Source organism: Falco rusticolus, chromosome 6, assembly GCF_015220075.1.
Source record: "Falco rusticolus isolate bFalRus1 chromosome 6, bFalRus1.pri, whole genome shotgun sequence".
Lineage (NCBI taxonomy): Eukaryota > Metazoa > Chordata > Aves > Falconiformes > Falconidae > Falco > Falco rusticolus.
Genome location: NC_051192.1, coordinates 39,032,788 through 39,153,712, shown reverse-complemented (window position 1 = coordinate 39,153,712; position 120,925 = coordinate 39,032,788). Strand labels below are relative to the sequence as shown.

General features: G+C 41.6%; 1 protein-coding gene across 6 annotated transcripts; it reads right to left on the bottom strand.

Annotated features, from left to right (window-relative positions):
• Nucleotides 1-489: 489 nt before the first annotated feature.
• On the bottom strand, nt 490-97,363 carry ARFGEF3 (ARFGEF family member 3). 6 transcript variants are annotated; one of them, XM_037391757.1, is made up of 36 exons: nt 96,816-97,363; nt 95,589-95,640; nt 79,372-79,453; nt 76,037-76,168; nt 60,969-61,037; nt 58,160-58,291; nt 55,748-55,870; nt 54,118-54,160; nt 53,037-53,115; nt 49,784-49,888; nt 48,013-48,337; nt 46,584-46,696; nt 44,923-45,833; nt 39,912-40,078; nt 36,821-36,986; nt 35,315-35,422; nt 34,846-35,061; nt 34,479-34,589; nt 32,955-33,105; nt 31,613-31,927; nt 29,945-30,078; nt 28,270-28,415; nt 26,525-26,704; nt 26,000-26,144; nt 24,766-24,888; nt 22,373-22,476; nt 20,670-20,814; nt 17,862-17,990; nt 17,131-17,307; nt 16,445-16,559; nt 15,702-15,804; nt 14,937-15,068; nt 13,191-13,321; nt 11,555-11,563; nt 8,472-9,702; nt 490-7,718 (listed from the first exon to the last, which is right to left on the bottom strand). In XM_037391757.1, exons 1-36 carry the CDS (start codon nt 96,898-96,900, stop codon nt 7,527-7,529), a joined length of 6,681 nt encoding a protein of 2,226 aa, XP_037247654.1. In that variant the 5' UTR covers nt 96,901-97,363; the 3' UTR covers nt 490-7,526. The 6 variants fall into 6 exon arrangements, with proteins under 6 accessions (XP_037247654.1, XP_037247655.1, XP_037247656.1 ...); XM_037391758.1 differs by lacking the exon at nt 11,555-11,563; XM_037391759.1 differs by lacking the exon at nt 55,748-55,870.
• Between the last annotated feature and the right edge of the window lie 23,562 nt (nt 97,364-120,925).

Here is a 120,925-nt window from a genome sequence, read left to right as displayed (position 1 = left end):
AAACCATAGTAAATATTTGATAAATACTATGCAGGAAAATATTCTAAATTATTTTAATCTTAAGTAATTTTGTTTGACTGTGGTAGAGAAGGAGGATGATGAGAGACCTCCTCAGAAGTGGTTGCAGTAGCCACAGCAAACAAAAATAATTCAGCTTGGGCATATTTCCTCAGACCTGGCAAATCAGATGTCTCTACTTTATGGATACAGATCTCCCAGTAAATAAAATGTAGATAGAAGTACAGTTCTCTTGTAAAAACAAAAAAAGAAACCAGATTTACTACCATGGATTTCTATCAGGAGTCAGAAAATGGCACATGCAGCCTGACTAATGTGTTGGGTGTGGGTTTTGTGGTGGGTTTTTTTCTTTTTTTCCTTCAATATTAGACTAGGACCTAGCTGATCCAAGTATTTCAGGCCCATTCTCAGTTCTGATCCTTTGCTTCATCCGTAACTGTAAAATAACTTTCTTTAGACAAAACCAAAGCATCGTTTATTTTGCATCTGCTTCTTTATTCTACAACACAAGCAACATAAATAGTTTATAATTTTGTTTTAAAATATTTCCATTTCAGAATTCAGTCAGAATAAAATATACACAAAATACAATTTGCAAGCCAGCTGACAGTGACTGCCTGACCACTGGACACCCAAGGACCAAACAAAGCTAGCAGCACAACAGGACGCGGCGGACACAGGGAGGTGTTTTTCTAAAGAAGAGCAGAATAGTAGGGGGAGGAAACGTGTATGAGACCGGGGAATTGCAGCTAGGTATGAACTCAGTAGAAGCTAAACCCAATGTAAGCACTTGCTTGACAAGGCAATTTACAGTCTCTTTTAAAAAGTGTTAGTGGCTCCTCCTGAATATACAGCTAGAGAGATGAAGTCCTGGGAATAATGTTTTGTGGTAAAATGCTTCCTATGGCGGCCATCATAACGGAAATAAAATTTGATTTTTTAAAATTGTTGAACAGGAAAGTCTTAGATCTTTGGCAAAATGGAGTGTCCACTCCCTTTGGCTTGCTTTCAGTTTTAAGTTCTGGTTGAAGGGCCCATGGAAATATGTTTTCAGTCTCACAAATCATGATAAAAAGAGGGGCGGTGGGGAAGAAGAGAAAGAGGGGGGAACTGAAAGAAGGTGCTCACTGCTGTCATTGTATGTTTTTCAATCTCTTGCTCCCATCTGCTCCAGCGAACAGCACACTGTACATGGCTCCGTCAGCATCACGCTCTGCCCTTCCTGGCTGTTCTCCCTTGGGTATTGAATCCTGCTTTCCTCTGCAGAGCCCGGGCTCAAGAGCCATAGCCTGCTTGTGGAGGTGATATTTGTCCCTTGCTTGAACCTGTGTGCCTGTGCCTCTCCGCTAGCTCAGCTCTCTCATTTCAGCTTGCTTCTTGTGGAAGCATAGCACTTCACTGCAGCCCAGATGAACTGAATGCAATAGGAAATAGGGCCCTGGTGCTCCACAGAGTTTAGATGAACTTTATGGAAGTACATAACTACCTTTTCAAAAGTGGGATGTTGGGGTAAAAGGATTGAAATAGAACTTGTTGCCATGTTTCTTAGCAAAAACCGCCTTCCATAAACTCAGTTCCCTGATTCAATGTGGTAGTGGAGACTACGCAGATCTGAACTTGTGAATTCGCCAAAAACAATTTGAGGGATCTGGTCCCACAGGCAAGCTCGGTATTGCATTAATCTGTGATCATACAGTGTAGCTCCACTGATATCCACAGAATTAGGGCATTTCTTCTTCCCTCTGCTTTTAGTTTTTAGCTTGGAGACCTCTGAGCACTAACTGAAAAGACTGATGCATACTTGTGACGTGCTTTTTTAATTTTTTCTTCTTAAATAGCCAGCACTCCATGTTTGGCCAAAGCTGTTTGTTTAGTATGGTATCATACAGTTAAGTGTCACATAAAGTTTATGTTCCGAGGGGGATCAGTGGAAACAACAGAAAGAGGAGCTATGACTTCTTCCGTGCAGCCACACAACTTCCTGGAGTCCCAGGCACATTGCTGGTGAGGGCTGCCAAGAGACCCTTAGGTCGTGTCCCTATAGAAGCTCTACTCAAAATAGGGAGGTTCTGTGAAGCGGGATCTCTAGCTGCCAGATGCTGTTATCTACATTGCATAAAATCCAACATTTGTGCTTCTGTGCTATGCTAACTTGGTCCTTTTATACTAAAAAAGAAGATAAACTTTTTTTCTTTAATTGATGGTATTGTATTGTTTCTTCAAACGATTGTGGAATGATCCAAAATTGAAAAAACCTAACTGTATTTTGTGTCATATGCCACAATTAGCAGTGTACCTAGATCTTCCCAGAAATTACTGTAACTGGAGTAATGACTAAATAACTTGCTTAAGCATAATCTTAGCACAGCCCCACCAAAGCAAGGGCAAGGAAAGAAAGCACTTCACTGTTTGTTTGGGGGTTTTTTGTGAATTAAAAGCAATTTATCACTGAGAAATGGCATTTCTAGAATGGATTGCTCAAGGTGAAAATAGCCAAGCCACATACTCAATTTCTGAATAAGCTTCTATACGAATGAGCTAGGTAGAAATAGATTACTTTGGCTTGCTATGGTCAGACTCCTACATGTTAAAACTAGATCTGTGCAACGAGTTTTGGGGTACTGGGATGCATGGGAATCTGTGCTGGTTCTTGTGGATTTTTCAAGCAGGAGGTCTATACAAGACAGCAGCAGAGGGTGGCATCAGGAACTGTCCAGGACTTTCCCTTTCCTGAGAACTTGTGAACCTGTATATAGAGACTGAAGGATTCAAGGACCGAGTCCTGAGTGTTAAAGATTCCAAGTACAATACTTGCATTGATTTCAACAGCTTAGGCACTCAGAGGGTGGGCCTAAGCTGTGAAGAGAGGTACAAAGTGCAGGCAGCACGCAGAGCTGGACCTCTCTACTTGCTAACTTGTTTGCCACTCCATTTCATACGGGTGCTGCGCTGAGCTCTGCAGCGGAGATAACAACACTGAGATGGTGTTTGTATCTTTGGCAGGTGAGGATTTGTCAGTGAATTTTACAGTACGGTGTAGGTTTTAAACAAAACTTGAAGTTCAAATTGAAAGGTAAAGTACCTTACAAGTATGGGTGTAAACTCTGCTTGGCCTTGGCATGAGCCAGCGGTAGTCCAGAGGACATGAATTTTTTATTGGTGATGAGGCACAAGCTGTACTGCCTCTGCTTGGAGTTTTAGAAGGAATGTTTTGCCCAGCTCTATCTAAATCTTTCCCTGATGATTCTTTCTAAATGCTAAATTAAGTCAGTTATTCTCACATGAGTGTTTATCCCTAGGAGAGTATTATCTGTATATTAACATCTTAAGGACATGAAAGCATGTTAAATGAGTTAGCGGTGGTAATTCTATGGCTGCTGAACGGTCAGAAAAGACTGCTGTGGGGAAGTTAGCAGAGCAAGTGTGTTGAGCACTGATGTGACACAAATATTCAGAGAGCATGACAAACATACTACTAATGTGGACAGCGCTCTGTAAATATACAGAAGCTCAGAGTATGACAGTGACTGGAGCTACAGGTACCTATACATAAACACATCCATCAGCCCATATATCTGCATATACTCACACTACAGAATGAAGTGCAAACATGCAATGGCCTGAGACCATATCAGCTGGGGGTCAAGCCCTGCTCCAGCTATACGAGAAAAATGGCGCTCTCCTGGGTGAGTACACTGCTTTTTCCAGCTTTAAATATTTGCATGGTGATGAGCTATTCCATGTGATATAGGTAGCTGATGCTGGCTGACAGCAACTTTCTCCGTTAGTGGCTGCCTACAAGATTTTAGAATGTGATGTCATTGCCTATGATTGCTATGGTGGCCCTGAGGAGGGTGGTATGAGCTAGGCAAAGGCAGCAGAGGTGCAGCTCTGGTACCTGAGAAGAATGTCAAATCACCCCACTTTTTGTATTTATTTCTTTTCTTTTAAAGTAGTTCACTTAAATAAAAACTACTTACCAGTCATTTTTATAAATAACTGGCCAGTTCAATAAAAATCAAACCCAACTCCTACAGAAATATAGGTAACAAAAAAGTAAGTGCAAGAAAAAAGAATAATGTGGGCATTAGCTAGAACCAAGAGAAAGAGCAAGCTCAAGCTATAATACACAGACTCTGTTTTTTCAAGGCTCAAATGTTCTGATGCAACAGTAAAGCTGGTAACGTGCTGCTGTTAGCTCATGCATTACGTTATTGGGCTGTAAGTGAGGATTTGAATGGATTATGTGAGAAAGCCTTACACGTGTGGATACAACAGCTACTTTGTGCTACTGCTGAGGTGCTTCCTCACTCACAAGTGGAAAGCAGAAAAGCTGCTGTAGGATGGTACAGCTGGACATGACTGGGGTGTTCAGTGTTGGGGAGTCCTCTCCTGAAGCTTAGGACAGGCTGGTGCCAGTACCTTTTCCTGGGACTGTTCTGGCAGACACTTCCTTTAGGCTAGAACCTTGCTTTGTGAGGCCTGGAGGCAGCACGCTGGCAGCCTTAAGCCCAAAGTATGCATGAAGCAGGCTGCACAGGTCTACGAAATGGTGACTTTGTATGTTTCGTGTTGTATTTCTTTGGGGTTTGCTGCTGTCTGTGGCTAAACTAGCAACAAAATAGTTGAGAATCTGACGAACAACTCCTTTTTTTTAATTTATTTCTTTATGTTTTGGAGGGGCATCAGAAAGCTTCTGCATCTTAGATTAACGGTTCATGAAGTGGCCATGGGTTGCTCTCCTCAGCTGCTTACCGTTTCACATATAAAGAAAAGGAATAGCAGCCAATGCTAAACTTTGCTTATATAAAGCCTGCTGCTTCAAAGGTTCCTTAACCCTCACCCCCTATCCTTTTCAATTACATTTCTGGTATTATTCAAACTTAACTTGTGCCCTCTTATGGAGGCGTGTTAATGAGCAGAGGCACCGAGATTGACAATGGGCACTTAATTTGGAGGGCAAACGTTAAAACAGGGCAACAGCAATACAGCAAGTTTACTTCTCTCATTTCTAGTATGGCATTTGTACTGTAAAAAGTTTAAATGAAATTACATTTTGGGTCATGATGGTGGCTAATCAAATAACACTACGCAATGCTGTGTTCATGGGCTTGAGGGGTATTAGCGGTAGTATTGTCACTCCTAGAGCTTTTCTTTCTGTTTTACAGAAGGGTTTTTTATTGCAACCACAACATATAACCATGGTGTTCCCTAGATACTAGGTCCTCTTCTTGAGTCCCAAGTGGTTCCATTGGTACTGCTATCAATTTTAGTCCTCCAGTGCAATTTAGAGATTTGCTTTAGTTTTAGCTTAGTGCAGCAAGGATCTGCATCCATTCAGTGCATGTATAATGAAAAACAGCAGGGTTGGGTGTTTTGCATACAGTTTATTATTCTGATTTCTGTTGTTGCCTAATTAATGTACTCTTTAAAAGCAGTTCTGTACAGATGCCCGATAAAAACTTCAACAAAAAATATAACCACCCTTTTACTCTATCTAAAGAGGTGTAAGAAAGACATGGCAACAGCAATTAAACCGTGTCACTACCCTCAGAAATAGCAAAGGATAATCTCACCTGTCCTCAAGGAAATATGAAAACTGCTGGGGGAAAACTGAAAATTGTTAGTTGATAAAATTGTTAAATTACTCGTTTATAAAGTCAATGTAGGTGGTAAGAAAAAAAGAGTTGTTTTTACAGAATTTGTATGCCCTTGAAACAGTTTAGCAGAGGGAAGCTTTGAAAGAAAGGGAAATGGTGTCACTGACACTATAGAAAGTTAAGGGACAAATATTCCCTGCACAAATCTAGCAGGTGACAAATGGGAAGTGGGCAATAGAGGAAAAAGGCAGGAGCATAGTGGCAGACTGTCTGTAAACACATCGGCTCGGGTGACGGCTGTTCAGTAGAGCCTCTTGGCTCCCTCTGTTTTTCTGGGTTTAAGATGCTAAAAGCAGTTATTTGTACAAAATCCAGGCCTGATATGAAGAGAGGACATTTTAAGGATGCTTTGGAGCTGGGACTGAAGCTGTATATTTAGTTGGTGTGCATATGTAAAAAGCCTTGGGAGAACATCATTAAGGGGTCACCCAAGATTAAAATAATCCTATTTTCAACAAAGTATTTCAACTTCTAATCAACAAATTATGTAGTATGGGAGTACTGAGATGGAATGTCCCAGGGGCTGTGACATGACTTGTGCAGCAAGGTAACCCTTTGCTGTGTCTAGTGTGAAAAGCATCACATGTGTTTGACAATACAATAGTCAATCCTTCCCCTTCTCTGCCCCCTTAATATCAGCAAATTGGAGTAGTGCCTATAGGAGTGCTGCACAGAGGGGGATGTACCTCCACGGGGATCTGTCCCCTTCTATTTACCAGCAGCAGACAAGAAATGGGAGAGAAAGAGGAAAGATACCTTCCTTTCAGACTATTTTCCATCTTGATTCAGCTCAATGGGGAGCGATAGGCTAAGTTTAAGGTGACAAGGGAGTTCCTGGCTGTAGCAGCTCTATATAAGCAAACATAAATTTCCAGTAGAAGCATAAGCTAACTTAGCTGCAGTGTTGCTTAAAGTGTTCCAGTTTATCTCTACTCTGTTTAGTTAATGCTGGATATTGGCACATGCTGGTATTTGCTCTGTGGTGTGTCTTCTTCCCAGCTTCACAGGAAAGAGCAAAACAAACTTCCCTGTTGCCCTTTGAGGGAATTAAGACACACAGAAAAATGATCAGCTGTAGGCATAGGTGAGGAGGCAGTCAGGGTAGCGTTTTAGAGAGGGCAGCTCAACAGTGCCATTTCTCTTCAAGCAATGCTCCACAAGAGCAATGAAAGGATGAATAGTCTGTGCTTGGCTCACCAGTTCTACATCTGGGACACTTTAATAGTCACTTATTAGCTACCTCAAATGTGACCAAACTTCAAAGGCTCTTGCCAGAGCAAAATACATTCCCACTTTCTCTAGTGAGTGAGGCATATGGTTACTACAGTAATCTTTATGCGGCTCTCCTCTCTCATGCTCATTTCAGAAGGGAAAAAAGCTACCCTAAACAAGTGTCACCTTGTAACTTGTCCTATAGCCCATCTTTTTCCTGACTTTTTTTTTTTTAAAGTTACATAGGCTTACTGGCCTGGTTTGACGTCCAGATGACAACTGTGTTCACAGCTAATTGCGAGTGTGGAAGTTCTGCTGCAGTTCATTGTGGCTCCCACTGCTGCAAATGTGAATTAAAATGAAGGCTACTGAAATGTTCACCCCTTTAGGTACCCCCGATTTACTGGCAGTTTCTGGGTTCTGGGGCCACCCCAGACTCCCTGGACACACTCATGCTTTGCCTCCTTTGGTAGTGTGAGTGAGGGACACACAGTCTCAAGTGGATAGAGGATATACATCAACAAGCTCATTGTTTCTTAATTTATCACCAACAAACAGGCAATTAATGAACCCCAAATACTTCTTTGCTGTATACCTTGGATGTCTTCTGCCCTTTGCAGCAGAGCACAGCTAGGTCTAAATGATGATATCGTAAACTCGGCCCACTCTTCCCAGCCATTCCCGCACTGCCTGGCGGACACGGATATCTGTCACATGGCAGGTCAGCTGGCTGATACAGGGGAACACTGCTGGCTGCAGGGCTGTGAAAGTTTGGTCTGGCAGGGCCTGAATCTGGCTGAGAACTGTCAGCACCATGTTGGTCCATGCCTACAAACAAATTGGATACAAAAAACCTCTTTAGAAGACTTTTCTAAATAGATGAGCCCATAGGCTGAGGCAGAAAAGAAGATACCTATCTGGTGGTTGCAGCCTCACAGAGAGGACTGAGTAACGCCAGCGTATTCATTTAACATTCACTGTGTCTTTCTAATTCACATTTAGCACTGTAAATCATTGTTGGACTTTGTATTGCCGGTATCATGCTCACCCTTCATCACCTTTTATTTCATCCCACAGTGAACAAGGACTTTCAAGTTTGATGCTTTCACTGATTCATTCACTTCGACATGCAAGTAGCAGGTTTCTGTTTAGCAACAGAGCCCGCTATTTCTGCTGTGGAATTAAAAAAACCTTCCTAAGCACGGAAGCATTGTGACAAGCAGCATGGCGTTTTCAAAGGCCTTAAGTGAGCTCGAGCCCTTAGCCGTAAGCAATGAGCTCACTGTAGGCTGTTAGCTGTTAAGACTAAGCGCAGCTTTGGCCCCGGTCACAGAAGCACTCTTGAAAGCTGTACTCAGATGCCTGATAACACTTCCCTGAAGACTGATTTTCTTGTGATAGGGCAGAGTCAGGCTTTTATCAGTGCCAGCTGCAGAAATAGTCAGTCCTCATCATGATGACTTCTTTATGAAACAAAGACATTTAATGAAGATATTATAATCCCTGTAATAAAAGCAGTAAAAAAATATTTATCTTTTTAATTATTACTATTATTATTAGCACTCTGAAAGTATGTCCTACCTGTATCTGGGCCTCAGCATCCCTAACAGATATATTCAGGGAACTGACTGTGGATCCTGAGCGTGGTCTTTTCTCTTGTCTCAGGATCTCTGGACCAGCACTGAATGAATGCCTCATTTGACCTTGATCTATAAGATGTTGTGGCCGCTGGAGTACGGGCGAGTCTGGCCCTCTTGAACCCAGGAGCTCCCCTTTCTTTTCTGCTTTGACCTCTTTGGTGAAGGATGTCATGGCCTGTTGCTGCTTTCTTTTCTTGTATTCTGTCATGAGCTTGGAGATAGTTTTGTCAGTGGCTATGGTGTAGATCTTGTTGCCAGCACTCTCCCACCATTCTTTTTTCCTGGTTTGCTCTTTTTTCTCTGGTTTAGGACTTAGGGGTGGGGGTAGCAGCACCATTTCTCCACTCCCTCCTCGGGGTGTCAGGCTGTCTCCCAGTTGGTCCCTGATTTGACTCCGGTCATCTTCCGATGGCGTTTCCTTCCCAGATTGCCCTCCGGTCGATGGGGTGGAGGTTTCTGAGTGAAAGGATGGTAAAATGAAGAAGGGGTCACCTTTGAACACTGGAGGCTCCTCTACATTATTCTCCAGGTCCAGATGCATCTGGATATAGTTGTTGCACAGCTCCATACAGAGCTTATGAAGCCGCTTGATTAGCCACCCCCAGTCCGCGTTGCTGACAGGCTGTACACTCAGAGATGGTATTCGAGCCCTCCACTGTCTCTTCTCCTTCCCTCGGGGAGGACTGACCTGAGCAGTTTCTTCAAAAATGTCTTCATCTTCTGAAGAACACTGCTGTGATGAGTCTGTGCTTCTCTCATCATCTTCAAAGAGGATCTTTTTCACTTGCTCTGCTGTGACGTTCTCCTGGTTTGTCAGGATTGCACAAACCAAAGCATGGAAGTAGATGTTGAAGCTCATTGCGGATTGGCGATACAAGTTGGCAGCTCCACTAATGCCAGACACTTTTTTCAGCAAACATTTCAACCCAGGTCTGGTGTCAAACTCTCTGGCTGTTCTATAGGAGTCCAGCAGTAAGTCAAAAATGACAGCCAGGTTTTGCATGGAGATGTACCTGAGAAAACCAGCCAACTTGTTTTCTGGTACTTGTATTGTCATTTTCTCCTCCAAGTTAGAAGGGCCTTTCACAAATTCTTCCAGTAAGATGTCATATAAATTCTGTAACAGTACTTGGTGGGACAGCAAGCTCACCACTATCGTCCTGAAAGGAATACTTGGTAAACCAAGCATGGTAAGGAAAAAAATAAGATAAAATCAAAATGGTGCATTGTGCTTTTACTAGAAGTACAGGAAAACTTTGCATTTTAGAATCTAACATGAAAGATGCAAATGAAAGGCCGAATTTTCACAGCCTTATTATAAAACAGTGGAGGAAGATAAAGTTGTCTAGAATGGTCTTTCAGCAACTCTTTCAAATACTTGCCTAGAAATGAAGACACTTACATTGGTTAAGAAAAATAACTGTCCACAGCAAGCACCCTAATGGGACTTGTGCGGAGGTGGTATTAAAACAAAGCTCTTATATTTTTTGTTCTTTTCTCCTGAGGTGTCTAACACTGAAGGATTAAATATTCTGTTTTTCAATTTCACGACAGCTGCCAGTACTCTCAATATTTCAACCTGCTATAATTAAGGAATTAGTTAACACACAAGTTATTCCTCTAACAGCATTTCAGCCAACCTTAACTTTACCATGACAAATTGAGGCCAAAGCTAGTTTACTACTTGGCTTCCGTTTTCACTAATGCCAGGAATACTTCTTAAAAATAAACACAAAGAGCCAACCAGCCAATCAATAAAAAAACATCTATAGAAACGTCAGCAGTGCAATGGAGCATGCAAAGAAGCTTAAGTCTTGCTGAAGGCACATCATTGTTTGCTCTTAAGACTTCAACTTGAACACTGAGAGCCTAGCATGAAAATACCTATTCCTGACCCTGTTTCTCATGTACACTACTGGGCGATTCTTAGCTGTGCTCCTGTTAGAGAAATGCTGCAAGTTGTTCTAGATCTTACTGATACTTGATTTGCACAGGGACAGGAATGGCAAATTCGTCCCACCAAAGTTTTCAGGTCATTCACCAGTAACACTGAGAAGCTTACAGACAAGGGAGGCTAGGAAGAAAGGGGGGACAGGATTGTTGTTCGGTACCTCAAGGATTTAAAATTACAGACTATGAAACCTATCTTAAGGCATTTAAAAAAATATTTTTGCGTAAGATTACACTGGTTATGTTTTAAATGGAGTTGACGCTCTGTTATACGTACTAATACTTGTGTATTAAATACTTTGATTTAGGGAGCTATGATGGGTCACATTCTAATTAGCATTGCTATCAAGTGAGGAAGAGATTTTTCAGTTTGCTTACAATACTGAAGTCTTAGGTCTAAGTCAATCTTCATGTGACATGAGATGTTTAGTTGCAGACCTTTAATATTTTTGTTGCAAATAATATCCTACTTTCATCAAACAATTTTTGAAAGTGTTTTCAAAATACCAAACAAAAACTTTTTTTTGAGAAATCACATCAAAACACAGTTTTTTGAATGCAACATTGAAAAAAAAAAAAAAAAAGGTCAGACAAAACTGCTTCTTGGATTAATTTAATTTATCTATGTCAGTTCGCTTACCATGACACAGCTGTCAGTGCTGATACACCAGTAAAATTTAGTAGCCTTATTATCTGACAGTGCTAAAATCTTGATGAATAATACATTGGAGCTCTTTATTGGGAAGCAGTTTACTGCTGTAAAAATAATTAGAGGCTCTGACTCAGGAAAGCTCTTAAGAGCGTGTATAAAGTTTAAATGAGTGCTTGCATTGATTTCAAGAGACTAATCCTGTTCCAAAAGCAGGATCAGACTGAGGGAGATCTGCTTTCCTTGTAATAGCCAAAAAGGCAATTTACAAGGAGAGCTTAAAGTACTGCTCCATTCCAAAAGAAACTAGTATAGAACTACAGGTGGAAACACACGGTGCCAAAGCTGGTTAAGGATAGTTTTTTCTTATTCTGCTCAAACTGAAATATATTACTACTTTTTAGGAAGAAGAAAAGCTCCCTTACCCCAGCTTCCTGCGAAACGATGCAGCATTAAGGAAACAAAAGCAAAAAGGGAGAAGAGAAACCCCACTAAGGTTAAAGTAAAATTTTTGAAAGGCCACAGTTACTAACATGCAAAATTGGCATATTACTGCATTGCTGTAGCAAATAATATGAAAAACAGTGGCACAGTCAACTTTTGAGCCCTGTTTTGGTGAAAAATGAGCATTGCTGGGGTAACATTTGCCTATCAGCATATACGCTTTTTGCAGTTGTTTAGACAAAGCGCAGTGTGAAAGCATTCAGAGTTTGTATTAATTGCAAGCTTTAATTATTTGTTTAAAGACAAGCAAAATCCATGCTACCTTTATGAACGCAGCCTGTTAGATTGCACGGCCTTAGGAGCCACAAGAGGGGAGTGAGTACTCCGGTCTTTTGCTTTGCATTCATTATAACAAGAAGAATGATCTGCAAACCTTTGAATAAAGCAGGTATTTTCCCACCACAAAGGAAGGGTTTAGACTGTGATCTCAACTTTTCTTCATCTCTGCACAGGGCCCTATTCTCTGAAGGCGAGGCAACAGAGCACCTGCTCTTGGGGGAAACTTCTGTACAGCTGTGTAAGAATAGAGACATCTGGCATGGTCTTCCTGTCCATCCAAAGAAGGACCATCACATTCTGGCTCCTTGTTGCAAGCAATAGTTTAGTTTTGTATAGGAATGCCTGAAGTGATACAGAAGCAGGTTTGGTATCTAGTAAAAGACAATTTCATGCCATCTATTAAATATCTTGCAATACAAACACAAACCCTGAATGCAGAATTCTAATTCTTGGCCCTATTGATGTTATGGCAGTTGTTTAAACAACCAAATGCAAGCAAAAAGAAATATTTTTTGACAGGATCAGATTGTCATGCAAAGGCATGAGTTTCTAAGTTGGTAACATATAGAAGGACTTCCACGAAAATAAAGTGCCAAGCAGAAACATTATTCCCTAGATCAGTATGTTGGCAGTTTTGCAGCTTTAGGTGTGGTCTCTTCACTTTAAACTGCTCCAGTTTATCTATTAGCTTTTTCTACCTTCTTAATCCAGTAATACTGATTTAAAAGACCATTAGCAAAGCAGACATTTCATTTGTTAGGTATCATTACAAACATAACAGTACTTCCAAAGCTTTCTTCAAACTGCTATTTTTAACTCTACTTTTTAAAGAAAAGAATCTCAATATTGGAAAGGTTTTCCTACTATTTCCTATGAGATTCTTTTCTTAATTTAATCTGAGTTTCCTCTACTTGAAGGCTTTGTGTGACCTTTTGTATCCTTCAGGTTTTTGTAACCTACCAATTTTTACTATTAGAAGAGTTTTCCTTATTTAGGTTGCTAAGGGCCATATTACAGACCCTGACACAGGCTTGTCTTTAACTGTAACAGCTGTTGCACATGCCTGCTCACCAGTGTATGATCATGGGATCATCTGGAGAGCAGACAGTACTAGCCTATAGTCTCCTGTGTCACAAAACCTGATTTTTATTTGATTGGTGTATATCGTTTTTTTATGAGACCTGGCACAGTTTGCCAGGCTTGGTTCTCATCTCTGCCAGCCTGACAATATTTTTATCTTGCTTTTAATGACAGGGTTTTCCTGAGAAGGTACTTTACCTTCTCTGGGTATGTCCATTTGGTTTCTTATCTGGTGGCAGGTCAATGATGAGCACGCATGACTGGGCATGTTCAAACCCTTCCTTGTTGCTAGGGGTCTTTGGGGAGCACTGTGTCTCCAGCATGAAGACCTAGAAAACAACAAGTTACATAAAACAATCAGTTTCACACTTGCACTGGGTCCTTGGGGGGGTCTGGAAATGGGACCTCCTGTATTGCAAAAGATCTCTTATGATGACTGCCTTTACAGTGATAGAGAGAATGCAAGGTATTCCCTCAGGAGCATGGTGCTTTGCTAAAACAGCCTCAGAGCCATGGGCTACCTCTACACACCCAGAAGAGCGCAGGGGCAAAGGACAGACATCTTTTTCTTTGAACTTGTGTAAGGCATAATACCAAGTGCCAAAACAAGCTTTCTGCTGTCTGTATACTACTATCAGAAAATATCAGGTATAGTGGAGACAAAGACCTGGGGACAAGGAGTTGCATAGTTGCCTGTTGTACCTAGAAGGGTTGGCTGTTGGAAAGATTATTTCCAGCCATGAAGATACAACAGACACCTAACTTGCAATTCTTTGGGTGGGAAATGGGGAAACAACTCTCAGTTGCTGTAGCTTTGTTTTGTAGCTTAGTAGTTGTGTCAAATCCCCACTGAGGAGGACGTAGGGCATGCTACTGACGGTGTCTACAAGAAAAGAAAGCAGGGAATGGGGCATTAATGCTTGAGTTCTTAATCTTTAAAACTTAATTTAAAACATTTTTTTCTATTCAAAGTCTGCCTCTGCCACTGCCACGTTATTAGTGATCACAAATCCTGGTCTGCGTGTCTCAGATTTTCAATTTTCACACGGCATCAGGGTATGATTAATCAAGTCAGAAATTGACACCAAACATCTATTGGCTCTTTTAATCCAGCTGCTTTCCGATGCTGAAACTGTCATACAGTATTTACAGTTTCATGGTACCCTGCAGGTCATTAAATTCAGTCTGCTGTATTTCAAGGAACCCATTTCATACAACCACTTCCATAAAGTGAACAATGTCCATTGTAGTCAAAAAGACCCTGAGAAGGTTGTCTCCAAGCTTGCCCTGCTGATTAGGATTTAGTGGTGAGTTTTAAATTATTTGTTAAATGTCAGCATTATCCTCTAGTTCTCAAGAACTGTTTTTCTTCTCTGCAATCTATACCCAAGTATTTCTAGAAAAAAAATTTGCATTCCTCTTCAAACTCTGTTTTGATAGGTTGAATAAATCTTGTTTTCCAGTTTCATATCACAGTCTCTGTTGCAGTGCATTTTTTGTCCTTTGAATGTATTGTTCTTTAACAGAGTCATCAGAAATATGTATGATATTCTAGATGAGGATTCATAGTGACACTACTAGTTCCCTTTCTCCATCAGAAACATTTCCACTGATGTAATGGCAACTAGGGTTGCCGTTTTCAAAGCTACATTACACAATAGGCTCATCGTCAGTCCTCCTCAGGTACCTATGCATCTTCCCCCCACCTTATGCATTCCCAAGTCCTGCTTACGGGGGGGACAGTTTTAAGGTGTGTGTGGGGGGTTTCCTATTTTTTATTACTTTGTCTCAATACTACTGTTAGACACATAAATGTTAGTCTGGTGACGAGGAAGTCTTTGCCCATATAATTTGTGAGGAAGGTGGTGGTAAAGATATACTTTTGTAAAGAAAAGCCCCAAGTTTAAAAAGTTCTCTGGCTTCCCCAGAAATGTCAGTCCGTACCTGTTGTGCCATGGCTCTGATTCTCCAGTATTCAGCTTCAGCGCTTGGTGAGAGGGAGGGGGCTGCCACCTTTACTTCACAGGCATCTCCACTAAAGCTTTCAGAACCACTGTGGAAATAGCCCAACAGGTTCTATAGAGAGACACAACATCAGACTTTCACTGTGCGTTACATGAAGCCAGTGACTAGTGCTGCACAGCCTGTTTGTGTGTGATACAAGATTCAGAGGGATCTGTCCCGTTACCATCAGCTGGGCACTTGCTGTTTAGCAGTAATTGTGTATTGTAATGCAAAGGCATTACAAATTTTTATGTACTCTGGCCTGTGAATGACTTAACAGGATTTTTTGTTACAAGAAAGACAGTGAGTTGAGAAATAATCTATATGGAGCATAGAGCTACAGCATCAAGTAAGCAGCTTTGTCTTCTGTCTAGTTTTAGCCAATCCAGAGGAAGAAATTGATCAAAAGGTAAGTTTTCACCTACTTAACTCTTCTGATTTCATACTGGCAAGGCAATTTAAAGCCTGGATGGTAAGCAACTAGTGTTGTTCATACATGTTTAGAAAAACTGATTTCAACCTCCATTGTTGTTCAACACCTTTCATGGTGAATTGACAAAATAACAAAAGCTGCCACATAACCTTTATGCTTCTCTTCTGGGCCCTTTACCCCAAAAGTTTTCTGAAAAATGAAAACCAACCTGTCAAAAGTGAGTCTATAACTAGTGTGATTACATTTTGACTGTCAGCAAAAAGGCAGTTTACCTTTACTGGCTCCAGAGTGGCAGAGAAGGCATCCTGCAAGGCACAACATGCAAGCCTCCACATCTCTTCAGTAAATACAGGCCCTGCTGTCACTAACACGTACCTGCAAGGACACAGGAGAGCGTTACCATGTTCAGAAGGAACTAGACAATTCTTACTTGTAACAGGAGAAGGTTGAAAATGGAACAAAAGGCCTACTCCGTAGCTAGCTAATGATATCCAATCTCCTCAGCTGTTACCCTGACCTATTTTTGTAATTACGCTGTAGCATTGACGGGTTTTTTGTCTCCTTTGCCTTTCCTCTTTCAAGTAGTCATCTTGCCATGACAAGAACCATATATTGTGTAACTATGTAATGCAGTGCTTATTTTGATTATGATTGTAATAACCTGAAGACTGGGAAAGGTACTAATTACCTCTAAAGACCTGTGAATTCCAACAGAAGGACCCTTGATTATTTTCCTAAGGATTAACTATTGACTGACTGCATATAAGTAATGTATGAGTGCTTTTTATGGGAATCATACACATAGTAATGCCTAAAATTACTGGTTCTGAAGCAGACTGAAAACAGCAGGAAAAGGTTGGTAAAGTCTAAAATTCATTATTTCAATAACAAGAGATAGATATATTGTAGACTTCTTTTGAGATATTGACCGACGTAAGCAGTCCACAAGTTCTTCAAAGATATAGACTTTTTTTTTTTTTTTTAATATCCTAACAGAGTGAACAAACTGTGTTACCTGATACAAGAGCAGCCAACTCTGGAAATAATTTCTGTTGGTTCTGCTACACAGGCTACCAGCAACTTGAAAAGATCTTTCAGCATAGTATTGATCATATTTTCATAACCAATATCTATAAGGAAAAGACAGACTGGTTTTAACATAATTGCCTTTTCATTATAATTAAACAGTCTTATTAAACTTACTGTTATTCAGACTTTTGAAAACCAAATTCCTTTTATGCAGTTATCACTGGAGTTCAATTTTGAAACGTGTCATATCAAACTGGAATAAGAACAATCTTTTTGATGTTAACAATATAAAATGTCTGGACTAAAGTGGTACTGTAGAAATCCTGTTAGATCCTGTTTCTGCTAGTCTAGTTCTTTATGATCAAAGTCTCAGTATCTTCTTTTAGAAAGTATAATGTAGACTGTGATGACTTAATTTTGAAGACAGCCCTGCTCTGAGCAGGAGGCTGGACTCAGTAGCTTCCATAGGTACCTTACAATTTATTTTCTTTTTCCATAATTCTAAACCCTATAAAGAAAGAAAAAAAACCCTCAAATGGACAGAAATTTTCAGCCCTCCTATTATATTTGAGCAACCAAAAGCAATGAAACCATCTCCCCAAGTAACTGTTCAGTAACATGCCCCTGACGACTGTCAGTAGACATGTATGTACATACAGTACAATGACATACCTGAGTGTATGAAATTTTGAATGTGCTCCACTACAAGTTCACAGGAAAGGCCAATGGCATGCTTGAAATTAGCAGATGCCACATCCCAGTAAGAATGGTCACCATGGCTGCGATGGAGCCAAAGAGACATCGTGGGAAGAAGAAGATGTACAACTGCATAAATGCCAAATCCTGGTCCTTAAAATAAACACAATTATGGTTGTATATTTTTGCTTACAAAGCCTACATGCACAGCAAATTCGCTAAGCTGTTCCAAGCTTGAGGCCAGGGATGATGCTAAAGAAAGCAGGTTCTGAAACATTTTTTGTGGGATGAGAGAGGTAAGCAGTTTGGGATTTAGTTGTGAGGTAATATTACACGAACATTTAGCCAACTGTTTACCTGCTGTCTTTCCCAGCAGGTCTACAGGATTACATGATTTTCTTTTTCCATTTCCTGGACACCAGGCAAACGTTTTCTGTGGCTAGGACATCAATAGAGTACCGCACCTCTTTATTTGTGCAGTAAATCTAAGAGTATGTTCAACAATACTTTTACAAGACGCCTTTTGTCAACATAGAACAATTCACTAACTGGAACAACAAATCATACTCTAAGAAAATCCCTTTCTATTTGAGAATGTCTCTGTGTAGCTCTAGTGTCAGTAACACACTTTACAGAAGTGGTTTTGGATTCTAAGAGGTTCGGGTTAGGGCTCTGCTAGCTCATGTTTTATCAAGCCCTTTCATTACCAGGTGTCTTGGCAACATCCCTCAGCAATTCAAAGAGCAGATCCAAAGTAGGAGGCTGGTGCTGACGGGGACAGTTGGATATGGCAGTTGTTAATTCTTCCAGCAGAATAATCCAGACATTGATAAGGCCTACAAGTAGGGAAACAATGATTAAAAATCATGAGTGAGATACTGCACTGACCACAGGTGGAACTTGTCCTCAGAAAGTGACAGAGGCTAAGAAATTAACTAACTTAAAGATCATGGTTTCTTGCGTGTTCACTGTTGCTGCGTAATGGTTGTGGGCAACAGCAATTTTTTAAATTGCCTCCTTTTCCTTCTCTTTGTATTAAGTTTGTATTTTTTCCCATCCTTCCTCCTCCACATACACCTTGTTCTGGTCTTCTTTCTTAGTTCACTACTTCCACTAGTTCAGTCTTTTTATCTTCAGTTTTGTTTGTTGTTTTTTTTTCCATGGGACATTTTACATATCTCACTACCGTTGCACATGCTGCCCAGAATGGATTGTACTCATTTAGATTATGCTTTTAGGTAAGGAACCTAAGGTGATTAGCTAGGATTTAACTGGCTCTATTTGGTACCCAGAACTGAACAGCAATAATACCTCAGGCTGCCTCACAAGTCATCTTTAGATGTTAAGAGGTCACAGATAGAAGAATATTAAATGTGGATAGGGCAGAACTGGACAACTACAGAACAGCAGTTCGGATACAGGTAGTACTGTGAGTTCATATCTACATTACCAAACATGTATCTCCTAAAATATTATGGGATATAAATAGTTTTTAATAGAATTAAATACCATCTTAATAGAAGATGGTTAGGAACTGCTGCCCTTTAATTTTGCACAGATCACTTAAGTACTTGCTAGTTCCCCATGATATTCTGAAAGACTAGAAGCATCTTGTGTATTACACTCATAATGCTCCTGCAATATATAGTGTTATTCTTGAGCTAAGTCTCCTTAAAAGGCTGTGGGTTTATCAGGCTAAAATGGATTTTATTTTGGTCCGTTTTCTCTGCCACTGGTAGCCATGCTGCTGTAGTCTGTGTCTGCATGATGCTTGTTGGCTAATTATGTTCCAAAAGCAATAAAAAAGGCTGTAAGGGAACTTTGTTTAAGACGCGCTAAATTCACTGACTGCAAGAGTCTTCCTGAGAATCAAGGAAAAAACAGCGAAATCATTACTTAGTAACTGGGTCATCATTTATTTATTCACACCATTTCCACAGGCCAGTATGTATGGTGGCATTGTTTGAAGTCATACAGACTTTAATGATATTTCTAGATAAGGGAACAGCACCAATCACTCAGCATGAAATCTGGGTATCTTCAAATCTGGAAGAACTGAGTATCTTTTAGAAATACCCTCTTTAAGAGTATGGCATGGAATCAAACAAACTATGAAAATACACTGCACCACCATATGGCAAAGCGGGCTAAAACATTTTGCCCCATCTTGGTACTGACTTTCAGCGCTAGAATGCCAGGTGAAGCACTGTCTTCTGTCTTGATAAAGTCAGTTTGCCTAGCAATGTTCTAACACCATTACCAGCTAAATAAAGATAAGGTGAAAGTTTCAGTGCTTAGCTCTGACAAGAGCCAAATCAGAAGGTTTCTTTGCTGCAGGGTGGCATTTTTATTTAGAGCAAGCAAGACATTAATAGGCAGAGCCACTTCAGAACAGCAGGCAGCGGTGCTCACCTCAGATGGGGAGACCCTTGGTCAAGTCCCAAGCCTGACTCAAAGCAGAGACTTCAGTGACTTGGGTCTCCCACATCCCAGGTGACCATCCTAAAATTTCCAGACAGAAGAAAACCGAAAACAGAAAGAAGAAAGTAAGAGTTGGTTGTTTTTTTTAAAAAAGCCCAACACTAGGACTTGCGGTTTGCTTTTTTCAGAAAGCAGCTTTTCTCTCCTTTATCCAGGGTAGCAGTGGAACAGGACAACCCATGTGATGGAACAGCCTATATAAAATCAGGTACCACAAGTCATTCTGTTGAGGCATGTGAATGAAAGGCACTGGAGTCAGCCTGCTTTCTGCCTGGTTGGAGCTGGCTCTTCACAGAGGCGGCCAGGTCAGAACAGCTCAGTAGTTCAGATATTCAAAAGCATCTATACTGCTTTGAAGGGCCATCACTAGTCCAGAAGCAGTAAGGCTGCATTCCTGTACCGCTTGGCTCTGCACAGATCTAGTTCATCAAGCACCTGATTAATCCACAACCCACATAGCCACACAAATAATCAAGAGACAAATGCTGCTGGTTTTTCTGGAGGTCATAGTGCTTTCTATGGACTATAGAAATACACCATTTAGTTCAACAGACCACAGAACATAAGTTTGGAACCGTATTTAAACAATTATTCTTTATCTTTCTAAACTCCTACTCAACAGTGGTATTTTTTCTGTTAAAGGAAAACCTGCCAATATAAACCTTAAAAGGTTTTCACTACTTTACTTCAGCTGTAGTCCAGAAAGTATTTTTGTGTTAGCTTTCAGAGATACAAACTCGTTGTATTATGCATATCAGGATAATGAACATATTATCTATTAAAATAATATAATTTTGTCTCAAGAGAGGGGCAGTATTTTTCTTCTATCGAACTGTATCTTTTAACGTAAAGAAAGTGACATGACCTGAACTTTCAAGTTCTGTGTGCATGCGAGTGTGGGTAGACAGCAGGGATATGATAAACTATGAAGTTTTTACCTTCCTTTTTGCTTTCAGCAGTGACAATTTAATTTACAGTCACAAGTGGAAGAAGCAATTGATTGATTCCACATTTACTGTTTTTAATGCACTTACCAGTGTCGTCATCAAAATCAGAAAGGATGCACTCAATGCCATCCTCACTGCTGGCTGACTGCTCCTGCACTCTTCGGGGCAAGTTAACCAGCCGGCCACTGAGGAAGATGGGTTTCAAGGGCATTTTATAGATTTTGGCTAACAACTTGAGAAGGCAGGGGGAGGGGGGTGGGGAGGAGGGCAGGGAGGGAAGAAAGAGAAGAAAAGATAAATATATATGGGAAAGTTTGTAAAAGCTATCACATACAACATAGGTAAGTAAAATAAAATAAAAGCTACAAAAGCAGCATAATCTCAGCAACTGTTCTGTTCATTCCGCAACAGTGTAAGTGAAGAACAACTAGAGGCATAAGTCTTCTGTTCATTTACAAGTAAGGGGTGTCAGGGGGAGAAAGAGAGGGAGAAAAGCAATTTAAATAACACAGTCTTGGGAAGTGAGTGTGGTCCCTCCTCATTTCTGAAGACAAATGTTACTACTTACTGATTGCACCTATGACCTAAAAAGCTCCACTGGCTGTACACAGAAAATTTTGGAGCTCTGAAGGAGTAAGTAAACACTGACAAAAGGACCTGTACAGGTTTACTTCAGAGCTTCATTGCCTGGGTTGTCCATTACATAACAAATGCAAGTTTTGCAGAATTGTGCTATAGCTGGGACGCTACCAGTATTTTACCAGACCTTTCTAAACCATGTATTTGCAATATACAGACAGGATTTATTTTTAACATCCTTCTTCTTCTACTGGCTAGTTAAAAGGTGTAACCAGATAAAAATGGCTGCTTCTTTAAAAGAGGAGAAAATATTTCTTCCTCACTGTGGACTGGGGTTTGTAAGAATGAGGAAGAGTGATGTGATACACATAGCACATACATAGAACATACATTAGATATACACACAGATATCCAACTATATTTTTTTAGGTGAACAAGATCACAAGTACAGTTTGATATGTCTGCTGTTTATTATTCTGAGCTGCCTTATTCTTTCCTTCTCCTCTCAGCCTGTGTACTGAATCCACCCATTACTCTGAATTTAGATATTAAGTCCTTTCAGCTACAGTGATATCTTTTGTTATACGTTTGTATTGTACCCAGAAAAAACATGGCCTGGGTCCAAAAAAAAGACCTCCAGGTACTACAGAAATACAAACATTATAAAATCAGACAAAAACTATCCTAATAACCCTGGATAATAATCCGTAATGTGTGCAAGGAGATTACAGGAAACATGCCAGCATTCCAGCATTCTAATTGTTAGAGATTTGCCCTGAGCTTCAGATAAGTTTTCATGGTACAGATAAGCTGCTGCTGCGTTTTAGAGGGTGTAACCTGTTGCTGTTCTTCAGATCTGAGAATTCTCGGGGGTTTTTGTTCTCCATTCCCAACACTGTTTATGGTAACTATTTAAATAAGAATGAATGTAGCTTTGAATATGTCACTACTAGGTTTTGAACATTCACACTTTCCACATGCTCCTTGGGTCTGAGTGTTTTTACCTCCTCAAGTTTTCCACCATTACCTGCCCTAGAAGGTGTAAGATTCCTTCAGATCACACTTTCCTTCTGGCAGTGCAGGTTATTACCATCAGGCTTACCACAAATCCTGTGGTATTCATGCAAACCAGCTAACCATTGATGCATAGCCCAGAGTTTGGAACAGTTTCCTAGGCCAGCTTAGTACCTGTGTAAGATTGTCCACTATACCTGAGAACATCTCCTGAGGTAATCAAGCGCGGGAAGGCACAAGTCTGTAGATGCAGATCCTAATCCTGGCACACAGTCACCCATCTCCTTACAATCTACTTCCCCTGCGGACAGGAAAGGCAGCATTGGGAAGGACAGAAGACAAACAAACATAGCATTAGTTTTCCTTTTTCATTCAGTTGTGCCCTAATGTCTGAACAGAACCCAGAAAACATCTTTTGTTTGATCTTATTAGATGACAACCAGATGACCCTCATACAAACAACAGAGTAATATTGGTCACAGTTTATACATGGACTTTTATATGAATAAATGCTTTAATAGATACATGCCTATTTAGTAACTCTTTAGTAGAGCCTTTGGGAGTTCTTATAATCATACCTTATAGTCATCTGTCATATTGACTCCCACTTTTTTCCACAAGTGTATGAATTACTTGCTCAAATTCACCCTTCACTCAATTAATGTACTCATTTTTTTCTATTCATTTGCACCCCAGTGCCCTGGCAAATGCTTCTACCACAAGTTTTTCCTTCTAGTTTATTTACTTCTTAAATACAACATTTTATGTTTTGTGCCACAATATTTCCTTCTACTAATTCAGATGTCAAGGTCTCATAGTTTCAGCTGTAAGATGTCCTCAGGCTCTAGTGTCTCAGTGTGACAGGTATTACTAACTCTGTGGCATGAGCAGTCTCCTACTTTTAGGTCAGCTTCACTAAGAGTATTAAATAAGCAGGTCAGTTCCAAGGCATCCTGTTGCAGAGCTCCTCCCTGGATAACTCCACTCACTCCACTATCTTCCCTGTCTGCACAGCCTGTTCTCCTCCCCTCTCAGGCAACGTTCTGCCCATTCTAGAATATCTGGCTCAAAACCATTTTTCCTTTTTAGCCAAATCTGAAGCTTTACTCAATACCTATATACATTAACATTTTATTGTCTTAAAAGCTATTCCTCTCATAAACCCCACAAGATTATATTAATACCTTTTATTAAATCCTACTTTATCTCCTTTGACTGCATTTATTTGCTTTTTCTATGCCCTTAACTGTTCCCTCCATAATGCACTTTAAAGTCTTGTCTACTATTGAGATCAGCTAAGTCAGACAGTGAAGTCTGAATCCTTTAGTTTTATGTTAAAATGCACATAAATGCACATAAATATTTGTTATTGCCTAGTACTGAAGTATCTATATGTATAGTAGACTATACAGAAGTCCTACTGCCTTTAATACAAAAAAAAAAGATCTTGCTTTTTGACATGTGACCATAAAGCAGATAAGTTTATCTCATGAAAGCAAGAAACCTAAAGAAATATGACAGGCTTTTAAGTTCTCCAGAAGGAACACGAGTTCCCTCTACTGGTACTGGCCATGCAAGTTTTTTTTCTCTTTTGTAGTAATAACTATAATTCTGGTCTGTCACCACAAGCTGAATTCTGCACCCATTGAAATCAATGGTGAAACAGCTTAATAAGATGAGCTAACGTTAAAGACTAGGTCTGCTGCAGTTAGGTGCTTCAATTAAACCCGTCACTTACAGACCTAGATACCTCTGTGCATTAATACACATATAAAACACAAAAGCCCCATTCTACCACTCATTAGAAGTTTTGCAATTTACGTAAGGGGAAAAAAAAAAGAAGTCATTGCTACAGTTCAGTGAAAAGGGTCAAATTCTAATGATCAAGGCAAGCCAGGGAACACATGGGGGCAGAATGACCCAACATCATTTACTTTTGTTCTGAAGTCTGGTGAAGCACCACAACTACTCTGCAGGGTTACCTTGACTTGACATGCCTAGTCTCCGCTGCCCTCAGTAACACAACAAAGAACACCTAACCACGGGAACAGAGTGTTGTTAGTTGCAAAGCTCATGATCTCACTGAAGGTTCAGCAGGTTTTCAGCACTGCATATGCCAAACTACTGCTGCTGCGGTGGGCAAGGCTAGAAAGGAGCCATATGGCTTTGACCACCGAATGCAAAACGTACCGTGTTCTGTTGCAGACAATCCATGCTGTCACTGCACAGTGCCAGCCCATTTCTGCAATATTCTGGGTTTTGGTGTTGGGTTTTTTATTATTATTTATTTCATTATTTAAATTAATATAAGCAAGTCCTGATGAAAATTAAGATCAAACGAAGCAGACATTTAATAGTGAGATGCATCTCTGCTGCTACAATAACTTGAAGAATTGATACCATTAAAAATGTTCCTGAAATAATCCCTTGGTCTTGATTTTATTTTGTTAAAGTATTCTGGACTCAATTTCTTGACTGCCTTTCTCTTCATTACCATACTATGTATTACATGACTGAATTCTCCTATTCTGCAGGATCAAGTTTGACACACCGTGACTTAATAGCATAATAAGAAAATGAAAATATTTACCCAGTCCTTTGACAAACTTCATAAGGCACATAATATAACTGGTGGCAGCGTTGGCAAAGACCTGGATGCTGTCTGTGTTTAGAAATGCTTCAAAGACATCAAACACCGGAGCCTGGCGTTTCCCTGTGGAAATAACAAGATGAGAACTCTTCCCCATCCGCCATAAAGGTAATTTTCCAACAGTTTTTCAGCAATTTAACTGAATCTGTAGAATCTCGTCTGTTCTGGGCAGAGACAGAAATTAGCTTAGAAGTAAAACCTCCTCTTGCTCCAGAGGCAACTCTGGTAGCCCTTCACAGGAAGAAATACGGACTCCCTCCTCTGCCTTACATCTATGAAGAGTGTCAGCTGATGCCTGCCCAAATGGTAAGAGCAGGTTTGAGCTTTTCAGCTCAGGAGGTTTCTGGTTTAGTTTTTGATAACTGCCAAGATGACAGCAGTCACGTGGGAAAACTATTCAGACTGTACAGTAACAGAATAGCCTTGCTTTTCCTAAGCAGATTATCAGTCTTCAAAAGCTGTATACACTTGCATTTAGCCATTGACCATAACAGATCTGAAAGACAAAATTTAGGAGGAAACCATATCCCTTACATGTGACCTGTAACATTTCAAAATACCTTCTAGTGTGGCAAAAGCACAGCTTTAAGTGACTTTCTCATACTACTCAGTTTCCATACAAGCAAACACCTCTAGGAGGGATGCAGAATTATTCTTACAGCAAACGTGCCTTGTAAAAGTGCTAGAAATTTACTGCCTTCTGATTAAGTGCCTGGACAAGCACTTGCCTAGAGTATCACACTAAGTTACCCTGATCTATAAGAGTGATAGGTTTCACATAGTTAAGAAAGACAGTCCACATGAGATGCGGTGGTTGTACACAGTATGCTTTTCTTTCTCTAGCAGGACAGTAACAAGTGCCCAGCCAAGCTCAGCACTCCTGCACTCCTGTTTTGCTCAAAAGTATTTCAGTAGGTTTGAGGCATTTCTTTCTCATTCTACTCATCTGCCAGAATCTAGAGGATAAAAAGTCAGAACAATACCTCTGCTTTCCCTCCCACCCCAACTAATAAACCAGATACTTCAGTACAGTCCTGAAGTATCGCAGTGCCGCTGCTAAGTGCCACTGTTCAGGTAGGGCGTTTAAATGGAGTTATAGTTAGTTATTATGTCCCCAAGGAATAAGACAGGGAAACAAAAGCACACATGAGACAGTCAGTACATAAGTCCTTACCCACAGAGTATTCTCCTACAAGGTACTCTTTAACCTCTGACTTGCTGCTGCTGTGCACTGTTTCCAGAGCACTGAACAGGGGTCTCCATCCTGACTGGATCTGGGTAGAACACATTTCCACCAACTCTCCTATAGAGGTGACCACCTGCAGACAGTGTAGGAGAGGTTAAAAAATAAAACCAAACCCCAGAACTGGTATATAGATGGACCTTCAGAAGGAATGAAGATGGCTTTAAACACATTCTCATATGTCAATACGTCAGTCTAGACTAATTCAGGATTTTATCTTTTAGATAATAGAGAGGTTCTATTTAATTGTTCTAAAGCCAGTTGTACTGTCTTTGTGCTTTGCCACAATGCTGGCTTAGGTAGGCAGAGCCTTCCCGACTCCTTGAAGATGATTAAGAGGCACCATTTGAAGGGAACTTGGGAGACACTCTTGAGTGGACCAAGTGCACTCTGGAAAGCATCCACCTTTTGGGCATGGGAGGCCAGATACAGACACCGTGATCAGGGCCAACTTGCCTGGTCTTGGACATCCTCATCACACAGCTCTAGCTGCATGATACGCTCAAAGGGGCGGAAAAGCGCTTCATTAAAGTGAAAATGAGAAGGCTCATTCCAGTCTGTCAGCATTTCAGTAAGGATGTCATGGATGAAGGAGACAGCCTTCCGAGACACGTGCCTCTCCTTATGACAGGCAGCCTGCAGAGAAAGGAGGAGTATTAAAGTTTGTCCAAGCAAAAAGTTTGCTTTTAGTGAGACACTTTTAAAGGAGATAAGCACTTTATGTTGCTGAAGCCTAAAAACGGCTTCATGACTAATGTGACTAGGGACCCCACTAATGAAAATGGGAGAGTACTGCCATGGAAACGGATGACTGAGACTCTGAGTTGCTTGGAGTCCAAAGATGCATGAAGGTTTGCTGACAATTCAAAAACTGCAGAGCTAAAAACAAATAAATAATAAACCCCCCAGAGCAGAAATTGTGTGAAATGTTGTCTTTTGTTTCTACCATGTGACCGTTTTTCCCTTTAAAAAGGTAGTTTCTGCATATATTCACCATACCTATCTATGCATGACCAAATGTCAGTTTTTATTTGGCTATTTATGGAACTTAAAAGTGAGAAGGATCTCATCACTTTTGGAAGAGCTATTAAAAAAATTAAACCATCGGTGAATCTGGATATAAATTTACTGTTTTGAACAACCATGCAGGTTTTGCTAAATTCTGTCCTTTCCCTGATGCTGCTTCTTCCCAGTAATGCCTTCATCTGCACTGAAGTCAACCAAATAGACTGACCAGCCCCGCATTCTAAAAAAATGGAAGGTACTTGAGTTTAAACTGGCTTGGGATCTTAAGAGAGTTGGAAATTTTCAGTATGTGAAAAGCATTTGAAGCGGTCTCAGGCATCTAAAGGCAAGCGAGACACTAGTTTTCAAGATAAAGGGCTGTTAAAGCATACAATAAAATAATTCTCTGCTATTTCTACTTCACTTAGAGGGATTCCACTGAGACTCCAATGTCTAAACTCTGTTGTAATATAGTCCACCCATTTCTTGAGTCAGTGAAATTAAGTGCTATGGCAATTTACTGAACAGCTCATCTCAAAACTCCAAAGCAGCATGCTGCCAGTAGACTTGGGCAGATGACCTCACCAACAGAAAGAAAGCAAGTACTGCACGTTTATTCATACAAACGATACAAATCAAAACACTCCGAAAAGTTAAGACACCAGCATTTCAGCAGGTAAGACTGAATGTTTGGCTGAGGAAAGGTCATTTGTTAGGACTGAAATTCATTACGTGCTGCTACTGACATGCCACTGCCCAGGGGTAACAAGGAAGGAGAAGGAAAGGAAAAAATGTCACCATCCTCTCAGTTGAGCTGGCTTTATGTGGGAAAAGAGAGCCTGTATCCTTTTATAGGAAAACTTGCAAGGACACAGACCTTGACTGGGAAAATAGGTAGATGGAGAAGTTACTTGTACCCTCTTAGGATGGTTTCCATCACATCCATCACATCCACAGAAGAAATACATTGCAAAAATTCAACACGCTGTCACTGGACCTGCCCATTTCAGTTATTTAAAAGTGCACTCCTCAGTGGCAGTATCACAATAATTGAGACAGTGTATACAATAACCCAACAGGAGTGTAACCAGATTTGACAATGTTGAGGGTTGATACGCATTTTAGGAGCTCTCTTCTCCAGCTTTTGCAGCCTTGCTATCTCCTGCACATATTCCCATTTTCTCCCCAACTCCTACCTCTACAAGGTGCGGTGCCACCAGGCTCCAGCAGCGCATGAGATGGAGCAACGGGCGAGATTTACTCCTTACAATTCTGAGCATGGCATCACCAAGTCGGAACAAGTGAAGTGCGCTTCTCCTGTCCTGGGTAGATTTTACTTCACCTACAAGAAAGTATAAGAAAATAAATGCAAGCTAACAACAGCTGCTCCTCCATCTCTAGATGTCTAAATTGGAATATAAATCAGGTTAGAAATTATTAGTATTGTCTGGGCGAAGGCAAGGAGGGTGATGGAGAAAAAAAAAAGAAAAAAAATAAATCAAACTAAAATACAGCCTATGCCTCTACAGGTAGAAGACCAGGAGATGGACCCAAATTTTAAGAACGATGTGTTAAACACATTTTATTTTTCTTAAGCGATCTTATTTTGGCAAACTTTTTAAAGGGATGGGCTTGGAGAAGTAAAGCAAAAAAATTAAGCAAGGAGTTAAATAATTAAGACCCACAATAGCAGCTGCAAAACCCTTTGGTGACATCTACAGGAAAGAATATAAACTGCAAATTATTTAGTTTTGGTTTGTCCTTTTGTATTTCTTATCAAGCAAAGGATATGAAGCAGAGAATGTCAGAAAATACTTTATTGTTCCCCAGCCAGTAATACTTGTTATCTCCTATTGAAAGGGATTCATCTTCCATTGCTCTTACAACATCTGGAAAGACACTTCATTCTCTCATTTAAAATATGCTGGTGCCTTTATCTCTAATGAAAGACGCAATCAGGGGGTATACCACTTTTAATATATATTACAAAAATTCAATTAATTGCTGTACCCTAATTTTAATTTCGTTATAACTAACTACTGTTGATTGAACACTATGCACCTGATAAGAAGTTCACTATATATTAAAAATAAAGTATGAATGTTGAGGCCTGGAGACAAGCAAGAGCAAAAACTGAACAACTTGGAGTGTTACATGGAGAAAATGACAAGTAGTGCTTCAAGCAGAGGCGAAACTGATTGAACTGGAGACATACACCAGATAAAATCCATGTCTGCTACAGGACAGAACAAAACCCGTATGATTAATGTAACTTCTACAGCCACAGTCGAATATATTCCTCTGGGTCCAATCCTGCTCTATTTGAGACAGTGATGGAAACGACAATTTGGAGGCTCTGCACTGTAAGGTATATGCTCCACTTGGCTGGGGAAGAGCAAGACAAACCCCACTGCTTCATTTAATGTTCTTCACTTGTGTGCTTTGTTTGCTATCACCCATTTCCTGAACACTTCTGAGGTTATCCCACTGTCAAATGCCTAACCTAAATCCACCGTCTTACGTCTACATTCACCCGAGTTCCCTAACTGGATCAGGCTCTAAAATGGAGCTGTGAGTAAATACCTGTGGATAACTAACACACCCCAAAGTCAAGAACCAAATTAATGTCCTCTGAAGTGTTTCATAGCAGGTGTGGATGCAGTCCCTGTCCAAAAAAAGCACTCAACATTTTCTAAAGACTTTGAATCACTCCTACAGAAAAAGATCTTACTAGACTACGTGCTGTGTTTTATTTACCCCTTGAAATTTCAATTGGAAAAATTAAAATTGTAGGAATACAAAGCAATTTCTGTAAGCAATACAGTTGTATATGAAACACAGAATTCTGTAAGGGATCTTCAGGCAATTTACCTGGCATTGCTAGGGAGTAATCAACTGTATCTGTGACTGAATGGAAAAGCTGGGCCTGAGAAGCCTTCTTGAGCTGGTAAAGGAAGCCTGCCAATGCCATCAGGTTTAACTTGTCAGCAGCATCTTCAAAGAGCCTGTGAGTGAAAGAACAGGATCTAATTGAAAAATTCATGAGATGCAGACTTAAAAGCTTATGTAGGAGAAACCCCCTTATCTGTACATGGCTACTATGTGTTGCCTTTGGTGACACATTGAGCTAATGAGGACTTCTTCATTTATACATGCTACAGAAAGACTTTGATCCAGAAGCTTTATTAATTGGAGGGTAGAAAGCAGGGTGCTGTAGGACCAGCCAGAACCCTTCCAAGGTTCAACTGCAGTATTACAACCAAAAATTCACTTTTTCAAGGAAACTTCCTCATTTACTGTATCTTAATTGCTATAAGCAGTTCGTGAAACAGTAATCAAAAAACAGTGAGAATATGCCCAGTCCGCAACACTGATCATGATAGCTTCATTGACTTCAGAGTTACACCAGTTTGCGCCATCTGAAGTTACAGCCCCTTGCATAAAAAACAAATTACTTCAAGTCTTAGACCTAGAGTTACTGTACCTGAATTGCTATTTTGGAATATAAACAAGAGTTGTTATTTTCAGCTGCAATAAGCTCTTAATAGTTAAAATCTGCACCCTTAAACCAGTAAACATGCTTACACAGGAGGTGGCTTCCGCAGAGATTAGTGAAATTTCACATGGTGCAGCCATAAGTTGACACAAAGACGATTTTCTGACACTGTTTTCCATGAAAAACTTCCTATAGTCCTAGAAGACTGGGGATCAAGTCCTACTAATGCCTGCACTGAACTGAAAGTGCAGAAATCAGACCCGCATCATTAAAATTACGGTACTGCTATTCTCCAATCCTCAGAACCAAGTTGTATTGTGATGTTTCTGAATAAAAGGTACTTTCCACGCACAGTCAAATTCCTACAGGCAGTGTCAGTATGCGTTACTTTTTCCTCTGAACTTACCACCCTCTTATGAGCAGAGATTAAGAACGTAAAATGTCAGCTGGAGAAAAAAGGTTATTAGAAGCATGCAAACGCAGGAAATTTTCAATTCTAGCCTGGGCTGCCAAAAGAGTAACAGAAATAGTGAGAAAGTCTGCAACATAGTCTGCAGACTGGACTGTTATAGGGACATTTAACCTAGCCATTCTGTGATCATGCTTGGTAGCCCTTCCTCCTCCGGACATGCTGGGGCAGGCTGACAAGCTGTCCACACAGTCCTGACAGAAGCAGCTGCTTTCTAATTGACACTGTTCTTGTCACTCAGTACCTCACGAGAAGACACCCACTTATTTTGTCAACAGATTAATTTATATGCAAGCAACAAATCCACCCCTCTCAGGATACATTTGATTTACTTGGCATATTCACTGTTGTGCACAGACATACTCAGCCAGTACCAGCAGGACAAGTACTGCAGAGATGCAGAAACTCAGGTCTTTTAGGAACTGCTGGTTGTGATGCACACACAGCTCTTGTGAAACTCAACTGAAACAAGCAGCTGCAATGGACAAAGATCAGGTGACACTGTACCACAAAAGGTCCATTTTGGTCATGTTTTGGGAACAAGGATTCCGGTTCCTGACTACAATGCTTTTACCTGTCAGCTTGCGTGGAGAGCGTGAGAACAGCCTTGGCAGCACTGGTCCCACACAGCAGGCTGCCCCCACGGAAGTCAAAAGCTCTGCCCTTACTGCTCTCCTTGATGAGTTCCTGGATAGAAACCGGCTGAATGACAGGATTGCTGCTGAGGCTGGTCTCCTGCTCAGAGGTCAGCGCCTGGGGGGATTCCCCAGGCTCAGAGTCTGGGTGCAGCCCTCCAGATGCCTGCTGTGACTTGGTGATGGTAAGGGAGGGCTGGGGAGCACCATCACTGAAGTGGGTGTGCTCCAGCGTGCTGATGTACTCGCACACCCTGAGAACAGGAGAAGCAAAAGATTAATAAAACCCCCAAAACAACAACTCCTCCCCCCACTAATCACCAGAGTCACTGAAAAAATGCTTGGGTCTGCACTTCGGAAGCGAGTCAGAAGGATAGTGCAAGTACAGCTCTCAGCCGCCTCACAGCCCCATCACTGTGAGAAGCCAGCTTGCACGGAAACCCACTGCCAATTCACGGGCATCGATTTCTACGTCTGAACCAGATACAATGCATGTAGAGGGATTTTTAAAGGCCCGAGGTCATATGTTACCATTGTCTGGGTTGGACAACCCAGGCCTGTTAGTTGAAGTTGCAGAGCAGTTTTAAATAGTCCTGGGAACAAGCAGTGGGAGAAGGAAAACAAGCTATGCACAAACAAGAAGCCAGGTGCAGCGCAAGCCCTGGGAACCGCAAAATCAGCACACTCTGATCAGGCACCTGCAGCATGCCCACCAGTCAGCGACACGGACCCCCACGTGGCCCAGAGACTTTTATCCAATCACCCGTGTGTAAAGTCAGGTGAGCGGTCGGTTTAAGTTATAAATATGACCTGTTTGTTTAATAAAGTGAGCACGGCACGTAGCCATATTGGTGTGATTGTCGTGACTTGGCCGACTCTCCACAGGGAACCCTCTTTGAATGCACAGAACATTTTCCTCAAACTGTAAACAGACAATCTCTAAGCTCTCAGACTACCCATAGATAACCTGTCTTCTTACACCCTTTGGTCTCCCATGTGCCTAGATAGCAAATAGTTTAGTGGTGGTGCCTGAAAAACCCATTTTAGGTTCCTGGGTCTGACACAGTCTTCTGGTAACTTTGAAGTTTCTAAGCATTAATTTTGCCTCTGAATAGCAGTCGAAAACAGCACTGTCTCTTCTCCTACAGATACTGGCAGTGAACTCACCCTGACACTGTTTATACAGAACACTCCCAGAATAAGTAAGGTTCTTTTTCTCAGTCCCCGACTTCCAGACAACATGGCGTAAATTCTGTTTCTTTTGGGAAAGCTGGTGAGTACCTGAACACATGAGGCCAACAGTCCTGATTGTGGCTTCCCATCTCCAGGCCGACATTAAGAACTGCATCCATACACAGAACATGAGCAGTGTGCAGGCAGACTCCCTGCACCTTCCCCATCTGCTCCAGTTTCTGCTCCACTTTCTGTTTCACTGCAGCATGAAAAATAAATAAAAAACAGCATTAGCTTCTCCAGCTTTTTAAACAAACGTTGGTTTGTATATAGGGCAATGACAAACATATAGTCTAAAAGTTATAAGCATGTGGATTTTAGACAAAAAACTAATCACACAAACCCATTTATTCCTAATAAACATAAGGCAGTTTTAAAACTAAAATCCCTTTTGATTGATCTGATATGCATGAAAAAAAATCAATGCCAGATTGACAGCCTCCACCCCCAAATTCAAATCTTGTTGCCCACAGAACAGATGCAGATTGCCAGTGATAGTACATCTCTCTCTTTGGAGCTGGCTGCTGGATATTTATTTATTTTTAGCAAAATCTCTTTCACTACAGAAAGAAAAAAAAAGAGTTTGTGGATTTCACATCTATGTCCATACAAGAGTTTCACCAAAGAGCTTTTGTTAATGGATACTCTTGTCAAAGCAAAACTAATCCTGATCTGAACTTCAAGCATTTGGACCTCATTCTTTTTCCTGAGAATCTCTGAAAAGCTTAGGTTTTAAGTGGAAACAAATGTTGAAGCTTTGCAAGCTTTCACAGAACAGATCTGTTGGCCTTTAGCCACCGCTACCACCTCCTCTTTGCTTCAGTGTGGCCTGGCCAACTAGCTTCAGTCTCATCTAGCAGAGCGGTCAAAAGCTAGTTTGTGCTCAGGCCTGTTCCGTTTTGTTTTGTCTACTGAGACACCAAATTTAAGTGCCAAGCAGGGTCATTTCTGCAACACGGTGTTTTATTATGGGCTTCTTGCCATTAGAAATCAGATGTCATCAGAGGAATTTTATGTGCTTCTCCAAACAGTCATTGGAGACAGCAGCTGACTTCACTGATTTCCACTGGGTTTGAAGTAGTGGTATAGAGATGCAAACTTTTTATGTTGTATCATTTTTTTTTATTCCAACTTCATCTAATGTGATTTAGAAATAGTTTTAAATATCTGATGATGAAAAAAGACAACCAAAGATGTACACAAAAGACAGGGAGAGGGACACAAACTCAGTTTATATTACCAACCAACACCACCCAAAAAAATGATTCCCTCATGCCATCTAGTTCTAGTATCACAAGACTTAAAAAAAGCATATTTCAAAAATGCTGTTGGCTTATTTGTTATTCCACTGATTATATTTGATATGGAACTGAAATTAGTATGACATAACGTTAAGAACCTAGGACAGCAGGACACGTACTGAAGTCTCTAGACATACATCCCATATGCCTAGAAGTGACCGGGGCACAGTAGTGGCATTCCTCTCCGTCCTTCTATGTGTAGCAAGGTACTTTCCAGTTGCATCTTTGCAGGCAACGTGAAATAAGGTAGGTAATATAATCACATAGTTACCTTGAGCTATAGTATCACTAGGCTCTTGGATTTCTTTTTCCTCTTTCTCTTCTTGGACACAGGAGGCAGCAGCCATTTGGGCAAGAGCTGATGCACAGTTAGCAGCAACTCCTGTAAAACACCACTACAATTACTGTTCAACCAGCATTCCCTCCCCAATCCCATGCAATCTCAGCAACAGGTTGTGTCAAGGAAAGTTGGCTGGATATGTCTGTGCTGTAGGGGAGGTGCATTCTATGGGGAGTCCTGCATTCCAGGTTCCTGTTCAAGACTGGAACAGGATACTGCTTTTCTCTCTCCCCAGTTCCTTCAAGGAAAGTTACCATCCTATTTGATAAGTCTGCCATGACATCCTACATAGCAGTACCTAGAGCACAGCTCAGTCTGGCTGCCCTCCTCAGTCCATCCAGGCTCACGCAGATGGAATCCTTCTCCTTTTGGTTCTGCTCCTTGGCTCCTTCTGCTCCCAAGATGAAGGCCAGTCCCTTGGAGCTGCCTGCCATGCGGCCAGTCAGTGGCGTGGACAAGGTATCAATCAAGTTCTTCCAACAGCCGATTAAAAGGTATCGGGCAAAAGCAACTCCTGGAGTGAGAAATGTATTACTACTACTACTACTGAAAAACGACACAACAACAGTTCTATCATCAGTGGTAAAAAACCAAGTCATATTTTGTCCTCTGCACGGCGAACTACCAACTCACATGTAGGATGTACTGATATACTTCCCTCAATGCTTAAACTGTTGTTCTAAACCACAACTTATCTGAATATGCTTACAGTATATAGCAACCCACTGCTGGTAGATACAGTTACGCTTGTAGTACAGTCGTAGTACCTGCAACAACAGAATCATCTGTCTTCCGGTTTTGGGAAAGAGGAGATTGAGCTGAAGCAGATGCCATCAATTGGCCACCAATTGCGCTGCTTCCCAAGCCATCGATATCTGCCAGAACATTAAAACCCAACAGATTACTTACTATTTGACACACGGATGATACAAGGAAAGCATCTTCCACAGGCTTGTTGTTCAAGTAAGTAGTAGCACTCCTGACTTCTCAGGTATGCTTTTCAGCTGCTCTTTTCTGGCAGCCTTCTGAAACCTTGGCATAAACATGAGCTGTGGCATCTTATGCTTTGCCCAGTATAACCAATGTTTTCTTGAAGAGGGGGAATATCCCACTCTCAAAAGTCCCCCACCCCTCCCTGCCCCAAAGCTGTATGGTCAACAGAACTCTCAGCAAAGATTTCATGGTATTTCTTAAGAGTTCAGAACTTCCCACACCCTTAAACTTCCATATTTCTTAGTATAACCTTTCAAATCTTGCTAAATCCTGTATCTAGATGTTTCCAGACCTCAGTCTTAGTCCTCAAGATGCACTGGGATCCTATGTCCTAGAGGTGGTATTTAGTAGACCTATATAGGTTCAATCTCAAGAAAAGAAATACAAGCCTTTCTCCAACACAACAAATGACCAGCTTCTCATAGAGTTTAATGTTAGGGACATCAGGTTGATTTCCCTTCTAGCAGCCCCTGTCTGCCTGCCTCTTCTCCGCCTACTTTATGGCTACTATTTTCCCAAAGTGTTTCTTTCAGCTTCCCAGCTCAATAGCTAAAAGCAACACCGAGCTCAATATAATTAGCAAAAAACTTTCAGAGCAGTGCCTTTTGATTACCAGTTAATAGCTCAGCTGAAGCCAGTGTTCTCCCCGCATGCACTTTTTTAATTACCTCTTTGTAGTCATACAGTATACACGTTCAAGCAGATAGTGCGTTTTATATCAATACAATATCAAGACCTCCTGCTGCCTTTCAGCTGATACAGTTTGATTTTTTTCCCCTCAAATGAAGCCAAGGATTGTTTTTAAGCATTTGTTAGAGGTGCCTCAGTGTTCAGCTTCTCTCTGGTGCCATTTGGCATATACCTGGCACAGCACAAATCTGAGCTAAGGGGAGCCCCATCTGTGGAATGCTTCCAGGATCAGACACCACTACTTATATTTGTATAGCACCACAGGCACACTGAAATAGCTTTGCTGTGACATCAAGGAAACAGCAGCCTTACTGCTTATCATAAACAGGTACCAAGTCTACCAGAACTGAAGCTAACAGTGAACAAACTTATTCTCCCTGTATTCCAGGGACAGTCTGTTGTTAAACCCACGCTTCTAAAGCTTTCTGCCTGACCCAAAACAAACACTTAAGTACCTGCCAACTACATTTCATTAAGTCCTCCTCTACTGGTAATTTCGTGAAACACCGTGTGTTGCATAATGCACTGAAGCAGTGTATTATTGTAGCTTGGTTTAGACACCTTTGGAAGTTAGCCTAGCCTGTACTGACCTGTCAGCATGGTGATAAGTGGAAGGCTGTGCTCTTCAGGGCTCCCCCAGTATCCAGATTCCCCCAGCATGTTCCTTTCTAGTACCTGGTGGTACAGTTCTTCAACCCAGGCCTGGGAAAATACCATCAACACTCCACTGGACTGCACCTGCTTCATGAACTCCTTCTGCAGAGAACCATCAAAGCCAGATGTAAGACAAAAGTAAGCCCCATAGCATGAGTTTCAGCCCCTAGATCTACTCCTGAGCGTACGGGGCTGCAGGAGTAGAAATGAAGTTATGCAAAAATAAGAATTAACTAAGGATCACAATGTGTATCTATAGTAGAGAATGACACGAATAAGGAGCTTTCCCTTCTCTTACTGCAGCTCATGCAAGATGCAAATCATGACAGTTCTTGTACAGTGACAAAGGTACATGCTGATCTCTCACTATTTCCTCAAGGTAGGGGTGGGATTCTCAATTCACAGTATCACAGAATGGTCAGGCCTGGAAGGCACCCCTGGAGATCATCTAGTCCAACCCCCTGCCAAAGCAGGTTCACCTAGAGAGGTTGCACAGAGTCGCATCCAGGTGGGTTTTGAATGTCTCCAGAGAAGGAGACTCCACAGCCTCTCTGCGCAGCCTGTTCCAGTGCTCTGTCACCCTCAAGGAAAAGTTCTTCCTCATATTCAGGTGGAACTTCTTGTGTTTCAGTTTGTGCCTGCTGCCCCTTGTCCTGTCACCGGACAGCACTGAAAAGAGTCTGGTCCCATCCTCATGATGCTCGGCGTTAAGATACTTCTGTGCATTGATAAGGTCCCCTCTCAGTCTTCTCCAGGCTCAACAGGCCCAGCTCCCTCAGCCTTTCCTCAAAAGGGAGATGCTCCAGTCCCCTCATCATCTGTGCAGCTCTCCGCTGGACCCTCTCCAGTAGTTCCCTGTTTCTTTTGGACTGGGGAGCCCAGAACTGGACACAGCACTCCAGATGTGGCCTCACCAGGGCAGAGTAGAGGGGGAGGCCAACCTCCCTCGACTTGCTGGCCATGCTTCTCCTAATGCACCCCAGGATCCCAGTGGCTTTCTTGGCCACCAGGACACACTGATGGCTCATGGGCAACTTGCTGTGTCCACCAGGACTCCCAGGTCCTTCTCCACAGAGCTGCCTTCCAGCAGGTCAGCCCCCAGCCAGTACTGGTGTAGGGGGTTGTTCCTCCCCAGGTGCAGGACCCTCCACTTGCCTTCACTGAACTTCATTGGGTTCCTCTCCACCCAACTCTCCAGCCTGCCCAGGTCTCGCTGGATGGCAGCACAGCCTGCTGGTGTATCAGCCACTCCTGCCAGTTCTGTATCACCAGCAAACCTGCTGAGGGTACCCTGTGTCCCTTCATCCAGGGCTCTGATGAGTAAGTTGGACATGACTGGACCCAGCACTGACCCCTGGGGAACACCACTGGCTACAGGCCTCCAGCCTGACTCTGTGCCATGGATCACAACCCTCTGAGCTCTGCCATTCAGCCAGTTCTCAGTCCACATCACTGTCCACCCATCTAACCCACACTGCCTGAGCTTAACTATGAGGACACTGGGAGACAGTGTCAAAAGCCTTGCTGAGGTCAAGGTAGAGAACGTCCACTACTGTCAATCCATCACAGAAGGCTATCAGGTCGGTCAGGCATGACTTCCCCTTGGCGAACCCATGCTTACTGCTCCTGATAACCGCCTTTTCCTCCACATGCTTTGAGATGACCTCCAGGATGAGCTGTTCCATCGAGGTGAGGCTGACCAGCCTGGAGTTTCCTGGGTCCTCCTTCTTGCCCTTCTTGAAGACTGGAGTGATGTTGGCTTTCCTCCAGTCCTCGGGCACCTCTCCTGTCCTCCATGACCTTTCAGAGATGACGGAGAGTGGCTTGGCAATAGCATCTGCCAGCTCCCTCAGCACTCGGGGGTACGTGCTGTCGGGGCCCGTGGATTTGTGGGTGTGAAGTTTAAGTGATTTCTAACATGATCCTCCTCAACCAAGGGAAAGTCTTCCTTTCTCCAGTCTTCGTCTCTTGCTTCCAGGGTCTGGGACGCTTTGAGGACTGGCCTTGGCAATAAAGACTGAAGCAAAGGCAGCATCCAGTAACTCCCCCTTCTCTGTATCCTTCATTTGTGCGCAATAAAAAGAAGTTGTGGCACCTAATGCTGGCTGTCCAGCAATCGTGCCTTTCTGCAACGAGCAGTCACCACAGATGAACTGGCGTGCAGTTAGATATCTGAACTATTTTCAACAATACTTAGGTCATGCTCAGCACTGCTGCACACAGTGCTGCCCCTAGAGAAGTTTCTGAGTCACAGATTTGCTCTTGCAGCTGCTGAAGAACATACCAGAACTGCCGATGATGTTAAAAGCCACTTGTTTTGAGGTCTTCTAGAATATATGTTCTCTTACATGGGAAACTCAGCAATAATGGTACATCTTGACAAACTTGTTTTTCATTTTTTTGTTCTGTATATCATTGAGGGATTTTATTTTTAGGAAAACTCTGAAGCAACTTCTCTTGGACAACTTAGTTGAAAAACATAGATCTATGTTTCGTAACTCCTACAGCCTTCAAAACAATTTTTTAAAAGCCCAAGAAGCTGAGAAATCCCAGGTGCTACAGAAATCATCAGTTCATATTACTAAAACCTAATTATTTTTCACTCTAACATCTCATGTCTTCATCTGCGTAAATACAAATCAAGTATTAAGCAAGAAATTTGTCACTATGCTCAAAAGTAGTTGCAAGATGAAGGTATGTCCCTTGATAACATGCACAAACAATACTTGCTATATCACATCATGCTAATGAAGATCTGTTCTGAAGATAGAGTATCCATCTAAAGACCGCTACTTCAGTGATAATCAGCAAGCAGCATTCATCCCCCTCCAAAATTACAGAGAAGCTGTGTAATTCAGATGCATGACATTCAGCATGCAAGATTCAGAAGCAGCTTGGAGAACGCTTCATTTGCAATTATTATTTCACTACTTAGCAAGCAGCCTGAAGGCTTTATGTGTGGACCGGTTTATGTGAAAGGAAGTAAAATTTCTTTTCTAAATAGTTTTCCCATATTCCCCAACTCACCAGCAACACAGGAGCTTGGGCAGGCTTCTTCCTGTAGTAATCCGAGTTGGCCAATTTTAGGTTGAGCAGCAGAGTATAATGTGAGACCATGTAGAGACTGTCTGCATTCATCAGAGTCTGGAAGCTGAAATTTAGGTTTCCCTCAAATCCTGGTGAGTACATCATACCTAACAAAAACACCATGTGAGCTCTCACATTTTACACAGATTTTGCCTGGAAAAAAAAACATATCAGAAACTAACCCTAGCATTTCAGCAGGAACAGATTGCTAGAATAGTTAATGAGTCATCAGTAAAAATTACTCTACTAAATGCGCTAGAATAGGAAACAGAAAAATAAGTAGTCCATCTAGAATGCAGTGCTGCAAGGCAAACTGAACACTCCAGTCACAGTCCAGCAAAGCAACATGCTCAATGTGAAATACACAAGGAGCACCAGCACTCGTTGGGACGACTGCCAGTACAAAGCACAGGGCAGGATACACGTGCAATGCTAACTGGAAAGGTGAGGTGGGAAGCAGCGGAGGCAAAGCCTGTGTACTTAACTGAGCATATATTGCACCAAATGGTGCTAATGAGGGTGACAGCTCTTTTAACCCCCAGTAAATCTGTCCTGTCTGAGTTGTTGGATGGGGACTGGAGTGCTCAGCACCTTGTTGGATCAGGCTGTAATCATCATTCTCTCCATGGCCTAGAGGTATGTGGACAAATATTTGGGGCCAAGCTGGCTGGAATTCGTTACAACTCCAAGCCCCACTTAATTCATACAAGACCTGCTTTCTGAATAGCTGAGCACCTGCAGCTCTATCAGCCCCACAAGCCACCTGTAAGTGCTCAGTACTCCTGAAAACACTATTTGTATGAAATGACAGCCTGCAACCATGCCCAGTGGCACAATCCCTTCTTCCCAGGTAGGATGGATGGCACATACATTTTCCTTTGAGTTAGCTGACCTACTGGTAGAAAAACATAAATCAAGCATGAGCAATACCTAATTGAATCCCCATGACCTGTAGTTTGAGCCATGAAAAAACCGGAAATATTAGATACCCCCCCACATGACCCACAATATTTCATGGTTTTCACATCAACTGTGAAATCCATTCATGTAACGTCAATTAGAGAAGATTAAGGAGTAAGCTTTATCCTAGAGGAACATTTGAAATGAAACAAAAAACAGCTTCCAAGGTTAGTTACATGATGAAGCAAAGCTGTGTAATTCGTTAACCGCTGCAGTGGTTTACTGTGAATACATTCCTCCCACCATAAAGCTCATACCTCTTCTTAGACAAAATACAACAAACCATTAACATTAAAAAAAAAAAAATAATCCACACACAGAAAAGAAGCAAATGTTTTTCTTGCCTCGTGAGAGTTTGAAAGCTCTGTGCTGCTGCCTTCTCGGACTTTCCACTGTCGTCACTTTGGGGGCGTGGATAAGGTGAGTAACTGTTTGAGGGCGGATTTAGAAAGACAGTAACTGTTCCAGGGTGGGTCTAAAAAATGAATAGCTGTTCAAGGGAGCAACCTTTGTGGAAGAGGGGTGATAGGGCTGGCCACAAACCATACCCACATGGGTTGGCATGTGCTTGGGGTAGAGAATCTCTACCTAGTACCAAAACTGCAACCCTGTGCTTGGAAGTAGCCTGTGAGTAGCTCCAGTGACTCCGTCATCACTGAAGGCAAAGATGCATCTTAACACTTTGCTGGATGGAGGATCATGATATTGATGTAGCTAGAATATATTGATTTGATGTCTTATCTCTCTTAAATATGTACCTCAGGGACTAGAATCTTCTGGAGTAACAAAAACCTCAGGGAAGAGAGGTAGTAAAAGAAAAAAAAAAGCCCACTTTATTTTGCATTAGAATATTTTAAAAATTGTGCAACCTCCTACACAAGACTGCAATTAAAAAGGAAGGTGTCTAACTGCACATAAAGTGGCTACTACATAGTGGGTATGTATCTGAGCACCAGAAAGTGTTTGGGAAAAATGGTCCCTAATTTCCTCTAAAATACAGGAAAATAAACAAGTGCATTTAAGAGATGCAGAGTTCTCAAAAGCAGCCGATTAGCTTATGAGTAAACTTGCAATGATGCTTCCCAACATAAAAACCTTGCCAATAAAAGCTACGGAATCAAAACTGAAAAGAGCTGCTAAAAATGTTTCCTACAATTATTCACACAATGGCACACCATTTTTAGAACTAATGCCTTGACACTGAAGTTGACCAGAATAAGTTATGTCTGAATTAAGAGAATACTGATCATCAATTTTAATTACAAAGACCTGCCAGCTATAATAAACAATGAGGTCAGAAGACTCTTAACAGAGACTGCAGTACATTCAAATCGCCCAGGTAAAAGTTGGTTCTGAAAAAATGCAGACAATGTTTTCTGCAAGCCAAGATAATGTGGAGAATTTTTAGATAATCCAGTATTTTTTAAGATAGACACCACACTTCAGTGTCCCTAAGGAATTTTTTGGCATTGCTTTTATTTAGCAACAAGGAGGAACCTTCTGTGGAAAGATGAAAACTGTAGATTATGAAGGCTTTTAACCAATTGACTTCCAAATCTTAATTTCACGACTTCATTTTTTCTATGCTTATACTCCCCTACCAGTGCCTCAGATTCCTACCTCCTTTCATTGCTTTTCAATCCTATGAGAACATAATAATAGTACAGTATTATTTAGCCTGTAGGAAAGACTACTAAACTGTAGCAAATGTATTTTTCCCCCAAAATGTAAGAAAAATTGAAAAATGAAACAAATCAGTTAAATAGGGTCTCTCAAACACAAAAATACTGTTTTGTACTGGCTGGTCTCAGAACTGCACCTGTCTCTTTCCTCAACATCTTAACTAATACTCAAATTTCCTAATGTATTCTTCAGGAATTATAAATGACTAGCTGTTGTACATACAACGAATAGGACCGGTTCCTCTAACTTCATCACCTAATTTGAGCCCTGAATTGCTGCTGTTAGCGAAGGAGTCCTGAAGTAAGAACTCAAACACTGACGATAGAGGCAGACCAGACTGGAGTGTCAGCAGCTCCTCAGGGGGAGTGCCTACTCACAGACATGTGGTTCAACTTTAGTAAATCTCCCTCTACAGGTCTTCAGACTCACCCATCTCTCACAGTAACACAAGCCCTCACCTCAGGACTGATGGACTTTTGCTTAAGATCCAAGGTACAAGTTAAGGGACTGTTTCAGCTGGACTGAGTCTCATTCCAGGTGCCCAAATGAAACGTGAACTGCACAGATCTTGTGAGAGCGTAAAATTACAACTCTGTAACAGCCACAGCTCTATGAAAACACCAGGATACCTCTTCTGAGCAAATTTAATACAGTAACCTGCTACTATATTTTCCCATGATTCCTGAGTGGCATCTTCTAAGAATACTTCACCAAATCAGACTGGAAACATGGTGCACATTTTCATGCACAGGTTTAACCATGGAGGTGGCTTCCTTAGCAAAATGAAGGGTCTGTCTCAACAGCCTAAGTCCAAGACTAGGTATCTGTTTAAGAGGGAAGTACAAACCATAAATTATGGACTTAATGCAGAAATGGAGTGTATTATTCCATCTTTCTCACTGCATTAGTCATACTGAAAGACAACAAAAGCTGCTTTTATCCTTAAAATCTAGAGGCCTGCTAAGTCTACCCTTTCCAATGCTTTAAAATGTTTTAAAGGGATTTGACAGAAAAAAGAGAAAACAAGTGGTATACCCATTCATGCACAACGGAACAGGTGCACAGAAGTTTGAGCTAGAGTTCCAGTCTTGGTCTTTTAGCATAACCTCAAGATCACTCTGTTTCAGGAAAAATAAATCCTTGTGACAGAAAGGATGCTTTTGAGCACCTCAATTAGGAATGAAATTAATGTTAATGTCCCCTTTAAGTACACCCTTCCTGTGATATAACATGGACAACGTATCTTAAGAATGTCATCTACCATGAATTAGGGCTTATTTGGACAGCATTTAAACGAGGGTATCACAAAGATCAGCTAAGTTACCCAGCTTTATATCTAAATTATGCTCTGTGATGATGGGAGGCATCCCTTCTGACTCTGTATGAGTTTAATGTGTGTGTGACAGCACAAATGAATGAAGCAATGATTAGGAGAGGAGCAACAGGAAAGGCAATTATGGTGAATTAAGTTAAAGACACAAAGAAATATATTTTAACAAACATTTCCACTTCGGCCACTGTCAGAAAAAAAGACACGCTTCTAATATATATATATATATATATATATAAACATTTAAAATATACTGTCAACAGGACAAACTAGCCTTTGCACAGTGTTTTCTTGTTTGATTGACCAAGTCAGGATCCCAAAGGTTCTAAGCCTGAAAGAACTGCAGGTATTTAATCTCTTAAAAGGTAAGATCTTTATTTTTCACTTGGCCTGGGCTTTGAGCTTGGCATTTCCTGTCATGATAGATGGCAGTATTAAGAGAAACAGAAGAGTGAAGAAGGGAGATGCTCCTCTTTTCTTAATCCTTCCAAGAGCTTTCTGCCATGGAATTTTTACCATTTTCCTTGTGAGGCTGGCATTACTAATAGTAATGCAGTATTGTACTAAGCTACTACTTAAATCTCTTTCAAAACAGGTGATGGTCCGCCCCACACCCCTTTCATGCTAAGGGGCAACCCAGCCTCCCTTTAAGGACAGCACATGCAAATCTTTTCAACGGATCTTCACAAACCTGTGAAGAGGTATCGTACTACAGAAAATTTAGTTTTCTCTATTGACTGAGGATGTAATCCAGAGCCTGTTAAGAGTCAATGGATTGACCTTCCTTTGAATCAGTGCCTGCATACTCAATTTGCTTTGCACTGGATGAAGTGTGCTGCTGTGGAGGAATGTGCTTTGTAAAGCACAAACCTCCTTATTCTGGGTATGTTCTCTGAAGATGAAATCCTACAAGACAAATCACATGCAGTGCTGTCACAGTATGCATGCTGGTTCGACAGTAAATATTTGCTTGCAAACCTGAGCAGAATGTTGAAGAGAAGCTCTGCAGTGCTCCATCCACCTCCTCTACGCTGGAAAGAGCTATAAGCCGAGGAAGAAGAGCTTCAAGTGACTGGATAAACAGCCGTGCACTGTGCTGGTCTGCTTCTTGGTTTTTCAGCAATTTTAGAGAGAGCGCAGCAGTACGTAAGGACCTGTGACCTGGACAATCCCGTGGTGTCTGCTCCTCATCAGCCAAGGAGCAGTTGTCAGACCCTATGTCTGAGACATCTGACCTGCCCGAGTCCTTCTCTGCTGCCATGGAATACTGATCGCAAGAATCAAACTCAGTCCTAGAAAGGTCCTGGTCATCTACGCTGAAGTTACTTTCACTATATCTGGATCCATAGGACCGGGTCTTGCAATCAACTGATAAGAAGTTAGTTATATCTGGATAGACTATGGTGTGGCTTCTCTGAACAACATCTGGCTGGTCAATGGTTTCTGATTCTGGTTCTCTATAACGAATTCCTTTGCTTTCGTGACCAGCTGGAGATGGCAGTGAGTTTTTTTGACTTTCTGGGTTATCCTCTGGAGTTGTCTGTCCCATGTCCCCTTCCAAAGTGGTCTGACCAGTGTCTGTGGTAACGCTAATGCTAATATCAGGACTCTTCTCATTTCCTGATTCCCAGGCAGGATTTTCTGAGGACAGGATGCGCCTCTGCCACCTAAAGTCAGCATCATTGATCTCCATGGAGTCCCTGCTCGTCTCAGTTCCATCCTTCAATTCTTCTAAGCGTCGCAGCAGTAGCTGGACCTGCTCTTCACTAAGACCCCTCCCTTGGCTCAGCTCATCTAATGCTCCAAGCAGGGCAAAGACGCAGGACACTGAAGCATAACATGCTTCAATACCACCTTTGATGCATGCTTCCGTCATCCCGTCCATGATACTACAATTAAAACAGAGTTTATTTAAGTGATGCAGCACATATAGGGAGCATGTCACTATCATCCAACACCATCCCCCCATAAACAACAAAAAAAAGAAGTTAAATTATCCTGTAAGACTACTGCTGAGAAAGACAACTAGTATTGTGAGAACAAATTATTAAGTCTCCCACATGGACACAGCCATGCCGTAAAGGAAATGTCAAGCAGGGAAACAGTTACCATGCATTTGTACCAGCATGCACAGCATGTTTTTCCTTACAGACAAACATTTACACTAGAAAAAACCCTCAACACTCAACTGAAGCTAAATTTAAAGCCATTTGCGTCCTGAAAATTATCTTATCTACAAGATGTGATCTTTATAGGAACTGAGAATCCTTCTTGCTCAATCCGACAATGTTTAAATTTTCCGATTACCTCCTTTGATTTCATCTTGGAAATGTACATCTAAATAAGCACAGTTATTTCATTGCAAGGTTAGGGACCCAAACCCAAGAATTTCCAGCTGTAAACCAACACATCTGAGTATTTTGGCAAATTCCACAAGGTAGTTATCTATGCTCTTACAAACAGGCCCAGACTGATGACAAACCAGTAAGAGCTTTTACCCGTCTTCCATTTTCACAGCTTATTTAACCAGGGAGATACCCTGGCTCATATTTGGGTATGTTTCTGAAGGTACAGCTATTTAAGTGTCCTGTGTACGCAGGTTTAAGAGACAAGAGGCTAAAGGAGGAAACAGAGCATACAGCTTGAGAAGATCCAGATGGGACTTCCTTTTAGAAATAGACCTCTTCCTGGATTCTGACTCAGAAGAGCAGGGCCCTGCCAAATCACAAAGCTGCTGAGGACTGCCAAGTATCTGAAAGGAAAGGAAACAGAAGTTACTAGAGGGTTATCTAAGCATTATTTAAATACAATAAATGAGTCATAGTTCTATCAAGCCTGGAACTTGAAGTAGCAGTACTGTAATTTCTCACAGCAAAAGAAAACAGCACCCTGATGTTCTACTTATTAAAGCTACTTTCCTCTTTTTAAAAGGCAGAAAAACAGATAGAGAAGAGCAGAATATTCAACAAGAATGACATATAGAATGTTGTCCAGTGCTTTACATTTTTGACTGAATATGTTTTAATAGATACTGCACGCAAGACAATCTCTATGCTTATAGGTAGAATAAGTATCTTACATTGTATTATATACCAAAGGGAGCCTTTCTCTTCAGTCATCCAGTTACAAAATGATAGTCATGCAAAGACAGACAAAGTGATTCCTTCTGGCTCAACCTGCTGGGTGGCGTCCTGTTAATACCCACCAAGAAATACAAGAAGGCAGCTTTACAAACAAGCCGATATTAATAAGCAGAAAGAGGCAACAGACATGTCCTGCAGGAAACATTAGACTGAGCTTTTCCTAAAGGTTCAGTTGTCATCTTGCTATTCTTTAAAATTAGAGGAAGACAAGTGTCACGGTGACTGCCAGTTCAGACAACAACCCAGCAGGTGTCTGTGTGGTGTTAGAAGAGATCTTCAAGACACAGAACAGCCCAGGTATACAACAAGCTAGAACAAAAATCCTCTAAGACAAGACCACTGTTCCTACAAATTACTAAGTTGCCTTGTGTTCCACAACATAAGAGAGCTGCACACGTGAAATGGAAGAGCCCATCTAGACAGGGCCACTTAAGGTATTGGCAGCTTACTTGTGGCTATTCTAATATAGTTCCAGGAAACCAGGTTTAAAAAACCTGGCATGTAATCAAAACATATTCACCTCAGTGCCTGGAATACTATGCTGTGAGGATGAATGTCTCCTTCAAGCAAGAGCAGAGAGTGGGGCAAGATGCCAAAGAAGTTGAAAACCGGATCACTACACTGCATCTCACTCAAAAGAGCAGTCATGACTCAGCTTAAGATCTCCATGCAGTACCACAGCATGAACGCTGATGAAAGTGCCACAGCAGCTTGTGTTATGGAGACAAATAAAGCCATTACAACTTTCTAAAACTAAAAATATTTGTCAGATTTACTTTGATGTAACAGCTATGCTCAGAAAGGGCAATTTCAGCATCCCTACTGCTAACATATGGAATGGACTGTCATGCACGTATCACCGATTTTTACTGTTAAATAAACATTTTGCTTTACATGCCTGGATGTGCACATGTGATTATCTCACCTCTTTCATAATTTTGATGGCTTCTACTCGGTGCTGAGGTGGTGGGTAAAGCAATATCCGGTGATAGAGAGACTGCAGCACAGGCTTCATGGATTCCACTGACCCCACCAACCGAACCAGTTCTGCTGCAATATAATAAATGGTCCGTGCAACGGGCCCACTGAGGGCAGGTGCTGTGGATGAACAACCTGAACCCCGGCCATGATCAGAGATTCCTGAGGAAGGTGAATCAGCTTCAAGGCAGATGCTGCTGTGGGCAGAGGTGATAGTTTTGTCATGGATTGGATTTCCCAGGATTACTACCAGGGCTGGACACAGTTGCTTCCTGAGAAAGAGAAAAGCAGCAGATGGTAACTGGAAAAAAATAATCTCACAGGAACAGATTGAAAATAGCCCACAGTTTAATGAGATACACACGCTAGTTTTAATGATCAGTCAACAGCAGATAGAATGGTTAGACAGAATAAAAAATTACAACAGGCTTTTTTCACCTCCCAAGTATCAGCATGCTAGGACATATGGAAATACTTTTGGGTGCTTTATAAATGGTACTGATTCTGCAAGTTCATGTTGCTGCCCAGAGCTGTCCTTTACAAGACAGCACGCCTGCCTCTATCGTCAGCTGTAACCTATTGCAAGGTAGAAATTCTAGGTTTCTACTGCTCTGTTTCTTCTTCAGTCCAACCTGGGAGCTTTAAAAAAACCTGACCAAACAAAAACTAATCTATGTTAACTAGAAGGCCTGACGTTCTACCACTGAACTGCACATGCACCCTCAGTTGTGAGTCTCTGTTTTGCTGGCTTTTGACAATATAATTAAAGCCCTCTACAGTAACTCAAAGTGTGCATTGTAACATCTCATATGCCACTATACACTAAAAACAACATCCTTCCTTCAAGTGATTCCACAGCAGCAGATCACTCTTCTGTGCAGCCAGAGCCAAAACTAACTCAGCACTTTGCTCAGTTAGCTGATATTTCAGCTTTGCACTCACGCACTTAACATTTCACTGCAGTCTGCATGACCCTGATTTAAAAAAACAAGTGAATGCAGTCCCAAACCTGATTTTCACCCACATGCCTCACAGGTTCAAGCTGCCGCCTGGAGCAAGCACCCAATGACAAGTAATGTTTCAGCATAAAATGTAACACATCCTCATAAATCTCTTATTTTCTCAAGATTTTTATGCAGTCCAGAAATGTCATTGCTTCTCTTAATATGCTTGCTAAAACAGTTCTGCTTACTGAAGTCACAGAAAGAAAAAAAAAGCTTTTAACCAGGCATCAGATAATGACTTTGAGTCTGCTTATTCCACTTCTTTCTCCAATCAGGTACACTTAAAAAATGTATCAGTTCACTCCTTAAGAAACACACCTGCCTCAAAGCAGATGTAATCACAGGTTTCAACAGCAACAGCTACTGCATCAGATCAGTAAGAAGCTATTCAGCACCCTCTAACAGTAAGCAGAATATTTTGTGTGCTCAATGCCACACATGATTCTGCTGAGCTATTACAGAAAGTGTAAGAGTTTTTCTGTTCTAGCTAAATATGTTAGACTTCATTACAGTGATAATCCACTACAGGGATTTAATGTGTTAGCTGAGCATGAAATCCTAACCAACCTTATATGAAGCACAGAATGAACTGACAGCAGGTTAACAGCAAGCTCTGCTCACATCTGGAGATTTATTGCAGGTTTGTTTGCATGGCTGGGGGGGAGAAGGTCCTTTTATACTTATAAACTGAATATTTGCATCAGATGTACTCACCATATTAAATCAGTGAATCCTTTGTGCTGGTGCATGCAGGGAGAGGAGCTGTTTAACATGGAGAGGATGCACTCCAAGTAAAGAAGCTGAAGATGCCGATTGTCACTGGCAAAGAGAAAAGATACCATTCATGTTACATTTAAACAAAGATTATTTAATTTTCTAAAAGAATTACATTAGTTCACTTGAAAATTATACCGCAATTTACAGCAGTGACTTCTTTTTGCTTCTTCCTATGGATTTACAATGGTGTGATCACCTTTACCATCCTATTTATTTTATGCTGACTACATGCAGTGATCTGCTACTGAAAAAAGAACCACAAACAGCTATGTGAAAAAAAAGTAAGAAAAAACCAGAAATAATTATTACAATTCAATCTAAAAACCTGAGGAGGAGGGAACTCTCAAAACAGAGGAAAAGGAGACACCCAGATATCCCAGATTGGATGGTTTCTTCAGGCATTCTGAAGGGCATTGAGGCTGCTCTCTTCTGGTTACTTTTTCTCTTTTCTTGGTGACAGCCACAGTGGTCAAAAGTCAATGTCTACAGGCAGTAAGTCACATGACAACACGGCTACCTTCCAGGGCCTTACCAGTTACTCTGTCAAAACCATAAACACCAAGTGAGCTTCATGAGAAAGAACGTGAAAGATCCTGTGGACATCTGGGATTGATACACTTGTAACGTACAATGTGCTTGTACCTACTCTCAGAATTAGCTCTGGGATTCAGGAGCAGCTGAATAGCTGATAGCAGGTGAATGAGAGCTGGAGGAATGTATTTTCTGATATATGATGGTGGGTAAAGAAAGCTGTAAAGAATGGACTTAACTGAAATTAAAGAATGAGAAATGCCTGCTCTTCTGTCACTGCCTGAATTCCTTTTGTTCCCATAGATGAATTTTCATTTGAGTAGAACAGTACCTGTTTCACATGCCATGCAGAAAATAGTGAATCCTGAGGCTTGAAGCTAGATTTCTAACCCTGTGCTACAGAGGGTTTAAAACTGCTGGCTGGTTATACATTTTAGAGGCGATAGCATTTTCCTCACAACAGTCGACACCTATCTGGAGAGATGCACACAATCCAGGTACAATTGCCTGCCTTCCTGACAGCTTATCTTACAACGTATCTTAAAGTAGATCATCAACAACTTACAGCCAACACTTGCATGGGCAGGCACAGGGCATCCCTGCACTTGCGATTGCTCTAATGCTTCTTACTACCATATTCTTTTCCTGCTGTTTAAGAAAATAATATTGCACTCCTGCATGCCTCAGCATAGGCAGTGTGTTCATTTCACTGCTGCCACAAATTCCAGTACCACCAAAGTCACCAGTGGTCCCAAGAAAAAAATTCACCTCCCTGAACTCTTCCTCGTTGCTCATAGGTGCCTCCCTCAAAACCAAATTCTAATAAACTTGAAATTTAGAAGGAGGAATTCCTTTGGACTATGAAATTAGAACAGGCAGTATATCATACTAAAATCTCACTTCACTGACCAGGAGGTTAGAAAGTTAAGTTGCTGCCAATTAAGTGATTTGAAGGAGATACTAAAATTTGCCTTGAAAGAAGAAATAAAGGCTTTTCATTCATGGAGCTCTTTAATAAGCCATTCTAACTGTATTATTTTTCCTCAGAAAATAAACAGATCTCATAAATAGAGATCCTAACAGTCTAGGTACATAATTACAAGCATGAATTAAGCCCTTTAAATTTCTTATTGTACTTTATCTAAAGCATGCCTCAATCTGTTCTGATTCAGGACAGTTTTATGGAAAGCTGGGATTGCAGGTAATTTTTTTAAAGACTTTCAGTGATTCTGAGCGATCCGGTCAGGTGGTTTAATTTTGATGTTTCATAACCAGTAATAAAAGTGATTACTTGGAGGACAATACCTAAAAGGTGATAGCTGTTTATAGCTTCATATATGGGCAAAAATTGATACAAAGAATTAACCTTTCAGCTGGTTTTGCCACTTGATATTGTTAGATACACACTTTTGAAGATCTCTCCTTATCCTGTAACTAGACACACAACTGGGAAAAAAGGTTCCTTTAGAAGATTCAGAAACAGGCTTTTATTTTCCCAAATTGTGACACTGATTATATAATGCTAAGTAAGGTAATCTTCCCTTCCAAATCTTGCTGTAATTAGAAACAGTCATCAGAGAAAAGTCTATAGAATTGCACACAAAGATGTCTGCGCTGTCTTCGGCTCTGGCAGTTCCTAAGCCATAGGTTTCCTGAAAATGGTACAGCACATGAAAGGAAGGACCGATGCATGCTTGTTTTGTGTATCTCCCATTTCCCCCAAGTTCATCACAGGCTACTTTCACGGACATACAGGCCAACCAAAGAGACCATGTTATGCTACATTTTCAATACGTTCAAGATTGGCTTTTTTTGCTACCACTCAGAGGACTTGCAACTCGGAGTAGTAGCAAGTTAAATCTTACCTTACTAATACAGAAACAGTGTTACCAAGTGAAAACTTGTTTTTCCCCTTAAAAATTTTGAACTATTTCCAGCTTGCTATACTTCTGTTTTTCAAATAACTGCTGTATAATGTTTGCATTGCTTTTGGTTGCTTTGTCATCTCTTTAAGACTTCAGGCTTTTTTTGGCTCATTTCTCAATAGCCCATTAGTCCAGCTATGCTAGAATGGCACAGGAAGTAATTTTTAACTCATGAGTAATTATTACTCTTACCATACTGGCCAACAAGAGACTCTTAATGCAGTGTAACATGCTATTACTGCCCATAATAACTGCATTTTAAAAGTCAGGCTAGTGCATTTCCAAGTGTACAATATTCCTAAATTTAAGGAATGCTTTGGTACTGTAAATTATTTTAGTTGGATAAATGCCACCTTTCTAAGGACATATTAATTCCTTCTGCATATTGTCTCTGTTACATTTTTCCATGTCTCTTGTAATTGTTCTCTCTACAATGATTACTTTCAAGCCAGAAAAGACAACTCCTTTGACAAGTATTTTGCTGCTGTATGGAAGTTACTTACAGATTAGATTTACTGGAAGCTCTTTAAAGCTGAACACTGCACAAAGAAGGCAAATTAGCTTCTTATTTCAAGTGAGGATTAAATTAATGCATCATGAACAACTCTAATAAACACTTCATTTAGGCACAATTTTGTTCCATAATTCCAGGACTACAATAGTAAAATCACATGTATCAGTGAAACTCTCAATCTCTAGGTAGTAAATTCAAATTATAAACTGAAATAACTCACTTTATGACAGCCTGGAGCTTCTCACAGAGCACAGTGAGGACAGATACAACATCATCACAAAGAGACTCAGTTGAAGTACCTCCAAAAAGAACAAAGATCAGAGGCATTACATACGTGCAGCTGGATTACAACCTCAATTCATTGCATGTACTTTCAGAGCTGGTCCAAGCTTCTAAACAACAAGCAGTGCTGCCAAAATTTACAGAGAAGATGCAGTAGGAAAAGTCCAAGATCGGAAAGTGATCTCCATACAATGAAAAAGCAGTAGTATTAGATCCGGAGAGAGCATTGATTGCTTACGTGCAATCACAGAAGGTTAGCTGAAGTCTAATCCAGATAATAAAATAAGTATACTAATAAATAATAAAAAAGGACTGGCTCCAGTACTTCTACATGGCAGCTAGAATGTCTGTATCTCTCCCCGCAGTTAGTCTCTGCTACACAGCTTCTGATGTCTGATCAGGTCCTGATCTTAAAAGAGGATGCTTGTGCACTCCAAAGATTTTAGCCTCCATCCATACAAGTTCTCCTGCAGAAATCCAGTGAGAACGTCAAAAGCAGGGATTACTTTTACCTATCAGGGAAGATGTTGGAAGCTAAGCCAGAATGGGAACAGAAAAAAATCCTCTTGTAAATTAATCATTTGGCAAGCCTGAACAGACCTTTGCTAGTGGTGCACTTTCAAAAGCTGCCATTATAGACTGCGTCTCTAGCCTGAAAGACAACACAATCATTTCCAGATTCCATGTCCTACCCCATGAATCTGTTTCAATTTAGGAAGTAAAGCCACTTACTAAAACATTTTCCAGAGCACTGAAACTCACCTTGAAACAATCCTTTTATTACTATGTTGAGTGCAATGATGTTACCATGGTCCAAATGAACACACGACTGAAAATATCAGGAGCTAACAGGGCTGTCTCAGTTATTACCACAGGTAACACAGCATCAAGCTATGGAGAAGGGAAGAAACCCTGAAGATGCAATTCCTGTGACATTAAACAGCACTGTGCTGATGAAAGGAAAGTGAAAAATAAAAAAGCTGGATTGGAAGAAGTCACTAAAAAAGTGTTACAAATACCTTGACTCTTGAATTTCTGCAAGGCATCATGGTTTTCAATTGTCTGTTAAGGAAAGACAAAGGTGGTGTAACTGGTACAAGGGGCAGAAAAACACTGCGGAAGCAACATTTAACAGCAGAGCTTTCTTAACAAACCCATGTCACCTATGTGTTCTGGGGTGGGGTGGGTTTTTTTGTTAGTTTTGTTTTTAAGCAAGCTTTTGCAAAACATTTTCAAAAATTCCTTAAGATCTGTTTTAACAGTCATTTACATTTAAGGAACTCACATCTCATTGAGTAGAACTAGGATTTATAAGTTCTTTAGGGATTTATTTCCTACACCTAAAACAACTTAATAATAACTAGGCACGTAAGTTGCATTAACTGAGAGGAAAGCATAGTCTAGATTTCACAAAGTACCAAAATCAATTGAGTATAAAAGAGTTTATCACATTGTCACTGTTAATGTTACAGTGCCAACAGCATTAATGGCAGTCAGGAAATGGAAACAATCTCTTACATCATTTGGTTCAGCAGCAGTATAGGATTTTTTCCTATCAGTGCAGAAAGGGGTCAAGCCAAATTCCTCTCTCAAGCATTAACAACAAACTGCCAGGAAATAAATGCAGCTCTCACATGCTTTCACCCACTCCTCAGCTAAGAACAGATCTAACGAAATTCAGCTTTCAGACCCAAACTAAATCTCAAAACTACTGGGGTTTTTTTGTTTCTTTTTTGGTTTGGTTTGGTTTTTGGTTTGGTTTTGGGGTTTTTTTTGGTAAATGTTTTGGCTGTTAGAATGAACCTACCTAGCACAGACAGAAGCTAAGTCTACTTAAACTGATTAATTCTGTTCTGCAGTTGTTCATTAGGATAAAAGCAATCTAGTCTACTAATCCAAAATCGAAGTGATCATCTTAACCCAAAACACATATAAGGAAAATAAACTGTGCAATTACAGTACTTAAAATTTCCTAATAAATAGAAACTGACTTTTATAAACAGTAATTTTTTTGATAATATACACAGCAGCACGAATGACTATAAGAAGCCAATGTACTTTTGCATGTACCCAGAACATCTACAGTTTTGCTGACAATATGCTGGGATTTCATTTAAACAACTCTCATGGATTTTAGTAATGCAATAAATAGAATTAATTTTTTTGCTAGCCAAGCAAAGAATGTCATGACCCTAAATTATCTTCTATAAAAAAGTAGAAGAAAAACCTCAATTACACTTTCCTTAGTTGAGAATTATATAGGTAAATATCTGTCATGCAAAAACTTTTGGCAAAATTATTTCAATGAACCTTAAGAAAACAAGCAAACAAAATAAAAAGAATGGAAAAGGAAAAAGCCAAGGCAGCCTGACAGCAGAGCAAAGACTCTTTTGTTTAATGGAAGGAGAGAAAAAATAAATAAATAAATTAGCCAAGTAGATCTGACAATATGAGAGCTGCGTTTCTGACGGACTGCTGTAAGGCAAGCACACAGTCAGAGCCCCAAAACGCTTTTAAACAGGATTAACTGTGGAAGTGTCAAATAAAAGCCGTAAGGCACAACAAGCCAGTACAATACACTGCATTCAGAGAAACAAAAAGGTACGCAGCCATGGACGTGGAACCACTTGTTGATGCCAGAAGGCTCACCATGTTTTCTTGCTTTTGTCGTAACTGTAAAGTCAAGTCACTCAACATTTGGCTGAGGGTTGCCCGCACAGCGGTGTTAATGCTCCGCTGGTGACAGCTAGATACATATGTCTCAATGCAAACCTGATGAGGAAACAAGATAGCAGTACACAGATATGAACTGTAACTTACCAGTAACACATTTTAGGAGGAGGATACCAACATCTCTTGCACGCAGATAGCCAGCCTTCCTTACTATTTCAGATTGCTTTATGAGCACATTAAAAGTTTTCAGCAATATGGAAAACTGAGTAAATAGCATCTAGAAGCAATTCATCAGTCTCACAGCTGCAGGAACGGTAGGGCAAAAATGGTGAAATCTCCTGTCAAACCCAAGTGCTTTTGGCACTTGCCTTGCTCCATAGATAATTCACTAAATGCTACTTGAATTGTTCATTTCTAGATACTTATTTGTAACTATCACTCTGCAAGTCTGTATCTGCAATGTAAATACCCTCCAATTCTTTAAGATTGTTGCTTCTGTTCTATAGGTATTTGCCACTTTTTCTATAATTAATTATTACATACTGCAGCATATCTGAAAGCCTTTAAAGGCCTTTCCTAATAAGGAAAACACAACAGCGCTTCACCACAAATAACAGAAATTATTGCCTTTTAATAATCGGCAATCAAGCCAAGGGCTCCTCAGCTCAGAGATCCCATGGGAGCTAAGGCAGCAATGGAAGATCACTGACAGACCATTCAGTTCCCAGATCCATACCCAGTTGCTGGCAGTTTTTTGACACTGCTGTGACCAGAGCTGTCCTTGACTTTTGCCCCAGATGATGTTATACAAATAGTTGCCAAAGCATACTGCAGCTAGGATCCTGGGGACAGCACACTGCAAAATGCAATTTCTGTCCTTCATCAGATTTTCTGCAGGAGATACTAGTCTCCGTAATAGCTGCTGTAACTGTAATAACCACTGTAACTACTGTACAGCAGCTACCAAGTGGATAACAGTCTTGATGGAGCTAAGTGGGACTGCAGCAGAACTGTACAATACACTCTCCTCAGACTGTGATCCAAAGAAGCAGTTTTGGTCCTTTGGCCTACACTGAGCTTTGTCATGAACAATGACCATTAAAAATTTTTTTTTCAAAAAATAAATGACTGTTCACATGCTTTTTCAGTCCCTGTGTTTTGATTCTGCCATCATTTAAATATATAACTAGTGAGAAGAACCATGAATATAGATTAAACTATCTGTGAAAAAGTATTTTAGAAAAATATAGTATAAATTATATGCATAAGCAGTACACAGAAATGCATCTGGTGCACATTTTTGAATGAGAAGGATATTATATGATGGAAAGCCATTTTTATAGTTCCCTAATGAGGATGAGTTTTTATGAGGGAAAAATCAAAGTGATCTGATTACAAAGGCTAACCAGTATTGACATAAGCACACGGACAAGATTCTTGATTGTTTCTAACTCCTATAGAAATGAAATGAAGCTATTTCAGCAGCTAAAAAAAGCAGGCTGTGGACTCAAGGCTATGCAGTTTAAGATGTTGCTGGCCCACTTCTGCATTTGTTAGAGTGGAAAAAAAAAATATAGGTATGTTCCTAAAACCCTTCTGACTTCCTCACTTTGGGCAACCTCACATCTCAGCATTTCGGTAAAGCCACAAGCACAAGACATTACTGAGTTTCTTGGATACAAACAGTATCTTTAGTGAGTGATCTAAGACATCACACACAGAAGCTACTTAATTATGGCTCTTGCCTTATCTTCCCTTATTTCCCAACTACACTGACAGACAGGACTTCAGAGTTTTTCAAGTGTATGTGTATCACTCTACCTCATGCTAGAAACACTATGCAAATGACAAACTCAGACCGACTATCTCCTTTGACCATATACTAGAACAGGTTACAGTTACATGTATTTGCAGGATATAAGGGACTGAACCGACAGCCTCTCATTCTTGTTGCCCTTTTTCAAGATTCCAAGAGCTGCCAAACAAAGAAGGGATTTTATTTAGCTAGAGATCAATGTCAGTGATGAAGACGGTCTTGTAAGTTAAAAGAGGGCTTGGACCAACTCTGCCCATCATCTCATTCAGCTATGACCTGAACTCCAGTGGACAAAAACCCCTAAATTCTGTTAATCATATACAGCCCTTTGTAGAGGCCAAACCATTCCAGTGCTGCTGAGATCATTCTCCTCTTGAGCTGTAAGCCTTTTTCTAGAGTACCTGAATCAATTGATGAAATACCATTCTTAGGATGTAGGCTGACTTTCTGGAAAGAGCATGACTGGTATCTCCTTCTCTCCCCTCCCCATGCCAGCTAATGAGCAACAGTCCTTTCCACTTGAGCTCCGATCTTATGGAAGGCCTGTGTTCTAAAATGGCTGGGCAAGGTACCTTTTGAAAAGCCATTGATGAAGAACCACCAGTAAAAATGCGAGAGCTCAGGGCCCCAAGGAGGTGTGCAATGGACATTTTGATCATTTCATGCATTCGGGGACTTCCAGCTCTATGGCATGCAAAACACAACTAAGAGCAAAACACAGAAGGGTTAGCCAATGAAAACCAACAATGTTAAACAAATCAAACCTCCATAAAGTAGACGAGAGTAACAAATACACACATGAAAACAAGCAACAGCATAAACTACATTTTCTTGCAGGGGTCTAGGCAAGCATGGGAAGGCGCACAGAGCAAGATTCAGTCTGTTTTCAATACTGCTAATACTTACACCACAAAATATAGTACTCTTCATGTTGGATGCTTCCTTAATTTGAAGCTGATAATGTTCAGAAAGATTTGAGGTGCCACTATTTTGTACACATGAATTGAGAATGATCTGGCAGGGCAAAATGGCCAGACTCCAGCCTTGTTTGTCAGGCAGTCCCCAGAGATTTCTACCGGTAATGCAGGCAGCACCTTTCTGATTCTGCAGTGGCTCCACTTTGCTGCAGAGGGCAGGCTAGGAAAGCTAAGGGACTGACTTGGAAAGAAATGTCAAATAGCAGGGGCACTGGAGCAGAAAGCTCCTCTCTGCCACCTTTCCCTTACAGCAGGTCAGAAAAATAAACGCTAAGCAAATGCTGAACTCAGAAATAATTTTCTGTTTCCTACTGCTTATAAATTGCAGAATTCAGATACCAAGGCGTATTGATTCCAGCTGCTAAAGTCTTTGCCTTACCTAAAACCTGGCCAGGAGGAGCCCGAGGAAGTACGTATGTGCCTGGTGGGACTTGCTAATTAGAAAGACACAGGCATTGAATGAGGCAGTATTTTCTCAGGGTGTGGGGACAATAGCTGTACCTCCAAACACTTCAAATAGAAACACGCATGCTCTGTATTACAGCTTGTTCCAATTCCCTAAAGGAAACTGAAGTTTTGTTTGCTTTGCGGGCACATCTCATCAGCCTGCATCAGAGCTCCTCCTCTTCGCTTCAACAGAAAAAGGAGACGCTATCATTGTGCTAATTTGTGCCACTCTACTAGTAAAGGTTTTTAAGAGCCAGGCTAGCCTTTTGGGAATGAAAGTGAAGTGCAACTACCAAGAACAGCAGGGTTTAACTCCAGTCTATGCAAGAAAACTGCCATTTTTCAGGATGCTTTAAATGAACAACATCTGTTATCCAAATTTACAGAGAGAACAGAAAATATGATTTCTGATACAGCTTATAGCACACAGAGCATGACTGATGGGCCATTTCCCCCCTAGTCTTAGGCAGTGCTCTTAAAGATTGAAATCTGAAGGGTTTAGAGCCATTAAATACTTTTCCCACCAAGTATTTTGTCTAAGCTAGAGCTCTTTACCTACAGCAAAGAGATACACTAAGCTTTTGCTTTGCATGTTAGAAAGTCTGCTGAGAAAAACTACAGCAGGGGAAACTATCTGTATTTTCTTCAGTTTGGAACATTGATGTAAAGAGCGTTTAGTAAAACTTAAAAAGTTGTGGCTTGCTCTAAATAACAATTCAGTTCATCCTTGCTGCAGGTGGGACTTACAAAGACCTCCAAATATAGCCAAACCTTATGGTCTCACATAGCACAAGAAAACCCAAAGTTTAAGCGGTGCAGGACATCTGGAATAATTACTACTTTTTTTTTTATCCTATGTATGTTATATACACAAACTGTTTATGTTGTATCTCTGCCTTTTAAAGTCCATTTGTTACAAACTGGCAGATGTTTTCTTTGGCTCCCTGTTATCCCTACATCCCCATTTTCAGCTTCCAATACGACAATGCAAGGTCAATTTTATTCCTAAACTTAGAAAATACTGTATACTGTAACTTCCAGGTAAAGTGAGCTATTTTCACATGGGATTTTTCTTTTTTATGGAAAACCACACCCAAAATACTAAAACCTGAGAAGGAACACTACAAATGTCTACATATACTTGGAGTGTATGACATGTCTATAACCATTCCGTTGTTCCACAAACATTAGCTTTCCCCATACCGTGTTAACAATATAATTTTATATGTTCTGCACACAATAGCAAGTGCTTCATGGGAGGCTTAAGTGTTCCTGTGCATCTTCTCTAACCTGAACAAACAGCCTCATGGCTTGCTACACACTATGCTAAAAATACCCATCTACAAAGGCTCACTTAACAAACACACAGGTATATTTTTTCTACAGCCAAAGCTCCTTTACAATGTAATTCAGACTAAAATCTAATGGAATAAAGGGAGAAGAGTGGCTAATAGCACCAGGACAACACCACATATCTAGAGGTGTAATAAACCTTTTACTTGGATGTATTAGGAAAAAGATACACACAAAGCTAACAAGGCACGTTGGTGGCACTTATATGGGCCAATACAGTACGTTACAGCCTACATGCCTCTCTGAGAAAACTTCACTAGTTTTAGACTTGCAGCAGGTAAGGAATCAGCACAGTGTTGTTTTATAAAGAACTCAAGGAATTTTTTTCTATTGCAAAAGGCAAAGTAAAGTGAATATGAGGATTAGTAAACGTGCAACACTGTAATGCACAACTGTCAGTCAGTTCCCTAGTGCCTTCCCATGCAAGCCCATCAACCCCACCTAACTTGGAACTATTTTTTCACACTAGACAAGAAGTAATACCAGCCTTTAGGATGGTAATTATGATTTGGACTAGTTTAGTTTCAGGGTATGTATGGAAGACACAGTCTAGGTAGCGGGGGAATGTTAAGTGACACAATCATGGTATGACAGAGGCACTTACCTCCGCAATCTTCAACACTGAACTCCCATTCAGCTCAAATGTGGAAGTATATGTTATACAGAGCAAGACCTTGAATCAAGAGAGAAGGGGGAAGAAAAAAAAGTGTGAGTTTCATCCATTATTGCCTCCCTTCCCCACCCATGTGCTTTCAGCCACAGCTCCTTCCATTTTTAGAGCAGACATCAGAAGTTTCTTAGGACCACATGTTACCAGGATAAAGGAGATGGCACGATCAAGTTGCTTCCTCCTGAGAAGCTGCAACTGCTGGCCCCAAAGGTACAGCCCAATGCATGATTTATTGCAGTCTCCTATGTCTGACCATGGATGGAAAGACAGCCCTGTGATCAACTTTGGCCTCGAACTCGATAGCCAGAATCCATTCATACTTTGACTGCAAGCTTTGCATGATTTATAATCAGTCCTTCCATTCATTTCTATCAGGATAACAAAGGAGGAATGAAAAAATGCATGTAATACAAGTTATTACTTAGGCGACACAGATAAATATGTATTATGTGAAACAAGCCATTAATTGCTGCTTGACATGAGGATTTCCCAGCCTAGCATATTTCCAGTAAGTGATTACAGTCATTTGATAATGAGCAGCTAAAAAACAATTCACAAGCCCCTGTTCATCAGGGAAGGCTTGTCCTGTCTCAAACTCAGCAGGAAGACTAAGAACTAAAAGCCTCATCCAAAACCTTACTTTGACGAGAAGTGGAGCGGGAATGTGGTGTGATCTACTGGGGGCAGTGTGGTGGGTGAGTGGGGCAACGTGGTGAGAGGTGCCGTGGTGTGATGCCTTTGGTGTCTAGAGGTGTCCTCCCTCCTTGTCTTCCTTTCCAATCCCTCCTGCCCACAGAAGACTGAGAGTCTGAACTACTGTCCTCTCTCCTTCAAAGCATAAAATTCCCCCAGTGCCAGAATTTATGCTTTGCTTGGTCTGAAATAACATGAATTTCTTGGGATAAGCGTACCAGCAAATATCAATGACTTTAACACTAATGTATTGGTCCCTACAACTTCTCAGCTCCTAAGAACTGCTGTTTTCTGCTGCACAAGGAAATTCAAAGCATCAGATAAGTTAGCATTACTGGCTGTTAACCATTTCTCTTATTACCACATACATTTCATTGGTACTAGGTTTTTATTTTATGAGTAGGTTCTGTGACAGCTACTAATGCACAACACCCTGGGGTAATCTCCTCGTCTTAGAATACAAAACAATTGCCACAGTGTGTCTGATCAGAACTTGCAAGTTAAAAAAAGGAGGCAAAGGGATGCATGTTTAAAAAGATTATTGCCCTTTGGTTCCTTGTGTTGCACAGTTTCCACATTACGGTGGAACAGCAAAAAATCATAATGTAACACTTGAAGCAGAAAACCAGATCACCTCTCAGGTGCAAGCTGTACCTTCTCTCTAGGTAGTGATAATCTCTAGAATCATTTCAGAGCCTTCGTAAAGAACAAAAAGAAAATGCTGATCTGCGGGTTAAAGAGAAGCAGACAATTCTAATATAGCATCGCTTAGCAATGCTGGAGCCACTGAACACCCATCATTACTACCGAATCTCTGCTTGGGAGATTATTCCTCTCTGCACTTATTTTGCACAAGGGAGGGGAAAAAAAACCATTACTGGAAAGCAGGCATTTAATAACTGTAGGAGAATTCGAATTCTCTGTACAAGAGCAGCTTTGAGCACCAGCTATTTCCTCTTACAGATACAGACAGAAGATCCTGTCCATGAATGAGTGTGCCATTTTTCTGGAGAAGGACATAAATAACCTTCTTTGCATTCTGGGAGCCTGACAAGTTTCTCTGCACTGCACCTTTACAAGTATTTTTCTCAGCAGAAAAACTGTATTTCATGGCAGGATGTCACACCTCACTCCAAAGGTTGTGGGGTTTTTTTGATTGCTTCTTTGTTTTGTAAATAAAATAGCAGGCAGGAGCTCGATCCTATTTTTGCAGAAGATGGTTTAACTACAAAAAGCGTTCCAAGAAAACCACTATGTAATGATGATTTTACATTTGTTTATACCTGTTATCTTGCCTTGACTCTCACTCAGTCCTTCATAAATAGAAGCTGAGTAATGTGGATAAACACTAGAGGCAATGAGAACAGAAAAAGACATGCTACTCTTCCGAAGTACAACAGTCCTGGACTATATAATCTTTATAAAATATTTAACATTTACACTTAGAGCAAAGTTTCTGAGCCAAGTTTATTCTTCATAGTTTCCCTTTTTTGTGAAATGGGCAAAATGGATTTTCTCATCTTAAAAGCACGACGCAGCCTACCTCAGTATTAAGAAACAAACTATAGAGCACTTGAACTTGCTGGAGAAGGAAATCTAATCCTAATTACAAACGATTAAGAATGCCGTGCTTTGTATTTGTTGACATGAACTCTGCAAAGTTCTCTGCAATTCGCTGCACTCGCTGGTACACAGACAAGTGCCAGTGACAAGGAACAGTGATAACTTTTTCCCTGTCCACAGAGCAAATCCTACAGAATAGCTGAAAAGGAAACTGTCAGTTATAAAACCCCTCAATAATCTCATTTGGTTAATAAGTACAGAAGTTACAAGGGCTGTTATTTCCATCTGCTGCTCAGCCCATACCTGCAAAATTTAGAACTTCAAAACCAAAATTTTGTTTGGCACTAAGTGAATTCTAAACTACTGGCCAGCCTCACAGACAGCGGTGGGGTCTCATTTTTTCAGCTGTTAGCTACCCTGAAATTTTATTGACATTTCTAATAGCTGTGAGAGTTTGGCAGCTGGCTTAAAAATATATTCAGTATTTAAGGAAAAAATGGGATTTGTACTCCCCATACACTGCTGTGTAAAACCCAGGTGTAGTGCATAGCTCATAAACCCAGAGAGAAACAACTGTCACCTCCCACTGAGAAATCTCTTACCGTGCTAAGAGCCAAGACAGACAGCCAGACCTATGACTAATCTTATTCAGCAGTTCACATGTCCTGATTTTCCCTGCTTGTAAAACCTTGTTTGCTTGATGTGATTTTCTGCTCTTTTGTACCACCTTGACTTTGTACAGTTTGTTAATATCTAATGCATAGATCAAAACCTGGAACCCACACACTAGAATACAGAGAAATGCACACCAGTTTAGGCAGTCTTATAAGCCCTTGCTCTTCACAATCTCTTCTCCCCCTCCCTCTTTTTTTATTATTTTTAAGTTTCCTACCTTTATGGAGCTGAACTGTGAAAAGTTAGCACATATATGCCTAATCTTTTCTGTCACAAGTGTCAATTACCTGCTTATAACAGATGAATGATAGAAAAGTCAGGTATATCAAGCACAGTAAAGAAGTAATGATCAAAACCTTGCTATGAAGCAATAGGGAATTTCAGCAAAGACTGCTAAGTCTTGACTGCTACTCTTTATATAAAATGAGATCTGGGAACCTACTAGTTAGAGAAAGGGCATATGATCTGATGTGATCAAATGACAGAAGCATAACAAGTTATCAGACAGCATATTCTTGGCTTACTCCACTTGCTACCATCTTCCTTCACAAGCCATTTGTGAGATCTGAAAGATGGTCTCTGATCAATGCACGAGACTGCTCTCAGCTATGACTTCCATCAACATTGCTGCAGGGCTCATTTACAGTCTTGGCAATGCTCCAGACACTCAACTTGTGTGTCTCCTCATTTATGTGGAACAAACAGGAAGACAGCAGGCTTCTCTTAGATTACTAGGTGAAAAATGGGATTAAAAACAAACAAAACCAAATTTAATCATCCAGATCCACTAAAAACACTTAAGTCTCCAGATAGTATATCCTATGGGCTGTTTAACTACTCATGACACTAACTCGAGCAGTCTCTGTTTTAAAAAATGAAAGAAAAAAAAGATACGTTTTCTTGGGCAATGACATTTTGGTTTTGCAACCACTGGTAGTGGAAGCAGAAACAAACCTAGAAAGCAATTCCTCATAACACCTTCAGTACAAAACATAATTGAAAAATCAGCTTTTGATGAGATCTTAATCGGTATGGACTCCAAAACATGCTTTTTTCCCCATCTATGCTTTTTTAAAGAAGGAACTTACATGACTGTCTGCATAATTTCAAAGTCACACAACCTCCAAGATTTTCTAATTGGCTTGCATTACCTTGTAAATGCCTGGATGAAATCACATTTCCATAAATGGCTTATCCATAATGAAAGTATTTATTTTAATTACTGCTGAAGCTCTGACTGTCATGGAACAAGGAATACAATTCCTACTCCCCAGAGCCCCAGGGTACCAACTGTAGTATAAGAGTGCACACGTGGACAGTTTTCACATTAAGCAGAAACAAACAAAGTAAAAAAGAGGTGCTTCTGACGATATAACAAAGGTCAATTGACACAAAACGTACAGGATTCGAACTGCAGTATAATTAAACTGACATTACAATGTCTATCCCCTATTTTAAGAGGGGTCTCTTGAAGAGGTAAAAAGAGGGAACATTTTTAGGTTTTAAGACTGCTAAGTGTTGCTAGCCAAGTTCCCCAAGTGTTTAGGACGCATTTGTAGTAAAAGACGATTCTCACATCAAATAGATTATGGTGGAGTCACATCAAATAAACAAGGTGTGTAAGAAAGCAAGTAGTATCTCCAAGATGGAGAAAGAGGGAAAAGGTACGCAACTTGAAAGCAATTATAATCTGTCATCACCTAAGATTCACACTTCAATGTATTTAAGTGTGAAATCCAACATCCATATACTACTGCTATTCTTTTTCTATTCCAGCACACAAAGTCCCATTGACAAAATCCTCTGCACATTCATGTTTTTCCTAGTTGGGATGCACGTAGACATTTTAGTCCTTACGAGTGCTGAATTTTGCAGCCGTCTCTAATCCCTTTGTGGGTTTCATAAAGGAAATCTTTCCTGGCTGACTTGACATGCAGGCTTGTAAACTTAGTTGTAATATATGCTCAGATGATTCTCAAATCCTCCCCCCCCACCCCCCCCCCCCCCCCGAAGGAAAAACCCAGCCAGGAAAAACCCAGCCAAGGCAGGACAATGCTTTCTCTTGTTCAGTAATCTGACATTTAAAGCAGTCATCTAGTATCTCTGCAAAATAGTCTGGACAGGAGGTGTCCTCCTATTTGGCAGTATAACTAGTTACCTGTTCATGTTGCATTCTTTGGCCTTGAAGGTAAACAAGGGCAAGAGAAACAAAGTGTATTAATGAACCCATGTACATTGTGTCACCATGTAACACTGTACAAAACAACAGATTTTAATTATGGAGGGAAAGGAGACAGTGCCTTCCATGAACCAGTAAACCCGTAAAACACCTTGCTATCACAGCAGCAACGGGTGCTCAGCATTATGAATGCACCAGGGCTTCAAATGAAAGGACTGTACCTGGTATAGAACCTCACACATTATCAGTGGTGACATGCTCAACGCTCCCAGAAGACAATCCCCATTAGTTCACTAGAGTAAAACAGAACTACTGCCGAACATTATTTATGGTAGCATGAAACCAAGTGAAACTTCTGCTTGTATAGTACAGTTGTAGAAGGGAAAGAAATTATTTAAAGCAATTGCTTAACAGACATTTAACAGGTTTTCTTAGAGGCTCTGACAGGGGCTTTTATCTTTAGAATTACAACACTTAAAGACAGGGAAGATTAAAAAAAAGGCTGACTAGCTCTGCTAGGATGGCATTTCCCCTTCATAGGTTACAGCCTATTTAGGTTTACTGCATGACTTTATGAAGCAGAAGATAAGATAATCCGAGTAAAACAAAACTGAAAAAGAACAAATACCAAACTGAAAAATACCAACAAAAAGTTTCAAGAGTTCCCAAATAAAAATGAAATTACATGCATCCACTACCAAAACAATCAGAAAGGATGTCAACACAGGTATAAGTAAACACAGAGCTGTCAAGGAAAAAAAAACGTATATCCCCTGGATGGAAAATTCTGACATTCATTCTTGGTAACAAGGGAATTTTTTGGGCAGGGGAGAGGGAAGAAAATTGCCTTACTCTTATATACATGCAAGGTTCCACCAAAACTACATCAGGGGAATTTCCTGTGTGGCAATGCACTTTACAACAGCCAATTTAAAATTACTGTTCCAAGTCACTAGATTAATTGACAAGAAGTTAGCCTGAAGACAACCTAAGAAGTGACATCCCACAGGCTGTCTGTCCTGCCAGAGGATTTCACCCTATCCCTGATCATCTCCTGACCTGCATCTAGGAAAGAGATACTAAAAAAACAGATAAGCTGGTTTTGCAGATGCAACATCAACCACTATGCCACGTGAAGTTTCAATTATCTTTTTCCCCCTTCCCAAGAGATACAGGTGAGGAGCATTAGGGAAGAGGATCCCCAGGAGCTGGCTGACAGTATCAGAACAGCTTATTGGGACACAAGCTCTCTCCTCAGCTGCCCCCAGGACCAAATGGTGTTAACAGCTATGGTGGCAGCAGGCCTTACCAGGGGAATCTCAGAAGCAGAGAAAGTCTAAGCTGGGTGCATGTTACCCGTGGCACATCTGGAGTACATGTATAATTGCACGTAAATGCTATGGCAAATGGCCCTTCCCTGCCACTGTTATGTGGCCAACTTGGCTGGCAGAACTTGGCACTGTCACCTTCCGTAAGCATTAATGTCTGGCAGCAAGGAAAAGATTAAATGGCAATAGATGAAAGCTGAAGGGTTTCTGTATCTGGTTTTGTGATCACACAATGTCTTTCCTATTCACTTTCTTAATGGTAAAACAAGCTCCAGGTTCTTGGTATGTGTCTAAGACAAAAGAAAGTCTGTAAGAATTTGTACTTCCACACTGGACAGGTCTTAAATGACACTTTCCAGAGCTAGGTACTTGCTACTTTCCATACTGGCACTGGAAAACCTGCAGGTATGACCCAATGACTCACTGCTTGCATATGCTGCACAGCACAGAATAGCTCTGATGAAGAAACACAGGCACCGTTGGACTTTATTTCTGCAAAATCTGCACTGCTACAAAAAAGACACCTGTCACAATCACTCCAAAAACACACACAAAAAACTCTACATAAACAACAAAATCTGTGCACTATTAACTCTACTCTTGTGCATATATACTGCAATACAGTATTTGATCACACCATATCACAGGTTTGGGTTTTTTTTTCTCTTCACAAGACTAGTCATTTATCAGAAAACCCAGAAAGAAACCTACTGCTGAGTTAACCTGGAGTAAGAAACCCTTCTGCCATCCACCCATGCATCCACGATTGCAGAAGGAATGACCACAGAGGACAGAAGACAGGAATCCCACCCCCTTACCCTTCCTGTGATTGTTTCAGCCCCATGGTAGAGTATTGCTCCAATTACTGCTTTTTGGGCCCAACCCCAATGATTTTGATTACGTCAGATCAAGCAGGACAGTTCCAACATGACAGAATGAGTGCATTCTCTGTCCAAAACCACCTATATAACCTCAAAGCTGAGGGAACACTCAGAAGGTTAAAATTTTTGTGTCAGAATTACTCCAGGCAAGAAATTGCACCAATTTGTCTATGCTGCAAACATTTTAAGAGACAGGACGACCCTATGCTTAGATTTTTAGTCACACAGCTGCCCAGACCCCCAGAGGTTGCTCAGGCCTATGAATTCAAGCACAGAAAGGTACCGAGAAAGAGCCACAGATCCTGGAAAGAGGCTGGATTTTTGAGATGCTGCATTTACTACTGACTGGTTTAGGCTGCACCTACCCAGTATCCATTTGGCCATATTCAGGCCATTATCATCCTCATTCTTTTGTAGCCATTAAGGAGAAAGCTCAGGTATTTAATTCAAAACTGCAATTTCTGCTACAGTGGCCAGACGCCTAAGAACCAGGGGAGTTTTTTAACCACAATCTTAATTGTAAGTACTAGGCATTTACTGTAGTTCTAATTAACTTGGGAAAGGATGAGCTTATCTTGAAACATGCAAGGTAGATTACTCAATCCATTAGAATTAGCCTGGTTACTCATAACTAAGCACGTGAATACAATGATTTTAAAAACTAACCAAAAGGGAAAAAAAAACCACCAAAAGAACCCAAACCAAAACCAGAAAAGTAAACCCAAGAGTGTCTGGATTTGTAGTTGGCCTACATTACAATAATTTAACTTACGAAAAGGCTAAGCACAGAAAGCACTAAGAACTCTAGCTAGCATTCCCAGGCAGGGCTGATCTTAGAAAAGAATCTTATTTGCATGAGACCGTGCAAGTCTTTAAAGAGTACAGTCTTTTGCAGTGCAGACTGCTAACACATCTCTAGATTATGGACTGGACAAAACTCAGTTACTGCTTATGACAACTCATATCAGTCACCACTGTTACAAGAACTAACACTCAGGTGAAACTTTCTTCCACAGATTTTCAGCATTTTATACATTTTTTCTTATTAATATAAATTTTAAACCTGTTCTGAATTAAAGCATGCAAGTAAGTTGAATAATGGTCTTTATTTTTTACTTTATTTGAAACATAGTCCTTCTCTGCTCAGAAAGAGACTGAACTGCAATTTATATTGCAAGTGATGTTGATAAATGTTTGCAATAATGCAGTGCAAAACACATACTGAGGGGAAAAAATGATCTCTTATTCCAAAATGATATATTAATTAAAGTATGTAGATTAACAGCATGTATCAGCAATTGGGTTTCTGATTCTCACCCTGATAATGAGTCTCTCTTCTCCATCTACCAGTTAAATTTTTACTGTTGCACCAATGAACTATTATTTTTAACAGGCAGCGAAATCACTCTTTTTATTCCTATATAAAACTATTAAACATGTCTTGCCACAAAGAGGCAGCACAGGCAATAACATAGTTTACATACACCTTTAAATCCAAGTTGTTCCAGTCCAGCTTCCTCCTCCATTTAATATTACAGTTCAAGACAAAGAACAGTTGCAAATGACACTCTGTTAAGCATAACCAAGTTGTATGTGGAAAGATACACTCCATAAACATTAACCTTAAAACAATTCAAAGATATAGATATTTGTGCAATATCTTTTATTTTTACAATGATTTATTTAAATCACTATATTTAAATATACAGATATTTATTACAGTAATCAGCTCATTTACCAGTATTCATGAAAAAGTGCAGAACAATCATCCACAGAGACTAGGATTTTACAGTTGTGTTCTGTCAACATTTTCGATCTAACAATTTAGAACTACTCTTCAAATACATAATACGGTATGTTCTCTGTCATGGAGGGCCAAAGAAAAAAGGTTAACTAATAACTAGCTCCCCATCAAACCCTCCACGTCTTGGAAAAAGAAAAAAGTTAGGCTTCCTGTTCAACGGCAAAGTTCCTGCCAAGTTTTCTGAAAAATTTAACAGGAAGTTTTGCTCAGTTGCTCAAGCACAATCCAACTTAATCCAATATTTGCATTAGATCAGAATCATCTCCATGAGCAACATGGTTGTGCAGAACCTAACACAGGTCAACTATGACTGTTAAAAACTAACCGCCAACAAAAATTTGACCCCAAACTTTCTACTACACCTTGTATCTCTTCAACAGTGACCTTCTTAAATTACTAATATGACACCGTAACTGGGGTCCAGTCCATAAAATTATTTATTACAGAAAAAAATAAATAAAAGACTAGAAGATGGCTTAGTACTCGAAGAATTACTTTGCATCTTTAAAGCATTCTGGTAGTGATCTTGGAAAGAACAATTAAAAATACCCAACCTAAAACTAGCACTTCAGAGGCAGAACCATTTGCTCCATTCTGCCTATCCTTACACAAGCTAAGTTTTTCCACAGAACTCTAGTTCAGATTTCAGTTCTGAATATATCCAAAATGAAAACTGAAATCACAAGAAGAGCTGGCTAGTATTATTACTGGACAGTTGCCAAATGCTGTATTAATGGATCAGTGAAGAGACAAAGAGAAAAGATTGCCTTCACACAGCAGATTTAGCAAGGGTTCATTAAACCTCGTTCACAGATTAAAGACTTCTGGCTGACTCCTCACTGAATGCCTACAAAAGAAAACCATAAAAATTTTGCCCATCAGCAAGCAGTACATCTAATCCACTAACAAACACGAGCTGGAGTCGCTGGGAATAAACTAACCTTTCCTAAATGAAATTGCTGTTCACCATGGATAACAGGTTGCCAGAACATGCAGGGATACAATGAAGAAAGCTAAGGTCTATTTGGAATTAAATCTGGCGAGGGACATCAAGGACAACAAGAAGGGCTACTCCAAGCAGAATGTTAGGAAAACGGAGACTAGGGAAAAAGTGCTGAATCTGGTGGGTGTCCTGGTGACAAAGGATACAGAGAAGGGGGAGTTACTGGATGCCGCCTTTGCTTCAGTCTTTATTGCCAAGGCCAGTCCTCAAAGCGTCCCAGACCCTGGAAGCAAGAGACGAAGACTGGAGAAAGGAAGACTTTCCCTTGGTTGAGGAGGATCATGTTAGAAATCACTTAAACTTCACACCCACAAATCCACGGGCCCCGACAGCACGTACCCCCGAGTGCTGAGGGAGCTGGCAGATGCTATTGCCAAGCCACTCTCCGTCATCTCTGAAAGGTCATGGAGGACAGGAGAGGTGCCCGAGGACTGGAGGAAAGCCAACATCACTCCAGTCTTCAAGAAGGGCAAGAAGGAGGACCCAGGAAACTCCAGGCTGGTCAGCCTCACCTCGATGGAACAGCTCATCCTGGAGGTCATCTCAAAGCATGTGGAGGAAAAGGCGGTTATCAGGAGCAGTAAGCATGGGTTCGCCAAGGGGAAGTCATGCCTGACTGACCTGATAGCCTTCTGTGATGGATTGACAGTAGTGGACGTTGTCTACCTTGACCTCAGCAAGGCTTTTGACATGGTCTCCCATAACATCCTCATACATGCTGGCCTGCTGGAAGGCAGCTCTGCGGAGAAGGACCTGGGAGTCCTTCCTGGTGGATACAGCAGGTTGACCATAAGTCAACAGTGTCCTGGTGGCCAAGAAAGCCACTGGGATCCTGGGGTGCATTAGGAGAAGCATGGCCAGCAAGTCGAGGGAGGTTGTCCTCCCCCTCTACTCTGCCCTGGTGAGGCCCCATCTGGAGTGCTGTGTCCAGTTCTGGGCTCCCCAGTCCAAAAGAAACGGAACTACTGGAGAGGGTCCAGCGGAGAGCTGCACAGATGATGAGGGGACTGGAGCATCTCCCTTTTGAGGAAAGGCTGAGGGAGCTGGGCCTGTTGAGCCTGGAGAAGACTGAGAGGGGACCTTATCAATGCACAGAAGTATCTTAACGCCGAGCATCATGAGGATGGGACCAGACTCTTTTCAGTGCTGTCCGGTGACAGGACAAGGGGCAGCAGGCACAAACTGAAACACAAGAAGTTCCACCTGAATATGAGGAAGAACTTTCCCTTGAGGGTGACAGAGCACTGGAACAGGCTGCGCAGAGAGGCTGTGGAGTCTCCTTCTCTGGAGACATTCAAAACCCACCTGGATGCGACTCTGTGCAGCCTGCTGTAGGTGAACCTGCCTTGGCAGGGGGTTGGACTAGATGATCTCCAGGGGTGCCTTCCAGCCCTGACCATCCTGTGATACTGTTGATGTATTACAAGGAGATCAACAAATGGGCACTGTATGATTGTGTGATTTTTCATTCCCTTGATACTGCCAGTTGAGCATAGCAAACCCACAAACTGGTAATACATATATTAGAGGGCATTTCAGTGTAATAGCAAAGTATCATGGTAATGTCAAAGGTGAACGCTCAAGTGGCCCTGCGTCACATACACTGCTTGCTCCCTCTGGAGCCTTCTGGATTACCTGGTTTGTCAGTATCTTTTAATATGATTTAAAGCACCTAAATAAGCTCAGTTTAGTCCACAGTGTGAAAATGCTAATAAATCTCTGTCATAAAATGTATCAGAGGTACAGAGAACACACTGACAGCAGTCTTTGAGATATTCTAAAGAAATATTAGGCTCAACAGGTCAATACCTGAAAGAAAAATCTATAAATCCCAGACAGCTTGCTTTCACTATCTGGGAAATCAAATGCAGTCAGTACACCTGTGTTTGTTACAGGTGCTCATTCACATCACAGAGAAAGCATAGTGTTTCCCCCTTCCTCACTGAAAAGACCACTGCCTTCTTTTGGGCACAAAACTGCTGTTGATATAAGAATTACCCATTGCTTAGTAATAATAAGGGTGTCCTGCAGAAAGATAAACAAGGACTTTATCACTTGTGGTCTGGAAATTCAAGGGGGGGAATTTCCCCGCATAATCACTCTGTATGAAACATCTAAGAGAAAGGTGCAACCCACAACTGGTATTCAGAAGAACTAGAGATAGCCGCAGCAGTCCCCAACCTGGAGTTCAGTTTAATATTTACTTATTACAAAAAGTAAAATTCCACTTCAAATCAAAGTTTATAAAAAGGATAAGAGACGCCTCACCTAGCACAGAGGAGAGATGTATTGTGAGAGAGGAAAGCTTTCAGTTCATCTTGACAGCTGCATTTGGCAGGATGAATCTTCCCTGGCTGCCCAGGAGCACCATTCCCAGCCCTGGCTCTTAAGCTTAAACACTGTCAGCACGCTTTTTGTGATCCTCCAACCTGGGACTCTGTAGAGCACGCCATGACACTCACCCTTGAAAATAAGGAGGATTTGGTACCTAGCCATAAATTAGCGAGTGCTGTTCCACTTTTACAACTGGCCCCAAATGCTTTGGGTTTTTAGTGCCAAAACTGGTCCAGCTAGTACTCCCCTCCATTTATTTACAGCAACCATTATCGTTACTCTATTCCATTTCTGTTTAATGCTGGCCCTTTACAATAATATTTGACAGGTTCCAAAAGCAGATCAAGCAAGGCAACCAGCTGCACTTATGCCTCTCTCCTGTGTTCTTCCTTTCACTGCCAATTCCAACTTGCAGTCATCTGAATGTAAAAAGTTTACAGACTCTTCTCCTCAGCTAATCAAATCTCTTCATGCTTGCATCTGCAATACAGGTGGATGACAATAAACCATCAAAACAAACATGTTTTTTTTAAAAAAAAAAAGTCCTATGCAAAATATCTCCTGTTGTTCCCAGTAAATGTACGTCAGAAATTCACACTTCACGTATTATTGAAAACAAATGTTTTAAATATTTAAGTGATTTTAGGAGCTTACATGCCAGCAACTTACAGTGAAGTCTGTACTCCTGCACCTCTGTTTCTTAATACCTGTGAGACTGGTGCAACCATGCAGCAAGCCACAAAGAACCAGGCCAGTATCACTGCTGACCCAGTTTCACACAAACCGCTCACACTCAGGAGTGTCTAACATCTGCAATGGATAAAGATATATTCAATCTCCTCCAGATGGAATAACACAGTCTAATGTACAATCATATGCTGCCTCGAGGACACATTTTAGCAGATCCAGGGATATAAATGCATTGCTACAACCAGCTGCTTGAAAACACCCCAGAGGCTTTAGCCATTCAGTAAAGCTGGGGTTAGCTACAACATTTTCAAGTATTGCAATGTCATCTGTAACCTTCATGTTAACAATGGGAAAAGATCTCTACTTGATTTGACTTTAGGCAAGGCTCAGATTTAATGCCTCTGAGTTTTAACTGCCCTGATTGCAATATGTTTTGGCCCTCTGGTCTCTTGAAATATCTTTGTAACCGTAGTAAAATACAGTGCTCACATTCTGCTCAGTGTGGGGGCAATGTGTCACAGATGCACATCACTGCTTTCAAAGAAAGAGTGCGCATGCAGATTCTGACTCTGCCACACTCAAGGAGCTAAAAAAGCGACTTGCAAAAAATTACTGTATACCAAGGAAGACTTGCCGGTTCAGTAGTGCTACTTCTTAACTCTTCCCCTTTCCCACTGTAGAGACAAAAGGGGCAGGAAAGAGGTGAGCTGGGTTAGGAATGCAGATGTGGGTGCCACCAGTTAAGCCTGTACGTGGGCAGAAGCCTGCTCCTATAAAACAGGTAACAGTCCACACAAATCCTCCTCCCTTTTTTCTACTGCTAGGCTCACCCTTCTGCATGCTCTGACACTGAGCACATAGCACTCAGCTACTCATCTTCAGTGGCAAAGAGTACAGCTAATACAGAGCAGTTTCAGGGTAGGCAACATATATTCATAAGAACAAGGATGTCACATATAAGGAAGAAATAAAATACCTAATCTGTGCACTCAGAAGTAAGGGACAGTAAAGTATTAGATCCAAATATATCAGTGGGTACTAGGTATAGTGAACATGCAAAAAGGACCTCCAGGTTTGTTCCAGAATGGTTTTGACCAATTATAGCACAACAAAGCCTGTAGTACCAAGTTTACACCCAAACATCTGAGAACTAGCCAACACCATATTGCTTCACACAAATAATACAGTATTGGAAGTCACATTTTTATGGCAGTACTGGCAAGTCATACAACCAACCCAATGACAGGGCATGGAAATTTAACAGCATCTCTCCTCCAAAACAGTACCTCCTGGCAGCTGAGCTTCCTATGGCACACAGAAGAATGCTAAAGCATTTGCAGAAATTGAAGTTTTCACTGAGTATACAAAAGAATAATTTCCCTTATGCACTAGTCCAGGGACATTTTGGTGCTTGAAAATCATGCTCTATCATAAGCATTTTACAAAGAGAACACAGACCTAACAAACTAAAAAGCAACTACGCACGCACAAAAAATTACAAACCTGCACAGCCCACCCTCATGAGCACTAAAGCTCAATACCAAACACAAACTTCCCGATCTACAAGTCATTTATCTGTGAACTCCCATGGAGTGAACCGATTGTCCTGTTTCAGTTTGCTAAAACTGGGACCACCAGTGCGCCGACTTCTCAATATCAGCTGTCTTCTATTTAACCCAGGGGAACACAAACCAAGTAGAAATGAAAACAACTGACATCTGCCAGCAGTAAGGAGGGAATCAAATGCTGTCCCAAGGTGAAGATTTCCAAGGCAACAGCTAATTTATTTGCTAATCCCAGCTTTCAGTCACCCAGCCTCTGTTGCAAGTACTGACGTGCATGAAACACTAACCTTCATCACTTCAACCTGCAGGTCTTCGTTGAGTGAAGGAGTCACTTTGACGGCATTCAGCATCTGATTAAGCAACTGTTTCTCATCTGAGTCTGTTTCCACGGATACAAACCTCTCATCAGACAGCAGCTTCTGCAGAGAGAAAATGGCAATGTACAGGTTGAGACAAAACTGCCTCTGCCCAATTCTGCTGTAAAATACTACATTCAAGCCTCTTGGTGTTTAGTACTATGGTGGCTAAGTTTTCTATGTACAAATTTCAAATTGATCCAATAGTATAAAATACAAAAGTACAGCAAAACTGGGAGATCTGTGCCACAATGAGGGGATGGTTAACATCCTTCTAATCAGCTGCCATTTTGGTATCATCTTTCCCCATCCTACTTCTCCAGCATCCAGAAGAAAACAGACACCAGTAATTGATGTGAGAGATCATAAACCATTCCAAGTAATGCCCTCAACAAAAAGTCTCAACGTTTTAGAAGCAGGAAGAGGGTGGAACCCTCGCACCCTCCCCAACCCCCAAAACCAACACCACACACGCACTCGCCCTGGCCAGTATTCTGCCCTCAAACCAGCGCTATAGTGCTGGGCAGATACCCTGCCTAGCAGAAGACGGTCAGCTATCATCCCACTCACTCTGACAGGGCACAGAGCACAAGCACTGTGGAGGTGAAACTTCTGATCACTGACAAGATGCATTCTGTGTCATTCAGAAGTTCGACTAATAATAGACGTAATCAAGTCCTCAGGAGGAAGAGTACTGTTAGCAAGTGAAAGGCATGAGGACCACAAACATACATAGAAATGTGTTCAGTACAGATTCACTGAACTTCAGACTGAATATTTCAGACAGATCAGATTTCATTTGCCTAGAAAAGGTCAGTATCTGAGCCAGTATCTCCCAACATAGCCAGTGGCACTATTTCCTCAGAGTTCTACTACAGATGCCTTTTCCATTTAGTAACTACCTTCATGGGTGCCTCTTATTAGTAGCAGGCCTCCTGCAATAGATGTACCCACTCAAGTTTTTTTCCCAGCTCCAATCTTCTCAGAAGCTCCTGTGACAAAGCAAAACTACCCTGTCTCAGTTCCCAGGAACACAATCTTGCTCTGCCCCAGTGCAGATTTCGAGCAGCCCACTTCACCCTGTAAATCCTGCATCACTTTTGTACTGATGCTCCATCCCAGCTTCAGCTCTGTAGCACATCTCACTGGTTCATTCTTACTTCTTATTTTCTGTGCCTGTACTGGTTTTGGCTGGAGTAGAGCTAATTTTCTCCACAGGAGCTTACAGGGTGTTGTGTTTTGGATTTGCAACCAAAGCAGTGTTAACAATATACCCATGATTTGGCTATTGCTGAGCAGAGCTCACACAGCGTCAAGGCTTTCTGTTTCTCAGACTGGTCCCCAGGCAAGTAGGCTGGGGGTGCACAAGAACTTGGCCTGGAACACAGCCGGGACAGCTGACTCCAACTGACCAAAGCGAAACCGCATACCATATGACACCTTGCTCAGCAACAAAAGCCAGGGAAAGGAGGAGGAAAGGGAGGGGAGACAGGGGAGTTCAGGCATTTGTCTTCCAAAGTAACAGTTAAACATGATGGAGTCCTACTTTCCTGGAGATGGCTAAACACCTGCCTGCCAATGGAAAACAGTGAATGAAATCCTTACATTCATTTGCTTGCACATGCTGCTTTGCTTTTCCTATTAAACTTGCCTCAGTCCATGAGTTTTCTCATATTTACCCTTCTGATTCTCCAGTTCCACTGAGAGAGAGTGAGGTTGTGGAGTCTCCATCTTGGAGATACTCAAAAGCCATTTGGACATGGTCTGGGACAACTTGCTCTAGGTGACCCTACTTGAGCATGGGGGTTGGACCAGACAACTTCCAGAGGTCCCTGGCTAACCTCCACTGTCCTGTGATCCCGTGGCCTACTTTTGGTAAATTCAAGTGTTACTTCATCTCATTTTTATCCTATTTTTTAACTTATATCCATAGCAGCAGTTGTGAGGTTTGCTTTTTTTCCTTCATAAAACTTCACATATCACAAATGCCAATGAAAGACCGTACTGTTGCCTGGATTAATTTTTTAGGCTTCTAGATAGGAGGTGACACTCTTATTTAAGGTACCATGCTGCAAATCTGTAACTCTGCAGTTCCGGTTCTTACAGAACTCAAGTATATGTGCAGCAAGTTAGAAGAGTAAAAAGATAAATTTTATCTTCACTGAGTGTTCCCAAGAAAGTTATACTGCAGTGGGTTATTCATAATTCCTTCACTTGGCGATACTGGCACAAGAGCAGACATGTTCCAAGTCCCACTCGCCTACTGTTGCTCTCACTTTGATAGCAACTCCTGCCCCCCACCTCTCATATCTGAAACACAGGGCACAGGATCTCAGCACGGTACCAGAGTACTAAGCTGCAAGAAGGTGCTATGCGTCTTCTGGCAGAGCACAGTATTTATAGGAATCCTTCAGAAAGTACCTTTTTTCCTTAACCAGAGCCTCCTACAACCATGTTGTGCCCCAATATGGGGCATTCTAACCAAACATCTGACACCTCATATGCTGAATTAAATAAATGTGAATGATCCAGCTACATCCTTATACTCCCAAAACAACTTCATGCTTGCCCTTTGAAGGAGGAATTTCTTTTTGGAAAATGGTGACATGCATTTTGTTCTTCAGCAGTGTACCAGCCTCTTCCACAACTATCATCCCCCTAGTGATAAGTATTTACTAATATGTACTCATTTGTCCAATTAGAAGAAAGGTAAACTGCTTTAGTTTTTATACTGTCAAGCCCAAGAGAGTCTTTTTGTTGCTTGTGCTGCACTGCTGTTTTCTTTTGCAATTTCATAAACTCCCAAATCAGATGCTACTCCTACTGTTTTCTGTACAAAATGCCCTGAAAAGTGCCCACACCTAGAGAATGCAGCTCCCAGATCCTTTATTAAACTCTCAATCTTTCAAGCACTGCACTCCTCTCTTCCAATCAAAGAAAACAGCAAGACTTGACTCAGTTTAGTTTCCAAGATGTTTACCAGCAGCAAGGCTTACTGAGAGTAGCACAAGGCCACACAAGGAAGGGTACATCTCCATTTCAACACTGAAAGCCAGGAACTCCCACCTACCTGCAGAACATTTTTAGCTCCCACAGAATCACTAGCCTTTACTTGCATCCTAGCTTCTGAACAGTTACAGAATCATGAACATTATTGTTACGTCCACCCATGGACAGACATTTTTTCTGTAGTATTTTTCAAAAGAAAAGCCTAGGTTTCCTTGATATCCACTGCCTGCTAACACACCCCTACTCTAAAGCCATACCTGCATCCCTGCTAGAGCCTGTTGGGCCAGCTTCATGCTCTTCGATTCCAGAGCCAGTTGGAGAGGAAGGAGACACTTCTCCCTGAGGAAAATTGGGGGGGGGGGGGGGAGAAGAAAAAAAAGAATGAGTGGGAACAATGGAACTAAAATTGATATTCAAAGAAGTAACATTCCAGAAGGTCTGTATATCACTTTCAGTAAAATAACACTTGCATACAGTAATCGAGAAGAATTTCACAACTCTGCGAAGCACATTTACCCTCTAAAGAAAGCTGGCATATTTCTTCACATACTGTTAAGAATGGCCTTTTAATTGAAATTTCACAAAATAGTTCCCAACTGTTAGCCCTCTGTGTGCATGCATGAATGTGCAAAGCATAAAGAAGAGATTCACAGATCACTAGTGGTCCTTCAACTCCAGCACGTTAAGCATTACACTTCAGTTACTTACCTTCTGTTGAATGTTCAAGTTGCCAGAAAAGTGATTTCATAATCTACTTTCTATTAGTCAAGTTTTGGTCTATGGCCTCCTCTACAGAACAGCGTGCCCTGCCATGTTAGCTTCCTCCAACTATAAATGGTGTAGAAAAAAGCAAATGTACACTAACAGGTTTGGCTTACATCTGAATTAGCATGTGCTAGAACTATGACTAAGCTGTACTTTGATTACAGAGTAACAACATTTCTAAAATATTAAAATAAATCTCTAATTAGGATAGTATTTTAGATGTTTTTGACTCAGTGCTCAGATGCTGACTTTTCTTTTTTATTTTGTGACCAAATCAAACAGTGCCTGGAGCTGTGACTTCACTACTCCTTGCTCCTTATGAAAGAAGGACTGTAGCATCTGAGGAACACCTAATAACTATGAGCCTTTTAACTAAATCCTACTAGTTGGCAGGAAACTTATTCCTGATCAGAGGTACTCAGCTCATGTCCAACTGCAGGCTCCCAGATGATTTGCAACAGTTCATTAGGTCACATATCCTAAGAGGCACTTATCTGTATCTACAGAGTCTATTTTTGCATTTGTATAGGCATACTTGCTTATGGCAAACCATTCTGTGCCAGCCTCTCGAGTTTTAGTTCTCCAACTGTCCGCACTGCACCCCAAAGAGCCTTCCTGGAACTGCATTAATCTCCTCTCTCCATGGGGACAAACGTGTACAAAGTAAGAAGGAACAGAAAACAACTAGCTGAGTCTTTTCTTACCCAACTGGAAACCAAAAAGTCCTGACTTGTTCCATTTGGAGCACTCTAGTTTGTCAGTCTCAATGCATTCAAACACACACCCAAACCCCCTGTCTTTTCAAAGCAGAGCCAAAGCTGTTTAATCTCTAAAAAAAACCGAAATTAAGTCTTCTCTCTTGCTCCTGTGAGCTGCCTTTGACCTAAATTCACTTAGCTTCAGTTGACCCAATGACAGTTTACTTGCCCAACAGTATATAGAAATAAAAGTATTGACTAACTCTCCTAAACCTCCAAAGGTTCAAGCTCTGACACAAATGAAACACATGCAGTATACTAGCTTGTATATTCTGCTCCTCTCACAAACCCTCCCTTCATAACTAGCTAAGGAGAAGCCCTTAGTTTGGTTAGAGAATAGTGATTACTGGAGTTTCAGACATATTATCAAAGCTACCTAAAGTCATGCTTTGCCACGGTCTGCCCATAACCTACAAATTTCCCTCCAAAACTGGCAGTCTACAACCTGAACTTGCTTTTTAAAGAACTTAAATGGAGATTGCCAAACATTGGCTGTCTCAACTTTAGGGACATAGCTTGTAACGTCTTCAGTGGATCCTGTTTGCAGAGGGGACCGAATGTCCACTCTGAAAAGTCAACTCTGTTTTGGGTGTGTTCATTGGTATTCCTGTCTCTCCACCCTCCTCAAAAAATCACAGATCACTAGCTACCCCAAGGGGCACGAATCTGCTATTTGCTCTTTGAAACGCAACCCCTTCCTTTAATGATAAATTAAAGATTTGAGAGTCACAAGCATAGCTCAGTTACGCAATCCAGCAAGCTTCTGTACTTGGCAAAGCTCTTGAGTATCTGCAGGTCTTTTCATATTTGTACCTTCTTTCCAGGTTATGGGAATTTGTAAAAGGCCATTTGGCCTAACAACACAAGAAGCTTTATAAAAGAAACATGAATTACACAAATTTCTAAAAAACTTGAAGCTGACTACATGTGTATCTTAAAATAGGTTTCTAACTAAAAGCTAACCATTTGCTTCATTTAGGATATTCCGAGAAACAGGCAGGCACAAAGCCCAATTTTCTCAGAAGCTCCTTTCTTGAATGTTTTTTGAATCAATTTAACTGGAAGGACTCTTAAAACCTGTGAGTTTAGCATCCAAAACAGCTTGTACTACAGAACATCTAGGAAATCTTTCCTCATAGAGCATCATATCATCCAGATCTACAGAAACTGCCAAAACATCTACTCCAGTGTTCAGACAGCAGTAATCCTCTACCCAGTAGAGAGCTGGCTACCGCCTATGTATCTACTGCCAGCTTTGCCTGGACCTGGGAACACATGTAGCGTGCAGGTAAATTGTGATAGGACTTTCTAGTTTAGAGAGGTGCCAAAGCAATACACTTCTAACCCACAGAGCACCTGTAAGTGCTAATTTTTACATTGTGACTTTGAGATACACTTGTCTTTTAAAAGAAGTTGTCACTATCACCCTCTGGGGGAAGACTAATTCACATTTGAAATTAGTAGATCAAGAGATGCCAAAACAAGGTACCAGTGCATTAACTGGTACTCAGATCAGCCAGACATACACAGGAAAAAAAGAAGGAATAATTAAAAAAAAAAAAAAAAAAATCACAACAGTGTATAGTACTAACTGCAGGAATGCTAAAAACTGATGATTATTTAGACCTGCACCTCTTCAGGGCAGAATGCCACATCTCTTTTAGGCTTTCTACTGTTCACTGCAACAGCATATAAATGTCTGGGGCATTACACAACAAATTTATTCTCACATTAAAGTGGACGAAGACTGGGAGAAGAGGGGAAAGAGAAGGCAGTCATAAGTCACTGGAGTGGATCCAGTTCAGTTTCATTATAATGAAGACAGGTGGGAGCTCCTATGGCTTGTGTGTACCTACCCTGCACATCGGCATGTTGCCTACCATCTGTCATCACATACTGCAATCAGCAGAGAACAACAAGAGCTGGTTCTTGAGAAACCTCCCAAAATGAAGAGGAAAAAACGGCAAACAGGAGGATGGAAATTAGAACAGATTCAATTAGCTCAACTTCCCAAGCTTGCTAAAAATGTTTTAACTGAAAATCTAATTAAGGTTGCTGCAGTCTGTGTTCCACTGTATTCTTGGAGAAAATGAATTGCCATTGTGTCATTTCCTGTTCTTGTTACACACTCAGTCAATTAAATCTTTAGCATTTCCATGCTACAGCTATAAAACACCTGCAGAGACACCTCACAATGTTTGATTAGCTTGAGCATCTTCCACACTTCAGTTCAACCTGCCATTTAAATGCATCATCTGCTAGTATGAGAATGCAGAAAGACATGGCAGAATGGAAGAGGATGATGTAAATTAACACAGTCAGTTCCTGCTAAGGTCTACCACTTGAGAACTGGGTTCAGTAAGGCTGCACAAGAGATAATGCAGACCAGAATTTGGTCTCAGAGTGCCATGAAGAAAGGGATCGAGGATTTCTCTTATATGTTACAGCCCTTTTATAATTTCCACCGTGTTTTGAGTGGTGCCACACCACGGGATCTCATTGCTTACTCCACTGTCTGCAGCTCTATACTTTCAAGTGATAATTCATTCAGGTTTTTTAGTCCTACACATGTACCATATTTTACATATGTGAAGTTCTCAGAATAAGCTGATGCATGTCAATATACTTCAAAACACATTTAAGAATGTTTTCTATTTATATTACTGTACAGAAACTTGCTTCACACTAGAACTCCTAAGTTTCCATATTGATGCATGCAGTTGTGGACATACAAACACATACAGTTTCAGGCACAAATACCAACTTAACCCTGAATTAGATGAGTCAAGTACAACACAGAGGAAGCATGAAACAAAGGGAGCACCTTTGATTTGGAGGAGGGGAAGCTACTGAAAGCTTCAGGATAAGGTATCCTGGGCAATGACAGATGAAACAAAGCCATGAAAATAGAAGCTAGAGGGAAGAAAGAAGTTTAGATGGTATAAAGAAGGAATGACCATAAAGAAAAAAGGATGTGCTCAGATGTAAGTGGTATACTATGCTGAAATCCACACTAATTGCATTGTTTGCATATGTCCATGTAGAAGTGCTTTCAAATGACAGTTCAGTTTAAAAAAAAACAAAACAAACACCAACACCCCCAAAAAAAGGGGGAGAGGAGGAAAAAAAACCAAGAGAGAGAGAGGCAGCAATAACAGATCCTGGCTGTAGTGCTCTTTCCCTGAAAGCAGAAGAGAAGATAGGGATCACTCTTTACCTGCTGCTGTTGTCTGAAGTCACCTGTGCAAAGAATATGGTGAAAGTCACTGCAGAACAAGGGTCTAGAAGAATGAATTTACAGCACAGAATGTAATTGCAGAGACATGAAACAGTTTTCCTAATCATGATGCTTCTATTCAAATCTGGTAGATACTGAACAAATGAGTGTAACATGATAGCAACCCACTCCCTTCAAAACAAAGAATGCCAACCACCTCCCTGTCCTGACTCAAAAGACCAAATAAAAATCCAAAAAAACCCCAAAACAGCTATACAAAAATATATATTCTACAGTCACTACAAACCAGTAGGCATTTTCACTAATGCACATGCCATTAGAGAAAACAGCATTTGGTAAGTGTGGGTCTTCTTATGTGCAAAACAGAATAACCAGAAAGCACCAAAGACAAGGACTCAGTCCTGTTCCTATTCAGGCTACCTCGAGTTTTGCCACTAGACCTCCATGGTACCTGGAATGAATCCCAAGTGCTGGCTAGGGTCAAGCAGAAAAGTTAGAGACTGAATCAAGTGTGTAAGCCAGGACCAGTATCTCCAGGAGCACAGGTTGTCCTTCCTGAGCTACCCCACTCTACACTTGTCAGCTTCGTAAACTGCAGAATGAGTCACGAGAACATAAATAGCCTTTATATTCAGCACGCTGGGTTACAATGACCTTTCTAGTCATCCGAGTTTGCCATGGCTTATCAACCTAACTCCTTCCCTGCAGGTCTGTCACAAGGGACGCTATGACAGGTCAGTCAAAACAGACTGCCAAAAAGGTCAGAGCAAGACAAATTACTATTGTAGGTAGAGAGATCATAAAAATCTTTCTATCCACATTGTAGTAGAAAAAGCCTTTAGAGAGAAGAGAGTAATGTCTCATTAATTCACTCTCATTATGAAAACTGTAATAAAGATAGGAAATGGCCCAATCTTAACTCCTCCTTGTTAGTGCCTAGAACAGAGTCTCATGGCAAACCTTCACCTCCACTATACTGGCTTAGGGAAGGGGACACTATAAACAAAGTATTTGTCATCACTGTGAGAGTTATTTCCCTTCATGCAAATGGTGATAACCGTATTAATTTCAGAAATGGGATTAAAAACAAAGCTTAAAATTAAGATGTCTCTCTGCATTATCTGCCCCTTGAAAATTACATAGGAGAAGCAAAATCCAGAACCTCAGGACCTTATCAAAATGTAATTTGCATTCCATAACATAATTCACAGCCCAGTCAAGAACAGGTAAGAATGTGATTCACGTCTGTTGCCATTTTCTGATAGGCTGTTCGTTAGGCAGGGTAACAGTTCTAGCCAGTTTGACATTTTGCAGTCAAGTAACAGTGACAGTTGAGAAGATCTTCTCAGTCTTGGCTGCTTAAAATGAACAAAGCATCACAGCATGTAACTCCATTAGACTCACTCACTTAAGCAGAAATTTGGCCCACCATGAGAAAATAAATGGTAAAGATGAATTTTCAAAATTCTGGAGATAATTCCAGCTGCTACCCTTAAATAAACCAAACAGGAGCAAATACTGTCCCTACAGAAAAGGGGATGATTTAAATGGTGTAAAACAAATTCCAGCAGTGTATACATGAACACGTGAACATATAAAAGTAGAAATATTCATAACTCTTCCTTTCCTGTGCTAGCTTAGAGAACATTGATAAAGGACTCCATCAACAACTTCACGGTTCATAATGGAAGTACTTAAAACCTGGAGGAGTAACAGGGAATAAATACATCCTTTTTCAAGCAACAGATCTTCAAGAAGAAAGGAGATTTTAAGGTCTTGCTCACATTCTAGAGAAACAATTAATACTATCCACAGCAGAAAAATTACCATCCCACTTATTAAAAGTATTACAGTAGAGCTCAGACAGAAGTTTAGAGTTTGCAGCATATAAATATAGGGCAAGTTCTCATGCCTCTACAATGCAGGAAGTCAGACCAGATGACTACAACAGACCCCTCCAGCATTAAGGCATCTATTTGTATCTCCATGCAAATACAAGTTTGTTGATAGTACTTAGAGACTCCATAAAGCAACAGGATGAAAGACAAAATCTGAAGCCTTCCGTTTAGAACCCTCCTTTTCCAGAAAAAAGAAAACAACAATAAATTATCTTTATGATGCTGCACCACAAGATGATCATGCACTGTTAGACAACTTCAGTGTTACAGTGCTGCATAATGATGAACAAGCAGTCAGTGTTGCAGTTTACAGGTCCTGAAAAAAAGAACTGTTGAGAGACTGCTGTCATGCTATCTTGATATAAATTCTGACTTGTTTCAGCAGGGCCAGGATTTTACTCCAGTTACAAGCATAAAGGCACTTGTGTGCATGTTTCTGATGTCAAGAGATTTGCCTCTCACATAACCAGGTGAGGTTCCACCTTTATAACTTTATAACTTCTGGCTGAAAGCATTTTCACTTTCCTTCCTCACTACTTCCAGCTTACTTTTTTAAAAAGGTCTCACTCTTTTTCTCCACACATAGTACAAAGCTCTTCACTTTTATCCAGTTACAATGGAAAGGCTTCTTTTAATCTCACTTGAGGTTTAACTCTCCTGTTCTTTCCACATCCAATTCCCCCTCATCTCTGCTGCTGACATAGCTCTCTCTTGGAGTTCCCTCTGGGTCCCTCCACCAGCTCGGTATTTCATTTTTCCTTTCTCTTTGCTTCATGTATTCCCTCTTCCCTTCAATCCTTCTGCTTTTCAAATCAAGATACAAAGTAAACACTTCTCCCAACACTTAAATGAACCTGCCTCTGGAAGGGAAGCATACAAGTTGCTTATCAGAGGATACTTAATGACATAGGGAAAAGGAAATGAGGAATAATGCCTTAATGTAACTTCATACAGTTTGTTAGTTAGAACTTTAACCACTTTTCAGCCTGGATTGTTGCATAAGATTGTAATTTCATAGTGTTTGGTATTAAAAGAGTGACACAGTGGCACTTCCAGCGTTTGTTATTTACATACTTTCCAAGAGAAATGGATTTGCCAATAACAGCAGAAGTATAGCTTTAGTCATAGGAAAGGCAAACATGAACTATTTAATCTTTCATCCAGCCTAATGCAGCCAAGACCAAGAATTCATACAATCGTAATTAAAGAGCTCAGCACAGTCACTCAGCTGGAGAGCGCTTCTAAGGTCATTTTCTTCCTTGCTATACTCACTAGTAACATCTTGATTTCTACACAAAGTTCCTAGATAGGAGCCTGACACTGTTGTCAAGATGAAATCAAAACAAAACAAAAACTGTAAGTACACTATGTACCTTTGCTTGAGAGGAGAGAAAAACCAAAAGATTCTACACAATATTAAAGTGGACAAGGCCAACATAATAATCAGGATGCTTCCAGTCTCCAAAGCTGTAGTGTAATCTCTCTGCGATACGTTATCATCACTCTCACTAGAACATCCACCCCAGTAGATTTTTGTCCTTTGTGCACAAGGTCTGACAGTCACTTACTAACTCTACTCCAGGAATTTAATGACACATGTAAACTTCACAAGGTCTTCATTATAAAGCAATCTGTATCCTTTAGGTGATTTTATTGATTATCATTTGAAATACAGCATGAAGATGAGTTGAGAGGCAGAGCACCCATCCTTAGCGTACACCTCCTGGCCTTAGGTAGAGCACACACTGGACCTGCTCAGTCTACAGTTTTGAAAGCTTATCAAGCTATCTCACAAAACCTCTCCTCCCTGTATTTGGTAAGCCTGAAAGGGAAGCTAAGGATTTTTCCAGTGAAAAGATTTTTCTTTCAAAATTTCAGTACACTGGAAACAACAAATAAAGCACCTTACAAGAATTATATTTCCATCAGAAGAAGTTTTACAATGCTGGGTAGATCCTACAGACTGGGTAGGACTGAGGGGACAGGAAAGAGACACAAAGGTACTATAGCACATCTTACAAATGACCTTATTTTCTCCATTACAGCTGGATGGCATAGAGTTAGTTACAAAGGTTTGACGAGGAAATGGGAGGATGAGGTGTATTGCTGGTCATTACTAGCTACATTTTGAAGGTTAATATTGCAATCTGCAACAACCACTCAACTTTCACAAGAGTGCAATGCTGAATTTTGACAGACCTAAGGGATGGTTGTTAAAAACTATCCGCACATTTGCAATGCATTATGTAATTTTACACTCACTGCACCTTAGCATATTCTATTTCTTAAGCAAACAAACATTCAAGGAAACCAAAGGTAGTGTATTTCCTGCAGCTTTGAGTAAAAATACTTTTCAATGTAAATAAAAAAAACTGTGAGAAAACTTTCCTTATTCCCACTCACCCCTTCATTTTCAAAACAAAGAAAAGTCACCACTTGCATAGCATCACACAAAGACCACAGCAGAGTCAAGCCTCATTAAGTAAAAAACCAGTCCTCTCCATTTCAGTGCCACTTCTCTTCTTCCATTCCCTGGTTCCTACCCTCCCTCAACCATATTTCATTCTCTAAGGCAATTATCAACAGCCTTCCAATGTTCTCACTTTCTTCTTTGCAAGCACTAGAAAGTGATCAAATGTTTAAAACAAACACACACTGCTATCCTATTATCATCCTTTGACCCTTAGGGCAATATTTTAGTTGCATTTGTCATTAGAAGTCAGACAAACACTCAAAATTATGGCTGCTTTCTTCTTTTACTGGTGCTATTCTTGTACTGAAGGAATTATAAACATCCCACAATAACTGAATGTTGGGGGTTAACCCCAACAGGCAACTCAGCCCCGCTCAGCTGCTCTGCACCTCCACCCTACCAGCTCCCATGAAGAAAACCAACTTTAGCACAGCCAAACCCAGTAGACTGTGGGCTTCTGTCACCAATCTAGAATGAACTTTCAGAAGAATCCATAAAAGGAACAAAGACCCAAAGCAGTGGTGAATATTAATTAAGGCTCACCGCTACAAAGAATGTCAAGAAGGGCAGAAATTTAGTTTCAGAAACAGCAAGCACTTCACTTTAACAATAAAAAAAAAAAAACAACCCACAAATTAGAGCAACAGAAATAATGTTTCAAAAACTATGCTTGTTTTCCCAAGACAATACCACACCTTCTTTGATACCTTCAAGAGCCATAACCCTGGCTGACAGGTTTTTATGGATTCTTAGATCTAGAGGCCTTCCAACACTTCTGGAATCTTGTCTTGACAGCAAGAGTTCAAAAACGCATGATGAAAACTGACTATATACACACTTTTCCTCTGCAACACTGCTGTCTTTTGGGGTCCCAGAACAGATGCAAGGTTCTACTGAGATAAAAATACCTGCCCATCAGAAAAGAAACAGGACCAATTACATACCCCAGATTAAACATACAGATTGATCCAAATACTGCATCAGACAGTGCCACACTGACTTCCTAAACACTAATCTCCTCTCCTCACTCAGCCTCCAAAATTAGACCTAGGAATGCAACATTTCAAACCAAGACCAGAGTATATACACCATTCCAAATACCAGAAGAGCTACATAAATGCCCCAAAAGTCTGGATCCAGCCTATAAACTGCCAACACAGGACATGCAGCTCAGCAATCTACACCGCCACTAGAATCTCTTCTTGGTCACATGCCTGCCAGGGAACTCATCGTCCACTTGCTGAATGCCAGACAGAGACCATGTAATGGTTGAGCAGCATGAGTCACACACCCAGCAATCATGTTCAGGAGGAAAGCACAGGAGCACTTAATGCTGGGTTGTGGCAGCAAGTACAGGAAGTATTTTAAAAATGAAAAAGAATAAAATAGAGATATGCTAAAAACAACTTCAACAAAACCCATCACAGACAGTTATTCCTACCTCCCTGCTCCTTTCTTCTGGTCAGGGGATCTGTTATATGTATCAGCTTCCCTATCTACACACTTCAAATAGAAAGAAACTAACAGAAATCATGAACAAAATAAAGTAGATGGGAGAAGAATGAAATAGTAAAATCACAAATATTTCTTCACAATGGAGAAGCCAAAATGCATCCCAAGCCTCAAGATTAAGTGGATGAATTATCTGCAAAGCTAAGTAGATTGAAAGTCTCTGTGGTATTGGATGTTTGGTGACGATCACACCATGGTTACTGCTTTTATTATTTGTTGAGCACATGTAAATTAAATGAGTATGTTTTATTTAAGAGTTTGTAAGCTGCAGCTGCTTCTCAAGAAGTATGTCAAATGCAAAGCTAGAGACATAAAAAATAAATGGTAGAGTAGAACTACCATTTTCATCCCCAAATTCCCATGACTATAGGAAAACATAAAAATGCAAGGAGGATAGTATTTCAGAGTTCAGCTAAGTTTAAGGCTTACTTGTTTCTGACTGCTCTTCATTGCACCGGCTTCCCGAAGTTCACAAACTGCCCTCAGAAACCAGCACCAAGATGAACAGGACTGGGAGACAAACAGGACAGACAGAACTAGACATAAACTAGTTATTACAGAGGACCCTGCTCACCACTGACTTCTGACTTTCCAGCTGTAACTCCAGAAATATTGGCTATTTTTGAAAGGCCAATGTGAAATACCAGAGGGATTCAAGCTTTTGCAGTAATGAACACAGGAACTCCTACCAGCACAAACAGGACTTGGAAATGCTCAGCACCTCTGAAAGCCAAGACCCATCTTTTTCCAACTAGGCACCCAGAGTCAGTGTTCTGAAGGCTTGAGCCTGTACCTCCATTCGATTTCAATTACTTTCTGCAACTTTTAGGTACACAGAGGTGCAGTATGCAGTTATGCTGAAGAGATAAGTAAGCATTTGGAAAGCCCTTCTGGTTCTTGTTTGAAGGAATGCAAATTATATCAGTTACTATGCCAGAATGGCTCAGTCATCAACATGTCTCATGGCCATTACTTTAAAGTCCAAAAGGCAAACTTTAAACTAGCATGAACCGCAGTTTATACTATTGAGAGTCTTGCCTATGCATCATCTTCTGCACTCAGCCACACTATTGTGGGAATAAAGAGACAACAGCCACACTAGCTCCACAAAACAGCTCGAACTCAAGTCGGCAATGATGCTTCTGCTACACTGACAAAAGGGCAAAACAGTGTAACTTCCCATTGTTCTGATCAGAACAAAAGAAAAGTAATTACAGGATAGTAGTAACACCTGGAAATTTTTGGAAATGTCTTAGAACTATGAGAAAATCTCTTTAGCATAATAATAATAATAAATAATGATAATAAATTCCTAACGAAGCATGGCAGGGACATGGTAAGAAATTCTATATATAAGATTCCAGATTCCAGTGAAGGTGAGGACAGCAATACTAAAACACAACAACCAAACTACCCACCAAGTCACAGCCTCCCTCAGAAGGCCCAGACAACCTCCTCTTTGCAGCACCAAGTCTATGCTGACAGCAAGCCACGAAGCTTTACGTAGCCTATAAGGCATGATTTAATTACATAAGCCACTCTTAAGAAATTCTGGTAAACACAAGTTTTTTCAAAGCAGCATGTGACTGGCAAGCACTGTATAGACTTTTATTTCATTCACTGATATGCAGATAATCCTCATGAGTATTAAACTGCTCTGATCAAACATTCTTTTTCAAGGCTCATTTTCTTGTGTCTGTTCAGTTACCTTTCATGGATCATATTTCAGACTCTAAAATCACAAAGGAGAAACTAGTCAGGAATTAGCCAAGACAGATTTATTCAGTGTAGACTGTTTGCTTTAGGGCAGAATTTGTTGTCTTGAAAATACTGAAGTGAATAAACTCCAACTTAGAGCAAACAATGGTTTGCTAGCAGACAACATTAAGGTCTCTTAAGCCATTTTCCATGTGACCAATCCACCAATTAAAACACCAGCACATCAATTCCTTTTATCCAAATCATTATTTATAAGTCATCCACCCAGCCTCCTCAAGCACTTCGTATGCATCAAACCTTCACAACACCTGCTCAGAGACAAACGCCACTGTAGTAGGCAGGCAACAACAGACCAGTTACCAATGGGTTATGTGACTCTCCCTTCTCAAGAATTCTCAGGACAGCTATGGCAAAGCCTTGAACTGACTTAAGGTCATTTCCATCCTGGTCCACTTTAACCTGTGATCAGAGTATTAAGCAAGGGTATGAAAGAGTAAAGAAGATTAAAGTACTCAAAAAGCACACACATATTCCTGCCTCAGGGCAGAGCTGACCGTTTCTGTGGGAAACTCCACTATTTGTTGGAGATTTGTATTTCTTTAGGAAGTGAGACATTGCATATTAATTCTAGTGAGGGGCATTATTTAAAAGTCATTAACTGGGATTTGGATTCTTAAGTCCAATTAACATCAAAGGAAGCTGAACAGCAAAATAGTCTCATTTAGCTCCCTAGAGATATACCCAACAGATCTCTATCAAACTAATTAAAGAATGACATTCCAGGCTGAATGTCCAGTCATTGCACTCCCTTGCAGCAAAAGTACCCCAGGTGCTCCCAAACATAGCAGGCACATGCTATCTAAACTGCTACCAGACAAGTGCTGGAAACAGCTCCCATACAAATGCTAGAGGTGAACCCCCTAATTAATTGCACAGACTTCAGGGAACTATAAGGTGGCCTGCCTGCTGTTAAGTAATAGAGGCCCAACACAAAAGAGAAGCTACGGACAGGGCAGGAGCAAGCCAGAATATAGAAGTAACCTACCCCAACAGTATCATGGAGGTAAGTATGTAGCTGATGTAATACACGTAAAAAAAAACTTGAACTCAACTAGTCATAGTCTTAAGAAATGCAAAGGGATATCTTGTCTCCCAACTCTCACACTAGGATCATGGTCTTAAAAGATAACACTATGAAGAACCTCTATTCAATCTAGAACTATGGTATTAAAACCAGTAAATGGGCTTTTTTTAAGTAAAAAAAAAAAGGGGGGGGGGGGAGTATGCAGTTTACACATTCTCATTCTCATCAGCAGACTTCATTCTTCAGTTCCAGAGGGAGAACTCCTCAAATAAGGACATGGCCAACCTGTTAAATGGCAATAATACCAAGCATAACTCGCTACTAGAAACCAGACACTGCTCTGTGGAGAAACAGAAACAATACTGATTGGGATACTTAACTAGATTTGCTATTTCTGAAACTGAGTTAGTATCTGTCTCAACTGGACATGACAGCTCATGAATCTGTCCCCCATTCTTATGCAGTACAGATGTGCCCGAGATTATTAATTTCCCCAAACACACTGTAGAGAAGTGCTGACGCCCTTTCCTTGTATCCAGTATATTCTCAGGATGCAGCAAACTTCCCTACTAAACAAGCTGGAATGTCCTCACTGCATTGACAGTAGTCAAAATACTCATTCAGCTGCTGCTCCTGGAAGAGACCTCACAAATACCTATTTTTCTCCTGAACTATCTGCCGCACAGCATGCCTTTAACACACTTTCAGTATGTTGCTGCTATGGATCTCAGATCTGAGTTGTAGACTAGGGTTACTTGGTGGAAAGATTATAGGTATGTTCACTCTAACTCTAGTATCATGGAGTGTTCCAGAACACATCCCCAGGCTCTGCTACTACAATCAAAAATATTATAGCAGAAAGGGTGAATGGCAGATTCAAAGCAGATAAGCAGTCAGGCACAGATCTGCGTTAGTGTAGATGATACTATCTGCACCCGATAAATATGAAAGCAGGAAAGCTGCACCGTCAGGATGCCGCCATCCTGCACCCATCTTGGCTGCATTTCTGGTCATTGCCATCGCTCCATTTTCAAGGCTAGTCTTTTACAGTGTTAAGAACCAAGCAGTGACAGAGCTGTTCTTTAACAAGCACCATGCAAAGATGAACCTTTATCTAATTTTCACATCATGCTGGCAAATTCCAGCCCAAGACGTGGCCCAGTGCACTGATGTGGAATCTGACAGTAGCTTGTTAAACAGAGAAAGAAGAGTAAGCTCAGGGTAATGGTGACAGCAACATCTCCCACACTGTCTGAGGTTCTGTAGCAGAACAATACCAAGCACCCCACAACCAAAGCTTTTATTTGAATTCTTTAGTGCATCCTTCATTTTGTAAAACATCCAGTAATATTGAGCGCATTGTCACTAACAAGTCTAACGTTAAGAGCTTCCTTTATCATAGTTACACCTGTGGAGGTATTAGCTTTATTTAAAAAGATTAGGATTTACAGTGAAAAAAACCCAAACAACTAAACAAACACAACATTAAGAACATTGGAAAAAGAAGAGGAAAAGGTATGCATATCTGTAAAGAGGCAGTAAGCAAATGAAAAAGGAAGAAATGTGATAACAGCTAACTGATTCATAGGGAACGAGAATAGTACTTAAAAACAGAGAGACCATACACTGTATTAAAGATGAAGCATGATAAATGGGAAGATAAAGAGCAACGTTTTGTCCAACCATAGTGCCAAATAAACATAATCTATTCTAATGGAGCTACTGGGAATTACTCATTCAGCTGTTCTCTGCTGCCCAGCCTGTGTTGGATGCATGTGTCTGGCACTGGTCAGGTCAGACTTGTGCAACATCCATTCCCTGCTGACTTGAGGCCCTTTGTGAACTGCAGCTGACAGGATTTTAGAGCAGCAAAAGAACTGCTCTTATTTCTTCCCTGTTTGGTAACTGCTCTGGAATATCTAGATCTTCAATCCTTAATTTCCCTTGCACAAAGCTGCACCAAGCATATCTGAAAGCAGCAGTGGGGACTAACAAGGTGATAAAAATTCTCCCAAGAGAGTAATATTGTGGTAAAAATATTGTGGTAAAAAAGTGTCACCTCTGTCCACAGATAATAGCAGATATCTAGGAGGACTACAGGACAGGCCAAATTTCTAGCAACACTCCTACATACTCTCTTATAAATTCAATCATCTCTGACTAAAGTACTTCTGCATCTCATACGACTGCAATCAATTTCTTCCATGGATTTGTTGAGGTGCTTTCTGAATCCATGCAAACTTTTAGCATCTATTACATTCCCTAATAAGGCAAGCCTAAATTATTTCTCATTTTAACCATAAGCTGTATGAAATAGTGTCTTCCTGATTTGAAAAGTGCACTTGCTAGTTTCTTTTGCTGCTTCCTAATGGTTCTGTCAGAAGTGACAGAGAATAATTTTGCCTGTTTACTTTCTCCATAGCAATCAGAATTTCAAAAATGAGATCTTCTATAGCTCTACGAATGAGTGCAGTGCCACCTCTCCCATTGATAGGTGTACAAAGGGAGGCAGGAAGAAGGGAGAAGGCTTACTCAAGATAATGTAGCAGGCTGAAGGAAGAAGCAGGCATAGAAACTGTATTGTTTTAGTTCCTACCCAGTGTCCTAGCTATATGATGATATAACCTTTCCGTTTCTAGAATATCTATTTTCAGCAAACAAAAACTGATCTAGATTTAAAAAAAAAAAAAAGAGCATACTAAGAAGACTGAGAAGCATCAGCACTTATACTGAAGGCTGCCATTCAGAAGGCAAACTCTTTAGACCATAACACTGCCCTTCTCTGTAACCAAGTGTCACCATTATACACACTCATGCCCTTTTTAACACATTTCCTTACATTTCATTGCTAGAGGCCAAGAGCTCATCAGCAAATTATCCACTACTACCAGCCTAGACATGTACATCTACAAACTAAAGAAACTGCATAGCTTCAGCCCCCTCCTCTGTCTACCTCACTTTGAATTCAAATTTTTACTTCAATTTCACAAATATAGTTCCACAGGAGTCAACATTAAATGTTCTTACCTTAGCTGATATGGAGGTATCTTGACAGCAGCATCAGGAGAATCCAAGGTTTCTGTATAACCAAAGGAAATGATAGGGCTTTTAAAAGAAACTTTTGAGTTCAACCATAGTAATGCACCTGCCTATAGTCTCTGAACCAACAATCCTAAAGTTTATACCTACATCAGAATAACAATCACTGCTGCTCCAAGTTGCCAAAGCTTTGCATGAATCTGTCAGGACAATGAGTGCCCTGCGAGAAGGCACCAAGTACCATCTTTTCCTCAGTGAACTCCCTTTCACCTATCAACAACTTCAGCAGCACACATACTAAAACTGGCACAGTATAGAGGATATTACCATGGCTGCTGTGCAAGGATAACACCCAATTAACGAAGCAACTCGTGGAACATCACGATGAAAGGCCAGTATTAAGACAGCAACAGGTACGAACTACCGCAGATTGCTCTAACTATGTATGGATGAAAAATAAAAATGTAAAGCAATTTTAAGTATTGCAGTTATGCTGATGTAAGTCAAGGGTCTTGCTGACTAGTGCTCCAGGTAGTTAGCATCAAAAGCACTTCAAGTCACAGCCAATCTCTGAAAATGGGTGGATGCTGAAAGGTACCTAAGCGCCTATTCCTTTAAAAGAACAACTCCTTTTATTGATCATTATTTCCATTATATGGCAAGGATAAAAGGGCTCATGGCATCCAGTCAAAAAAATCCAGATTTTAAAACAGCTGCCCAAACATAAACCAGCAGTGAAAACTGTACTGGAGAGGTTTTTGACGATGATTTAGGAAGAGGGGAGGGGGCTTTTATAGAAAAGACACCCCCCCTTCCCCAACATACACAGAAACTATCATGACAGCTACTGAGAGCCGCACCTGCCTCGCAAGACCGCGCAGCAGGCCCGGCAGGCTGGGGCGGCGAGGGGCGCCGGGGCGGCGAGGGGCGCCGGGGCGCCTCAGCCCCTTCCAGCAGCGCGGGGCTCCCGGGCGCGTTGAAGCGCCTGAAGCGCCCCGGTGCCGGCCCAGCCGCAGAAGGCCCGGCGGGCAGCGCGGAGCAAGTTTGTTGAGGTGTCCCTGCCCCCGCCGTTACAAAACCTGTCCCTCGGCGGCTCCCGCACCGCACCGCTACGGGCAGGGCCGGGCCGGGCCGTGCCCCGCTCCGCTCCCCCGCGGGCAGCCCGGCCGCGGCGGGGGCAGCCCGGCGCCGCTGCCCGCGCCCCCTGCACCTTACCTATGGCCCAGGTGCAGCTCTCCTTGATGGCCCTGTGCTTGCTCCCCGACGCCTCCTTCTGCAGCTTTCGCAGGATTTCTTCCATCTTGCCTCCCCCGGGATCCTCGCGTATCCGCGGGGGCAGCGGAGCGGGCGGCGAGGAGGAGGAGGAGGAGGGCGGCTGAGCGGTGTGGGGCTGCCCTCGCCGCAGCCGTGCCTACGCGGGGACAGTGTGCGGCACCCCGCTGCCGCCCCGCCGCCCCTGATGAATCACGCCGAGCTCCATGGCGGGGACACGTCAGTTGTTGCCGCTGCGGAGTCCCTCCTCCTCCTCCTCCTCCTCCTCCTCCTCTCCCACCCCGGGCAGGCCCCGGTGGCGCAGCTGGGCTGGGGCCGGGCCTGGCCCTGGCCGCCGCGGGCAGAGCCCGGCGGCTGCAGCCTTCCCCCGCCAGGGGAGCGCGGGCAGTCCCTTGCCGGCGCCGGGAGGAGAGGCGGCGGCGGCTACCGGCGGCCGGGGAGCGGAGCGAGGGACGGCGCCGCCGGACGCGGACCCTGCGGCGGCGGCCGCCCCCGCGGGAGGAACACGGCGCGGGCAGGCGGCGGGCGGGCTGCGGCCTGGCCGGTTGCCATGGCGACCGGCGGCCGGGGGTTGCCGGCAGAGCCCGCCTGCCTGCCCCGGGCAGCGGGAGCGGTGCGCTCGGTCTCCGCCTGCGGTTTAGGCTCCGCCGTTCCAGCCGGTGGATGCGCAGGGTCGGCCGGCGGGCCCGCGTCCGGGGCTGGGAGACGCTCTCTGGGCTTTGCGGGGCTGCGGTGGGATCCTGCTCCCGGGCCCGGCCGGCCTCCCCGCCGCCCCGCAGCTGACTCCCGTCCCCAGCCGCGCCAGCCCGGTCCCCCTCACCCTGCAGCCCCGCCGCAGGGCAGCCCCTCTCTCCCGCAGTCCTGCGGAGCCGCTCAGGGAGGGACGCAGGGAGCCAGGCCCACACACCAGCATGGGTGCAGCTGCTGGCCATCCTCTGAAATCAGCGGGGTCAAAAACATGGCTATGAGCCCTGCAGGATCTGTGCCTCCCTCCGCAGCTGGCAGGTGCAGAAGGTCACGACTCGGCCTACTTGAGTGTGCACAGCCCTGAGCCCCCCCAACAAGGCAGCCCCCAGGACAGAGAACAGCCACTCTGCTAGCTCAGGCCTTCCTCCTCACGCCCCAAATGCTTTCTGCCCAGCAAAACTCCTGCCTTCGCAGTTCATCGTTTCCCTGCCTTATATCTGGGATATGCTACTTGTCCTTTCTGTGACTGCATCATTGTTTTAATGCTGTTGTCTTGTAGCAGAATCTCTCTCAAAAGATCCAAGAGGTCAAACAGGCTAGGAAAAGAAAAAGAGGACAGATAAGAAAGGCAGTCCAGGTAGCAGCTGGCAGTATTAGTGGTTATGTCTCCCGCTGCTAATTGGAAGAGTACCAATTGTGAATTACCAGACAGAATATTGGCACCTGGTGAATCAGTCGTAGCATTTCCCATAGGATATTGGGCTTTCAAAGGCTGTCCTTTATCCAAATACTTACAAGGGTATTGTAAGTGTTACGATCCTGCTTGTGTTCAGATGTATAATGAACGCATAATCCATAGCTGCATTTTAAGGCCAGAGTGTAAAACTCGTATCTGAAGAAAAGGATTTAGAATGATGCCAGAAAGGTCTGGAAATGGATAGAGAATTCCTAGAGCTAAAATACTAAGGATTAGAAAAAAAACCAAAACCTCTAACAGAAGGACCATTAAGCATCGGATTCCAGGGTGTAAACCAACCCCTCAGAAACTGGAAGTAGGTTCCCGAAGTTTCTTATCTCTGACCATGTGTCTGCCACCTTCCTTGGAATAAAAACTGGTAATAGCTAGTGGCCAGGGTAGTCAGTGAACCATGATGCTGTAAGTCAAGACTTAAGTTGAAGTCATTATGAATTGCTCCCCAGCTATGTGTTTCCTCTTTATTCTGCGATGTGCTTAGTGGAAATGAGCATTGGGATCAGTTTCTGTCTTTTCAAGTCTTCAATTTTTTTTTCCTGAGCAGAAAACAACAAAAAGGACTGTGATGATGTTTGAGGTATTTTTAATGTAGAAGCAACGTACCAGAGATAATGTGGACCTGTGGAACACTAAAAAATAAAACTGCATCTATTCATAGTAAATAATAATTTTTAATTATTTAATTTAATTGCTTATTTTCAGGAAGCCGCTGATGAAACAGAATTATTTTTTAATTTTATATTATTTTCTAGCTATATGCATCATCAACTCACTAGTTAATTTCTCCATAGTCTCTACAGGGAGCCCTTTGCAGCGTAAATCTTCACCAGAGCTACAGTGTTTTCATAGATGCTGATGTCACTGCATCAAGATTTGCATTTATTTGTCTTTCACTCGTTGTCCAATGTCTTTGAGCAAAATGGTTTCTGTGCTGCTAAACACTTTTTCCCAGTAGTTATGTTAGCAGAGTAAGAGAAACAAAGGTCGTGTTCAGGCTTTGTAGAGCATCTTAAGATCTGCCTATAAGATTACACAGATGGAAAAACAGCCATGATGAATCTTCCTGAGCAACAGTATGTCAGAGCACCATAAGTCAACTTGCTGACCCTTTTCATGCGAGGCCCTCCATCTCCAAATGAACAGAAGTCCATCAATCCTTGTCTCTGTTATCTATAGTAAGCACATACATACACAGCAACCATGTCCTTCCTGAAGTCAGTCACTGAATGTGATTTGCGTAGGGAGAAGATTGTATTTAATCATGTGCTTTGGGCTTCCCTTCAAGACTTGTGACTTGAATGTCACAAGTTCTGGAAGTCCTGCTACGGTGTAGGCATGATGACAAGGAAATGTCCTATCTTCTGCGATAAAGAGACAACTAAGCTTTCTATGGTCAAGCTTACAGGTCATAAGTCCTCCTTGCCACGTCCTGGCTGTTGAAAGCCAGCAGCCTTCTACAGTGGTAGTGGCTACTTAGGACTCGGCTCTGACGATCCCCTGTACTGCTCAAGCCTTGTCCAACTGGAAGTCAGAAGGACCCTTTGCAGATGTGGTATCTACAGGATGCAGTGGTTATATATCGCTAAGATGCAGTGGCAGATATGCAGTGTGCTTTTGTGACTCTCACCTGGCAGTGCCACTGATCTTCTGCATTACGTGAATGCAGATTATGTCCCAAGATATATCCATAGCTCTGAACACAGCCAAGAAGCGTGTAAGCAAAGCCAAGCTACTCAGGATACCCAGAGTAATGGAGTTGTGTACGAGTGTCTTGTCTAGGCTGGTAAGCAGAGTTAAGGAACAGCATATGCTTGCCTTCAGACATCTCCATGCTACTATGGCTCTGCTCCTTCCAGTTGCCAAGGAAGGCAGCGTGGCGCTAGTTTAAATCTCTTCCCATAGCAAATAGCCATATTGCCCATACACACACCTGCCCTGTCACTCTTTTTTGAGATCCGAAAAAAGAACCAAAGGTAGAGTGGAAAAGTATGAGAAAAAGGCATGTTAGACTGTGACATAACCACATATATTTGCGATTAGTCATTATCACTCGTGTTACCTGTGCTTTGGCCATTTTAACAATATGCTTGGTCATGATCTCATTGTACGCTGCAGACACTAGACAGTGCGAACCGAAGAGATGCGCTGTGTCCCTGACAATGTCAAAATTTATTACAAAATATTAAGAGTTACCTTCTAATGACAGGAAAAACACCTGATTCCATGATTTAAAATGGTGCTTAGCCAGATTTTTCAAAATTTCCCAGGAACACCCTCATGACTGAACTGACCAGACTTGCAGAAGAATCTTGGGCTCAGTTTTGCTCAGGAAGCTCTATATGTGTGACTCCTCTTATGTAGGACAAATTGGTCACAGAACGTGAAATGAAGGGGGCTGTAACTGGAGCATGGGTTCACCAGCACCTTCATGACACCTGATACCAAAGGAAGGTACCCTTCCTTCCCTCTCCCAGAGGGCAGCAAGACTCAGACAAACAAGACCCTTATCAGGGTTTATTTTCAGTTTTGGTTGTCTAGACTGTAACCACATCATACATGATAGGGTGGCATCTGTCATTCTTTGCCTGATTACACACTGAGTTACCAGAGGCTAGCTGAGCTGAATGCTCAGTGAAGTTGTTCCTGTGCAGGTGCTGCTTTCTGCATCCTCCACAGCATGACCTTGCTGAACAAGGCAAAGCACTGCAAAGCACAATGACGATGGGTGCTGCTGACATTACAGAGTTAGAGAGAAAAAACCCTCTGGAGTGGGAGCTGTGCATAAAGCTAGCATATATCCTGCACTGTCTGCTCAACATAACCTTGCATCATTTATTCTGTAAAGAACAGTTAAAGCAAAAGTAAAGTCTTGAGATCCATGCCAGGATAGAAATAAGAGACAAGACTTTGGTTGGCCTTGCCGAGACATACTTTCTGCAAAGACAGATGAAAAGCAAAAATCCCCTAAACTGCTTTCAGTCTACCATTATCTTGTCATCTCCCTGCAGAATTGCAAAGGCAATTGAAGAGGGTATCAGGACCACAGAACAGCTATTCAGGGTCAGATCAAGGTCCTTTTTACCCAGTAGCTTATTTCTAAGAGAAGTTAGTTGGGGATTCTTAAAGGAAGGGAAGAAAGTATATAGTGCCCCTTCCTCTGGTAAACTCTCCTGCTTTCTCTTAATTTGCAGACTAGGTACTTCCTGAGACAGTGGTTTTGTCTTTAAGTGTTCAGTAATACCTGACAGGTTTTTCTTCTGTGAATGTATCTAGTTCTTTTTGAACCTTTCTATGCTTTTGACCTTCACAACCATCTTGTGACAGCAAGTTCCACACCCGAGTTGCACACAAACAAAATAGAATACCTACCTTTTGTACTGTGAGAAACACTGTATAAGCATTCCCTGTTTTCTCCCCACCATTCATAATTCCTTATGCATTGAGCATGTCCTCCCTCAGCTGTTTTTATTCCAGTCTACAGTGGACTATTCTATTTAAAATTTCTCCCTATATGATCTTTAGTCATACTGATTGCCCTTCTCTGTATATATTCCATTTCTGCTCTATCCTGAAATACAAGAGTTTGGGAAGAAGAGTGAATATATGGGAAAAGGCAGCATGAAGATTTGAACTCTAAAAGGTCTCTTTCTTCTACCAGACTCTACTGAAAAGGCTTCAAGGGGAAAGGAAATTACAACAGTGGAGTTAAGCTTAATGTCACAAGAGTTCCAAGCTGGCCAGAAAGCTAAATATCAGAGGACTCCTTGTGTCTCACTTTTCTCCCTGTAATCCAGAGGATTCCCGTAGTCTTAATCTATGGAAAGAGAGCTTGAAAGTCTAACATTCAAGGGCTGAATACAGAAGTCAGAATTGTACCATCTGGCCATCGTATATTTGGAATATGCAAAATGGGTAAAACCAAACTCTGAAGCTGTGTTTAGAAAGAGAGTGAACTGATAAGTTGCCATATTGCTGTATGAAATGTAGGTCACTCAAAGTTACAAATGCATTATACGTATTTGGGTCCATAAACTGCTTTGAAATCTGTTGTGGCCTTTGACTGAGAAAAAGATGTCTCTCATTATAAGGAAACAAGGACATCATGGCATCTACAGCTGTCAGATGCTTGTGATGCAAAGTCAAGAAAGGTCATCAAGACCTAACTAAATACATCTCTGCTGGCCAGGAAATAGATTGTGATTTGCATACCCTATTTGGTGTTAAGCATGTAAATAAATGGGTTGAAGTACTAGAAATACTCCTAGAAAAGCTGAAATTGCTTAAGTTTTTAAACTGATATGCTCTTTTTAAAATGGATAGATTTTCATGGCACTATTTAGAATTTTAATGTATGGCTCCTCTGTGACAGATCCCTAAATTTATTAAGTATAGTGCAAAGTAAAGGGAAACACAAAGGGACAGGTTAAGTAAAAGTTTATTTAATAATGTTGATTTGCAGATTCTGTTCTGCCATAGATAGGACAGTCTGAAATGGATTTCCTGGTTTCGAGGGAATGTCATCAGTTTTACAATGCAATAGTGGCAAAATTCAAGTCAGAGCCTTCATGCATTCATATAATATTCACATATAAAAACTAAACATGAGAAAAATTCTTCCTTTTCTTATCCATGCTGCCCCCAAACTTAAACACAAATGTGTCTCCATGCTGCCCCCAAACCAGGTGTGGTTTGACTCAATGGTGCTTATTTTGCCAACTTTAAAGACCAATTTAGAAGATTTAAAAGTTAAAGTGTTCTGAAATAAGAGAGCAGGTTAGCTTCAGGACATAGTTTGGTTCCTGGTTAGTATGCTTTTTTCTTTACAATAATAAGTGGGCCTTTATTTCAAGGAAGGTAAGCTCTGGACTCCAAAAGCTCTTCCAAAGGGTGTAAGGATCTGTTACTCCTTACATGCTCTTTTCCCTGAAGACACTACTTCTCAAAGGCAGAGCATGTTCAGTACTTCCAATGTGAATTAGGAGATTATTAATTACTTATACATCTCTCTCCACCATCTGACTGGGCACAGGACCAATTAACAGTAAAGCTGACATATAAGTAGACCTGTGGGTATAGTCACATGATTGGAGGCTTTCTTGGAATGCTCTCCAAGAGAGCAGTGCTATAAACTGACCAATGAACTTGCACATTGAGTGATACCCTTTTATATTTCACTACTAGTATTAATCAATGTGACATCAATACTCAGCTTGTTATTGGCATATACCTTCTGGAGATACAATCAGAGGGAATATAGGATTCAGCTTCCAGCTTGCTGAAAGCAGACAGTAATTGTCTCTAAGTCATGATCTGAAAATCCAATGCTAAGTGGGTATTGAACCACACAAAAGCTCTCATTACAGCAATAGTCAAACAAGCACACAGCATTGTAGGCTTGAGGGAGAGCATCGTTATTCAAATGTATCTTTTTTAAGGCTTTTGGAAATTGCTCTTACATTACATGGAAAACCTAGCAGAAAGCCACAGTGTTTCCCAACATGGATTTTGAAAAAGGATTTCAAAGAATGGCATGGCAGAGTTCTGTGTTTGGATTTCATTAGCTTCCAGATCAAATATACTCAGTCTATAAATAAAAAAGCTTAGGGGGAAAGGGATCTAATAGCCAAGGCTACAGATTCATCTGGGTTTTAATAGCCCAACCAGACTTGCTATATACAGTATACTATAGGATAAGCAGAAAGAAAAAACAAGATGAAAGTGTTTAGGACATTATTAAAATTATGGTCCTGTAAAGAACAATGATGATTTATAGTGATACAGTGTGAAAGTATTTCATTAGCTTGATCTTAAACATACCTAGCAGCAGTCTTGCTTTCTGTACTGCTGTAATCCTCACTGATTTCAGAGGTGCATGACTGGACCTATGCAACTCTTTTCCCTCATGTTTTATTGCCACAATCACAACCACCAGAACTGTCTGATTTCAGGTCTCACTGATATTAAAAGAGAGGAGTTTTTCTACTACAGCCCTTTACTTTTACAACGTGCGCTCTATCTCCTTTGATCTGTAAAGAGCTTAGGTTGCTGTACAGTAGCTGCACTGGTTTGCCTATTTTATTTTTTTCCTGGACCTGTAAGGAACAGGGAGATAGAAATAAGAAGCTAGACCACTGGTCTGAAGAGTATTGTTCTTTATTTTTATATATTTATATATTTATTAATATGTTATTGGAGGATAAGGTATCTTTTTGCCTTTTCAGGTAATTAATTTCTCAAAATAATTTTGGTATATGACATATTTTACAAAAAGACGTTTGATATTAACACAGAAGTTCTTCTGTGTAAAATTTAAACATCAATGAATATTCAGATGTGTACAATAACATTTGATGTTTAGCTTGAATTAAAGATGCTCTGAATTAATATTGCTATGATTTCCTGACAGCTGTTTTACAAGAGGTGGTGACTCTGTCCTCTTTTCTTTTCATCTGTCTTTGCTATTCTGTCTCATACATTCTCGTGTTTAGTTAGAATGTACACACAAAAGCACAGCTATTGAAAGAACACAGAGGTGCAGCCTGTGCATTGTGGTAAAGTCTAGACGCTCATCCAGCTTCATGCCTCCTCACAGTCCCAGCCTCCTTGTTCACTCTGCCCAGTTCTGCCCTAGCTCCTCTGCTCTTCATCACATCTCTCTTTCTGCAGGTGCTTTCAGCTGTTCCCACTCCCTTCCTGTCCCATGCTTCTTGCCAGGCCAGTTCATCTCGTACGAGCATCAGCCTGCCTTGCCCCTTGCCAATGTCTAACCTCAGTCAGTCCTTCTGTCTATGGCTTTTTTCTTTAAAAAATTAAATCTGTTTTGTAGATCTTTAAAGTAGGATGAATTATTCTTGTACGTGAGACAGTTCTAGACTGAATTGTTAGAGTAACTTGGATTGAGCCATGTGTTACTGCAGTACTCTCTGTTTAAGACATGAGTAACCAATCTATGTCTAGGTTGGGCACTGCTAAGTTACACAAACACCATTACGATACAAATGAGTCTGCTTGCTCTCAGCTCCTGCATCACACACTAATGACATGCGTGTTTACAAATAAAGGAAAACTTGTGGTTAGTCCCTTACAGTACAGAGTATTAGCATATAACTGTAAAAACACTTTTCAGAGATATTAGCTGATAAAGGCTAGTGATCTTACTGGACACACGTAGAGTGCTTTTCTGAAATTGGGACAGATTTGGACAAGTTTTCAACAAGGCAGCAGAAAACATAACCCTGATACATAAGCCACTCATACATTTTGATTAATTCTTCATGACAACAAACAGGGACGGTACATCTTCTCAAAGAAAGGTTATCAGATTCCATTAACATTGGAAAAGCATTAACTTCTCTCTTTTGTCTAGAAATAGTGAAACAAATCTGATCAAAATGCGAAGCAATCAGCCCTGCTTCCATCCAGATGGAAGATTTCAGCCCCAGTTAGTATTTGGTGAAGTGAGTGAAAATGAGATCGTACTGTGGCAGTTGCCAGGTAACCTTAAGGTAGTCCGATATATAATGCCAGCTAACTTTATAAATTACATATATATTACAGATACAATATTTATTTCATGCAGTCACATGTCATTAGTAATGAGAACATTGTTCATTTAATTTATTGTGCCTTTTCTGATCTGAGTGGAAAACATTGTTGTTGTGGTTTAACCCCAACCGGCTACTAAGTACCACGCAGCCACTCACTCACACCCCCCTCACCCCACTGAGTGTGATGGGGAGGAGAACCAAAAGAAGGTCAAATCCATGGGTTGATATAAGAACAGTTCAATAACTGAAATAAAATAAAATACAATAATAGTAATGAAAAGGGAGACAACAAAAAGAGAGAGGAATAAAACCCAAGAAAGACAAGTGATGCACAATACAATTGCTCATCACCTGCTGACTGATGCCCAGCCAGTCCGTCCGCAAGCAGTGATTGGTGGTCCCTGACAAACTCCCTCCAGTTTATATATGGAAGATGACGTTCTATGGTATGGAATATTCCTTTGGCTAGTTTGGGTCAGCTGTACCAGATATGCTCCTTCCCGGCTTCTTGTGCACCTCCTCACTGGCAGAGTGTGGGAATCTGGAAAGTCCTTGGTTTAGAGTAAGCACTACTTAGCAGCAACTAAAATATCAGTGTGTTATCAACCTTACTCTCATACTAAATCCAAAACCACACCACTGTACCAGCTACTTGAAAGAAAATTAAGTCTATCCCAGATGAAACCAAGACAATTATCTTATTCAATACCAAAAGTCTAACTTGAATAATTTTGTCATTTGGGAACAAATTAGTCCAATAGTTGCTCATGTCAGAAGTAAGCTGATCTTTATGGTGCAGAAGAACAGAGCATCACTGACTCATTAATGAATAGCAATACAGGTATCAGAATAAGAGGATTTAGTCATATTGCCTAAGGATCTCTAAATAAAAAGTGCATGAAATATAATTTTTTTTTAATTAAGCTTTAAAGTTCCATTTGTTTCTGCTCAGCCTTGTGCAAAATGCTGTATTGGCCACTGAATGAAGACACACCTTCCTGCAGCAAAGGTCGATCATTGTTACCGGATATCCCTTCCGAAGTGGAAGCTAGTCCTGTAGCTACCACAGTCCTTCCCAATAACACAGGTTAACATACCTCATGTATTTCATGCAGTTGCTGGATGCTTCAGTATGTATGCATGCACTCTACCCTCTGAGGAGGGCAGCAGCAATTCCTGTATTCTCTGACTTCATTCTTAAAGGCTGTTGCTGTAAATAGAAGATGGCCATGGTAGGTATGTGCAAGACTGTGAGCTGACACAGGTCCTTCAATGTCACTGGAGATGTTCCAGTAGAGTTACACCAGCAGAAGAGGTAGGCCTGTATTTTTTCATGTTGAAGCATATATATATATATATATATATATATATATATATACACACACCACAATTTAGAGTCTCTGGTTTCATAACCCAAAGAGAAAATACAATGTCTGGATGCTAATTAAATTTTATTAACTTAATTAACTTAAAGAGAAATTAAAGGAATAGATATACTGCTTATTAATCTTTTCATTAATGATCTTTTCCCATTATGCTCACAATGAATCCAGTTCTACAGGAATTTGCATTCCACAGATGAATACAACACATTAGATTATAATTTCATTTCTTAAGGGAAAACCCTTAAATGGGTATTACAGTGATTTATGGCATGGATGTATGGATGGATGTGATGTATGGATGGCTCATGTCTTTTGTCTTCATGCTTAACAGCACAGCAAGAATACCATATAACAAGCTGCATGTTGATACGAGGTTTCATCACTAAGTGCGAAATGTAAGCTTCCCACGGATGATGCATCTTTATTGATGCTTGCATGTGCTGAATCTCATCATTTTCTTCCCCCCTCCTAATTATTTGCCCCATTTATCTATTCACCTCAATGCTTTCTGATGGTTATTCTCCAGCAAACTAGCTGCATAGATTTCTCAAATTCTCACATGGCCAGAAAACCACAATCTTCCCATTTGTGTTTGTTTAACAATTTCCTTGTTGAACATGTCACTGGGAAATACTTTCAGTGAATGCCTTCTGTGCTTCTCAGATATCTCACAGTCTTGCCGTGGTGTTCAGTTACCTACAAAAGCCATTTACCGCCTCATAACAGGGAAGAGTTTGACCAGCTTTTGGGATGATCACCTGTTGCTTCTTCTGCCCCCTCCCCGGGATTTGCAAGAGCCTTGGAAACGTTTGTGGATTTGTGCAGTGCAGATATAATGGGATGAAGCGTGGTGGCCTCGCAGGGCGTAGCTACCTTTGATTTTTGAAGCAGGCACCGTGTGCTGAGCAAGAGCAGGTTCCTACCTGCTCAGATCTGGCCCTTGCAGCTCACATCAACACTGAGAGGGGAAAAAAATAATAAAACACCCAAAACTTCTTTCAGAGCCCTTTGTAACAGCTTGGGGCTAATTGCTAAAATAATACTGTCAGCCCACATACCCTCCCAGCGTAAGTATTTGTGCAAACCCAGCCAGCGTGCCCCGGTGTGGTGCACACTGCTGCACCCACAGTGCCTGCATCATACAGCCTGCACCCTCGCCAGTCCCCGCAGACTGACACCTCACCCGCAACGGGCACCAGCGCCAGGCTAAGGAGACCCCTCCCTATTTGCCTGTGATGCTCCTTGTAATATTCGGTACTGCTCTGCCCTCCTGGGCTTTTTTACATCAGTGACCTCAGAGGACAGGGGGGAAAATGGATGAAAGCCAAGGACCTTCTTTCCAGTGAGGAGCTGTGTCCAGCTGATTCCTTTGGCTTTGTCTGCCACCATAGGCCATATCGCTTACATAATTCACACTCCATTGTGCCTTACTGCCTAAGTTGCAAACAATATAAAAAATATTTAAGGACAGTCTTTACATAAAGCTCACATAATTTCATATAAATACAGTGGAACCCTCTTGGAGTCAGGTTTGCTTCAAGAAAACTCCAGCTCAGCAGGAAATTTACCCGTTGTGTGTGAACTGTTTTCCTTGTGATTTGTGTCTGAATCATGAGAAAGAACATCTTCAGTGCAAGCTGCATTGTTGGCGGAGCATATACAAGCAGTTAAATCACTTTTATCTCCTTGATGCTCTTGTGATTTGTTCTTTGTGTTTGGTTGGGTTTTTTTTTTTCCATTTACAATCGGGGGCAGAGCAGATGGCAAAGGCTTAGCTTGATGTAAGATGTCCATAAAATAAGCAAAGCTGTCAGTGAGCCTTCTCTCCAGCAGGCTTATTTCACTTTCAGGAGGATTTTTCTTCCACTGGAATGAACCTCACAAAAGTATGTCTTTAAAAAGAAGCAAGTAGCTCTATGAGCAGCAAAAGTTAAAAGTTGTGAGGTTCCCTCTGAGCTCACTGTAGAGCTTCTCCTTTAGGGGAAGGAGGTGATACTTTGAGATTCTTTCCTCCACAAGGTAATGTGTTTTGATGAAACTTGTCAGAATTCCTCAGTTTTGCTGTTACTGCTCTTCTGTCATTAAAAGGTGTTTTGGGGAAGTAGGGAGTGGCAGGAAGCTGGCAAAGTCATCAGCACTGCATGCGTTCATGGCTTGATAAAGCCAATCACATCAGTCAGTGCAGTCTCATTAAGTTTTTCTCTTAAAGTTCCAAAAGAAAAAAAAAACAACTTAGATTTTTTCTGCCATAGGATTTGAGTTAATTCCTAAATATCTTCTAAAGCTGTAACTTCAGAAGCTATTTCTGCTGTTACTTCTGCTGCCAAGAGTGCCCAACGTGTGCTATTTACAGATAGACAGTAAAGACAGGCTTTACCCCAAAATAATATCTAAGCAGAAAAAACAGGTAAAACAAACTTCAATTTTGCTTATTTCTTAGCTAAAGAAATGATGGCATAGACTGCTTCAACAATTGTCCTGGTTTCAGCTGGGATAGAGTTAATTTTCTTCTTAGTAGCTGGTGCAGCGCTGTGATTCGGATTTGGTGCGAGAACAATGTTAATAAGGCACTGATGTTTTTGGTTGTTGGTAAGTACTGTTTATACCAGTTTCAGTTTCTCAGGCCCTGCCAGCGAGAGGGCTGGAGGGGCACGGGAAACTGGGAGGGGACACAGCCAGGACAGCTGACCCCAGCTAGCCAAACGGATATTCCTTACTGTTGGATGTCATGCTCAGTATGTGAGCTGGGGGAAGAAGAAGGAAGTGCGGGATGTTCGTAGTTATGGTGTTTGTCTTCCTAAATAACTGTTACTCGGGATGGAGCCCTGCTGTACTGGGGATGACTGAACACCTGCCTGCCCAGGGGAAGCAGTGAATGAATTCCTTATTTTACTTTGCTTGCATGCATGACTTTTGCTTTACCTGTTAAACTGTCTTTATCTCACCCCATGAGTTTTCTCACTTTTACTCTTACAATTCTCTCCCCCATCCTACTGTGAGGGGAGCGAGTGAGCAATCGGCTAAGTGAGGCTAAGACACTGGCAGGGGTTAAACCATGACAACAATTTGCCCAAGGCTACACAGAAGGTCTGGGAAAGCTGTGTCTGAGGCAGAGCTGTGAACAGAAGACTTCTCCTGAGCCACAGTTCAGTGCATTCACCACAGTCCACCCTTCCTTTTCAGAGTACTACCATAGAGTAACACATTTTTCAAAGTTGCTGATAAGTCTGAATAGATCTTTTTCTCACAAATGAAGGAGTGGCAGTTGGCAAAAGGTAGTAATAAAGTAGCAGCAAAGATTATAACTGCCTGTGCCATGCATTGTGTTGCACATTTTTTAGGTCTTGAAATGCTCCCTTAGAGAAGAACAGACAAGAATACAAAGGAAGCTGAAATCTGACACCTACCTATAATTTATAATACTCATTTTATTTTTGGGACAGCCATCTCGTGGCAAGGTAAGTTCTTTTATTTATAGGCAGGGGCTGCTCACAATTTGCATGCTAATGCATTCACATCTGCAAAGCCTATAAATTAGCCTCCAGCTCATTACAGCAATGCCATTGTCCTACTTGCCAGTATGTAATCTGGCACCCAAATGTAATCTACACGCAAATGTTTCGGATGTCCACAAAATAAAACCAGCCCAGGGTAAGAGCTTCACTGTTGCAGTATTAGCATGCCAAAAAACCTTTCCCCCTCTCCCCACTGAAAAAAACAAAACAAAACCCAAACCAAAAAATCCCAAACATTAAATGACTGTAGGAAAGGAAACTGCTAAATGTTTAGGAAGATGAGCCCAAAAGCCTAACACTCAAGAAACTGGAAAGCTGTTGCTGTATTTTGAGGTACTTATGCCAGTTCAGCCAAAAATGATGTATAGCAGCTTTTTAATGGGATCCTAACAAAAGTATCTTCACAGAAGACTAAGTCACTTTGCTGTGCATCCTGATTGTATCCTAGTATGTCATAGATGAACACTTATGTTATTATTACTGTTTAAATTCTGGTTGTGCCTAGCTATCTGAGACAGACACGGAGGTTCTTTTTTTCTTGGTGAGCCTTATAAAGGCAGTCCCTACTTTCAGGTAGTCAGAAGTTTACAATTATGTCAGATTTTGCCACTTCATTAAGCTGGCAAAAAGAAGAAATGCAGTGTAGACAGAGCATATATCCTCTCCTATGCAGATGTGCAGATGCTTCCTATGTTAATTCACTTTGTCAAAGTTAACTGGATGGTGCGAGATTGCTGGGCCCACAAGTTCACCTTCTGAAATCCCTAGAGGCTCAGCTTTGCTTATTGTGAGTAGGGTGAAGAGGACTCACCACTAACCTCAGAAAAACACTGGCGCACTCTTGTAACTTCCATCTGCTTAGCTTTAACTGTGCTGAGACACACAGACATACCCATCCTTAAAAAAGAGAAAAGCAAAACCCTTACAAACCCCAAACCCTATCTGTGTTGTTGGAAAGATCTTAAACAGGGTGACAGAGCGCTGTCAGCAAGCTCTCACCCACTGCCCAGACTTGCTTCTGCATTTCCCTCCTGCTTGCATCCTCTTGCCTTTTCATCTCTTCTTCCCAACCTCTCCACCTACTCTTCTCTGGCTGTAGAGTCCTCAGAAACCTCCCTTCTTCACTGGCCTACTGCTATAGGTACATGACCATAAATGAGAAGGAGGCCTGAAACAGGAGAGCTTCAAATGAGACTTCGGAGCAGGAGAGGGAAAGGCACAGGTCATTGCACAAGTATGATATTGGATTCATGATCCAGATGTACCTGCATGCAGGAGGCACGGTATATAAAATTTCTTTATTGAATTCTGGTTGATAATAACAGATGGTTTTTTATTTATGTACCTGTAACTCTCTTGTTTGTCAGAGTAGGTGGGAGAGGAACAAAAAACCAGGGCTTTGCATGAGTCATAACCCAGAAAAAGCTCAGCTGAGAATACAGCTCACACTGCTCTGCAGAGCCCAGGTGATAAGCATCAGTGTTTCTGTTGTTCCCATGTTTTTGGTCTCATATTACCATGAATGGCAAGATTCACCATGAGGTATTCAAATGGGGCTGTAGGCAGGGATAGGTAGGGGCTTTTTCATTTTGTTTTCTGACATTTGTCTTTTTCATACTACCATAAGAAAGAGGAAATGCAGCATAAAGAAAAATAACTACTTGTTTAGAACAAACATAGAAATATAGAAAAAAAAGATGTTACTTCTGAATCCAGGTTTCAACTTCAATTCCATTCAACTGTATATTTGATCTTGCAAAGAATTGCACAAGACTAGATCCAGCTATGGGGCGTAGGGAGGGTTTATACATCTCTGCTGCTTATCTCACTACACAAATGGACAGTGCCCATGCATGAGCCACAGCCCTGTCACCCTCTGTCACCCCTGGAAATGGCAGATAGCTGACAGGTCTTTCTTTTAAATGTGGGACAGTCACAGTGAATTCTGTGGGACCTTCCTAGGTAAGAGCTGGGCACACAATGAGGGAACAACAGGGCCCGGTGTTCTCACTGGAATCTGCAGTTCCAGCACATGTTTAAAGGCAGCCTTCCTGCACGTGTTAGAGCCAGGCGGCTCAGTGCGTTGTCTGCCATGAACTTCTCACAGACGGGCCCTGCTGGATGATGACCACTGGCTGCATCCAGACTGCTCTGAACACACCGAGCTGGGGATGGCAGCAAGCACTGATCTGGGTACTTCTCCTCACATCTGTGTCACCCAGAAGCCGAAGACCATTTGTGGCCACTGAGGTGCCGGAGATACGAGGTCCCACGTGCCCCACAGATAGCAAGCAAGCTCTGGCTGTGCCTGGAGCTGCCCTTGTAGGCTGAATCTCTGCACAGGCACTGCATATGACCCACTGGGCTCCTGCAGCCCTGCAGCAGACAGTCTGTCTAGTTGCAAAGGATTCCAGCATTTGAGTGGTTTATCAATGCTTCCCGTGTTTGTTGTGTTTCTTCTTTTCCCAGCAGGATAGAGTATGGAATACAATGGATGTTGCTGTTTAGATACTGCACTGAAAAGTATAGTGCCAGTGCCTAGACAGAGCTGATTCCTATCCCATTGCTAATTGCATTCACTTTCTAAGCATGGCATAATCTCTTTTGCAATAATATGCGTGGGAAAAAACATCTCAGTAGCATTTTTGTTCTGATGACCTGTGATAAAGCCTCATTTTCTCTTTCCTCTGCCTATTATGCTTTTCTTTAAACTTTTGATGAACCTATATTTTGTATCCAGTTCCTTCATGCTTTGTACTATAGAGATCCACGGAATTATTTCTTCACAAATTGTAGCCAAAAAAACCCCAAACATGCAAAGGCTAAAAGCAGGCATGCTGTAAAGATGGTTTAAAAACGTACATCTTCTTCTGTGTGTATTTAACAGTTTCCATCTTTGCCATATGTTCTTTCCCTCATCAATTTGCCTTTTAGATTGTTCTTTAACATTTGCCTGTTTTCTTGCTTCTGCAACAGAAGGGAAGTTGATCTTTCATTTGTTCCGCAAATATTCCTTATTGTCCCAGGTTTTATTACCCCATCTGTTATTGTGTGATCAATTGAAGTCTCTTGTGGTCTCACTTTTCCAACTGATCACACTGTACCACAGGCTATTTTTCAATGTAATGTTATCTACTGTATGATGTGTAAACTAGAGAGAAAGGAGCAAAAGGATGAGGATATTTTTCCCCTGCCTACCATTCCTCTCTTTCTGTGTAAGCACATATCTTCAGTGCTTACTTGTTATCAGTGAGAGCATTTAAATTAAATCCCTCATCTCCGCTCTTTTCTACATGAATCCAGTGCTCCCATCTCAGTGTTCGCTACCTTGAAGCAAAAAGGTATATACAGAATAAGCTCACCAACACTTGAGGGAAACAGGTAAATACTGTCAGACTTCATAAACTGAAGCCACACTTTGCTGCAGCACCCTTGCCAAAATGGAAACTTCTCCTCCCAAGCACAGTGTTTTTCTGTTCTCCCACCTCCACCTCCTAGCCCTTTCCTACTGCTGTCAACACTTACTCTTGGTCATGCATGGTTGTGTTAACTCTGCCTCTGTGAGTAGTTTTAAAAGCACTTTTTCTCACACTTTTTTAGGCATTTACAGACACTCTCTTCTGCAAAGTCCTCTTTCATCTTCCTGCACTCAGCTCGCTCTATCATAGCAAGGGCTTAAAAAAAGACATGCTTTTAAAATTAGAGGTACAGTACCATTTCTGCAAAGGGAGGCTAACCCTGTAAGTGTGATCAAGCTGATTTGAAGAAGGTGAGTCTTTCGCAGCAGGACTAATAGATGGAAATTTCTTCTATCTGTCCAGCACTATAAGAGAGAAGACTCAGCATTTTATAACTATTTATAACTATGGCTTTTCATAATAATAGAGCAAAGTGGGTCATTGCCAGGGAGGAACACGGAGGCAGCTCTTGCTGTAACAAGGCTTGGGAGAGATTGCGTAAGAAGCAGCACCCCCAATTTGCCCCTGAAAATAATGACTTAGAGTATTGACGTTCATGCATACTGCGTGAATCTGGTGTCATGTCCACACGCGCTACTAATTTGGTGTTGTGATCCCTCATTCAAGCATGTGCGTAAAGACCAGACTGTTTCTTAGAAATTGGGCCTTGGTGGACTGAGCTATTGGGTGAGTCACTTTTTGTTTTGTTTGTTAAACAGGGTCTTTAATGTGGAGCTGTGCAATGGAATGTACCGTCTGCTTCTGGACATGCAGGTGGAGGTTAAATTTATCTCAAAAGCTCCTGATGCCACTGCTGGGAACCCAGCCATCACTTTGGAAGAGCTGCCTGTGCTGAGGCTGGGAAGAACAGAAAAGGTGACAGCCTTCTACAGCGCTGTGTGGGCCTGTTTGAGATGCGTGTGGCCTTCCAGAGGGGAACGAGGAACTGAAGCAGGAAATACGGATTGATGCAAACAAATATAAATATTGGTGGGAAGGAAAGCTTCTGTGTGTCTATCAAGCCAGCTTTTCCTCAAAATATTTGAATGAAAAACTCCTTCTAGATTTGGGTCTTTCCTCAAAAGTATTGAGTAAAATACACACACACACATATGTAAGCTCAGTGCTAAGAATGGACAGCAGCCTCCAGCTTCCTAAATGAACTCCAAACGCCCACTGGAAGGGGCTCTGCCTTGCCCGCCGCTGTGGTGCGGGTGTCTGCTCCGCAGCTAACCCCATGGTGACTCCCCACTGCTGGCGGGGCGACAGCCAGACGTTCCTCCTCACTTCAGCCTAAAACAGCCGAGTGAGAGGAATTCCACCTCGGTCTCCTGGCCGGCGGTTTCCGGGGAGACAAGCGCCTAAATACCTCGTGGATACAGCAGCGGCAACAAGGCCAGCTGCCTCGGCGCCCGTGAGAGGGTCCCGCCGAGCCCGGCCAAGGCGCCCGGCAGGCGGCGGGGTGCCCGGCGGGGGCCCCGCGCACGGCCCCTCCCCTCGCCTTGGCGGAGAGGTTTTGGCGGGAGGGGTTTTGGCGGGAGGCGCGCGCTGCCGTGCCGCGGTGTGCCCTGCCCCCTGCTGGCGCCGGCCCCCGCAGCACCGGCCGCACCGGCTGCCCGCCGGTAGCTGCACCGCATGCTCTTCTCAAAGCAGCGTCGCCATAGGAGAATTCTCAGGTCTCAAGCAGAGCTGCAAATCTGACGGCCGTGCTCAGAACGGCGTGAAAAAACTAACGGCACCCCTGCGGACTGGGGTTACAATAATTGCACTTCCAGCTTTGCATCTGGTGTTGCACAAAGACATTTTGCAAAACACATCTTCACCCAACTTACTTGATGTGAATGCATAATTCAGAATAAATGCAAGCATGCTGCTCTGCAAGAATTTAGTAAGTCTTCCCCGTACTCCCGAGTAAATACAAGTTTATGTCAAAAGAAAAAAAACCCAAATCCCAGTGAAAACCTCCAGACCCTCATGCATAAGTATACGCTGTACCTTGGGTTTTGTTGGAGGGGTGATTCAAAAAGAAATATTAGCAACTCTAGGAAATAATGTTCATGTACTGCACCAACTCTCACTCCTGCTGGAAGAGTTTTAGTGATAGTGAGGCAATCGCTAGCGCTTTGTTACCACTCTTAAACTTCATGCCTGAAGATGGTCAGTTTGCAGCCTTGGAAAAGGACTTATGGGCAAACCCAAGATTAATATGGACATCAAGGATGACACAGTTCTTTATCTGATGCTTTTGGTTTTTACATTTTCAAAATGAAAATAAATGAGATGATGAGGTAAAGGAGAGGTTGCAGCAACAACTCCGTAGACCTTAATTGGCTGAAGACCCTGTATATTGTGTGGGCATGAGCTAAGTGAGCCTGAGGCCTCCAGAGAGCTCTGGGGTAAAATCCCAGCCACCAGGGGTTCTGCCATTTCCTTTAATAGAGATTAAATTTCATCCAGCGCAACTCCAGGACAATAGAGAGGCCTCTACACAACCTAAGTGTAGAAAACTGGAGTTCATGAGTTTACCTGCACCTTTATGACTGTCTGTATGGCAACCGTAGGCACAGTGTGCACAGAAGGAGGAGGGCTCCTTACCTTCTTTTTATTTCCAACATTTTAGGTCATCTCAGGCAGATGGAGTCACATAAGGTGTCTCTTGCTGGAATGAGAAGGGGTTAGTCACACCTCTGCAGGCCATGCTGTTGTCCTAGTATTTTCACAAGGCTTTTGAAGCAGGCTCAACAGCACATCAATTCCACAGAGCAGCTTGTTTCAGCTGTGCCAGCCCCAGATGAGTCTCTAATGTAAGATGAGTTTAACCGAGGGCTACTGAAAAGAGCTGGTCGGAAAAACGCCTTTCTTTTAAATTCAGTTGATGGCAGCTTTTCAACACACATGAGGAAATTTAAATTTGACTTGGAAATACTGCTGGAGCAGTTGTTGTGGGTTATACCAAATTCCTCCCATCCCTATCCTGTTTTATGGGTTGAATGACTACCTTGTTTTGGTGATGATAATTAGGCATTATGGCTGTGATGCCTGAAGAGAGATTAAGTAGAATTAGGGCACTCGCACATGGAGGAAAGTGAGCATAAGACGCTGCTGAAGGACAACACCCATGAATTATAAAATAATTGGATTTACAACAGGTATTCCGTCTGCAGACATTGCTTTTTTCCTAATGATTTTAGCTGAGGGGTAAACAGGCTAGGAAAGCATATTCAGGTAAAATGGAAAAAGGAAAGGTACCCCAGCCCTGATGGGGCAACCCACCCCACCCCACCCCTGCCCCCGGCTGCCCACTGCAGGGCAGAGGGGTGACCTTGGCACTGTGCTACCCACATTGTCCCCCATGAAAATGCACTCTTGGGAACCAGCCTGCAGATCCCCACTGGCACATTTCAAAGCCATCCCTGTGAGAGCCCAGCCATGCCCATCTAAGCTGGAGCTTAGATCCCATCTAAGCTGATCCCCGACCTTCACACAGCGCTGCTTGGTTTTCTCTGATAGCTGTGTGAATGATTGCCAGCAGTGGTAAATTATTTACTCCACGTAAAGCACCATCTACTATAAGGGCATATCCCTCATTACACTGTAGAGCAAAAATATTGCTATAGAGCCCCAAAGATTATGAAATTATCTGATTATTTACATAATATATAATTAAAGGTAAGGATAGTGGCAGTGAAAGAAGCTTATGATTCCTTTTTTCGATGGGGAAAAAAAAAGTTTGGGGAAAGGGTCTAGATTTTCATAATAATTACAGAACACATAGCTGTGTTCATAGCTGAAGATAACATATTTTTGATAGAGCAGCTTGATTCAGAACACCCAGGTAGATTCAGGTGGTTTTGGTGTTTAGTAAAGCAAACCTCTGGTTTATTTTGTTACGTATTAGGGCATCTTTCCCTCATGATCATCACACTACATGTTTTTCATGTTCATATCGTTGCAGCCCCACAGAGCTGACTCCTACCATCTGGTCTCTGTGAAGATGCAGGCTACACAGCCTGGAGGTGAGAAAAACTACATATGCTGCTGGAGATGCCTATGTTGCTACAGGAGGCACTGGTTTATTGGCTTGCTAGATTTCCTCACTACTAAATCCCAGCAGTGCTGGCACTGAAGGCAAATACTTCACTGACTGTGATGCAGGCCCTCAGTCACACTGAATGAAATGTTTGGTATATTATCTTCTAACTTCATTTAGATTTCCCAGTTGTTTAAAATCCAGATGTTTAATAAGAAAGGAGAAGATGGCATTTTCCTCTTCATGGGGTCGCTGGGAGCAGCAGGGTCGGCCGTGAGAGCCATGAATGCCAGAGGTGGGCTTGAAGGCTGCCCTTTGCCCTTGGTGCTTCTCGTCATGCCCACCCAGCTACTGCAGCATCTGGGCATGGAGGCTCTCCAGGTGCAGGCACAGCCTTGGGAAAACAATTAATGGCAACTGCAAAAAATGGCAGCCAGCCCTAGGCACCCATCTGAACTGGGGGAGCTCTCTAACTTCTGACCTCGTAATGAAGTGAGCGCTTTCCTGAGCAGTGCATTCCAACTCCATTTCTCGCTAAAAGGATGAAACTTAACCTCTCTTCTCTTCCAACAGCTCTCACTTTTTGTGCTGAAGAAAATACCTTCCGCATCTCTTTCTGGGGTAACTTGAGTGCTGGCAGTCAAACTGATGGAAAATCAGCTCTTGGCACTGCACAAATGAAGTTTTGCTGTAGTGACAAGAAGAGATGGTCATGGTGCCCACCCAGTTCTGCCCTGACTTCTTCTCTATGCAAAACCTGTGTGCTGATGAATTACGTTTGCAAGTAGTTCAGGTAAAATGTATTTACAGCTCTATTTCATTATGAATAAAATCTGAACAGTGGGAATGAGCACCAGGAGTAAAGGAGAAAGAATATTTTGGTACTGATTTGATTGTATTTGAAAAGAACAAAGTGGTAGTAATCCAGGCTTCAGGAATAATACAAACGTAGATATGATTTAAATTGATATTGTAAGGAAACAGGGGCAAGAACTGAAGAGTGGAAGACGAGTTATGAATAAAAAGTGTGTGTAAAACTATGTATATGTGTGTGTGTATAATTAAACAATAAAGTGATACCTTGTCACAATACAACTTACTATGCAGGAATATGCAGGCCATTAATTTTTCCAGATAGATGATTTAAAGCTAGATTAGATCTTAAAACCAGCCCTTCATTATTTTGCCAGTCCACATGTGCTTGCCAGTGAAAGCCCTTGAGACAGTTAAATGACAAATAGTCCCTTAACAGTATTCAAAAATGGAAATTCTTAAAAGCGTCAACTTAATACCCTTCTCTCAGTTTCTAGGAAATGTTACAGTAATTCCGAGCTACAGCTTTTCGTTTTCACTCTTTGAAAAACCACATGCTATGTAACTAATCTAACCGAAGCAATAAATACGCAAATGAAATTTAAAGCTACTTTTTCCATAGGAATTTATACTTTAGCTATTATTGACAGAATTAGTACTTCTCACAGTCCCATTTTTTGCTCATATTGTATTAACACGTACATATAAGTACATACTTTCTAGATACATATAGCACCTTTCTAGAATTTTCTGGTGGGAACTTTAAGGAGGATGTTGAGAGGACTGGTGAAACTCTAGTGGTTTGAGGTAACCTGCCTGAGATTTTTGCAACTTGCCTATGGTGATATAATCTTATTGTTCTGATTTTAGCATCACAATCCATTCGCTAGCATTTGCCAGCAATTGGTACTCAAATGAGATTGACCATCCCTCCTTACAAGATGCCCCCCCCCCCCGAGTATCTTTTGAGGAGTTGACATCGGATACAGTTTGATCACGTTTGACACAGCTGTGACAAAATCCCATCTGATGGTCCAATAAGAACTGATATGCCCCCATCTTCCGTGAAACACATGTGATCCCCCCTACCCACTATTCTTTTTCCATCTTTCAGACCTCCAGGATTTGTCCTCCTACTGACCTGTTTGCTAAGGCCTTGAAGCTGCTGCAAGACTCTACCAGATGTGTGTGAGTTACGTGCCCCAAACACACGCACCCCTAGTCCTGTGATAGGCATGTGTCTGCTCATTTGAGGAGAGTTTGCATTGGTACCGGGCAGTGGGATGTGTTGGGTTCTGTGTAGGTCTTACTGTGGAGAAGTGCTTCTCCCACGACCAAAATTTTGGGTGTTCACTCATGCCGTATGATGGGGAAGCCTTTATTTTGGTCATTTTGGGGATGCATTTCCAGACATGGGATGGGAGAAGATCAGGGCGTATGGGACCTGAGTACCACTGCTGGACTGTGCCTGGCACAGCCTGGTTGGAAGCCGGGGCCAAACTACAGTCAAACCCTCGTTAGATGGCTATTAGGAAACACGCATTTGTTTAATGCTGGGCTTGATGCCCGACAAGTGATGGCTTTCTTGTTAATAATGTGACATTCCCATCCTCCCGTAACACCTTTATTGTTCTCGTTTGCATTCTGACTGCCCAAAAACTGGGCAAGGAGTCGCCCATTTCAACTGCGAAAGAAGCGACGGGGAGCTGTCGGTACCTGAAGTGGCTAACATCAGTAGCATGGCAGTGTTGGGTGATGCTGGTCTGGCTGTCCGACGAGCAGTGAGGAGAAAGATGCGCTCCAACAGCCGGGGGAAGGGCAGGGCTTGCGAAACCTGGGGCACCGGCAGTGTTTGCCGTGGTTA

What these genes read in the sequence shown, in the direction of transcription:
- ARFGEF3 (XM_037391757.1), bottom strand. Translation starts at nt 96,900, where the DNA reads ATGGAAGAAATCCTGCGAAAGCTGCAGAAGGAGGCGTCGGGGAGCAAG. An exon ending in GAGCTGCACCTGGGCCATAG is followed by an intron (nt 95,641 to 96,815) that starts GTAAGGTGCAGG and finishes TTGGTTATACAG; the next exon opens with AAACCTTGGATTCTCCTGAT. An exon ending in CTCTTCAACATTCTGCTCAG is followed by an intron (nt 40,079 to 44,922) that starts GTTTGCAAGCAA and finishes TGTTTTTGTTAG; the next exon opens with GTATGATGTACTCACCAGGA.